This window comes from Phoenix dactylifera, chromosome 1 (genome assembly GCF_051530095.1).
Source record: "Phoenix dactylifera cultivar Ajwa chromosome 1, Ajwa_hap1_PhDact_Kaust_v1.1, whole genome shotgun sequence".
NCBI classification, from domain to species: Eukaryota; Viridiplantae; Streptophyta; class Magnoliopsida; order Arecales; family Arecaceae; genus Phoenix; species Phoenix dactylifera.
The window spans coordinates 13,038,724-13,153,959 of record NC_143190.1 but is presented as its reverse complement, the minus strand read 5'-3'; the positions used below and the strand labels follow the sequence as shown (position 1 = coordinate 13,153,959).

Below are 115,236 nucleotides of genomic sequence, written 5' to 3'. Positions count from 1 at the left end.
TCGCATGGTCGCCTGCGGACATGCCAGGGATAGATCTAGAGGTCATGGTCCACCGGCTCCAAGTGAAGCCAACCAGCAAGCCCATGCGACAAAAGAAGCGAGGCGTCGCCCCTGAACGACAGCGAGCAGCAGCCGAGGAGGTCAGCAAGCTCCTTGAGGCTGGCTTCATCCGGAAAATATCCTACCCGGAATGGCTCGCCAACGTGGTCCTCGTCAAGAAAGCCAGCGGAAAGTGGCGTATGTGCATGGACTACACCGACCTGAATAAAGCCTGCCCAAAGGACAGCTTCCCACTCCCCAGCATCGACCAGCTCGTGGACTCCACCTCAGGTCACGAGCTGCTGGCATTTATGGACACCTTTTCCGGATATAACCAGATCCGCATGGCGCCAAAAGATGAGGAAAAGACAGCCTTCATCACCGACGGGAGAACCTACTGCTACAAAGTGATGCCGTTCGGTTTAAAAAATGCCGGGGCAACTTATCAAAGGCTGGTCAGCCGGATCTTCAAAGACCAGATAGGCCGGAACATGGAGGTCTATGCTGATGATATGCTGGTGAAAAGCAAGGTGGCACAAGACCATATAGCCGACCTCAATGAAGCCTTCTCCACACTCCGAAAGTACCAGATGAAGCTCAATCCAGCCAAATGTGCATTCGAAGTCACCTCCGGCAAATTCCTCGGCTTCATTATTACACAACGGGGAATCAAGGCCAACCCCGAAAAAATCCGAGCCCTCCAAGAGATGACGCCTCCCAGGACGGCCAAGGAGGTACAACGGCTCACGGGCCGAGTGGCAGCCCTCGGGAGATTCATCTCCCGCTCGGCCGAGCGCTGCCTTCCATTCTTTGCAGCCCTCAAGAAGCCGAAGAGCTTTTTGTGGTCGGACGAGTGCCAGCAATCTTTTGAGGAGCTCAATCATCTACTAGCTTCCCCTCCCCTGCTCACAAAGCCTCAACAGGGAGAGCTTCTTTATCTATATCTAGCTGTCTCCCCTGTAGCAGTAAGCTCGGTCCTGGTTCGAGAGGAGGGTAAACTCCAAAAGCCAGTATATTACACCAGCCGGGTCTTGAGGGACGCCGAGACCTGATACTCCAAGCTGGAGAAGACTGTCTATGCTCTGGTCATCTCAGCTCGAAGGCTCCGACCCTACTTTCAAGCCCACACAGTGGCCGTACTGACCGACCAGCCGGTCAAGCAGATCTTGCAGAAATCAGACCGTGCGGGCCGGATCACTAAATGGGCCATCGAGCTCGGGGAATTCGACCTCGAGTACCGACCCAGACCGGCGATCAAAGCACAAGCGCTCGCAGACTTCATAGTCGAGTGCACCGTACCGGACGAGGCCGAGCCCGAGCCTGAGCCACCAACGGAGCCGACCCCGAGTTTGACATGGACTCTGCATGTCGATGGCTCTTCAAACTCGGGGGGTAGCGGAGCAGGGCTCATCCTCACCAGCCCGGAGGGGGTGGTCGCCGAGCAAGCCTTGCGCCTCGAGTTTCCTGCTTTCAATAACATGGCGGAGTACGAAGCGCTCGTCGCCGGGCTCAAGCTAGCCAAAGAGTTAGGAGTGAAGGACTTGAAGGCCTTCAGTGACTCTCAGCTCGTCGTCAACCAAATCGTGGGCGACTTCGAAGCCAGAGACCCGACCATGCAAAAGTATCTTCAGAAGGTACGGGATCTCGCTTTGACCCTGGACTCTTTTCACATCCAACATGTTGCCAGGTCGGAGAATCTCAGGGCCGACCAGCTGTCAAAGCTGGCGTCCTCTCGCATAAGCGAGCTTCCCAAGGAGGCAGTACTGGAGTACCTCCAAAAGCTCAGTACAGACGAGCCCGAGCAGACCCTCTGCACTGAGCTCGAGCCGAGCTGGATGGACGAACTCATCAGCTATCTGCAAGATGAAGTCCTCCCCACTGATGAACGAGAGGCTCGCCGAATCAAGCGCTCCGCCACCCGGTACATATTATATGAGGGAAGGCTCTATCGGAGATCTTTCACATCTCCCCTCCTCAGATGCCTCCGCCCAACGGAGGCTGATTACGCCATGCGCGAAGTCCATGAAGAAATTTGTGGAAATCATCTGGGAGGACGAGCATTGGCCCACAAAATTTTGCGCCAAGGATACTATTGGCCGACACTCCAGAAGGATGCTGTGGACTTCGTCCAAAGATGTGACCGGTGCCAGAGGAACGCCAATGTTCAGCGCCGGCCCTCGGCTCCCTTGACTTCAATCAGTTCCTCTTGGCCTTTTGCCCAGTGGGGAATTGACATCCTAGGGCCATTTCCACTGGCCACCGGGCAAAGGAAGTTCCTGGTTGTCTCCATCGACTATTTCACAAAGTGGGTGGAAGCCGAGCCCCTTGCCCGGATCACCGAGCAAAAGATGCGGGATTTCGTCTGGAAGTCCATAATATGCAGATTCGGGCTTCCCCGCATCCTTATCTCTGACAACGGTCGCCAGTTTGACAACATTCACTTCAGAGAATTCTGCTCCGAGCTTGGAATCGACCACCGCTTCACCTCGGTCGCGCACCCGCAGACAAACGGAGAAACCGAGGTAACAAACCGTACTATTTTGCAGGGTCTCAAAGCCAGGCTCGACAAATCCAAAGGACAGTGGGTCGAAGACCTATACAATGTCCTGTGGGCTTACCGGACGACGTTCCGCGTCTCCACCGGCGAGACTCCCTTCAACCTGACATATGGGACGGAGGCTGTTATCCCACTGGAGATTGGGCTTCCTTCTCCAAGAGTCGAGCATCACGACGCCAGCTCCAACTCTTTGCAGCTCAGAAGCAACCTTGACCTAGTCGAGGAAACAAGGGAGGCCGCCCGAGTTCGTATGGCGAGGTACCAGCAAAAGACAGCTCAGTACTACAACGTCAGGGTCAAAATCAGATCTTTCAGACCAGGGGACCTCGTCCTCAGAAGAGCTGAAGCCTCCCGACCAACTGAGCAAGGGAAGCTGGCCCCGAATTGGGAAGGACCATACCGAGTCACGCGCGTCCGCCGACCCGGAGCTTATAAATTGGAGTCTCTAGATGGGACTCCCATTCCGTGGAGCTGGAGCTCTGAAAATCTCCGCGCGTACCACCAGTAGAACCCCAATGGGTCCCTCATTATTCAACTATTGAATTTCATTCTACGAATTTCATTTCATAATAAACTTATGGTCTGCATACTCATTTCAAGCTCACCGATTCTCCTGGTTATCTCATGGTACCAGGTTTATTCTCCTCCCCAGACCACGGTTGGGATGCCCCGATGTCTCGGGATGATGGAGGACTTACGAGGACTCCCTGAAGATGTTCGTGAGTTCGTGACGCGTTCTCTATCGACCAACGAGCTCGGCTCGTTCTCCTACCCCGACCACGGTCGGGATGCCCCGACACAACGGGATGTCCTGATCCGTCGGGATGGCTCGAGACGTCGAGATGCAGTCTTAAGTGACCAGACGAGCTCGGCTCGTTCTCCATCGACTTCCACCGACGAGCTCGGCTCGTGCTCCATCGGCCAACGAGCTCGGCTCGTTCTCCTACCCTGACCACGGTCAGGATGTCCCGAGACGTCGGGATGCCCCGATCCGTCGGGATGCCCTGAGACGTCAGGATGCCCCAATATATTGGGATGCCCTGCCACAACGGGATGCCCCGATCCGTCGGGATGGCTCGAGACGTCGAGATGCGGTCTTAAGTGACCAGACGAGCTCGGCTCGTTCTCCATCGACTTCCACCGGCGAGCTCGGCTCGTTCTCCATCGGCCAACGAGCTCGGCTCGTTCTCCTACCCTGACCACGGTCGGGATGCCCCGAGACGTCGGGATGCCCCGATCCGTCGGGATGCCCCGAGACGTCGGGATGCCCCGGCTATAGGGATGCTCGAGACGTCGAGATATGAGTTGCGGTCCTCACTGACCAGACGAGCTCGGCTCGTTCTCCATCGACTTCCACCGACGAGCTCGGCTCGTGCTCCATCGGCCAACGAGCTCGGCTCGTTCTCCTACCCTGACCACGGTCAGGATGCCCCGATCCGTCGGGATGCCCCGATCCGTCGGGATGCCCCGGCTATAGGGATGCTCGAGACGTCGAGATATGAGTTGCGGTCCTCACTGACCAGACGAGCTCGGCTCGTTCTCCATCGACTTCCACCGACGAGCTCGGCTCGTGCTCCATCGGCCAATGAGCTCGGCTCGTTCTCCTACCCCGACCTCGGCCGGGATGCCTCGAGACATCGAGATGCCCCGATTCTTCGGGATGCCCCGATACGTTGGGATGCGGTCTTCACTGACCAAGACGAGCTCGGCTCGTTCTCCACCGGCTTCAACCAACGAGCTCGGCTCGTTCTCCATCGCCGGATTTCTCTGCCGACGTCCTCAAAGAACGGACCCCGAGCAGAGGAGCGTCTTCAGTCGCCTCGGCGCAAGGACGCACACGGTACAAGGTACCCATTTATTTAGTGTTTTTACATTATCTCATCTGTTCTTGGATCTCTGCCGACGTCCTCAAAGAACGGACCCCGAGTAGAGGAGCGTCTTCAGTCGCCTCGGCGCAAGGACGCACACGGTACAAGGTACCCATTTATTTAGTGTTTTTACATTATCTCATCTGTTCTTGGATCTCTGTCGACGTCCTCAAAGAACGGACCCCGAGCAGAAGAGTGTCTTCAGTCGCCTCGGCGCAAGGACGCACACGGTATAAGGTACCCATTTATTTAGTATTTTTACATTATCTCATCTGTTCTTGGATCTCTGCCGACGTCCTCAAAAAACAGACCCCGAGCAGAGGAGCGTCTTCAGTCGCCTCGGCGCAAGGACGCACACGGTACAAGGTACCCATTTATTTAATGTTTCTACATTATCTTATCTGTTTTGGATCTCTGCCGACATCCCCAAAGAGTGGACTCCGAGCAGAATGTTTTTAGTCGCCTCGGCGTGAAAACACTCACGATACCAACAAACTTGGTATAAACCTAGTCTGTTGAATCCCCGTCACAGGCTGACGAGCATTCGACCCACTCGTTGGAAAAGAATCCGATCCGCCCCGGCAACCCGAGGCTCGGATTCGAAGTTCACTACGTTAAAAAAATCCAAGTCCTAGCGACCGCCCCAGGGCTTGGTCGAATTCTGGACTAGGCTCGGAAAAATTCTTCGAGCCCAAATCCCCTTAGTATAAGCATAAGCGTCGCTATACCACTGGTCGAAGGACCGAGCAATGGAGCTCGGCAAGCCGAACCTAAACCCAAACCCTGTGGCGGACTAAGTTGAGGCCCTAGAGCCCATATCCTCGGAACCTAAAATGGATTCGAGCAGAGAAACTTGGACTACAACAGACGAGTTTCCAAAAAAATATATTCATTTCAAAAAGCCCGTAGGCTAAGTACAAAGATTCGGGTTTGGCCCTTACAAGTATGGGGGGCCATCCCGACTAAACAAAACAACAAAAATTACACTAAGACTCGAGCTCGGCCACTTCGGCCTCGGCAGTGTCGGGAGCGGTGGGCTCAGCAGTCGGGACCTCCTCAATGGCCTCGGCAGTAACAGGAGCAGCCTCGGAGGCGACCTCGGTCACTTCGGGGATGGCTACGGCCGCCTCGGCCAGACCTCCCTGGTCGGCCCCCGGAGTTTCTGCCTCCGCCTCCGGCCTCTCGACCCCCGCTCCCGGTTGGAGCAGGTTTACGTCAAAATCCGGGAGGAGCCGCCGCAGTTGGTTGCGGAAATCCCGGAAGCCCTGGATCAGCCCATTCACGCCCTCCTCTGCTAGGAGGTCGTGGAACTCCTCCGACTCGCAAAAGAGCGCTACCGCGCTCTGAGCTTGTTCCCGAGCCTCGAGCTCCCGAGCCTCGTGGTATGCGGCCTTCCGCTCGAGGGTTCTTATTTCCCGCTCGAGCTCTAAGTGTCGGAGGCGGGCATTCCCCACCTCCTGCTCGCGGGAGGCCAACGCCAGCTCGACTTCAGCCAAACGAGCCTCGGCGGCGCGCACTTCGGACCTTGTTAGTGTGTGCGCGCCCTTCTCTTCATCGAGCTCGGCGGTCAGAGCTCGAATTCCTTCCTCGAATGCTCTAATTCTTTCTTGGAGCACCTGACGTTCGGCCTCGGAGGCCTAGTACCTCGCCTCGGCGGCCAGGTACCTCGCCTGGGCCTCCTCATAACCATGCTGGCACCTCCGGGCCCGCTCCCGGTAGTCTTGGACTATGTGCATCGGCATTTCCGTCTCGTGCAAATGCTGTAAAAGAGACGAAAAGAAAAACATAAGGCGCTGCGAGTAAAAATCTTTTACAAATTATGCAGATGAAAAATTTTACTTACCCGGATGGCGTTGCAGCGGGTAGCGTCCATGAAAGCATTATAGCTCATGGACTGTATCCTGGCCCGGTCGGCCGGGAGCAGCGCGACCCGAAAAACTTCGCGCGCCACTCGAGGACTGTCGAGGGCTGAATCGCCCTCGTATACCGACCAAACGGGTGCAAGGGGCACCCGTTCCCCCGAGCCTGATGGGCCCGGAAGGCCAGCATCGGCTGGCCTAGGCGGAGCCAACCCCGAGGCTCCCTGACTGCTCCCCAGCTCGGAGCTAGGGGGCTGGGGTCGGACAAGCGGCCGATCTGACTGCCGCACGACTGAGGCGGGGCGCGCAAGCACGGGACCCGCGGAACTCCTCCCCTGGTCGGCAACTGAAGCATCCTGCCGACCAGGGATTTGTGCCAAGGGCACCGGGCATGGGAGCACCACCGAAGCTCCCTGGGACACGCCAGAGTGCGCGGGGCGAGAAGGGCCCGCCTCGGAGTGCGCGGGGCGAGAAGGACCCGCCTCGGCCACTGCTGTCGCCGAGGTCGCTGGGGTTGCCGAGACTTTTTGCTTCTTTCTCGGCTCGGTGGGCTCGCCCGAGAGCTCGGCCGCCCTCTTTTGAAAACGGGCGTAGAGGACCTCGCTCTTGGTCACCATCTTTGCGATATCTGCAAGGGCGAGCAGGATTAGAACATTAGAACAGTAATAAAACGAAAAAGACACTGAAACTATCCTTACCGTGGGGACGTGCCGAGCTCAGGCCCACGTTCACTAAAGCGTCCTCACATATGAGGCCGTTCAGCAAAATGCCGTCCCCGAGGCCGCGGATGGTGTCGATGATCCCCTGCTCACGTGGAGAAAGCTGGGGGGGTTTATTGATGGACCTGAGCTGGGCCGGCCCCCACCTGGGGTCAAACCCCCAGGACCGTTCAGAACCCAGGAAGAAGAATTTCTTCTTCCAGTCATGAATGGACGAGGGGGCACCATGAAAAAGTGGCCGACCCGTCCGAAGGACGATATAGAGCCACTCTCCGTCTTCCGGGTTCGACTTAAAGATAAAAAGTCACCGGAAAACGTTGACAGAAGTCGGAATCCCGTGCAGTAAGCACAGTGACAAGAAACCGATCACTGTCCTCCAGGCATTCGGAGCGAGTTGCGCCGGAACCAGCCGGCATACCATCAGCAACTCATTCACGAAGCCGTGAAGAGGAAATCGGAGACCAGCCCAGAGTGACTCTAGGTACACTCCGATCCGGCCTGCCGGAGGATCGGTTACCCGATCCCCACGCCTGGCGGGTTCCAAACGGAACCCGTGAAGAGGGAAAAACCACTCTTCGGTCATTTCGACCTCCAGGACGCTCATGGTAGACACGACTTCACTGGGAAGAGAACCCATTGCGAGAGAGAGATTAAAAAGAAAAAGGGGAACCTGAGAAAGACGCCGGAGAAAAGAACTTCGGACTGTGAAAAGCTGGGAGAAAAAAAGCTGGAGGAAGAAGGCAATAGGAAGGGGATGGAAGGCCAGGGGGGAGTTTATATAAACCTCCCCAACGGCCCCGATCGGCAAAAAGAAAAGCCGTATCCCGTTGAGATGACCACACGTGTCGGTCCAAAAGACAGAACGACACATTTAATTAGGGCTAGCGCTTCGGACGCCGAAGTGCCCCATCGGATCGTGCGGCCCCATCATGAGCCCACGACGCGAAGACGCTTCGCAAAAGGTGTCCCAATAATGAGGCTTTTCGGGAAAGAAGAGACGCCGCCTATTAAAGGCACCTCGAGGCGTCCGATAATTCAAAATGCGCAATAAATTAAAATTTTCGAAATCCGTAATGACCCAACTAAAGCTACTTCCCGCGCTCCAGCTGGTAGCCAACTGGAACTCGGAAGTCGGGGGTAGTGTTGGGGGAAAAACCCTAAGTCATACCGCCACGGAGGCGCTCGGCCAAAGAGCACCGACCGGAAAGGCGCTCGGCCAAAAGAGCGTCGACCAGGATGGCGCCCGACCAGAGAACACCGACCAGGAAAGCGCTCGACTAAAGAGCGCCGACCAGAAAAACCGTCCAATAGAGGCGCTCGGCTAGAAAGCGCTTGCCCAAAGGGCGCCGACCAGAAGTACTAGAAGTAACCCCGCCACAGGGCGCCCCATTGGGCGACCAGCTCGGCTCGGCACCCCTGCCGAGCCGATTGCCTTGACCAAATGTTCAACTCCCGCCTAACCCTCTAAGGGACCTGACAACTCCACTACAACCTGCCGCTATCTCCAAGTTATCAAGGCATAAGATCTCCGCAGGTATTCGGCACGACCCGCCATTAATGCATGATACCCCCTCAAGTCTCCGATACACTCAATCATTTAATGAACACGGCTCAAGACGATCTCCGGATCACTGAACCATCAAAGCGTATGGCTCTCCCTGACCGCTGGTTCACACGGTAATAAATGCACTTACCATCCACGGACCCCAGGCCCACCACGGCCGGCGGTTCAACCACTCCAACAGGTCCGATCGACCGTGACAACTCCCTGGTTCCGGTCTGATTCGGCCTTATTCTCCACTACGCCATTAATGGGCCAAATGGTGCCCAATTATTACAAAAGAGGACAAATTTCCCTCTCACCTCCCAGGTAACACAATATCCCTCTATAAAAGGGAACCTGGGGGAAAGAAGGGGGGACCCGGATCCGGACTCGGACCGGGACAAAAAATAAACAGCACAAACACAATTGAGCACAATATTCTCTTGATCTTCTCCACATATCTCTCTTCTTCGCTCTCTCTTGCTTGCTCTCTCCACATATTTGCCCCCTCTGACTTAAGCATCGGAGGGCCGGCGCCGGAAAGCCCGGCCACCGGCTTTTTTGCAGGACAGGACGCACTCTCCTTCGCCCATTCGTATCCCCCTGGAGGACGCCACCAGCCGGCGCACCGCCGACCACCGTCCCTGCGGCGGAGCTCCTCCTCCCCTGGCTCCGTGGCGGCCCCCGGGTCCAATTTTCAGCAACACTTTTATACCTTCCCGTGCCTTTGTCAACAACATTAAGGAACAAAGTATCCAAAGTACGACTACTATTTACTGGCATAAACCAAGCTCTTCGAGGTGTAGTTATTAACAAAAACCAACCTATCTTTGTCAATTTTTTTAATGGAATAATGTAGTCCAATTAATATTTTATTGAGAAAACCATCAAAGCATAACCGATGATTTTGTTGCTCATACAGGATTTATGATGTAAAATGTAGCTAATCAGACATTTCTTACCATTTGGATTTATCTTGACATTGAATTTATTGAACCTCGCCAACACAGATTGGATACAGACTATGTGAAAAATTCATATTTTTTGAATAAAAAAGATCGATATTTAGATAGAAAATAGAAATAATGGATATTACTCGACAGTTGGGATGATTCCAAACTCTGTTTGTATGAAATTATAATATGAAGTCTTGTAATTTTCCAACAAATACGGCACAAATGTTAAGCTGCTGCAAAATGTTCATATGTGAAGCTTCGTGCTTCGACTTTATTAAACAAAAAAAAAAAAATCCGAGCACAATTTTCTCCACCCTCCTCCCGCTCCTTGTCCTCTGTATCTATTATTCTCTATCAATAAAATTTAAGTAGTAACTTCCATCGCAATACCTTTAACCCTCCAAACCAAAACAAAAGGAGATTCCATCAGCTAGTTTGCGCGTGCTTTGTTCTTTATGGGAAAAACAAGAGAAGCAAACTGACTATGAGCCAAATGCATTCCTGTCAATGCACTCGTAATCAAAAGCCTAATAGATAAAATCATGTAGAATGAATGGTTTGTTGAATAATATAATTATTATTATGAAGTTATCTCCTGCTTCGGGACATTTGGACGATGGTGAGAGATGGAGTGGCATTTCAGACTAAGCATGTATTCAGAACGACCAACAGAGTTGCAGATTGCGTGGCTGCTTATATGGCCCTGGAAAGAGGAAGTTGCTTAAGGTACTCCGTAACTTGTTGCTTTTTAATTTTATTGGATGTATCCATGTTGCTGGAAATTGGACCCGGGGGCGACCGTCAGCTGAGGGGGAAGGAGCTCCGCTGCTGGAACGATAGGTGGCGGTACGTCGGCTGGTGGCGTCCTCTGGAGGACCTGCAAGAAGCCGGTGGCCGGGCTTTCCGGCGCCGGCCTAGAGGTGATCACGGGCCTTCTGGCCCGCCCGGCCCGCCCAGCCCGGCCCGAAATTTTTCGGGCTTGGGCATTGAAAAAGAGCCCATTGGTCGGGCCTGGGCAGGAAAAACGGCCCGATCAAAAAAATCGGGCCGGGCCTGAAAACTTTTAAAAATGGCCCGATTCAGCCCGGCCCGACTATAAAACAGTAAAATATAATATATTAAAAAAATAAGAAACCCTAGTAAAACTAAAGCCCTAATTCCTAAACCCCCCCTCCCCCTTCCCTCGTTGAGCCGCCGCCCACATTTAAAAAAAAAAATTTCTCCCCCAAAACCGTCTCACCGCCTGTTCCTCTCCCCTCCTGTTCCTCTCCCAACCCACCTCCCAACCCACCCGCAACCCCACCCCCCCCCCCCCCCCTCGCCGCCCGCCTGTTCCTCTCCCAACCCACCTCCCAAGTCCCAACCCACCCGCACCCCCCCTCCCCCCCGCACCGCCGCCGCCGCCGCCGCCGTGCCTCCCTCTCCCCCGCCGCCGCACCCCCTCCCTCTCCCCCGCCGCCGCCGCACCCCCTCCCTCTCCCACGCCGCCGCACCCCCTCCCTCTCCCATGCCGCCGCTGCAGTGCCTCCCTCTCCCCCGCCGCCGCATTCCCTCCCTCTCCCCCGCCGCCGTAGTGCCGCACCCGCTCCGACGCCGTCGGCCACCGAGATTGCCGCCGGCCACGGCCCGGCCCCCTCCCGCGGCCGCCGCGGCCTGGCCCCCTTCCGGTGCTGCCGGCCGCGCGGGAGGAGAAGAACGGGGAAGGGGGCAGAGGAAGGAAGGAGAAGAAGAGAAGAAAAAAAAAAAGGAAAAAAAAGAAGAAAAGAAAAGAAAATAAAAGAAAAGAAAAGAAAAGAAAAGAATAAATAAAAAAATCGGGCCTGTCGGGTCGGGCCTGTCGGGTCGGGACTGTCGGGTCGGGCCTGTCGGATCGGGCCTGGGACCAGATTTATAAGGTTGGGTCGGGCCTGGACAAAAATTTAAGCCCGACAGTCGGGCCGAGCCGGGTCTGGGCATAGCCATCGGGCCTAATTTCTGCTGTAGAGCCCGGCTCGAGCCCGACCCGGCCCGGGTTTTGATCAGCTCTACGCTGGCCCTCCGATGCTTAAGTCAGAGGGGGCCAATATAAGAGTGGAGATAGCAGTAAGAAGTTAGAGTTTTCCTTTTTCTCTCTTTCCTCAAATGGAGGGATTCTTTTTTTATAGAGGGAGTTGGGTTACCTGTGATGTGACGGGGCAGATTGTCCTCTTTGTGATAATTGAGCACGATCATGTTCATTAATGGCGTCGTGGGGGATGAGACCGGAGTCAGCGAATTGTCGTGGTTGATCGGGCCTGGTGGAGTGGTTTAACCACCCGCTGTGGAGGGCCTGGGGTCCGTAGATAACAAGCGCATTAATTGTTAAGTGAACCGGTGATCAGGGAAAGTCATACGTTTTGATGGTCAAGTGATCCGGAGATCATCTTGAGCCGCGTTCATTAATGGTTGAGTGCACTGGAGGCCTGTAGAGGCCACGCGCATTAATAATCGGGTGTGCCGGAGGCCTGCGAAGGCCATGTGCATTAATGGCTTGACGACGGTAGCAGAGTACGGTGGAGTTGGATATCTAGGGTCAGGTTCCCTCAAGGAATCAGGCCGGGGTCGAATATTTGGACAAGGCATTTCGAGGCTCGGCACCTGGCCGGGTGCCGAGCCGAGCTAGTTGCCCAGTTGGACGCCTTCAGCTCGAGCGTCGCGAGGTCGGCGCTACCTGATCGGGCGCCTTCGTTCTGGGATGACTTGGGTTTTCCCCCAACAATCCGTACTTGTAACATATGAGAAGCCCATTTAAAAAATAATAATAATTATAATTATTTACCAAATATCTCTAAATATTAACCAATCACTTGTATCATACTGCTACACTTTGTTATGCGAACGTATTATATATAGGCCTATTAACGAGCCGGGGAGGCTCGGGCTCGACTCATTTCACAGAATTCCGGGGTTGGGCTCGACTCGTTTCACAAAATCTCGGGGTTGGGCTCGGTACCGAGCTCTATATTGGGCTCGAGCTCAGGCTTGCTTGGCACAGCAAAGGCTCGGGCTTGAGCTCGTAAAACTCGTTCCTCGGTCCAGTAGGAGAAGTGAGAGAGGTCAAGAGAGACAAGGGAGGCAGGGGGAGACGGGTGGAAGAAGGGACGGTGCCTAGATCTAGTGAGATCTCTCTTGATTCTTTTCTGGGACCAGAGGGCGGATGTGAGGTGGGCCTTGTTGCGGCGACGGATCGCGGTGTGGAGCTCAGATTGGGTTTGTCTGAGTGACATGAGGGCGGATCGGATGGAGTTGTAGGAGTCGGCGAAGCAAAGGAAGGCGTCAAGGAGGCGGTCAGTCTAGGGGGCGGAGGGGGGGGGCGGAGAGGGTCTTGGGCCTGGGGGATCTGGAGGAGGTCGTCGAGGGAGGCGTGGAGGAGGTTGATCTGGGCGAGGCCGGCTGAGATCTAGCTCGAGGAGCCGAACTCCGAAGCCGGCAGGAATAGCCGAGCACGGAGGGCACGGATCTCGTCCTCGAGCCCGACGATGGCAGGGTGGGATCAGCATGGGAGGCTTGTGGACCGGACATGGCAGGCCTTCTCTAGCAGCGCTCGGCCTTTGGAGCCGGGCTGCTAGGGTTTTGCCTTGGGATGAACATAGAACGGCGGAAGGTGGCGACCATTTCTTCTGCTTGTGCCTTGGCCCTTGTGTTGGACGTAGGGTTTGGGCTCGTGAGCTACTCGGGCTCGAGCTTGGATTTAAACGGGCTTCATTTTGGACTCGGACTTGTTCCTTATTTTGGACTCGGGCTCGTTTGACTAATGAACCGAGCCCGAGCCGAGCTTTTACCAGGCCGAGCCTGAGCCCAAGTTAAGTCCGGGCAGCTGGGCTCATTAACCGTCCTAATTATATACATGCACATTTTTTCCCCCTTCCTCCCGTGCGTGTGCACATCGTGCCATACGGAACTTCACCTCGAATTCCACCCACCGAAAGCGGCCGCACCGCACCGCATCCAGTATAAAAGGAACCCGCCTTTCGTCGTTCCTCCCCACCTTCCGTAAATAAAAGAAAAGAAAAAAAAACAAGCCAAGAACAAAGATGAAAATGACAAGGTCGTCCCCTGATCACCTGTGGCGGCACTTTTGCCTGAGCATTTATTTTCATAAAAAAAAATATAAAGACATCGCCACAACTTTGGATCAACTCCAGTAATATATTATTTATTTTTTAAAAATTTCAAACGAGTCCTTCAAGACATTAGCCTACTATTTTAAATAACAAAAATTTTTTCTCCTTTTTTTAATATGATCATTTATTGATTGTTTTGAGATCTATTGTCACGACCCCCGCCCCGTTCCCGGCGGGCCGCCGCGATGGTCCTAGGGTGCGGGTAGGCATAAGGCCACCAGCCACCGCGTAGAACCCTACTACCTATCAATCATCAATAAATCTTGAAAAATTTGGCATGATGCATGCACAAAATTATCACCTTTCCTATGGTGACCTATCAGGATTATCTCAATACATACAACAACACTACCTGTCAGAGCAGCAATCACATAATCTGTCACATAATCAACCTGGACAATATATATCAATACATCATCTCAGGCATATAACTCATCTGTATAAAAATCTGGTTCCCATTCCATCCATGGTCAAACCCATATCCACAACATGATCTATGACTGTAACTATACACTATATATAATAGAAGGTTTATAATACACCAAAATGTATAAACCTTTATCTATATTATACTATACTATGGAGCGGCACAGCTAGCAGGCAACCACTAATCCTACTCCTCTCTATACAATACCTGCCCTGCAATCAAAAATACCAAACTGGGGAGTGAGTATATAAATACTCAGTGAGTGGAGTAGAGAGGCCCCCCGTAGGCCGGATCGGAGTGTACTCGGAGGCACTCTGGGCCGGCCTACGATTTCCTCTTCATGGGTTTGTGAACGAGTTGCTCGGAGAGTACGAAATCATTCCTGCGCAGCTCGCTCCGAATGCATGGAGGACAATCATCGGGTTCCTGTCCCTGTGTATGGCGTACGGGATCCCGTCTTCCGTGAACGTCTTCCGGCGACTTTTTTCACTTAAGTCTAACCCGGGAGACGGAGAGCGGCTCTACATCACCTTTCGGGCGGGTCGACCACTCTTTCATGGCGCCCCGTCATCCATTCATGGTTGGAAGGAGAAATTCTTTTTCTTGGGTTCCGAGCAATCATGGGGGTTCGACCCTAGGTGGAGGCGGAGCCGGCTCAAGATCGCTAACCAACTCCCCAGGCTTTCCTCGCGCGGGCAGGGAATCCTTGACACCATCCGCAGTCTCGGGGATGGCATTCTTCTGAGTGGCCTCGTGAACGAGGATGCTTTGATCAATGTTGGTCTGAGCTCGGCGCGCCCTCCGGGTAAGGGTGGTAACTAAGGAATTCTCCTTTGCCCCTCCCCTTTTTTTGCAATATTTGGCTAACTTCTTTTGTTCGTCTTTGCAGATATTGCAAAAATGGTGACCAAGAGTGACGTCCTGTACGCTCGTTTCCGAAAAAGGGCGGCTGAGCTCGCGGGAGAACCGCTTGAGCCGAAAAAGAAGAAGGCGAAGATCTCGGCTGTTGTGGCCGCCGAGAAGGGCGCTCCTCGTGCCGAGCACTCCGAAGCTGGTCGGGGGGAGGGCCCAAGTTCTAGGGGCGCGAGCTCTGCTGGAGCTACGGTGGCGCTCCCGTGCCCGGCGCCGATTTCGCAAGTTTCTGGTCGGCAGGAAGTCCCGAGCATCGATTAAGGAGGGATGAGCTCTACGGCGGTTTTCGCGCTTGCGTTCCCCGCCCCAATCTCACGGAAATCGGATCGGCCGCCTGTCCGACCTCAATTCCCCAGTCCCGAGCCGGGGAGCAGCCAGGAGGCCGTGGAACCGCATCTGCTGAGCCCAGCAGGGCCTAGCCTACGGGGCCCGTCGGGTCATCAGGGTCACCAGGAGAGGGTGCCCTACGCTCCTGGCTGGGCGGTCTTCGAGGGCGATTTGGCTCTCGATAATCCTCAGACAGCGCGAGAAGTTCTTCGAGTCGCACTGCTCCCGGCCGACCAGGCCAAGATCCGGTCCATGAACTATGGCGCTTTCATGGACGCGACCCTTTGCTCTGCCATCCGAGTAAGTTAACCTTCACATTTGTGCAAGTTTGTTTTGAATTAGATTTGTTTCTCATGTCCCTCTTTTACAGCATCTTCACGAGACCGAAATGCTGATGCATATAATCCAAGATTATCGGGACCGAGCCCGAAGGCATCAGTGAGGGCATGAGGAGGCCGAGGCGAGGCATCTAGTATCCGAGGCCGAGCGACAAGTGCTCCAAACGAGAGTGGAGGCAGCCGAGGACGAGATTCGGGCTCTGACCGCCGAGCTCGAAGAGGAGAAGGGCGCACATGCCCTGGCCAGATCCGAAGTGCGCGCCGCAGAGGCGCGTCTGGCCAAGACTACATCGACGCTCGCCATCCGCGAGCAGGGGGTGAAAGAGGTTCACCTCAAGGCCCAAGAGTTCGAGGCCCGTTTGTCCGACGCGCAGTCCTTGCTCGTCGCCCGCGAATGGAAAATGAAGAATCTGGAGCGGAAGGCCGGGTATCACGAAGCTCAGGAGAGGGAGGCCCGGGAGCAGGCCCAAAACGCCGTCAAGCTCTTCCGTGAATCGGAAGAGTTTCGCGACCTGCTCGAAGAGGAGGGCGTGAACGGGCTCACCCTCGGCTTCAATGACTTCCGTAACCAATTACGGCGACTTCTCCCCGACTTCAACCTTGATCTGCTTCAACCGAGAGCGGGGGTTGAAGAGTCGGAGGCGGGTACCCTGGCGATCGACGAGGCCACCGAAGAGGCTGAGCTGGCCACCGAGGAGGGTCGAGTGGAAGCGCCCAAGGCTACCACCGAAGTTACTGAAGACGGCCGCGCGGAGACTTTGGCCGCGGAGGAACCAGCCGTCCCCGAAGTCGCCGAAGACAATAGGGCCGAGCCTTAGGACCATTTTTCACATCTTTTATCATTTTTGTAAATAGGGATGGCCTTCACATTGTTATAAGGCCAAGCCTCGACTTTGTACTTGGCCTTCGGGCTCTCTCTTAAATGAATATCCTTTTCTAACTTGTGTGATTGGTTTAAGTTCCGATCCTCAGTAAATCTGGATTTCTTCAATCGAATCTGCTTTAGGTTCTATGGACTTGGGCTCTACGGCTTCAACTACGTCCGTTACGTAGTTAGACCTAAGTTTAGGTTCGGCATGTTTGCCAAGTCCCTGAGCTCGGATCCTAAGTTTCCGTTGCTCGGACCCTCAACCAACGATGTTGCGGTATCTAGGTCCAAAAGATAATACACTCAGGCTTATCAAGCCTTCTCGAGCTCGGCACGGAATTCTGCCGAGCCCTAGGACCAAAGGTCACTAACCCGACTCGAGTTTTATTCGTACTCCGCGAGCTCGGACTTCTAGTTGCTGGGGCGGATTGTCGGAATTCCCTGACTTAAGCGGGTCTGATACGGGTCCCAAGCTCGGGACAGAGTTTCGCCGAGCTGCCATATAAACCGAGTTAGGGCTTGCCGCCGAGCAGTGCATGCAGGGCGGATGGGACCAGGCGACGATCGGCCTGGCTGAGCGTCCTGGCGCTAGCCGGGATTTTATTGATGCACTTAGTCATTGCAGGAGCGAATAAAATAATATAATCATAATCTAAAATGTACCTTTTGTACCGTTAGAGTCGAGCATCCCCTGCTAGGTTGGCAGTTTTGCTTGGCCATTTTTTGAGGGTGCTCCCCTGCTCAGGGTCCACTTCTTGGGGATGCCGGCGCAATAGGAGAATTCGTCGCCATCAGGAATGTTTATTACAATCACGAATGTATAGTCGACCACAAATATTGTCGATCACGAACGTTTTGCTGATCACGAACATTTATTGTCGACCACGAACATGTATTGTCGACCATGAACATTTTTGGCGACCTCGATCATTTTGTTGACCACGAATATTTTTGGCGACCATGAACATTTTCGGCGATCACGATCATTTTGTTGACCACGAACATTTTTGGCGACCACGAACATTTTCGGCGATCATGAACGTTTGTCCGGGGGCCACAAAGGTACTACCCCGTCATCCCGAGGTCGAGGGAGCTCAGGCTCACTGTCGACTCGTCGGGGCATCCTGACCGTAGTCGAGGCGGCGCCGCGGGGGGACCGCGAAGGTATTACCCCGTCGTTGAGCGCCACAGAGGGCCACGAGGGCACTGCTCCGCCTTCCCGAAGTGCCACGATGGCTTGATGGAGATCGGGCCGAGCTCGATGGTCGGTGGAGATCGAGCCGAGCTCGATGGTCGGTGGAGATCGAGCCGAGCTCGATGGTCGGTGGAGATCGAGCCGAGCTCGATGGTCGGTGGAGATCGAGCCAGGCTCGATCACTGGTGGAGATCGAGCCGAGCTCGATGGTCGATGGAGATCGAGCCGAGCTCGATGGTCGATGGAGATCGAACCGAGCTCGATGGTCGATGGAGATCGAACCGAGCTCGATAGCTGATGAAGATCGAGCCGAGCTCGATGGTCGATGGAGATCGAGCCGAGCTCGATGGTCGATGGAGATCGAGCCGAGCCCGATAGCTGGTGGAGATCGAGCCGAGCTCGATGGTCGATGGAGATCGAGCCGAGCTCGATGGTCGATGGAGATCGAGCCGAGCCCGATAGCTGGTGGAGATCGAGCCGAGCTCGATGGTTAACGGAGATCGAGCCGAGCTTGATAGCTGGTGGAGATCGAGCCGAGCTCGATGGTTCGCGGAGATCGAGCCGAGCTCGATGATTGGTGGAGACCACGAGGGTACTCCCGTCATCCCAAGGGATCGGGGCATCCCAACCGTAGTCGAGGTATTTGATGGAGATCGAGCCGAGCTCGACAGATGGAGATCGAGCCGAGCTCGATGGTCGATGGAGATCGAGCCGAGCTCGATAGCTAGTGAAGATCGAGCCGAGCTCGATATCGGCGCTCTGAATTTTCGCCGAGGCGTCCGGCTTCTCGGTTCAGGCTGTATCCGAGCAGGACCGTATATACGAGCTGGGCCGGGTCGTCTGAGAGTCAGCATTTAAACATCAGGAGAAGTTTAGCACAATTAAACAATTGTGAGCAAGTCATTGTAGAAAGGTGAGATTTATGATTGAAACGGAGAACCCCTTGGGGTTCTATTGGTAGTACACCCGGAGATTTTCGGAACTCCAAGTTCGTGGAATGGGGGTCCCATCAAGGAATTTCAGCTTGTATGCCCCGGGCCGCTGGGCGCGTGCGATCTGGTAGGGTCCCTCCCAGTTCGGAGCTCTTCCTCTGTAGCTCCGCCTCGAATGGTGTTGATAATGCCGGCAATGGGCCTGTTGGCATTTGGATCTTCGGGCTGTGTGGCATTCTCCGCTGGCCTTTTCTCTTCACGCCGGTTTCGCGCGAACCGGTCGAGTACTCCTCGGCGGATGAGTGCTTCAATCTCGTCCCGAAGCTGAAAGCAGTCCTCCGTATCGTGGCCATGGTCCCGGTGGAAGCGGCAGTACTTCCGGGGATTACGCCAGGCTCCGGGGTCTCGCCTTTGGGGCGGAGGCCGGAAATAATCCCATCCCTCGATCTCCATGAGAATCTCGATCCGGAGAGCGGTAAGGGGAGTGTAATTTTCGTACCTCCCATTGGGCGTGCGGAGCCGCGGTGATGATCTCGGGCGAGGTGAAGACCTTGGTCGGGGCGGTCCCCGCAATCGGGGCAGACTCTTCAGACGAGGCGGATTCTTGGCTCGGCGCGGTGACGGGCTTCTGGGATGGCCTTGCTCCTGGCGCCTCTTTTGCTTTTTGGAGGCCTGCTCGGCCCCGCCCCGCCTGGAAGCGATGGCTTCCTCGGCCTTTGCGTATTTCCACGCCCGGACCAGCATCTCAGTGAGGTCAGCAGGAAAATTCTTCTCGATGGAGAAGAGGAATCTATAAGACCGGGCCCCCGTCTTCAGCGCTGACATGGCAATTGACTGGTCAAGCTCCCGGACTTCCCATGTTGTGGCGGTGAACCGGTCCAAATATTCCCTGAGCGACTCCCCCTCCTTTTGCTTTATGTCGAGGAGGGAGTCTGAAGTTCGTCGCTGGGGTTGGCTGGCAGCAAAGTTGGTGGCGAACTGTCTGCCGAGCTGTTCAAAGGAGGAGACGGTGCTAGGCTTCAGCCCGGTAAACCAAAGCCGGGCTGCTCCTCGGAGTGTTGCTGGGAAGGCTCTGCAGAGCATGGCCTTCGAGGCTCCCTGCAGGGCCATTAAGGCCCGATAGCTTTCCAAGTGGTCAAGGGGGTCGGTTAAGGCTCCACCTGAGGCATCTTGAACCTTGGCGGGACCGGCTCATCTTCAATTTGCTGGGAAAAGGGGGACCTCGTGGTGAACTCAAAGTCACCATCACGTCTCGACTTCCTGCCGCGGAGCGCCTCAATCTGGCGCTCCAGCTTCTCGACTTTTTGTCGAGCTCATCACTCGGGGGGACCGCCGCAGCGGTCCGCCCTGACGCAGGTTGCCCTGGGACTGACTCGGCTTCTGACGGTTGTGGCCAGTCACCAGGACCCCTCACCGGGTGTTCCCCCCAGGGGGAGGCCTGAGCACGGGGATCTTGGCCTGGGAGGGGCAGTGCGCTTACAGGAGGCACCGGCTGAACTGAGGCTGGAGGGAGTGGTGCCGCCGGGATGCCCCTAGGTTGCAGGCCTTGGACAGCGGCGGCCAAGGCCTGAATATGCTGCACCAGGGCATCAAACTGCTCCGGCCGAACTTGGGGAGTCGAATCGGCCGGAGGTGGCGAGTTCTGGACAGAGTGTCCGGGGCTAGGTGGAGGACGTCAGGAGGCATTGGAAGCTCCCTTGCTTCTCAGCTTCATGGTCGTGACTCGGGCCCTTCCTCTAGCGCCAACTGTTGCTGGAAATTGGACCCGGGGGCGACCGTCAGCTGAGGGGGAAGGAGCTCCGCTGCTGGAACGGTGGGTGGCGGTACGTCGGCTGGTGGCGTCTTTCGGAGGACCTGCAAGAAGCCGGTGGCCGGGCTTTCCGGCGCCGGCCCTTCGATGCTTAAGTTAGAGGGGGCCAATATAAGAGTGGGGATAGTAGTAAGAAGTTAGAGTTTTCCTTTTTCTCTCTTTCCTCAAATGGAGGGATTCCCCTTTTATAGAGGGAGTTGGGTGACCTGTGATGTGACAGGGCAGATTGTCCTCTTTGTGATAATTGAGCACGATCATGTTCATTAATGGCGTCGTGGGGGATGAGACCGGAGTCAGCGAATTGTCGTGGTTGATTGGGCATGGTGGAGTGGTTCAACCACCCGCTGTGGAGGGCCTGGGGTCCGTAGATAACAAGCGCATTAATTGTTGAGTGAACCGGTGATCAGGAAAAGTCATACGTTTTGATGGTCAAGTGATCCGGAGATCATCTTGAGCCGCGTTCATTAATAGTTGAGCGCACTGGAGGCCTGTAAAGGCCACGCGCATTAATAATCGGGTGTGCCGGAGGCCTGCGAAGGCCATGTGCATTAATGGCTTGACGACGGTAGCAGAGTACGATGGAGTTGGATATCTAGGGTCAGGTTTCCTCAAGGAATCAGGCCGGGGTCGAATATTTGGACAAGGCATTTCGGGGCTCGGCACCTGGCCGGGTGCCGAGCCGAGCCAGTTGCCCAGTTGGGCGCCTTCAGCTCGAGCGTCGCGAGGTCGGCGCATTGTGGTCGACGCTCCCTGGTCGGGCGCCTTCTGGTCGGCGCTCCCTGGTCGGGCGCCTTCGTTCTGGGACGACTTGGGTTTTCCCCCAACAATCCGTACTTGTAACATATGAGAAGCCCATTTAAAAAAATAATAATAATTATAATTATTTACCAAATATCTCTAAATATTAACCAATCACTTGTATCATACCGCTACACTTTGTTATGCGAACGTATTATATATAGGCCTATTAACGAGCCGGGGAGGCTCGGGCTCGACTCGTTTCATAGAATCCCGGGGTTGGGCTCGACTCGTTTCACAAAATCTCGGGGTTGGGCTCGGTACCGAGCTCTGTATTGGGCTCGAGCTCAGGCTTGCTTGGCACAGCAAAGGCTCGGGCTTGAGCTCGTAAAACTCGTTTCTCGGTCCAGTAGGAGAAGTGAGAGAGGTCAAGAGAGATAAGGGAGGCAGGGGGAGACGGGTGGAAGAAGGGACGGTGCCTAGATCTAGTGAGATCTCTCTTGATTCTTTTCTGGGACCAGAGGGCGGATGTGAGGTGGGCCTTGTTGCGGCGACGGATCGCGGTGTGGAGCTTAGATTGGGTTTGTCTGAGTGACATGAGGGCGGATCGGAAGGAGTTGTAGGAGTCGGCGAAGCAGAGGAAGGTGTCAAGGAGGCGGTCAGTCCAGGGGGCGGAGGGGGGGCAGAGAGGGTCTTGGGCCTGGGGGATCTGGAGGAGGTCGTCGAGGGAGGCGTGGAGGAGGTTGATCTGGGCGAGGCCGGCTGAGATCTAGCTCGAGGAGCCGAACTCCGAAGCCGGCAGGAATAGCCGGGCACGGAGGGCACGGATCTCGTCCTCGAGCCCGACGATGGCAGGGTGGGATCGGCATGGGAGGCTTGTGGACCGGACATGGCAGGCCTTCTCTAGCAGCGCTCGGCCTTTGGAGCCGGGCTGCTAGGGTTTTGCCTTGGGATGAACATAGAACGGCAGAAGCTGGCGACCATTTCTTCTGCTTGTGCCTTGGCCCTTGTGTTGGGCGTAGGGTTTGGGCTCGTGAGCTACTCGGGCTCGAGCTTGGATTTAAACGGGCTTCATTTTGGACTCGGACTTGTTCCTCATTTTGGACTCGGGCTCGTTTGACTAATGAACCGAGCCCGAGCCGAGCTTTTATCAGGCCAAGCCTGAGCCCAAGTTAAGTCCGGGCAGCTGGGCTCATTAACCGTCCTAATTATATACATGCACATTTTTTCCCCCTTCCTCCCGTGCGTGTGCACATCGTGCCTTACGGAACTTCACCTCGAATTCCACCCACCGAAAGCGGCCGCACCGCACCGCATCCAGTATAAAAGGAACCCGCCTTTCCTCGTTCCTCCCCACCTTCCGTAAATAAAAGAAAAGAAAAAAAAACAAGCCAAGAACAAAGATGAAAATGACAAGGTCGTCCCCTGATCACCTGTGGCGGCACTTTTGCCTGCGCATTTATTTTCATAAAAAAAATATAAGGACATCGCCACAACTTTGGATCTGCTCCAGTAATATATTATTTATTTTTTAAAAATTTCAAACGAGTCCTTCAAGACATTAGCCTACTATTTTAAATAACAAAAATTTTTTCTCCTTTTTTTAATATGATCATTTATTGATTGTTTTGAGATCTATTGTCACGACCCCCGTCCCGTTCCCGGCGGGCCGCCACGACGGTCCTAGGGTGCGGGTAGGCATAAGGCCACCAGCCATCGCGTAGAACCCTACTACCTATCAATCATCAATAAATCTTGAAAAATTTGGCATGATGCATGCACAAAATGATCACCTTTCCTATGGTGACCTGTCAGGATTATCTCAATACATACAACAACACTACCTGTCAGAGTAGCAATCACATAATCTGTCACATAATGAACCTGGACAATATATATCAATACATCATCTCAGGCATATAACTCATCTATATAAAAATCTGGTTTCCATTCCATCCATGGTCAAACCCATATCCACAACAGGATCTATGACTATAACTATATACTATATACAATAGAAGGTTTATAATACACCAAAATGTATAAACCTTTATCTATATTATACTATACTATGGAGCGGCACAGCTAGCAAGCAACCACTAATCCTGCTCCTCTCTATACAATACCTGCCCTGCAATCAAAAACACTAAACTGGGGAGTGAGTATATAAATACTCAGTGAGTGGAGTAGAGAGTACTATGCACATGAGACAAGATATAATCATGGCTCGAGGTGAAATCTCAAGAGCATATGAGCAGTTGTCAAGAACAGGATACACATAACTTAACATAAGAAATAAGGAGTAAATCATCACAATCCCAATCAACTCATCTGGAGCATATATAGAATAATCAAATAAGTATGTATGATAACATGAATATGCTCAACAGGTCATAGTACTGAATCATATAAATCAGGTGTCAATAGGCTGAATCATCAACAAGACAGCTATCGGAAGGTGGGTTTTACGCCCTAGACGAACCAGCAACAACTCCCTACTGCCATATGCATACATCGAATATGACACTACACCAATATGCAAATCATCACTAGACAGCTGTCGGGAGGTGGGTTTTACGCCCCAGGCGAACCAGCAACAACTCCCCACTGTCACATGTATATGCAGGATAAGACACCATATCGATAATGTAAATGCTAGACAGCTGTCGGGAGGTGGGTTTTACGCCCCAGGCGAACCAGCAACAACTCCCTACTGTCACATGCATATGCAGGATAAGACACCATACCGATAATATAAATGCTGGACAGCTATCGGGAGGTGGGTTTTACGCCCCAGGCGAACCAGCAACAACTTCCCACTATCACATGCATATGCAGGATAAGACACCACACTGATCATGTAAATGCTGGCCAGTATCCAGAACAGAAATTCATCTCACATCTACATACTAAACGGCACCTCGCAGGAATTCTACATCCGCGGAAAGCCATACTGTACCTCGCGGGGTCTTACTATGCCCGGCGGCAAGCAGAATATAAATCGTAGGACCGGCCGATCCTACGCCTAGGGCCGTGTCCCCCCAGGAAGGGACTGGGCTCCGCCCACCCAGAAGGCTACTATGTGCACAAAGGCCGATGTTCAACCCCATTGACTATAGGTGTCCTGCAGATACTGCCAAGCCATGCATAAATGCCATAATGCACCCTCCCAATACTCTACTAAAAAGGAGTATGATCAAGACTACCACTCACTCGACTCCGACCCAATCATAAACTAACATCAGGGTTAGGAGTGAGGGTCAAGGAAGTGCAATACAACTCAGTATACCACTAAAAAGGCTCTACAAATCTTTTGAAATAGAGGAAATGAAATCAATTTATAAAAGAAATCATTTCACAATTCGGAATCAATTTGATTACTCATCAACCCCTCGTAATTCCTCTCAATGTTTCCTCAAATGCATGTACAGACTAATCAAGCATAGAGAATCAAGATTATAGAGCAATCTACTACAATATCAATCAATATGCTCAAGTGGAATCAATTCACACTTGGCGACATTCATGAAAATGAATTAAGGATGCTCATGGTGCAAAGTACATGACTCCCACTCACCTGTCAATCTGGCACGGCCTCGATACACCTCCAAAAATCTACAGTAGGTAGTGGAAAACTTCTTCTTCTTGTTCCCTAGCTTCTTGCCCAACTGTGACATGCATTTATAATACATTTAGTCATGTATGAAGAATCATAATCTACGTGCCAATTATAACATAGGGAACTTTAATTGATTCAACTCCCCCATTTCCTATTTTTTTTTTCTTTCTTTTTTTTTCTTTTTAATTAATTAACTCATCATTTATGTGTATTAGGGACTCCCTTGCATGAGTACAAGGTCCCTTTTAGCTTGATCTAGACTTAATACTCTATTATAACATGAAATCCCTTATTTTCCACCCGAATGAACAGTAACTCGGACTGATAGTGGGTTACTTCATCCCGATTTTGATCCACTTTCAAGACTCCAAATTTGATGAAATTTTTACCTAACATTCTACACTCATAGAGGATTCCAAAGAGATAACATGCATCATTATCGGAGGCCGTTTGACCCCTTAAATAATTTATCGAAGTTAAAATTTCGACACAGTTTTTTCGTAATGCCGGAAAAATTTGTCGAAATCCGATTCTTCCTCTTTTAACCACCTCTATAACCCTTATCTGACCCCTCTAGACTACATCCACCCTTTGTATAGCCTAATATCATCAAAAGACTAGATAGGGATGGATATTTACCTTTTTTTTTTTTGGAAATAGAGGTTCTTGCATAGAGAAGAAGGAGATCTACGTTTTTTCCTTCAGCTGGCAACGCAACCGGGATTTCTTTCCTTTTCCTTTTCTTCTTTTTCTTTCTCTTTCTTTCTTCCTTTCCTTTTCTCTTCTTCTTTTTTTCCCTCTCTGTCCGTCTGAGACTCCCCCTCTCTGTCTCTCGGTTTCATTCCAAAAGCCACTGCAAACTCCTCTTTAAATCACATCAAAGCACTATTTACCTTTTGTTTAATATTATTATATTCCCATTTTGCCCTTACCACTTCGATATATCTGCAACTATGCCATTATCTTTTGGTTCCTTCCCATTTTGCCCCTAATACTTCAACGCATCTACTATTATGCCATTAACTTGTGATTCCTTCCAATTTTACCCTTTATATCAATTTTGAAGGACTATTCTATCCTTATATATATATATATATATATATATAAATTAGGGTTATTACATCTATGTAGTTGAATGAATTTTTGGATCATTCATATGATTACTTTGAAATTTGTTCAAGCATTATCTCTGACTACAACAGGAACTAGGGTTCGGATTGATCTCTCTTCCTGCTTCCTCTATATTGCCAACGGCCGAAGCACGACACATGCGACAACACAGATGGATAGCTCATGCGGCAGTCCCTCTCTTCAAACCCTGATCTCTCAGGATTAAATCATCCACAACCCCTCTACTCTCTCACCTCTGCAACCTCTTCGACAATCATCAGAGCTCCGCAGCAATCGAAGCCCTTGGTCAAAATTTCCACCCCCCCTAGCTCGATCGCTACCCCTATTCGGCTAGAAATCCATCGGCAATTCCCTACTTGGAATTATGGTATTAGGATTTCTAATAGCCGAAAGTCTCCAACTTAGGACAATATTTTCGATGATGGGGTTCCAAATCATTCACCCAAGCTTTAAGATATATATAGGCTGATGGATACTCTTTATTATCCATGCAACCACTTTGAGATTTGTTCAAGTGGATGAGTAATACTGATTATCCATTGATTGCTTTGATATTTGTGCAAATGGATGAATAATTCAAATCATCCATTAGTCGCTTTAAGATCTACGCAAGTGGAAGAATGATTGTTGCTTTGAGATCTATGCAAATGGATAAATAAAAAAGTTAGGAGCACTTTGAAATCTATGCAGTAGGTGATCCAACGGTGGATTCGCACAAAAAATGGTGAGTCATTCTTTCATGTGAAAGATACATTGTACTTCCTATCCATTATTTAAATCCGGACACTATCATTTATGATACCAAGGGTACCTCAGCGATAATATAATTTTATGTTATCATGCGATTGCCATGTGATAGTACTCATTTAACAAACATAAATAGAACCAATCTAAAATAGTTTGGAAACCTAGAAGAATTTGTTTGAAAATTTTAAAATCGAGAAGGCGTCTCTAAGATTGACCTAAGTTGAGGAGGTATCCTATATTTTTTTATTTCTATTTATAAAAAATAGTTTGGTCCCCAATAAACTTCCTGCCAACCCTCTATAAAATATCTCTCTCTCTATATGGTAAATTAGGAACGTCCTTCATATATTCACTCAATTTAACGCACCAACAAAGGGAACCAAACGAAAACCCATCCAGCTCGTACCAATAATAAACAGAAACTAAATAGGGCCCCCAATCTTTCCTTCATTTCCCCCTTTCTCGAGTTTGCGAGCACCGTCAGCTTCTTGGAGGCACGGATCTGGGTTTTACTTCACCATCGGATGATCTGATAGAGGGGGATTTCGGGCTATGTGAAGCGGGATCGAGAGGGTTCAGAGCATTGTAGCGATGGATCCGCCTTTGCTCGTGTCGCAGGTGCCGCTGCCGGAGATGTGGCAGTTCCCGACGGTCGGAGCGCCACAGTCAGGGCCGAGAGTTGGGCGGATGGTTCCCGAACCGGAGGTCGCCGCCGTCGGGAACCGGGATGTGTCGCTGGATGAGTCCACGGTTACCGAGCAGAGCGGCGGGAGCCGGGGGAGGAGGAAGCGGAGGGATTCGGCTTCCGAGGATGAGTCGTCCAAGCTCGCCTCGACCAGCAGTGGCAATGAGTTGGTAATTATATAATTCTGTTTAGTTCTTGGAGTAATTGAAGTGTTCTTGGATGTTAGGAATTCTATAGAGTCAAATAACTTGAATTGATTCTGTGATCCGTGTGTGGTTTTTAAGAAATCGATGTCCGGAGTGGTTATTTAGGGGATTTTTTGAGTGTAATTTCGGGGCAGAGTATCAAAAGATTGGATTTTTAGAAGGTTATGAGTCGTTTTTTCTTTTCCTTTTTCAAAATTGAACATATTTATGGTATGCTGTGGTTATGGTTGATTGATCTGTGTTGGATAGTGATAGATTGCTTGTTTATTTAATTATTTCCTAGCTGCTGATTAGGACATGTTACCTTTCTTGGTTTTCTTGTTGGATAATGACATCCAGTGATGTGGTACCTTAACTTTAATTTGAATCAGGCTGCACTAGTCTTCTCCCTGTACAAACCAGCAATTTTTTTTTGGTTGACAGCTATGACACTTTTATTCTGTACGTAAATGATTCCTAGGCTTTGGAGGTGCCTTTATTTGAAGACATAATCGTTCATGCTCTTTATTTGGTATTCACTGTTCTTGTGAAGAATCCACTGATATATCATCCTATGGCTAATTTAACCAATCTAATTGGGTTTTCTGTAAAATGGAAAAAAAATGAACATCTCTAATCAATTTGAGATCTGTTTTTTTTTTTTTTTCCTTCATATTTTGTGCTACTCCTTTTTTTTCCGTAAATAGGAAGCAGTAAATGCACTCTATAACTGTCTTATGAATTATACAGCATAAATGTCTTAGCGCTAGCTAGATTATCCGATATGTGTTATCTGTGAATACCTAAAGATATGAAGGTTCGTGTTATGCTATTAAGGTCCTATATAGCATTTATAAGCCAAACTATAGACTGATATTTAAACCCCTAATTGCAGACGGGGGCTACTCATGGAAGTTCTAAATCTCGTGCAAGTAATATGCTTTTAACAAAGTAACTCATCTTGGTAAGCCAACTCAGGGTGAGAGCCTAGACACGACACTTAGTAGAGATGATCCTCTAATTAGAGAAAACCTTTTTTTATATTACTTCTGATGGTCGTATTTCTCAGGCAGCTGCTAAACCACAAAAGGGTTGGGTTTTTTTTAAGTTGGAACTGAGCATTCTTTTAAGGCATCCTCCTCAGACCTTTAAATTATGATTTCATTTGATCAATCATGTCAACTAAGAGAATGAAAAGAAATAATAGCATGCGTCAACAAGGGGCCAAAACCACTCACACTATTAATGAATGATGCCCCAGCGAATGGTTCGCTGCTTGTGTTACAATCTGTTTTGATGTGAAATTGAGCCAATAACTATTCCTACCTTTTGCAGGAGAGGAAATTGTTTGGTGTCACTAGGTCTTAATAATGGAAGCTGCAACATGCACTACAGAGAAGTCATACAACTTCGCTGAAGCTTGTCTTAGTAGACAAGTATTAATATAGCACCGGCATTTCTAGCAAAATCTGACATAAGCTGCGAACCATTTGATAGGTCGTGGTTTTTAAAGCTTTGTTCTGATAATGGGCTCCTTGACAACTCAAATCACTTTCAACCTTGATGTTTTCTCTTTTTCCTCCCCCCTTTTTCCTATTAGGTTTGAAATATGATGGGATCCAGAATGCATAAGGAGAGTGGTTCTTGGGATGTTAAAGTGAAGGAGAGGTTGTAAAAGAGGAGAGTGCATTCTTAAATCGAGAAAAAAGTTAACATACTGGGAATTTGAAACTTCTAAAGCAGTCTAGAAATGTTTAAATGATTTATAATAAAAAGGTTTCTTGTATTTGGAATAGAAAGAGAAATGGAAGTAAGGATGCATGTTGTCTGGCTTGGGCTGGACCAGGCTTTTACCAAGCTTCACCTACTTTTATAGTGATGATCTTATCAGGAATTGCTTCTTCTCGAGCCTGAACATCACTTAGGAAAGTAAGACTGTTAATTAAGTGAACCTTTAGTAACTCGTTTTTGGTTAAATAAGGCTAACTTTTTTAGTAAGTGATCCAAGCTTGAGAATATCTTGGCCTGGTCGGGTTTAACTTGATTAAGCTTGACTTACCAACATATCTAATCAATTCATTGCTGGTGAACCTTTTTTATATCATTCATTTAAAATCAATGTTCATAGCAACTATTGAAGTGTCTATTGATCAATAAGCATTTCAGCATGCATAGATGTTCTAGGAGTGCTAAGGCTCCTACAAACTTTTCTAATTATATGCCTCTGAGCAACCCAAGTTTCAAAGTAATACAAATCTCTGAAACAACAATCTTGCAGTGTACTTGCATGGAAAGGTTTATAAAGATTCTATCAAAGATCTATATATGACGGCTTCCAACTCCCTCAAAGATAGGTGGCCACCTGAATGTCAATTCAAATGCCAAGCTCAATCTTTTAGAAGTATGCCAGGAGTCATAATGTTTTGTCTTTCTTAATTACTGTTTTTGTCGTTCTATAGGTACTACCAAGGTACAAAGGGCTTGTGATGACAATCCCATGCCCGACCTGCAAGTCCAAGCTTTAAAGCAACTAAGATTAGGGATTTGTTCTACCTTCCTAGCTTGTGTACACCCATAGCAAGAGGTAGGGCTCTTTAATCTGATTAATAATGAGGGAAAATGAGACAGAGTTGAGCTGCCTTAGCTTGTTTGTCTACTTATTGGCATTTCACCCACTCTATATATTTGCAAATGCTGGTGTCACATTGCTAAAAGGGAAAATTTAGGCATTCATATATGCCATTCTTCATTTTGTTCTCTTGTAGAAGTAGATGCCATCTCATTCTTTCTTTTCTTCCAATATTCCTCTTCCCATTTAGAATCCAAGTCAAAATACCTGAGTTGGATAAAAGCTCCAACTTGTGCATGAATCATTTAAAATCCGAGTTAAAAAAAAAAAAAATTGTGACCTATCTGATTCAAACTGAAAAGAACCTTGGCCAAACTCAGCGCACATAGGGTTAGGTTGGGTTTCTTTATCAGGTTTGTTGTCTTTTGCCACCGTTAGGTCAAACGAGGATATGGTTCAGTCTATTGAAAGATCAGCCGTTTTATGCACCTGAAACCCATTCTAGACCTTCTATTTAATTGTCTAGTGCTGTTGTTGATCCCTGGATTTAGGAATTTAGTTCCTTTTATTGTTCCTTTCTTTTTCCTTTCTTTTCAGTCCACAGTTCTGAACCTGAGATTTTTCTTGCTTCTCCCATTAGTCATACGCAAATGGAAAACATGCAACTTGCTATGGTGGATTGGCTTATGGTGGGTATATTAAACATTCAACCACCTTGCAGAAAATTCCCACAACATGAAATCCTCTACATTGATGTTCTGGTATATTAAACTAAAACTTTCTCCTTAACCTTCTTTAGAATTTTGATGGGCTCATGGTGTATTGGCTTCAGCTTCTTGTTTCTCCTTGATTGCATTTCATCTTGATGAATCAAAACCATCTTACAGTCTTGAATTTGGACTTCAGTTGTGCTGAACTTTATACTTTTACCATGACATTGTTGTTGCATCTCAAGCTCCAGATGCACTTGCTGATTTTCTGTGGAAACTTTTGAGCTTATACTAGCTCTCCTCTGTGTCATTTGACCTTCACCTATAAGACACTTGTTCTAGTTGACCAAACATTACTTCAAAAGACACCTTTTGAGCTAACATATAAATGACCTTATTATTTTCATGTTGTTGATGATGCCAATATTGTCATAGGTTTTTATTAGCTAGGATAACTACCTCAAAGATGAAGCAGTTTCCTTTCTAAAACCTCTCTTTGCTCATATCTCTGCTAGTGGAAGGTGCTGCTCTGCTTTAACCTGGTATAACTCATCCCCCAGAAGACTAAATTTTTTCCAAACATTTTAAGATAATAGCTTGGATTCTTCCTCTTAGTGATAGTCTTCTTACATGGTATTGAACATGCTAGCTTATTGAATTAGTTAGCCACCATAAATATCTTATCTTGATCATTATTGAACAATGGAAATCTTTGTGAAATATCTTGGAAAGTAATAGTATAGTATCTCATAATGTCTTCTACTATTGATAATGGTATATGTTGCCCAAGATGACAACCCAAGAGGGGGGGTGAATTGAGTTTTCTAAAAATTGTGTTTCCTAATTTTTTACTTTAAATTGAATGTAGCGGAATGATAAGATGTTACTTACTTAAGCTCTAGGTAATTATAAGTAATGCAGTGACAAACTAAGCTAGAGCAATTATACTATGGCTTTAGAACGCAATTGATCCTAAATTAACTTATAGTTGTATGATCAATTTAATCTATGTAAATTGTAAGAATAGAGTGAAAGCTAAGAAAGTTCTAAACAATCTCTTATACTCAATTAGGAAATAAAGCTAGAGATATTACACAGTCAAGTATGTATGTAAGGCATGAAATGCAAGAAATAAGGCATCACAAACACAAAGATATATAGTGGTTCGGTGCACCCCAGCACCTACATCCACTCCCCAAGACCTCTTGGGAATTTCACTATAATCCCTCAGATTACAGTCGGTTGTTTTACAAGCTCACAACCCAACTTGTTGTTTTGCGAGATCACAACGAACTCGGTCGGTTTTCACAGGCTCACCGACTAGAACCAACCGATTGTTTTCACGGGCTCACAATCCAACCCAGTTGGTTTTTCCAAAGGCTCACCAACCACAACCTTACAACGATTGTTTTCCGGGTTCACAGTCAACCCAGTTGGTTTTCCCAAAGGCTCACCAACCACAACCTTACAACGTTGGTTTTTTCCTTTGGCTCACCAACAAACCTTAACCCCTTGATTCAATCCCTTGATTGAATCAAGTTACAAGATATTTAGAGCAAGAGTTTAAATCAAGTACAAGCTTCTCAAATAAGCGAATATAGCAAATATAAACAAGTAAAGTAAAGGGAAGAAGCCCTCAAACAAATTTGTAGATGGAGGAACTCGGCTTCTTCTTTACTGGACCCTCTTCTGATTTTGCACGAAGTAGAGGATCACCGAGGCAGCACACGGATGGAGAGGAAGCTTTGGGATTCACTTGGATGCTCTTCTTCTCTCTATTTTACTTTGAATGGCCCTTTTGTGCTTATGGGAGATTTTCCGTGTAATCTCTTTGAAATCTTTTCCCTAAATGTTCTCTCCCACTTCCATACCCTCTTCCCTAGCTCTCCTCTTGATTTTATAGCTTTAGAGGGAGTGGAAACAAAAATCTAGCCGTTAGAGACAAAAATAGAGCCGTTGGAATCAAGAAAAAACTAGCCGTTATGCCTTCCAGCGTGCTGGAGTCGACTCGGCTGAAGTAGGAGTCGACTCGGCTGAAACAGGAGTCACTTGTGAATAGTAGTCTGTCGGCACTGTAGCTGGGAGTCGGCTCCGCACTGTAGCACTGAAGTTGGAGTCGACTCGAGATCACTGTAGCGCTGAAAATCAACTTTCTGTTTTTTTGTTTGTTCTCAGTCGGAGTCGACTCGTAGAATATCGGAGTCGACTCGAGCACTGTTTCTTGAAACTCTAGAGTGCCAGAGTCGACTCTAAACTTCCTGGAGTCGACTCGAGGACTATTCTTTTGAATCTTTCTTTGAATTTGCTCCTTCAACTTGAATCCTTTGAACTTGAAACTTGGGCCAATGAAGTGAAGCTTTCTTCCAACTTTTTTTGAGAGCTTTTGAGGTCTTCTTGTATTTTTCCAACTTGCTATGTTCCTTGCAAAATAAATTATCTTTCTTCTTGCAATACAAACATTAGTAATTATACTTCAAGGTTTTGTGATCATCAAAATCAATCTTTAACTCAATCTTTGGGTCATCAGTCTCCCCCTTTTTGATGATGACAAAACTTGGAGTATGTGCAATATAAAATATATTGTGTTCTAGAACTAATGCATAGCTAAGTTGCATGAAGTAGAAAACATATATATTTAAAACATACTTCATGATAATGCTTTAGATTTAATCAGCTTAACACAATCAACATATTTCAATTTAAGCTGATTTGTATTGAATTCAAAACATAAAGCATTATGAGCATATAATCAGATATTTCTCCCCCTTTTTGACAACATCAAAAAGGTTGTAATATAATGAAACATTAAGCACAAAGATAAGAATACTCAAATATGTCTTTTTCTTTTTATACTCTGATTTGCATGTCAAATTATTGCAAGAATATGAATCATATAACTCAAGGCAATAATGTTAGAAAAAGATTAATGAGCATAGATCAGAGCCAATTATAATGAGAACACATCGAATGTGGTTCCAAAGATAGTTTTCAAATCAAGTGTAGGTGGAAACTTTCTTAAGTTAATTCAAGAAGTACCACAAATAATATTCAAGGAAAGCACGAATGGAAATCTGACCTCTCTTCAATAATAAGTATGAAAGCTTGTTCATTTAAGATCTTTTGCCCAATATATTAAGTATGATTGCAAAGTTCTTTTATGGTGTAAAAATATTGTGGCATAAATACCAAAATATGAATTCATGCAATTTATGATATATCTTAGAGTATACATAAAGTTCAAAGCTTTGAAGGTTCTTTTAAAGCTCTTTTAAAGACTTTATTCTTTTATTCCTTAAAAAATAAGCACAATTTGATACATAAAAATATGAATTGGCACAAAATTGAAGTTCTAAAGAGCAAGCCAATTAGGACTCATTAGTGAATTCCAAAATAGATTTTCTGAGAGATACTCAAGAAAATTCAACACATTATTCTCTCCCTTTTTCATTAAGTTAGAGGCTCTTAAGATCTGTTTGACTTGCAATTTGGTTCATGATTTATGCATAAGATATATTAACCAAATAACAAGCCTCAAGGTGTATCATAAAGATTTTCAGATTTAAATTTCAGATGATACATATTGGAGAGTAGGATCACTTTTCATTTAGTATTCTGTCTCTCTCCTTTAGTTATAGATTTATGCGATTAAGTTCCATAAGATCTCTCCTTCTGAAATTTTCTTTCTCCTCCTTAATTGATCGTTCCATTTAAGAGTTTAGAATTTGAAGATAATGTTCAATAAAATTGTCAATCTCAAAAATATATTTTCTATAAGTTTCAGCTTATTTTCATAAGACTCAAGATTTGAGATAAGACAGCCTTTATAGAACTCATCTCAAGGTATAAACTTATTATATAATTAAAGCAAGTCTTGCTATATAAGGAGGTTCATCAAAATCAATCCATAAAAATCAAGGTATGCATCAAATTAAAGTAACTTTAGGATAAGATACTGAATATCTAAAGCCCCCCCTCAAAAGATGCATTCCTCTTTAATCATTCTTTTCTTTTGTTGAATTTCAGATTTTAATGACAAGCGTGAATAAAACTGAAATTCTATGATATCGAGAATGTAGAGTAATCTAGAACTATTCAAAATTTATAGCAATCACTCTTTTTAATCTTTCAAGAACCAGTTATGCTTCCTCTTAATCTTTGAGAAAATGTACTGAAATATTAATCAGAAAATGATTCATTTGAAGCTCAAATTCTTTCAAAAGCACTTACATTTTCTTTCTTTTAAGAGTCATTTAAGTGAGCTGAAATATTTCTAGACTTAAGATCATTCACTCTTTTAATAATATATATATATATATATAGTTATAGATCTCAATTTCTTAATCATAGTTTTTCAGCAATGTACATATGAAGCCCAATAAATTTTTAATATCAAAATGAAATCATATATTTAAAAAAAATATTTGTTTGCAATCAAGATCATCGAAAGACACATCATTTGGACCAATATTAGTACACTTTAAAGATTAGAAATGATATGTTTCAGATGCGTATCGGGGCAAGCAATCAAGGCATTATATTGGGTACACTTTATAATGATATATTTCAGATCTTTAGTACACTTTAAAGATCATCGAATTATTCTATTTTTCTTAAGTTAAGATTTTATTTAGAAATCATATTGAGTTTAAGCTTTTATACAAAATCAAATTCTGAATTTCATAAAGATTTTCAATAGAGGCTTTCAAAGTCATAATTTGAGATATGTATCTTTCACATTGTAGCTCATCTTAAATTATTACGATTGAAAACACATATTTCAAACATATAAGAGCATATTCAGAATATTTGTATTTATGTTGAGTTTTGGTATGAATTAGAACATTATATACCAAAGTTAAGCAAGTTGAAGGATAAAACAAACTCAATTCATTTTGCCTAAATAGAGATATCCTTCTCTTCTTCTTTTTACAAATTTATTCACCTTTCAGATTTTAACAATGATTGTGAACGACAAATCTGAAATTTCTTTTCAATAATATCAAAAAAAAAATTTATGTAGTATTCCGAACATTCAATCAAATTATCCAAGCATGAAGCATTACAAAATATTGAGAACCCATAATTCAAGACATCATGCCACATGCAAAATATATTATGTGTTAAGTCATGCATTAAAATAATAAGAACAAGCATGTCAAGGATCAAAATCAATTCTTTTCAAATAAACTCTCCCTATTTAAATATAATCTTGCATTGATTTCATCCTTAAATTGTGTTTTCAAGTGATTTAAAAAAAATGACTTGATTCTTCTTATATACTTTCATTAACTTTGTCTTTCATTTTTACTTTCTTATGCTCTATACTCTATTTGCTCCCTATCCGGTGGAGTTGGGAAGGGGCACGAGGTACTACCACTAGCCTCCCTCTTGTGCCGTCCCTAATATGCCCTACACCGAATAGTTGGGTCAAATAGTGCCGGGTACTACCACTAGCCTCCCCATTGGCACCATCCCTATGATGAGCAATATAGAAAGGTTAAAATGTTCACTTCAAACTCTCCCTGTTTAAGTGTAATTAATTATGGATTTTATTCCTTCCAAATGTGCCGAATATATTATGCTTGTTTTGCTTTTCCTTAAGATTGGAGTACTTGCCTTTGCTTAGATTTTTCATCTCTTGAATAATATCCATTTTCTTTTCTTTATCTCTCTCTCTTTTTGTTATTCTCAAGTAATTTACATGAAAGAGCAGAATAAAGAAATAATCTTATGTATCATATAGATGTATATCATGCAAACAACATTTTCATTGTGCTCAAGGATTCATAACTTCTCACAAGTTATTTTAAATAAAAATTTTATGCATATACTTGTGTATTTCATGGTTATGATATAGGCAAAGAAATATTTTAGTTTGAGCAAACCATGAAACAATTTCTAAAAGCATAAGTCAATTAATGCATATATAGACATGATATCTAGACATAAATATTTAAAGATTTTAATCATGCCACAATAAGATTTAAGTTATTGACTTTGCTTAGCTAATTTATGAGAGAGGTCTCTAAAATTACCGATTCATTCTGCATTCTTCAAGTCAGATACCTACTAGATTTCTTATGTATGAACTTTTGGCTGAAGAAGGTCCTCTCTCTTGTTTGCAGGTGAATGTTTATTGTATCTTACATGGAGATATCCTTCAAGTTGAAATCTCTCATTTTCTTGCTCAAGGATCCTGCATTATTAACAAAATTCTTTTCTTTCTTGAAGGAAAGTCATTAGTTTCTTCAAGATACAAAACATTCATATAGCATATTTCTTAACTAGGTGACTCAATCGTAAGATATGACAACAATTGTATGTTGAGTCATTTTACTCAAGAGATTGTCAAATATAAGCAAACACATGTCACTTGAACTTAAGAGATAGTTTCATTAACCAAGAAGGTTCAAAGACAAGCATGTGAAGCAATAGGAAGATTTATCAAGGTCAAATCAATTTTTTATTTTCAGAATCAATTGAGCTTAGATTCTATTTGCTTAAGATAATTATTAATAAGACATGTTAGCTAAGTTTTAATCAACTTTATCTTAAACAGTTGTTTCTATCAAAATTCTGATTATGATTTATTTGTTATCAATAAAATATGATTCATTAAAGTTAGATTGAAGTCTTGCACAAGGTCACATAATGAGCATACAATCTGGTCTACTAGCTGCATGATAAAATAATTATTCTATTATGCTTCAATACAGCTTTAAAACAATAGATCTACTTTGTTCATCCTTTTCAAATTCTACAAGATGGGGTCATAGACATACCTTCTTCATGCCAATCTTCTATAAGAGTTTTCTTGTGGACTAACTTTGGTCAATGAAGATCCCCTTTCTTGTTTGTCTTAATTTGGAGTTTGAGAGAAGATGTTAATTCATTTATCATACATATTTCAAACTCACCTTACATGAGCTAAGTAAAATCTTCATATAACTCTTCATTAGTAGAACCAAAAATGATGTCATCAATGCATACTTTGAGCAAATAAGATATCACAAATTCTTCTTTTTGATGTATAGATTTATCACTATTACTTTCTATCAAAAAGGTTACTTAAGCTTTTATATCATGCTTTTGATGCTTGTTCCAAATTATATATTGCTTTAACATATTTGTAATGAGTGTTTTCAAATATGGTGGTTATTTAACATAGATCTCCTTTTTAATGAAATAACCACATAGGAGTGCATTCTACACATTCATTTGACAGAATATAAAGCTCATGAAGCAAGCAAATGATAATGGTGATCTTTACTTCTAATCATGCAAGGATTTCATCAAGATCTAATTCATCTTTTCTTGATTGAATCTTTTAGTAGTCACCAATTTTTCTTCATTAAGTGCATTTCTGAAAACTCAATTTGGTTCTAATTATTAACAAGTTTTCCGATTTTATCGGCAAGATTTCAAATTCTCTCTCTTTTAAAAAATGATTTAGTTTAACTTGACCAATTATAATCTTGCTCATTCTTCTTAAGGTGTTTTAGTTTTAGATTGTTATATGCAAGCAAAAAGATTAACATATACACATATAATCTGATTTTAGTGACTTGATGAAAGATCATTAGTCTCATAAAGAATAAAATGAATTGATATTTCTACAACTAGGATCTTTTCATTGAATATTCTATATGCATTGCTTGATGAATGATATCCAAAGATAGAAGTATCTTTATCAGATTTGGCATTATTTTCAAAAGAACATATCAAGCATAACGTGTATGACTGAAAAATATGAAAGATATGCAATGGTTCATTTTCCATTTTTCAGAAGATCAAAAGGAGTTTTCATCAAAAAATAGATCTAATAGAAATCATATGTATGACAAGCAGTGATGATAGCTTTTAAAAATTATTTAAGTAGATGACTATCATACACAATTGTCTTTTTCATTTCTTCAAGAATTCTATTAACCCTATTTTACTTAAGGTGTCCTTGGTGCTGAAATAATTAATTTCTGTATAAACTTTATCAGGATTTTGGTTTTCAACACTGTGCCATGATACCTTCACAGTTTGGAAACCTTTATCATTTGAAACACTTTTACAAGATTTAGCAAATACAGAAAATATTTCAATTTTATTTGCCAAGAACAAATCCAATGTAAGCTTTTGAAAACTTAGTGATGGAAACAACATCTTTAGATTTAGAAATTGATTCTTGTTTGTTTCCTTAGTTAACATGCATAGCAAACTTTGACCTTTCAGAAGATAATCTAAGTAAGGCAATGGCAAGGTCTTTTGAGATTAAGTACATACTAGCATGAGTTGATTTTATATGCCAAAGATGGTTTCTTTAATCTTGGTATTCATAGTGCATATATTCAAAAGCATACCAAGTACACATTATCATATCTATGATCAATAAACAATAATGCCATAGATAAAAACTCTCAATCAAGCATATAGAGAATTCATAGAGTTATTCTTAATAAATTGATTAATCATTTAGCAACTTATCCAATAGTGAGTAAAGCATACTATAAAATGAAGTGATTTGATTATATTTCTAAAAGTATTTTTTATATCACAAAATTGATCAATACTTGCAATTCAAATTTTAATTAAATACTAAAGCAAAAATAATGATGAGATGCAAGGATTACTGATTGCATTATTATTATTTTTTTATTTAAAATTACTTTTCATAAGTATATTTTAAGTTTCATTTTTGACGTGTGTCTAGAGCACCCATTTGTATGAAAGTTCTATTTGTTCCATGGGTATCTTGGCACACCTATGTCTACATCCTCATATTTTCATTTTGGGTACCCAAGATTGCTTGGGTCCTTGAGAGTTAGGACATATGGTTCCTTTTGGAACCCAAATCTGTTTAATAGTAATAACTTTACCATTTGATTTAATTATGTTAGAGCGATGGAAAAAGTTGTTATGCCCATTCTTTTCATGTTTGAAATAAGTTATCTTATTTAATGGTTTGCTTGATGCATTGATAACCTTTTTCTCTAGAGATTTATTGTTAAGTAAAGGAGTCAAGCCAAGTTTTGATTTATCATAAGCAACATATTGGCTTTCAAACATCAATTTTAATCGTTCTGAACTTACAGTGAATTTGTTAATAAGAGATTTTGATTGGTTAATTTCTTCACTTAAGTTTTGATTTTCTTTAATTAAATTCTGATTTTTCTGAATCAATTGTTCTAAATTTAACCTTAAGCTTTCATTTTCAGAATTTAGTTTGTCATATATTTCAGCAATAGAATTTCTTTCTTTTAAAATTTTCAGATTTAGTTTCTTAAGATTTTTATTCTTTATAGCTAATTTTCTACATTCACCATACAAATCATGAAAAGCATTTAATAATTCATCATAAGGGAATTCTTCTTGAGAATCATTTGATGTAAAAGTAGATTCAGATTTTACCTTATCTTCTTGTGCCATAAAGCACAAGTTAGTTTCCTTTTGTAGTTTTTTGGAGCTGAACTGCCTCGGAGTCGACTCGGATCGTTTTGGAGTCGACTCGGCTGACTTGGGAGTCGACTCTAGAGCGCTTGGAGTCGACTCGGCTCTCAGAGTCCCCGAAGTTGGTTCTTTGCCTTTTAGTCTTGCTTTCTTCTGAGAGTCGACTCGGACGTAACTAGGAGTCGACTCGCCAAACTTCGGAGTCGACTCGTAACCTTCTGGAGTCGACTCGGTTGTAGGGTCTGAAATACATCGTTCTGTCTTTCTTCTGTTACCCTTAGGAGTCGACTCGGAAACGTCGGGAGTCGACTCGGCAACCATCGGAGTCGACTCGAATCTTTCTGGAGTCGACTCGCTGACAGGGTCTGAAAATATGAGTCTCTGCCTTTCAGACTGTTTTCCTCTAGGAGTCGACTCGGACAAACTGGGAGTCGACTCGGCTGATAAGGGAGATTCTGCAGTCTCACTGTTAGTATGTAATTGATGCACATGTGAGCTAATCTGAGATTTATCATAAATATTTTTTAAAGTATCCCAGATTTTTTTAGCAGATAAGCATGCAGAAATCTTATTAAATATAGTTTCATGGATAGCACAATATAGTATGTTCATAGCATTATCATTCAATTGTGCTAAGTCTTTTTCATTAACAGTTTGAGAGAGTGTGTGAAGGTCATTTATTATGATATTCCATAAATAATAGTTTTGTGATTGAATAAAAATGCGCATGCGTGCTTTCCAATATGTGTAGTCTATGCCATTAAATAGTGGAGGTCTATCAATTAATTGTCCCTCTTCTAGAAAACTATCTATTTGAGTTGTCATGATCTTTGGCTCTGGATCGTGAGATCAACAATTAACTTTAGAGCACCTGCTCTGATACCACTTGTTGCCCAAGATGACAACCCAAGAGGGGGGGTGAATTGGGTTTTCTAAAAATTGTGTTTCCTAATTTTTTACTTTAAATTGAATGTAGCGGAATGATAAGATGTTACTTACTTAAGCTCTAGGTAATTATAAGTAATGCAGTGACAAACTAAGCTAGAGCAATTATACTATGGCTTTAGAACGCAATTGATCCTAAATTAACTTATAGTTGTATGATCAATTTAATCTATGTAAATTGTAATAATAGAGTGAAAGCTAAGAAAGTTCTAAACAATCTCTTATACTCAATTAGGAAATAAAGCTAGAGATATTACACAGTCAAGTATGTATGTAAGGCATGAAATGCAAGAAATAAGGCATCACAAACACAAAGATATATAGTGGTTCGGTGCACCCCAGCACCTACATCCACTCCCCAAGACCTCTTGGGAATTTCACTATAATCCCTCAGATTACAGTCGGTTGTTTTACAAGCTCACAACCCAACTTGTTGTTTTGCGAGATCACAACGAACTCGGTCGGTTTTCACAGGCTCACCGACTAGAACCAACCGATTGTTTTCACGGGCTCACAATCCAACCCAGTTGGTTTTCCCAAAGGCTCACCAACCACAACCTTACAACGATTGTTTTCCGGGTTCACAGTCAACCCAGTTGGTTTTTCCAAAGGCTCACCAACCACAACCTTACAACGTTGGTTTTTCCCTTTGGCTCACCAACAAACCTTAACCCCTTGATTCAATCCCTTGATTGAATCAAGTTACAAGATATTTAGAGCAAGAGTTTAAATCAAGTACAAGCTTCTCAAATAAGCGAATATAGCAAATATAAACAAGTAAAGTAAAGGGAAGAAGCCCTCAAACAAATTTGTAGATGGAGGAACTCGGCTTCTTCTTTACTGGACCCTCTTCTGATTTTGCACGAAGTAGAGGATCACCGAGGCAGCACACGGATGGAGAGGAAGCTTTGGGATTCACTTGGATGCTCTTCTTCTCTCTATTTTACTTTGAATGGCCCTTTTGTGCTTATGGGAGATTTTCCGTGTAATCTCTTTGAAATCTTTTCCCTAAATGTTCTCTCCCACTTCCATACCCTCTTTCCTAGCTCTCCTCTTGATTTTATAGCTTTAGAGGGAATGGAAACAAAAATCTAGCCGTTAGAGACAAAAATAGAGCCGTTGGAATCAAGAAAAAACTAGCCGTTATGCCTCCCAGCGTGCTGGAGTCGACTCGGCTGAAGTAGGAGTCGACTCGGCTGAAACAGGAGTCACTTGTGAATAGTAGTCTGTCGGCACTGTAGCTGGGAGTCGGCTCCGCACTGTAGCACTGAAGTTGGAGTCGACTCGAGATCACTGTAGCGCTGAAAATCAACTTTCTGTTTTTTTGTTTGTTCTCAGTCGGAGTCGACTCGTAGAGTATCGGAGTCGACTCGAGCACTGTTTCTTGAAACTCTAGAGTGCCAGAGTCGACTCTAAACTTCCCGGAGTCGACTTGAGGACTATTCTTTTGAATCTTTCTTTGAATTTGCTCCTTCAACTTGAATCCTTTGAACTTGAAACTTGGGCCAATGAAGTGAAGCTTTCTTCCAACTTTTTTTGAGAGCTTTTGAGGCCTTCTTGTATTTTTCCAACTTGCTATGTTCCTTGCAAAATAAATTATCTTTCTTCGTGCAACACAAACATTAGTAATTATACTTCAAGGTTTTGTGATCATCAAAATCAATCTTTAACTCAATCTTTGGGTCATCAGTATATATAGACCTATCTTCTTGTTGGAAGGGCTTTGATATGCTACACAACGACAAACAAAAGTTGCTCTACATATTCACCTTGTGCTATGCTTGCTTAGATTAAGGAGTGCCTTTTTGATTTCTGCCACAATTTCTCAACATCTCTACATTAATTTCTCTGGTGCGAACATTCTCCTGAACTTATTATTATGTTCATGAATGCTTTTGATAGGAATAATGGTAGAGAAGGACTTATTTATGGATGCAAATGCTCATTCTTATTTTGTTTCTGGGCTTCTGATAGGCACAGTTAATTACATATTATGCTAGTTACAAGTTCTACATTACTGATCAGTAATCCAGATGTTAGTGTCTTTTGATATACAAGCAATACATATGAGCTAGTTAAGCTTAAGCCATACTCCTCGTCAGTATCAATGGGCCAAGATTTTGATATAAATGTCCTCAATTATGAGAATTAAGTAACATGCAATAAATGATTGTGATTCATTTCTTGCATCATGACTGGTAGAGTTGGTCATGGTCAGGTCTGTATCAGGTCCAAAAAACCTTCAACTGAATGCAACCTGATTATAATCAGGTAAGAACAAATGAACTTGAACACTACCTGATTATGGAAATCATCTACCCTTGAGTCTGATTATTTGGGCAGGTTTGAGCAGCTTGGTGGGTATGTATGGGCTAGAAAATTCAGATTTTAGTCACGTGGAGAAACCCTCAACCTAAGCCTGACCTAAATATGGTCAAGTCCAAAAAATAGACCTGAAGTCAAGCTGATGAATAAATATCTCTACCTGAGACCCATTATTGCGAGCAGTTTTATGGCATGGGTCAGATTGATAATCTATGTTTGGTCTAGTTTTCAATGACAAGCCAAATAACTTATCCTCATATGTGCCTTTGGAAACCTTGTTACTAAGTGAAACAATTATTGTATGATGTTTTCATGATTGGTTGCATTAACGAACTTAATATGTACTGTATCTAAACAATAGTAGACCACGAATCTAGCCAGGTTTATCCATCTAATATATAGACTTTTCTCATCCCAATGCCTCCTAAATTTGTCATTTAAATTCTCACTTGTTGTTTGGGCTCCTTCAATTATTTATTCTTAGCGATTTGAGGACTATGCTATACATTTGGAATACTTGGAGACTACAGCTATTAGGAAAATGAGCATTAAAAGATGTGTTACCTAGGGCTGAGTATATTTTTGGGATAATGGGTGATTTGGGTTGAGTTGTAAGTTTGGTCATCTCAGTCTTTTTGATGTTAATTTGATTGTTTTTCTGGTTCAGACTGATTCTGAAGTTAAATGTCTCAAGGTCATCAAATCTACTAATGAAAGTAGCAATTTAAAAATGGAGGCTGAGGCAAGTTCAGGTACATGCAACAAGACCATGGATCAAAATCCTCCACCCACTGAGTCCGCCAAACAAGATTACATCCATGTGAGAGCAAGAAGGGGTCAAGCAACTGACAGCCACAGCCTCGCTGAGAGAGTAAGCATGTGTCTAATAGTTATAAGCTTATAAACTTTTGTTTCTTTTCTTTTTGCTCAAGTTCTACGTTTTGACTAGCATACCTATTCAAAGACATTTTAATCTCCTCTTAAAAGGGATTATGGAAATAGCATTGAGATGATACAACTCACACACCATTCATTTTTATTTGTTCATGCATATTTTGTCAAACATTGGACTCATGATGAAAAACATAGGATCTTGGGTGTTAGGTGCCATGAAATCACAACAGGCTGTTTTACTGATTGAGATCTGTTGATTGTCACAGGCAAGGAGAGAAAAAATAAGCGAAAGAATGAAGATTCTCCAAGATCTAGTCCCTGGATGTAATAAGGTGCTTATTAATGCCACAATTCCATATTATGCTGCTCAAGTATATATGTTGCTGGGTATTATATGTGATTATTTTGCCGAAGTTCTTCCTGATTACAACATATATATGACTTAGTTTTCTCTCTGTGTTAGAGTTAGCTTTTGCTAATATAAACTTGTGCTTATGAATTGCTCCTGCTAGCAGGTAATTGGTAAAGCATCAGTCCTTGATGAGATAATTAATTACATCCAGGCATTACAGCGTCAGGTTGAGGTACGCATTTCTCGGGCATTTGACATTCTTGAGTCCTGTACACTTTCCACTATTTTTAAAGTAGTTACAATAATACTGGATTTCGCAGTTCCTATCAATGAAGCTAGAAGCCATTAATTCCCGCATCAATGCTGGCATTGAAGGGTTCCCCCTTAAAGATGTAAGTTGATGTAAATGCATATCAAGCAAATTCATTTACTGTCTATATATGTGACAAGAATATATCTTTCTGGCTGTTTAATTATCATATTACGAAAATTGTTGGGCTGTAGAAATTGCCTCAACAATTACCTATGCTTTCATCAGGCAAATATCTAACAGCACTTTTCACTTTTTCTTGGTTATGTTATTAAGGCCTTAGTATTGGTACTTTGATTTATCACTAACAATATCAAGTCTCAAGTATTTTCTTTAAGAAATGGATCTGAATAAATATGCTTGTTTTGATTCCATACCTTGCTGGTCATAAACGATGGAGCCTTTCTCTTTGAATAATCTGGGTACAGTCTTGTAGGACTGTGACTCTTTAGCTAAGGGTGTACACGAGATTTGAGTCAGATGGATCTCTGTAACAGGCCTGCATCATGGCTGGTTATCCAATTCATACACTTGGCTGCATTAACTTTAGTCTGGGTTATGCACTTAGTCCACATCCTGCAATATTTTTGCATGGGACATGGACAGGGCATGGTGGTGTGCATGCAAGTTTCTAGTGTACGAAGATTGTGTTTCAGAGCCCATGTCTACCATACCAGTGCCCAGAATTTTTATATTTCAAATTTAGGGGCAAAATTACTGACATATCACCGAACCATTACATATAACAAAATTCATGTCATGTTGTCCATTTAGCTTAAACGCATATGAAATCCATTTTGATATACAATATTTTTTTGGGGTTGAATCATGAGATTAGGCTGACACGTTGCTTTTATTTACCAGTTTGGTGCTCAAACATATGATACAACTTCTAGCTTGGCATTCAACACGCAGCCAGCAAGGGAGTATGGGCAGGGTTCAGTGACAGAATGGCTTCATATGCAGGTTGGTGGTGCGTTTGAAAGAGTGACATAATTGTAGCAAATCCTCTTTTATGGGAAATAAGAGCAGATTACCAGGATGAATCCTGTCTGTTATTGTAGGATATTTATTTTCAGATCAACTAAGTTACCAAGTATGTTCCAAATGTGATTTTATTTCCAGTTTGGAGCTGGTCTGTTGATAGGGTCATGAACAGAAAAAAGTTGGGGTAGTCTCCATTTTCTAGCATCGAAGGAAGATTAAGTTACTTCCTTTCATGTGCTCTATGGACATAGAATTTCTGTGTTTCAGTGTATCGGGAACATATCTGACTAGAACTGTGCTACTATACTTTGTGACATGGCTAAGGAATTATTGTTGTCCTCAAATTTCTTTAGATAAATCTGCATTAGTGTGATATGCTAGCAAGATTCAATACCAATACCTTAAGGTAAATTGCTGCCTTAATCTTCATGCTTTTGCCCCTGTGATTTTGCATGACATTTTCAATGTCTGAGATGATAACTAATTGTTTGCATTTTAAGCAGCTCTGAGAACAAGGCATATTGCATGGCCACACATTTTATTGGAACAGCTAGTCTCACTGATTTATTTGTTTAGGCAATATCTTCCATTAGTTTGATAACAGGATCTTTCAGTATTCTCTATTTGTTGATCAGCAGTTTTAGGTTATTAAATGTTATTCATTTTGGCTTTCATATGTTTAGGAAATGTTATTTACTGTGCTTGAAAATATCTACCATAACTATCAAGACTTCTTCCATTTAGATGTGTAGGCATTTCACATCTATCCGTCTATTCCTATCAAGAGATATTTCCATTGAGATCCTCTCCTCACCTCTATGCACAAATCTGAGCTTCCTTACCTTCCCCAGGCCTCAGCACATGATAAAACACCAACTGAAGTAACTAGCCATTTCAATGTTATGCTGGCTCATCCGTTACTACTAAAGAAAAAAAAAGTTTCTTATTGTAGAACTACTGCTTGTCTCTTCTCAGAAAACCACTGTTCTTAGTTACTGCAAGGTGGTTAAATTTGTTGGGTAAACTGAATAAATCATTTCTTGCCACTGGTTCCACTCAATGCTGAGGGTGAAGTGCTATTCAGAACTATAACATTTTTTTGCCTATTGAAGAAGCTGCAAATGATTGTTTGGTCTACCTTTCCTGCTATACCTTCCCCAGTCGAAACTCATCTTGGAGGTCATCTCTACAAAACGGAATTCTGCTTCTTGCATGGGATTGTTTGTTCTCAACATTCTTTAGTGTTCGTGGAAAGAAAAGAAACAAGTGAATTCATCTTGAAGCGTTTGCCCCAACTTGGTAATTCAGCAAGCACTATTTCTGCTCAAGGACTAGACTCAGTTGCTAAATCCACCTACTTGAAATCCATTTCAACTCTCATGTCCTCTCTTCCCTCTCTTATTCCTTGACTCTCATGCAATACTGTTGGAAACCTGTGCTGTTATGTCCCCCTTCTTTCCTCTTTGAGTTTCTACCCTGTTATTTGGCTCCAAAGGCCTAAGAGTCACAAGCTCAAGATTTGCATGTACTCCTTCCTTCTTATTATAATAATAAAGTGGGTTAGGACTTAAGACCCAAATCCTTATCCCAAGAAGAAGAAGAAGAAGAAGATGCAAATGATATCTTTTCTCGATATGATACCGATTTATTCCTCCATGGTAGCCCATGTCAGCTTTGGAAACCAGAATGTGGATACAGAACCACTGCTTCCACTAGAGGTATTGGATTCCATTGTGGTTACCAAAGCATGCTGAGATCTAAAAGACTCCATGCTGGTGCCAAGCCTGAATGGGAAGATTGTAGGGCTAGCATTAGGATGACAGCCAACTATAGGAGTGGAGAATCTATGAATGAGTCATGATTTGATCAGCGACGACGATCTCATGATGCTGATCGAAATTAGATAAAATGAAAAAGCCAATCCAACTCACACAATTCAGATGCATAGAATTTTGTTGCACACAATTGGTTCCAACTAATTCAACCTGCAAAGTGAATTGATCCACTGGGTTGAAGCATGAATTTGTTTGGTTGCTAATCCTTGTTTCCCAGATCTGTTATCCTAATCAAGAACAAGGTACAGTGTAACTACTAGTCTGCGTATAATATTATCATGCTTGAGAATCTGATTTATAGAATTGTCCAACATCCATGGACTAATTAATTTATAGCTTACCTGGGTACCATATTTTCTTAGCCACATTATTTTTCTGCACCACTATCTTTCCCATGTTCTGTTCCTCGGATTTCCTATTAGCTAATAAAAGTTTTCCAGCTGCATGCGAGTTAAATGAAATGCCGCTACTGCATCTGCCGTATCTCTTGAGAATTGTGATATATCATACTTCCTCTAGTCTCTTCGTTCAAAAGCTAAGAAGTCACACTCCGTGCTTGGAATATAAAGCAGTTGGTAACGAGTCGATGTAGGAAAATCTAGTTACTTTTATCTCATCCTGGATGGTTTCTTAATGGACTTGCTGCTGTATGTTAAAGGTTCAGCTAGCACAAGCTCTGTAAAGAGGTGTGCGGAAAAAGATGTACAACAAACTTACTCTTTAAGGTGCTTGGAAAAAAAAATGTCAGCTGAGGAGAAGATCATCAATTTATTCGTACATGCTTTTTTTTTCTTTCTTTCCTCTTCGAAAAATGTCGTTTTGTATTTCTCAAACAAAGATACTCCTCTCTCACCACATTTTTAATGAGTTATATTCTTATTATACCTTGCATATCGAGGCCTAGCCTAAATTATTAGTACTCTCATGTCTTCATTTGGAGATCCTAGTAAAGAATATCATCAAGTCCAAGTTATTGTTGGATTTGGTTTGTTTCAAGTGGGTTAGGAGGCATTTGTTTCTATCCTTAGGTGTTGGCCCTAAAGGGTTGATTTTGATGATGCAAAATAATTGAGTCAAATGTTGACTAGTCTATTGCTCTGAGTTTAATTAATTAATTTTAGAAAGCAAAGAAGGAAGCCTTCAGATCTATCACATCAAGAAGTTGAACCTCAGAAAGGCCACAAAAACATTTACTGAAAGCTCACATATAAGACAGAGAATTTTATCCCAAGCTACCTTAGGAGTCGACTCTAGGCTTGCAACGAGTCGACCCCGGCATATTGTTGCTGTCTGATATACTTTCACAATTCTACTCCAGTAGATCGCGAGTCGACCCCAGATCAGACAAACAAAAAGCCGTAAAATTTAACATAATGACAAGTCAACTCATGAAGTATACGAGCTGACTCCAGCTTAGCAAGAGTCGACCTTAGACAAAAGCGTGTTAATCCTTGAATGGCCACTGAGAAAAAACAAAGAGATGAAAAAATTATCGTATTGACGAGTCGATCAATGGAATTCACGAGTAGACTCAAGTCAAGCTAGAGTCGATCCTAGAAACAGATGAGTCGACCCCAGAACGGCCACAGTAAAAAAACAAAAAGTAGTGAAACTTAGTCCATTGAAGAGTCGATGCCTGAAAGCAATGAGTCGACCCTGAACTGAAAGAGCCAACTTCACAAGTGTCATAGACGAAAGATAGAGTGCAACAAAGATAGAAATAAGTTTGAGACAACTCATGAAGATCATGAGTCGACCTTAGAAAATGGTGAGTCAACCCCTCTATGCCTAACAACAGTAATGACTAGTTTTTTGTGAATTAGAACGGCTATTTTCATCTCACAACAATTCTATTACCTGTCTAACGACTAGAAAAGTGCTACAACCATTTCCAAAGAATATAAATACATGAGAACACCAAAAGAAAAGAAGACCTCAAGCACTATAAAGAAAAATCCATCAGAGCAAAAAAGAGAAAGCAAAAGAAAGAGTTTCAAAGAGAATATCATTCAAGAGCTTTTATTGCTAACTAAAAGATCATATCTTCAACATCATATGGTTGATCAAGTGTCTTCAAGAGCAATCAAAGCCAATCAATATAGTCAAGCTCCATTTATTGTTTGTGTATTCATCGTTTAAGAGCTGCACTATATTATGCTTAAATTCTTTCTATTCTTTGTTGTAACAAGTTTCAGAAATTGAAACTTGAGAAAAAAATTTATCCAAACCTGAAATTGGATTGTGAATGTTTTAGTTGATTTCCTGAAAATTTAATTGGGTTGATTGTGAATTTAAAAAATAATCGCGGTAGGTTTTGGTTGATTTTGTGGGAAAAGCAACTAGGTTGATTATGAACTCAGAAAACAATCGATTGAAGATTTTGGTTGATTGCATGAAAAAATCAACTGGATTTGGTTGTAAACTCGAAAAACAATTATGTTGTAATATAGATGATAGATTATAGTAAAATTTTCAAGAAGAAAGTCTTGGAGAGTGGACATAGGTGCAAAGCTGGCACCGAACTACTATAAAATTTTTGTCTTTGTGTTGATTATCTTACTTGCATTTAATCTCTTGTATGTTTACTTATTAGTCATTTGTTAAAATTTATATTCTTCTATCAAGCATTTAATTCCTCTGCATTTATTTAAATTTTTTGAAAAATTCAATTCACCCCCTTTCTTGGGCTATATAACTAGGCAATAAATGGTATTAAATTCTGGTACTTAAGCCACTCATTGACCTAATCATCAAGAGTTGAAGTTCTATGACAGCTCTTGTTGGTACCTCTCTGGCTAAGGTTCAATCCACAAATAGACTTCTACTTTTCAATGGCTTAAATTATACTTATTGAAAAGTATACATACACATTTTTATTTAAGTACTTGACTATGACATGTGAAGTGTCATAGTTAATAAATTGCACACACCTACAAAGATTATTGATGGTGTGTCTTTTTTCAAACCCAAAGGAAAATAGGGCGAGCTAGATAAGAAGATGGCACAATTGAATGCTAAGGCCATGAATATTTTGTATTATTTTTTAGGTGCTAATAAATTTAATCGAATATCTACTTGTCTTTCTGCTAAAGAAATTTAGAATAGGCTGGAAGTAACACATAAATGCACTAACCAGGTTAAAGAATCTAAAATCAATTTGCTTGCATAATTATGAGCTATTTAAAATGGACTTTAGTGAGTCTATTTCTGATATATTTACTCGATTTACAAATATCATTAATAGTCTTAAAAGTCTTGGTAAGTCATATTCTAAGAGTGACTAGGTGAGAAAGATTCTCAGGTCTTTACTAAGGACGTGGAAGGCCAAAATCATAGCTATCTAAGAAGCAAAGGACCTTAATGCCTTTCTTCTAGAAGAACTGATGGGTTCGCCGATCACTCACGAGCTATTTATCAAACAAAACCTTGAAGAAGAAGAATCAAAGAAAAGAAGAACCATCGCTCTCAAATCAAATGCTCAAGAAGAAGATGAGAGCGTGGAATCTCATAGTACAGAATGGGACGAGGAAATGGCTTTGATAATGAGAATTCAGAAGATTTATAAGAAGAACATAACAAGAAAGAAGGCCTTTGGATAAAGGGGAGCAAAGCAAAGAAAAGAAAAAAGAGCAGCCGCTTGTATGCTATAAATGCAAGAACTAAGGCACTTTAAAGCAGGCTAAAAAGCAATGGTCACTAAATGGAGTAACAACGACAAATCTAGTTTAGGGGAAGAAGATCAAGAAACAACAAACCTATGCCTCATGGCCCATGAGGATGAGGTGTGCCTAGCAGCTCATGGAGCAAATAGAAAATGGTACTTGGATAGTGGGTGCTTTAGACACATAATAGGGGATGAATCACAATTTATTTATTTTTTTAAAAAAAAGAGGGATGGCCACTTTTGGCGACAACAACCAAGAAAAGATTATTGTAATTGATAAAATTAGTATCACTCATTCTACATTTATTGAAAATGTTTTGCTAATAGATGGTCTTAAGCATAATCTTTTAAGTATTAGCCAATTATGTGAAAAAGTTTTAAAGTTACATTTGAATCCTCTATATGTATTGTTTCTAGTCCTAATGATAATGACATTAAGTTCACATGGCATAAGCATGATAATGTATACTTGATCAATCTTGACCATTTATCCATGAAAAATATGCAATGCTTGGTAGCCATTAGTGCCAAAATTAGCAAGACTAGTTAGTTATGGCATCGTAGATTAGCTAATGTTAGCATGGACCTAATTTCAAAACTAGCTAGAAAAGATTTAGTTATAGGACTATCTAAATTAAGTTTTGAAAAAGATAAAATCTGTGATGCATGCTAAATAGAAATATAGACTAAAGTTTTATTTAAATCTAAAAATATGGTTTCAAATTTATACCTTTAGAACTGTTGCATATAGATTTACTTGGACCACTAAGAACTTCAAGTTTTGGTGGCAAGCAATTTGGTTTTGTTATTATTGATGATTTTTCAAGGTTTACATGGGTATTATTCCTTTCACATAAAAATGATGCTTTTTCTAGATTCTCAAAATTTTTTAAAATAATTTCAAATGAAAAGGGTTTACTAAGTTTGTAAAATAAGAAGTGATCATGTTACTGAATTTGAAAATTATGAGTTTGAAAAATTATGTAACAAAAATGAAATTGAACATTATTTTTCTGCACTTAGGACACCTCAATAAAATAGGATGGTAAAAAAAAAAAATAGAACACTTGAAGAAATGGCTAGGACTATGCTGTGTGAAAGCCATCTACCAAAATACTTTTGGGCTGAGCCAATCAACACAGCTTATCACATTTTAAACAGAATTTTTATAAGATCTTTGTTGGAGAAAATATCCTATAATTTTTGGAAAAACAGAAAACATAAAATTAGATATTTTTATATTTTTGAGTGTAAATATGTTGTACTTAATAATGGAAAAGACAATCTAAAAATAGTTGATGCCAAATCAGATGAAGCTATCTTTGTTGGATACTTTTTATCTAGCAAAGCATATAGAGTATTCAAGAAAAGAATCTTAATAGTTGAAAAGTTCATTCATGTTATAGTTGATGAAACTAATGACCTTTCTTTAATAAAAAAAAGAATTTTGATGATGATACAGATTTATTGAGCAAAAAAATGAAGGACCTCATCTTGAAGAACATATTTACACAATATGCAATGGACCAAGAAGAAAAAGATGATGGTAATAATCAAAAAGAAGAGGATCGACAACAACAATAATCTCAAAGTAGACATGACTTACCTAGAGAATGGAGGTATGTTCATAGTTACCTTAAAGAATTTATTATTGGTGATCCTACATATGGGGTAAGAACTAGATCATCTATTAAAAATACTAGTAATTATTTAGGTTTTGTTACTCAAATAGAATCCAAATCAATTGAAGAAGCTAAACAAGATCATAATTGGTTAAATGTTATGCAAGAAGAACTAAACCAATTTAAAAGAAATAATGTTTGAACAAAATGGATTTATAGAAATAAACCAAATTAAGATGGAATTGTAATAAGAAACTGAGCCACATTGGTTGTTAAAGGATATAACCAAAAAGAAGATATTGATTTTGATGAGATTTTTGTACATATAGCAAGACTATAAGTTATCAGATTACTACTTGTATTTGCTTGCTATATGAACTTTAAATTATTTCAAATGGATGTTAAAAGTGCATTTCTAAATAATTTTATTGCTGAGAAAGTTTATGTGGAACAACTACCTGGTCTTGAAAGTCATAAATTTTCAAATCATGTATTTAAATTAAACAAGACTTTTTATGGTTTAAAGCAAGCTCCTAGAGTATGGTATGAAAGATTAAACAAATTTCTTTTAGAAAATAATTTTTCAAGAGAAAATATGAATAAAACTTTGTTTATAAAAGGAAGAGATAATGACACCTTAATTGTGCAAATTTATGTGGATAATATTATTTTTGGTGGTACTAATGAAGTTTTATGTCAAGATTTTACTACGTTCATGCAGAAAGAATTCGAGATAAGCATGATGGATAAACTTATATTGTTTCTTGGTTTCCAAATCATGCTAACAAGAGATGTGATCTTCATTAGCCAAAGCAAGTGTACAAGAGAAATCTTGAAGAAATTTGGCACGAAAAATGTAGAACATATCGGTATCCCTATGAACCCCTCTCGTAAATTAGATAAAGATGAACAGAATAAAAGCATTGATTTAAAACTTTATAGTGGCATGATAGGATCTTTATTATATTTAACTGTAAGTAGACCTGATATTATGTTTAGTATTTGCTTATGTGCTAGATATCGGTCTAATCCTAAAAAATTGCACTTAACTACAGTTAAAAGAATATTAAGATATTTAAATGGAACACAGAACATAGGTTTATGGTACACAAAATAATATTCAATAAATCTAACTGGATATTCAGATGTTGATTTTGTTGGACAGAGAATTTTATCCTTGGAAGTTCACATACAAGATAGAGAATTTTATTCCGAGCTACCTCAAAAGTCAATCCCAAGCTTGCAATGAGTCAACCTTGGCACACTATTACTATCTGATATACGTTCGCGAGCCGACTCCAGTAGATCGCGAGTCGACCTTAGATCAGTCTCTGAAAATAGGCAAAAAGTCATTAAATTCAACGTAATGATGAGTAAATCCGTGAAATATGCGAGCTGACTCCAGCTTAGTAAGAGTCGACCCCAAATGACAACAATGAAAAGACAGAGAGCTGAAAAATTATCGTATTAGCGAATCGACCCATGAAATATACGAGCCGACTCTAGTTTGACTAGAGTCGACCCTAGAATGGCCACAATGGAAAGACAAAGCAGTGAAACTTAGTCCGTTGAAGAGTCGACCCCTGAAAGCAATGGTCGACCCTAGTTATGTGACGAGTTGAACCCTTGAACTTAGAGAGCCGACTCTACAAGTATCGCAGACAAAAGATAGAGCGCAACAAAAACAGAAGTAAGTTCGAAAGGACTTATGAAGGTCACGAGTCGATTCTTACAATCTCGAGTCGATTTCAAAAAATGGTGAGTCTACCTCTTTGTTTATGACAATAGTAACAACTAATTTTTCTATGAATCAGAACGGCTATTTTCATCTCACAATATTTTTATTACCTGTCTAACAGCTAGAAAAGTGTTTTAATCATCTCCAAAGAGTATAAATGCATGGGAACACTAAAGCAAGCACTATAAGAAAAAAAACCATCAAAGCAAGAAAGAGAAAGCAAAAGAGAGAGCTTCAAAGAGAATATCATTCAAGAGCTTTCATTGCTAGCTGAAAGATCACATTTTCAACAATAGAGATTTGGTGAAGCGTCTTCAAAAGCAATCAAAGCCAACCAATGTAGTCAAGCTCTATTTATTGTTTGTGTATTCATAGTTTAGGAGCTGCATTATATTGTGCTTAAATTCTTTCTATTCTTTGTTGTAACAAGTTTAAAAGATTAAAGCTTGGAAAAAAGATTTATCCAAACCTGAAATTAGATCATGAATATTTTGGTTGATTGCCTGAAAAATCGATTGAGTTGATTGTGAACCCGAAAACCAGTCAGTGTAGATTTTGGTTGATTTTTTGAAAAAAAATTAACTTGGTTGATTGTGAACCTGAAAACAATTGGTTGATAGTTTTGGTTGATTGTCTAAAAAAAATCAAGTGGGTTTGGTTGTAAACCTAGAAAACAATTATGCTGTAATCTTGGTGATAGATTATAGTGAAATTTTTAAGAATGAAGTCTTGTAGAGTTGACATAGGTGCAGGGTTGGCACCGAATTACTATAAATTACTTGTATTTAATCTTTTGCATATTTACTTATTAGTCATTTGCTGAAATTTATTTTCTTCTATCAAGTATTTAATTTTGTTGTATTTACTTAAAGTTTTCGAAAAATCCAATTCACGGTCTTTTGGGCTGCATAGCCGGGCAACATTAGGTTTAATTATATAAAATAATTATAGAAATCTCACAAGATCCTATAGTAATCTTATGAGCTAACATGTGTAAAGAGATTAGGTCCCACCATCTACAGAACTTTTGAAGAGAAAGATCAATCATTTTATAGCATCAAATCTTTTTTTTTCCATAACAAACATAAGAATGCATGTGACATAATACTTATCCCTTTTCCAATGATAACCACGGGCTCAACAAATAGAAACATTTTCCTTGGGACGAGGGCTTTAAATTTAGAAAGAAATAGAGAACATGTCATAGTTCAAAAGGATTATTATAATTAAATACTAGAATTAAAGAATTATTAGTAAAAACAAAAAACTATTAATATACACATGGAAAAACAAGTATAAGAGAGATAAAAATAATAATAACAAAAAAAACAGCAGCAAAAAGGTGTCACCACCTACAACAACTACTGATAGCATCCCCAATCTATCTCCTATAATATCTTCATGAATTTATATGGTACATAGATTGTAGATTGGATGTCCAAATCCTTAACCATTGCATGTTTTATTGATAATTTTATACACCAAGATTAATTCGCCTAATCTCTGGTAAAAGAAAAATAATACAAATATAATTAATTTGAAGAAGGTTGATAATATGCTTCCATTGTCCACCTCTGCAACATGTCCCAAAGTTCCATCCCAAATTACCCAATCCACTCCAATAAAGCAAGATTAGAGGCCTTGGACTCTAGACTGCTGTAATCTGCCACGACGTTGCCGGCTTTAGTCCTGACATCTCTACGATCAACAGTCTAATGCTTAACGAATAATTACGACACCCCAACTCCCCAGCATTAAATAAATAGCGGCAAAGAAAGCCCTTCATGAAATTCCCAAATTACCCCTCCACCCCCGACCCCAACCCGCTCTCCCCCACCCCCCAACCCCTCGCCCCTTTCCCCTCTAATATTGGCTCTGCTTCTCCGCCATGCCGTCGCCCTCCCCTTTTCGCCCCCCTCCCCTACCCCCCTCTATCCCCTCGATTCCTTCTCTTCAACCCCACCAAAAGCCTCGTCGCCGCCCGATCTCCGCCCTAACCCCCCTTCCCGCCCGCCCCTCCCGCCGGATTCCCTGATGCCCGACGAAACCCCCGAGGCGCCGCCCCCCGGGAACGGATCCTCCTCCGAGGAGCGGTGGCGGCCCGAGCAACCATCCCGCAAGACTCGCTTGCCCAGGGCTTGCACCACACGTCCTGCCTCCGGCCCCAAACCGGCGGTCCCCGCCGCCGAGCGCCGGCCGGTCACCCGCCGCGAGAAGGAGGACCGGCAGCAATGCAATCGGATCATCACCCCACTCGTCAACCCCCCATCCCCCTCCCAGGGCCCGCGCTGGGTGCTCCGCTCCATGTGGGAGCTCGCCTCCGTCCTCAACTTCCTTCACGTGAGCGCCCCCGGAGCCCCAAAGTTTCCTTGCTGCGCCCTGATCTTTCTTTTTGTGGTATTGGTTTTCTTAGTGCCGCCCTGCGGTTCTTGTTCTTTGGGTGTTAGGTTTTCAGGCCGCTTCTGAACATCGCCATCGAGTTTTCGGCAGAAGAGCTCGAGACGGCGTTGATCACGCCTAACAGCACCCTGGATGACGTACATATGCCCCTGCTAAAGGTTGGTTGTTTTCAGTTTAGTTGGAAAGTTTGTAGCTTTTAGTTTCTTTACATCTTGTTGTTTCAAGAACTGTTTTTTCTCAAGGGAAAAATGTGGAAAGTTCTGATTTTGCTTCTTTGCAAGTCTGTATCTTTCTGGACTAGAGTTACGTTTTTCAAGCGACCTTACCAGTTGTTTTTAATTGATATCTGTGTGACATTGTAGAAAGAGAAGCTTTTGATGTGATTTATCTTCCTCTTTTATATAAATTTTTTTCTGCAACCAATGGTCATTGGATTGAACCCAGACATATCTATGGCGGTATGAGTTCTTAATATAGAAGATAGTTAAGAAAATTTTATGTGCAGATTCGTAGCCTGTTTCTGTATTTTAATAAGTTAATGCAACACATCTTTATATTGTGTTCTTACTTGATGAGATGTGAATCTGCAAACCAAAAGAAAAGAGTTTTTTCAAAGAAGCTAAAGGTCAAGGTTGCCTTGCCATGTTTCAAACTGCATTATAAAACTTATGTGTCACCGTTTACATGTGTCCTAGTATCTATATACGTGATGGATGCCTTCAAGTGGTGATTGATGCATATATGCATATATATATATATATATATATATATATATATATATATATATATATATATATATATATATATATATATATATATATATATATATATATATATGTTCCTGCTTTGCTCATTTGTTATTAAGATCTTTAGAAGCCTTGAAGTTCTTCTAATCATGAATTATTTCTTACCTCTAGTTGTTCTTTTGTCAATTGTACAAGTTTTCATCTGGTAAGTCTTAACTCTAGTTGTTCTTTTGTCAACTGTACAAGTTTTCATCTATTTGTTAACAATTACTAGGTGTTCTTGTGAAATTCATCCTACCCTTGTCTTTTAGTTTTAGTAAACTCTAGATTTTGTCTTTTAAGTTACATAATACTAACTTGTATAGTAAATGAGTGGACGACATGCTAACCATAGAATGTGGTTAGTAGTATCATATATCCTATTATATGGCAATGTTTATGTGCATGGGGTGGTTAGGAATGTCTTGTGCACTAGCTTGGACAGTGCATTTGGACTGTGCCATTACTAAATCATGTGTCCAGAGTTTATCATTGTCGTTCTTGTTTTGTTCAGAAGCTCTAAGATATTAAAAGGTAACACCACTTTCAAGCTAAAATTTATTTAGGCTGTATACTCAATTTGGCTAACTTTATTGATTATGGCCTAAGGATATCAATCATAAAATGAAAATCATGTCTGTGTTTGGTGAAATAGAAATTAGACACGGTCTTCTTCTTCTTCTATCTTGGATCAATTGCATAAAAGATAGACATAGATGAAGACACGTTTTATATAGGTTATATAGGTGAAGCATCATGGATAATCAAATAGTGTCTTTGACATGTTCTCTTGCCAAAGCAACATTTGACACTTTGAGTGAAGATATCATAGGACAACATGGTTATAATGCTGTAGGCATCAAAATGTTGGACACTGAGAAAGGGAAATGAACCCTATGGGGAATCCAGTAGAGTAAGAATTTTTAGGTGGATGAATTATTATTCATTCTCCATAAGTTGAAAGATGGTCAAAGCTGACAGTGCGGTGTTATAAAAAAAAAAAACTTTAGTTTTACGTATTTGTAACTATCATTATGCATTTCCCTGACTCCAAAAATAAAACCTTTAATAGGTCTTACAAAGTTTCTTTCTGTTCTCCATTATTGCCTAGTATCAACTACACAATTATGGATCTTCTGTTAATTGGACATTTTTACAATCCAAATTATGATTATGTGGTTGTTTTTCTTTTCTTTCCTTCTTTTTTTGGGGAAAGTGCATGTTTTACTGATTCCATAGTTTTCCTTGTACTTTTGGTTGTAAGATTTTGAAAATTCTATGAAAGCAAAACCTATACTTATGATGTTGTTTGATTTCTTGTTTATGGGATTAAAAAAAAGAGGAATAACTCATTGAAAATGTGGGCTACTATATAGTGCAAATCATGTTGGCATATTCAATTGCTTGTATGCTATATATTGTGTGTACTCCATCTATTTTTCTCTACAGTTGATGCAAGATTAATCTATTTTCTGACTCCTACATTATGATTTTAATATGTACCAATGACACAGTCAGTGATCTGTGATTTAGTGCAGTTTCTAGATTTGGTTCTGGTTAACTTTCTGATGCATTAAAAAATTTGCTCTGCCACTTCTATAGCTTGCTGTCAAATATATGAGCACAACCTGATAAATATGGGGTTAGAGTATATGTTATGTGCAAGCTTTAACATGAAATCTTGTGGCTATCTTTCCTTTTTTTGAACATTTATAGGCTATCCCTCCTGTTACCCGTATGGCTTTGGGGCGTGCAACCTGGGTTACAGTATTGTGCAGGAAGTTAAGAGATTGGTGGCACTGGGTATGTAGCATACATGATTTGGTCTCATGAAATTATTATAAAAAGTGATTATTCTTTAATATATAAAAACTAATGGAAACCTAGAATTGCAGGTTGCTGATGGCGAGATACCAATTATTGCATCACATGGGTGAGTGATTCAAACGTCTGGAGCCAAGTATATCGAAATGTATATATCAAACTCATATTTTTCTGAAATCTTCACTTTTCAGGGTCGAGGTTGAAACATACAAGAATCTTGATCCTAGGACCCGTGTAGTGATTCTGAAGGCACTCTGTGACATCCGTGTTGAGGTGTCTCTTACTTATAGTTCTCCAATATCCTCTTAGTTCTTAATCTTGTATTTCAACAAAAATATAAATCAGCCTATATACATAGTTTTCTAATTCTTTTATGTCTGTATTGGTTCTTGAAGTCTCTGAGTCATGCCTTTTCCTTGCATTAACTAGCTTGGTTTTATATTTACATTATTGTAATATGCAACTAAAGTTTGTTATGTGAACCAAATCACATACATATAGTAAGTTGTGAATATGAATATAAAACTCTTCATCTGTTTGGAAACAAGATAATTTAATGTGACTATCTTAGCTTTCCATATAGCTGTTCGTTGTAGTTGTAAAATTATCTAGACATTTCTAGATTTTCTAAAATTTCTATCTAAAAATAACTTCTTATTTCATTAGACCATTTTTTTTTCGTTGGAGAAATATCACTGCTCCGGCAACTTCTTTGGTTAATTCACATACTCATGTGCTATTTCATTAATTTGATTTTCAAAGTCTTTTGATTTTTTCCTTGCCTCTTGCATTCCTTTTATATTTTCTTTCTAATGGCTTTTAATATCACCCTGACATGTTTAGATCTTTACTAGATTTTAAACTTTTTGCTTTTAAATAATTAATTTGAACCCTAGTAATGAAAATTTTGCATCTAACTTTTGGTTTTCTGAGTTTAATATATAAAGAGGAAGATTCAACAGCAGTTGATTAAGCTTTTATTTGGCCATACAAATAAAAGAGGATCAGTTGCACAGTCTTGTATTTCTAGTTGTGGAAAGAAATTTGGCAGAGGCTTGGGATCTAAACTAGTTGATGTGGAATACTATTCATATGAGATATCAGCTGTAACTGAAGGATTGATGGAGATGGCAATGCCTTGATCCTCGAGGTTAAGGGGACCACGGAAGAACTAATCACTAATATGAAAAAAAAAAAATTTTCTGTCCTTAGGACATACACATACAATTTTCCTAAAGAATTCTATTTAAAGTTGTCAAAAGTCAGAGATGCTGGAAATTTGATGGCAAATGTTAATATCTGCATTCCAGATTTATCTTTTATCAGCGAGGATTACTAGCGTTTGGTATGTGCAATATGCGTGACTTATTTGTGCCTGACTATGATGTCTTCTCATTGCATCAAAAAAAAACCTATGATGCCATCTCATATGATATGTTTAGCAGCAAGAAGTTTCTCCTAGTCTGTTTTGATCATGGGTTAGCATCATCTTTTTCTATTTATGTGAATAATGTGGAATATTATTAGCATGATCCCTTCAAATGTGATGTATAGTTATGATACTTCAATTAAAGGGCAAATGGTCAATATTTGTTATGCCACTTGGTTGGCCTGTCTATAGTTGAACTAGATGTTCCTAACGGAGATGGGCTGCAGACTAAGAGAATGAGTGTGTTTATTAGACTTCACCATTTAAAAAGAATAAAATGGAAAAGAACAATAAGAACTATGGGTAAAGTTGGAATATAAAAAAAAGGAGTTGACTCTCTGACAAAAGTGGAGTCAAGAGAGTCATGGATTCATGTAAGATTTCCTTTTGTGTTGTAGGATCGATATGAAAAAAGAAGAGCCATCATGAATTTGATTGAAGAACCGCTCGAACAGATGAATGTGTCCTTTTAATGATCAATTTGTAGTTAACCATCTGTTGAGAGATGGATGTAGACTTGATTCTCTTGCCATACCATTGTTGAGAGATCTATGGCTTACCATCCATTCAAAAAAGACACCAGCTGTGGCCCAGGAAGTTAGCACAGGTTTTTTAGGATTTTTCCCCTTTCTAATTTTTCCAAAGGGAAACTATCATAGGAATGAAGATTATTGGTTCAAAGAATAGTGTTTCAGATAAAGATATGGATGACTTATCCTGGAGGCAAAAAGGGCTCTGAAACACCATTTTCTTTTAGGAAAGGTACTCCTGGCCAACAGATCAGTTGAGTGATGGGATCTGAAAGGTACTGCTGGCCTGCTGATCACTTGAGTGATGGGATCTACTATTTCTTATGAACTATTCTTTCTGTTTTTTTAGTAAATGACGGTTCATATTATGGTGATATTCCTGCAGGCTAGCATTCTGTAATCTGTAGCTAAGTTTGTTTTGAAGGGATTTCCAATATCAAGAGAGTCTAGTCGACTGTTTGGTCTGCCTTAAGTAGTCCAAAATTTGATTTCATTGATATGCTTAATCATTTAATCTTGCATGAATGTACCATTAATACATAACCATCCAAACCTTATTAAACTATGTTGTGTTTTTCATATATTTTGTTTAATACCTTAATTTTCACAAACTGACCAATGGTGATTTCCTATTACAGTCTGAGTCTATATGCATTCATATCCACATTACTCCCACTCTAATCTATTTTATCCTGATAATTTCTATGTGGTAGCTATCATAAGAGATATAAGGGTTTAAAGTAAATCAAATCTTAATGCGCGGGATCTCATTTTGATGCAATTAGAAATACATGTAATGCTAATTGTTAAGAAACATATGCAACTGATGGTGTTTAAAGCTCCAAAAGAAAAAAGAAGGAAAAAGCCATCTTTCATTGGTATCAACCAGAATAATTGAAGTTTAAGTGATAGGGAAATTTCTATCTATTCTTGTGATTAGTAATATGGACCATGTTATCTCAGTAATATGATACTTTTGCACGGATATCCACATCATCATTATTCAAACCTTGTTCATTAAAAATGATAGCTCAACCCAAAATTTAATAGGCTTCCACATAAGTAGAGCAAATTCTTACAGTGGGCCATCAACACGAAGTTGACCTCCTAAGAATTGGTGCAGGAGATGTTTCGAGTAAAGACTTTGCCCATGCATATAATTTTTACACATAACATGATAGAAATAATGTCATTCGGTAACCAGGAAATTTATCTTGTCTTCTCCATTTTGAGATGCGTCAAACAAAATTTTTTGAACATCAATACAACAGAGAATACCTAAATTTATCTCTTGAGCCAGCTAAAAGCATTGTATATCAAGGATAAATGATGGTCACCACCTTTTTTACAGGGAGTAGCATTTTACTCTTCTAAATTGATAGAAGCAACAAAATCATGTGCATATACACACTCTAGTGGCCAAGGTTATATATAATTGATGAACCACCAAAAAAGATGTCATCATTGTTAGAATAAGTTGGTGCGGTAAGCCTACATCACCCTCTTCAATACAATGTGCTTGAAGGGCTGTGATAAAACCACATGGAACAATAATTATTTAGCAAATGCAAAAAATGGATGAGACCACAAGACACCTAGAAAATGGTGATGAAATTTAAAGGGCAAAAAGGACAGCTTCCTTGCATGACAAGTTCCTGATAAAGGAACGATGAATTTGAAACTGCACCAATCGTATGTTGTATTAGTATGATTCTTAAAGTTTTTTTTAGGAAAATTTGGAGGCCAGTGCCATAAATAAAAGGCACTGAAGGAAAGGGAGGTTCATGGATGTGGAAGACCTCAGAACATACTCTGTAACTGCTAAGGAGGGAAAGAAAACCTTAGCATGTAGCTTATGATGATATATTGACTGGATTGGCCCAAGAGAAGATTAAGAAAGAGATCTATTTGTAGCTAAAATGGATGAGTAAAAGAAGTAGATAGGTAGACCAAAACCGGTGAATTAAGAGTATTGAGATCTCAAGTTTGGTAGAAGATACTGAAACTATGGAAAGATGGGGGGTATCTTGAGAAGTTGGTAAATTCTGATAGAGAAATAAACTTAGAAGTACCATAATGCGATATGCAAAAGGCAAGGCATGAGGAGTAGCTAAGATGCTTCTGAGCTATAGAAAATAATTTGAAGATAGATCTGATGATGCTATCTTACTTACATAATGATTTCTTCTATAAGATTAAATTTGAAAGATTTGGATAAAGTAATCCAGTCCTAAATATAAATTGAAGTTGCATCCCAAAATCGTAGTTGCCATGGAACTGAACGTATTAGGCACAATGGAACTCAGTAGGCGCATTATGACATTCTTGTAAAGGGTGATGGAACAGTTTGTAAGACAAAACAGCTAGACTCTTGTTTAACTCCAATCTAGAAAGATCAAGCATGGAGGTTATATCATTCTCAGGCTATTGATCAAGATAGAGGGAACAGAAAGAATCCACTCATAGTTTTTGCTGAACGTAAAATTTAATAGAGTAATCTGATGGATTATTTTTCTGATGAAGGGATGGATAAAAACTCGAAGTAGCATGAATGTATTGCGTAAGATTTCACAATTGTTTCTCTATCTTTTTTTCCAGTCCTGCATTTATTTCCAAACACTTCCAAATGTCTCTTCAATGAATCATCTATTCACCTTTCCCATTACCTATATTGTTATATTTTTCATCATTTGCTGGATCCTTATTTCTGTTTCTAGATTCTTATATTCAAGTTTTTAGGACAACTATCTTTCTTGCTCTTGTGTCCATCCACTTCTACTCTTAGGACTCATTTGGTTCATGGGAAGAGGAGGGAGGAAAGTGTGGTCAATGGAAAAAATGGAGAAGGGCCTTATGTTTAGTTAGAGTTTTTAAAAGAGCGAGATGGGAAAGTAGCTTTCCTATGGGAATACAATTCCCACATTTCATGGGAGAGAAAAATCCATGTGGGACATGAAAAAGTCCAATTTTCACCGATTGGGAATTGGGATATTTTTTTTCCAAATATGCCCTTAAGCTTTTAGATAGAGCGGGGTAAGATCTTTCTCTTTATTAAGGGCATAACAGGTATTTCACACAACTTTTTCAGAAAATTAGATGCGCAAGCAAACATAAGCCACTGTGGAATATACCATTTTTTTTATGGTCAACCAAACATGCAAAAACTATTTTTTCAGACATCATATATCTAGGCATCAGCTTTCTAGAAAAAAAATATTCTTGTGAATTTTTTTTTCCGCGAACCAAACGAATCCTTAGTTTTTGGCTACCAAGGATGTACGAAATGGGCATTTTATAATCATTAAGGAAGTGTATGAAGGAGGTAGTTTCAAGTGGTTGGATTAACTATGACAGGACAAGTAGCTTAGAGTTGTGATATAGTTATACAAAGCCCTTTCACTTTATATGTTATCGATAAATTATTTGATAATTTGTATGAGGAGGTGCCATGGTTTTTGCTATGGTTGATGATTTATGAATTAGTTGAATGCTGACCTAGAAGTATGGAGGAGAATTTTGGTGAATAGTAGTCAAAAAATAAAAAACTGGCCAAGATATCCCAGGCTGATTGTTTTTACTACATTAGTCTTTTGTGGAATTTAAAGATATACTCTTAGTAATTTGGAGCTGGATCAATGATGTGGACAAAGGTAGTATCAAGGATGTCAAGGTAGTTAGGCAGTTTGCTGGTGCCTTAGTTTGTAGATGTGTTAATTTAGTTTAAACAGCCAAGAGACCTCTCATGTTGTTCTTCACTGTTATCAATTTTGTTTGTGCTATAATTTCTAGAGACTCCCTACATCTCATTGTTCAAATTACTAATATCTTCATTTTATTCTTTTTACCCTACCATTGGATTATTTGTATTCTGGTATCTGTTATGCTTGTTTTATTGATGAGAAAGTTTGTTTGATGGGAAATTTTGTTTAATCAGGTCAATACTTTGTTTCTATTGCCTATTTAAGTTGGGCACTAACATAATTTGAATTTTAATGTATTGGTAAGATTAAAATATGCTCTAGAACACCACGAACATGATCAATTGACTCGGCAAATGAAAACGGAAAACCACATCTTAAGATATGTCATCATGATTGTTTGACATTTAATATCAGGGAATTTTTTGGTGGAAGCACAAATATGTAGAAAGACATTGCTGTTAATGTTGAGCATAGTTTTGGCCAACCTCATGTTTCATCTCACTCTTGAAACAAAAGATCATGTTGTCATTATCTCTTAATATGGGAAAACTGTAAGTGATCCCAATTTTATGAATACAATGTCAATTTTGGACCTCATTATGAGTTCATGAAAGATTATAAACTGTTGCCCCATGTCGTTTTGCATGGATAAATTCATTAAATTTTTAGGAGCAATTGAAACATTTATATGCTGATCTCTGGCATGAAATCTTTAAGATTCAGTGCTCTTTGTTTCTGATTATTTTTAGCGAAGCCTGTTAGCTTTTATCGGAGCAAAAATATTCACCTTAATGCCTTAATGTACAAAATCAAATATTAGCAATTTGAAATCATATTATTGATTCCTTAGGCAAACCAACTTGCAGTTAGAAAGTAAAGCAACAAAATTCTTGTCTAAAGCAACTTGTTTTGCGGATGTCATACTGTACCAGGGAAGCAACTTGGGAGGGTTAAAAGGGTTAAGTACTAAACTATATCCAATCCGATTTCTTTCCAACTCCGGACCTACCGAATCAAACGTGAACCCAGACCAATTTCACAATTTCTAATCTGACATAACGCAGGTTTAAGTCTGGTTAGGTCAGGTGTAGTTGGGTCTGTTCGGGTTAACTTGTCTTGTGTCAGCTTGTTTTTGGTTAGGGTTGGTTTTGGAAGAAATACTGGCTAAATTCAGGTTAAGTCAGGTTAAGAGGAAAATGGTTTATAATAGGGCTAGGTTGCTTGAGCCTTCAACATAAACCCGCCTTGACATCAAATCAAGTTGATATTTGCCAACCCAGACCCCACCTGGCTGAGCAATATACAGGCCAACCTAACCTGAATTACAGATTGACTCGGTCTCCCTTTGGTTAACCCAGGCTAAGTTGCACCTCTGTATTGTATCAGCGAATATGTCTCCTAGTGAATGATGCAATTCTACTGACATGAGACATAAGAATAGGATCAAACAATACACATCATGTATCAAGTGAGTTTCAGATCCTTTTTAAGGCACCTATTTCTTATCCCATTTGTTGGTTGATAAAGATTTGTTTAATTGTTTATTAAAACATAACTTTGGATATGTAACTCTTGTATTGAATTGCAGGCTCTTGATGTCATTCAGCTCTTTGTTTGCCTCTATTGTTGTTTTTCCACCTCTTTCTTCCATTTGAAAATCTGCTTTCAATTCATTTGGCTCTAATTGATGGCAATGAAAGCATACTGAAGTAAGACATTGTAGTCTGATTTAGTCAATAAACCCAAGGAAATCAGTTTCTTCTTTCCAGTCTAAAGTTCAACTCATAATCTTTCTGGTCTGATGATAAGCCTTCTAATAATTACAAAACACTCCATGTGCTGTAATTTTGTTTAAGTATCTCAGGGACTAGACTTATAATAAGAACCATTTGGTGGTTGAAATTATGCTTATAAAAAATCAAGAATTTATGTTAATCGGCATCACTTTTTATTCTTAAAATTAAATTATGTTCATAATAAATACCAAGAACATATGTTAGTTAATCAGCATCACTTTTTATTCTTAAAATTACTCACCGAGTTTGCTTTAACTATCTTGTAGACATGCTTATTAATGTTGATTATTGTTGCCACTCAGTTTTGTTCACACAATGCTGGAATAGTTGATTTCCACTTATGCATTTTGCAGCAAGAAGACATTCGAAATTATATAGACGATTCTCTAAAACATGGCATTCAGCTTTCAGCATTTCGCAAAGAACGGACCGGAGGCAATTCACATGGGGTTTCATACTGGTAAGCTGACTAAACCTTCATGGTTATGTTTTAAATAGTGTATATCATTATCTACATCTTCTGAGAATATTCTCATGTTGCATATAATATGATCAAGAACATTTTGATTTCTTCAACCGTCTTAAATGTAGGTATGAAGATGATCCTATTATTGGTCATCGATTGTATCGTGAAATTAGACAAGTTGAAATAAAGAAGGCGAAGGGGAAGGGAGTTGCACCCCTTCCACCTGCATCTTTCCACTGGGAAACAGTTGCAACCAACTTAGATGAATTCCAAGAAGTTTCTGTAAGTTCTTTATTTGTATTACTGCTGAATTTTTATCTGATGTCTCTGCTTTGGTGCTTAGTTGTGCATGCACTATTTTGTAGCGATACAATTCTATATAGTGATGTTATAGAATGATGTATCCAAATTTGATGAAAACACGTACTTTTTGGAGCTGATTAAAGAAAATTCTCATTATCTTTTGAATAGGTAAAGTTTAATTTGCTTTGTGGCTTTGTAATTGATGTCAGTGTCACACTCCACATTTCATTTATGCAGTCAAGCTACCTGTTTGATAATGATGTTTCTGTTTAATGGACCATGTAAAGCTATGTCAAACCTGAGCACTTCATGATGCAGATGAAATGTGAAGGGCCATTAGTTTCATATTAGATGCTTGAGTGCTTGCCAATTTGTCCAACTTTCACGGTGCCTCGTCAGAATTGGATGGATTTTTGTTGAAGGTTTCCACATGTTCTCTTGTATCTAGTGTAATTGTGGGAGCATATGAAAGCTTTTTGACGTAGTCGGGGTGGGAAGGTTGCTGGATTTTTGGTGGATGATGGCTGAAATTGGTTGGACCCAAAGCTAATTTGGGTTAGGACGTGGGAGGAAGGGATTAGGCCTGCGATTTAGATATGAAACCTAAAGAACTTTGTGGTGATTAGGGCGTCAAAGAATTAGGGCTAGTGCGTGAAGGTGGGCGGATGTAAGAAGGATCAATGGAAGGTGCTGCGGTTTGGGTAGTATATGATAACTATGGGCTGAATAGAAGAGTCTCATTTCTATCCTAAACCCAATGATTTTCTGGCGTCTCAACAAGGAAGAAAGAAACTTTTGGAGTCTCACTAAAGGAGGAAAAAGAAGCCTCATGCCTCTCAATCTCAAGAGCAATTGAAAACCAAAATTAATTCTGCCTTTATTCTTCAACGTCTACCCTTTAAATAGGTGGGACGTTAGAACAAAATAGGAAATTAATCTTATGACAAAACTCAGATTAACTCATGATTAAACTCAAATACTAAGGGCTAAAGGACTCTGAACCAAAGTAGGATTTGACCAAGTCAAGGGACCAAGTAAGACTCCTAATCGAAGTAGGAGTGGACCAAGTCCTCTTTTCACACTATATGATGTGGACCTCTTGATGCCACTTGGCAATTAATTACATGGACTCAATTAAAAGACTCAATTTAGCAAACTACAACTCAATTAAGGACTCGATTGACAAAATGAACCAAAAATCAAACTCAAACTTCATGCGCACGCCCTAAGGATTGGGCACCTTGCTCCTGCATCACTTTTGTGAAAAGATATATTTGGATTGTCTGACTAAAGGCCCAAGTTCTCTATTTTTCAAATAAATTCCAATATTTACAAATAATTCTTTGGCCGAAAAATCTTGGGAGCTGTTCTAAAACCTCAAAACTATTATTGGCCCAATCATAAATTCTTCATCACTTGGATGTGATTTGTTATTCATATTGCTGATTTCTGTTATTGTTGTCATTGTGTTTCCCTTGTAATTAGTATGTGCGTGAACTTATAGAGCTTTTTTTGCCTTTCCCTAAGTTTCAGTTTTTCCCTTGCTGAATCATTCACTAGTGCCAAACCTTTTCCCTTTAGTTTTTATAAAGTTCTCTGTTGATGGCTAATACAGGCTTACAGAAACAAGGCAATTGAAGATTTATTCAAACTGTCATGGCTATTTTAAATTTCTTTTACCCTTTGATTATGATTATATTTTTCTAACATTATTTCTAATAATACAACCCATGTTTAAGTGAGAATTGTCAACTTCATTCATGTGTTGGCCATTCAAATGAGATGATTCTGCATCTAGAATATGTAATTTGCTGTTGTGCTCTCAGTCATGGCAGCTTACAACTCGTGATCTTCAATCGTCCATTTATGTTGATAGTCCATCCTTTATTTTTCACCATGGTTCTTCAAAAAATAAAAATAACTTTGCCTCCTTTTTCCTCCACATGTGGTTATTATTTCTGATTACCTGCATTTGTTCCCTGCTGCTTTCTTCTCCATGTCCAGTGCCATAACAGAGTTCTGGATTATTTTGTGTTCTGTTTCTTTACCTTTAACCTTTTCTCCTTGTTTATTTTTTCTTCTTTTTTCCAGGAGAAACTTTTTTCAAGTAAAAATAGGACAGAAGCCTCACTCGGGAAGAAGTTAAAGATTGACTTTCTACCGGAGATTGAGAAATTACACAAAGTATACAACTTATCTGCTGCTGTATTTGTGCATTTACTTTTGTTACAAAAGATGGCATGTATAGACTAAGTACTATTGCAATTTGCAGGCAATGTACAAGTCTAAATTATACTGAGAATTTCATTGTTCATGCAGAGGAAAGAGAGGCTGTTGAAAAAGCAACAGAGAGAAGCCCTCCTTCTTGATAGCTTTTTGACTGCAGATGGGCTTTCCTCAGGTCGATCGCTTCGTGATAGAAAACCTGTCACCTATACATTTGGTAAGGTTAAGAAGTTAGAAAATTGTAACAAAATGTTCTCTTAGTATGTAATTTTACATGTGACCTTGAATGTTAGTTTATAAAAAAAATAGAATACATGATGTAGAAATATATTCTCTTTCATTCAGTGATTTTGTAGTTTTTTCCTTTTGGCTTATTTCTTTTCCATATTTCATTTTTCCATGTCGCTACATTCTTACTCTTATAACCGAGGTCTGCAGAACTATCCTGAACTGCCTGGTTCGGGACGTCCTGAGTCGTATTGGCAGTGGACCGGGACCGTGTGGCATTAAAATTGAGATGCCCTCACCGGAGGGAGAGAAGAAGGAAAAAGAGGAAGAGAGAGAGAGAGCGAGGAAGGGATGGAGAGGGAGAGGAATGAAGAGAGGCCGGCCTCTCTCTTCCTTCCTCTCCCTCTCCCTCTCCCTCTCCCTCCCTCTTCTGCTCTTTCTCTTTTCCTCTCTCTCGTTCTCCCTCTCCCTTGCCTCTACTGTGTCGGTACTGGGCCGGCATGGTACGATGCAGGGCCGTACTGATCCATGCTGCCGGGCAATCGGTACGGGGCCTAGTACCAGCACAACAGACCTTGCTTCCAACAATCTTTTGCTCTAAAAAAATATCCTCCATGTTGTATAAGACAAGGAATCAAGATTTGCATAAGCTTTGATTTGTACCTCATAGCATGAGCTTCACACAGAAACGTCTTGCGACACTAGACCATTTGTATTATACAAAACAGAGATATTCCATGCACTGTCACAAAATATTGCATAACTAGATGATTGTTCTTTTGCTGATTCTGCTAAATATGTTTTCAATAGTCTAGAAGACTTTTTGACCAGTCATTGTAGATTCTGTCCAAAAGAGAGAATTTTTTAAGTAGATTAAGAATTCTTACAAAAGAGTTTGTTGTTTCAGAATATGGACAACTTGGTTTAGTTTCAATAGAAATTTTAAAACCAAGAACCAAGATGTTTCGTTTGCACTCGGAAGTTATTTAGAACATAGGTTGATTTCAGACTTATGACTGCTGTCCTTAGGGCCATAATTGATCTGCATAGATATAAATGTGCTAGATTTTAGTGGGCTATTTAAATCTTAAAATTATTTTATTTAGTTTAGAGTGGTAATTTCTAGTTTTGAGAAAATTGCAATCATATGAGTATTTGGTTGCAAGAAAATCAAGAAAGAGCTTTTTTTTTCATGATTTGAGTGATACTTTGTGGGTTTTGAGAGATTGACAGGATAAAGAAGGGGTTTGTGGGGTAACTTTTGTCTCTTGAATAGTAATTGGGAAATTTGAGCTTGGATCTAAGGAATTTTGAGCTCAAATACACAGACATCTTCTTTTAATAGTTCAAACCCCGTTGTATGGAAATCTCATGAATCTATAACTGAACTTTTGAATTTTTTTTCCTATATTTTTTTATGAAAAATGTTGACATTATTGTTTTTTCTTTGTTTATTTATAAACATCGCTTGTTCTTCATACCTCATACGCTTATGCGTTAATTGGCATTTAAGTGTCTATTAGATAGTCATTGCACAGCTAAATGATACTCTAGATAATGCAAAATATGCATTATAGCAACTTCTATTTTAATTTTTTTATTGTTGTTTGGAAGTTTTGTGCTGAAGCAATTGAAATGATACACTAAATGGTCCTAAAGATACAAAACTCTCTGAAATGATGTTTAATATATTCTCTTGATTTGTTTAATTATATTTTACACTATTTTAATCTTTTTAGCCTTTTTTTTATGTTTTACATTTTTGGCTGAATCTCTGAGACTCAAACCAGACCTTACAAAATTAATGAAACTGAAACTTGTTCAGCTGGTCTGAAACTGAAACCAAGTTTTTTTAGCCCTGAATATAAAGTGTGCTTTTTTCCTGCTTGTAATATTTGTGAATTGGATTCTTTTACATGAAAAACATTTATTGTTATGCTGTTTTTGTTATAACACGGTATATGATGAGAAATTGATTTAAGGGGATTAAACATGATTGCCTCATTTTGAATTTGAGGTATCAATTCTTCTCTTTGAAGGTCTGTTATCTGGCCAGCGATCCGAACTATTTCTGCATTAATTATATAATGGATGTTGGGCTACTTGTGTTTATATGAAATAGATGATGTTTGTGATTGTATGAATTAGAAATATAATTTGGGCACTAAGGAAACAGTCATCATGTTATGCAATTTTTGGTATTAGATTCTATTGCATCATAGAATATGTTCTAGTATTAAGAATTCACTTTTGTTGCTGTTTATCTGTAACTTAAATTAACTTTAGTTTCATGTGAAACAATTTGGCAGATGACTATGACCGGTCAATTAACGAGGCTATAAAAATAACCAAGTATGTATCTACCACATTTCATATTGCATATTGTTCCTTGTTTGATGGGAATCACGAACTTATATTTTTCTGTATTAGGAAAAGACAGCCCTCGCCAGAGTATGCTGTTAGAAAATCAGTCAATGCGAAGCCTGAGGTATCTACTAATGGTAGACTGAATGGTCCTTCACAAATTGATCAAGCCCCTTATGATGCAGAGTCTCCAAAGTTGAATGATTATGAAGAAACTGATGCAGAGCACCAAGCCGAGCTTCTTGACCGCAGGTATCTTTACTATCCATATCTGCCATGAAATTTCTTGAGTGCACCTAAATTGAATGTCTGAAGGCTTACTGTTGCGCTACTGAATTCTAGCAATAGGCGGAGGAAAAGGCCTCAGAGGTATTCAGATGACTTTGTGGAAGCTGTTTCAGATATTGATGCAAACATTGACAGCGATGATGACATAGTTGGAGAAGCAGTTTATGATGAGGAATATCTTAGAAGCCGGAAGCAGAAGAAGATCTCAAGCGGTTCAGAGGAAGATGAAGAGTACCGTTGGGAGGAAGAAAATGCAGAAGAAGATGAGGAAGAAGAGGAATATTCTTTGAGTACTAGTGAAGATTTGGAGGAGCAGAACCAATATAAAAAATTTCCAAGTCGAAGTAGGCGGGGAACAAAATTGAGATCTGTTGATGAACTCCAGTCAGGCCTGAGACGTAGCAAGAGGGCCACCCGCCCGCGTATTAACTACCGACAATATGAGCTATCAGATACGGACACGGACTCAGGAAAGCCAGCCAAGTCCAATGCATCAGAAACACATTCAGATGCCACTAATGATCTGGAAGTTTCGACAGCAAGTCAAGATTCTCAGGATGAGGAAGATCATGAAGAAACGACAGATCAGAAAATTAATCAGGAGTACATAGAGGCTGTAGACAAAGAGCAGCACCAGGCAGCTAAAAAGACAGATAGCCCTGGGCAAGATGGGGATGGTGTACAAAGAAGACGATTCCTAGACCTGAATGAGCTTGCCCCAGGAACTGGTTTTGAGGATGGGCCTAGCACTTTGATGAAAGATGAGGACATGGATAACTTTTAGGTACTCAAACAACAGTTGCATCCTCTGACAGCCATTTCTATGGAAGAATTGATTTATATTGTAATGCAGTATCCCAAACAGAAGGCTGCGGGGCTTGTTGTAAGGCATATGATAATCCTAATTTTTGGTGGCTCATGAATGGGTTTCTTGAGGCTGCAACCATGTCATGAGATGAGCAGGCAGATTCAATGATAAGCTGTCCAAGGCTGTTCTTGAGAGGAAGTCTTAATGATGAGATGGGAAGTCAGCTTCTTCATACTGTCATCCTGGGTTTTTTAGTACTTGGTGATGATTTGGAGGAAGTTCTGTTTTGATTGTATCCTAGCCTGCACATCTGGTGTACAATACACCTCAATGCTGATCTATAACAAAATTTGTGGGATTTCAATTTGCTGCCTTTCCCTTTCATGCGGAGGCATAACAATTCAAATTTAGTTGAGGATATATATTTACTTATGAAAAGAAAGTAGGGCATCTTGTAACTATTTAAGTACTTCATGTTTAAGAGTCTTAGGTTTTTCTGACTACTTTACTTTCTGTTTGTCCTTTCTTGAATGGTCTGAGGCAGTTGATTTGAATGGGTCATCTCACATTCTTGAACTGCGGGAACATGAGAAGCAGCGGTAATTTGGACAATGTTGTTTTGGTGAAAAAATATTTTGTTGGTCATTTCTAGTCTTATTGAGAGTTATGGATCATCAGCTATTTGATCTTTATGTGACTTGAGTTAGTAGTAACTGATTGCATGATGCATGTTAGATATGTGCTTTACTTCAGATGTGCTAATTCTCTGTACGGTCTTTTCTGAAATAGCTATGCATTGTGGGTGTAGCTAGTCTGCAGCATTCTTATCATAACTGAGAGCGGAAGATGTTGCTGTGTTGGGCAATTTTGAGATGAAAAGTACTCGAGAACAGTTTTTCTGTACAACACCCAACGCAATGTGCTCTCTCATCAGAAATGGGTGGCCTCGGTTGCCAGATGGTTGTGTAAAGTATGGCTCTGTCAAAGTGTTAGAACAGTAGAACTTCTTGCATGCGTGCTAAATCCATGCACTCAAAAGAGGAAAGTAAGTTTGCTTGTTTTTGTAGATGAAAATTTTCTTATTTTTTAAATTTTGAGGCCAATTTCATCGTTGCCCTTTGCTTGATGTTGGAGCTGTTTATACTGTAACAGATTCTTAAGTAATATCAACTAACACCTGTGATGGACAATGGTTTACTTTGGCCACTTTGTTTATGCATAGTTTCGGGTGCCGTGATCTAAGAAGTGATTTGGGGCAAATAACCTGCCCAACATCCTTTCATCATACAATCTACAAACTTTGTTGCTTTGTTTTTTTTTTTTTTGCGTGTGTTTTAGTGGAGATACTTTTGTAGTAATATGTGGGACGTCATGGACGTTCACTCAGTGCAAAACTACACCACACCAACTGGACAGAACGCTAAACAGAGCTGCTGATTATTGGTTGGCAGAGACCGTTTTTTTTTCAAGTAGAAGTGAGATGAATTGCTATTCACTAATTTTTTTTTTTTTGCAGTTGCTCAGAGTCTCCTATCACACTCTCTGTTTCTGTAACCTGTTGGCTTCTGATCTGAAATTTCTGAAAAATGATTGCAGATATTAACTATGAAATTTGGTCTACATGAGAAAATGGAGCAATTGTTGATTATCTTGTAGCTAAACAATGTGACATCTGAAACACTAAACAGCATTGCAGCCTCAGAAAATAAATATCCGACAGCTAATCCTAACCAGTTAAACTAAATATGACAATGAATCCAATTTAAAGACCTTAAACTAATAAATCCAATCAGACTGGCTAAATTCTCACCATCCTGAATCTGAATCAGTCGGCATGCAGTCAAAATCAGGAGAGTAACATCAGATGAAAGTCCAGGAAAACCTGGATTTTCTGATGACTCTGTTACCAGCACCTGGTGAATTTCTTTTCAATTGTGACTACAGAATTAGCTGTTCACCTGAAAATAGCTGACCACTTAGCTATCAGGCTAGACAAAGTGAGTTCCACCATTCACCTTGAGCCCCCATGTATTGTGAGGAAGAATTATAACCAGGTGGATAGCGTGCTATAGCTGTATTAATTCATTAAACATACTCCACTGCATATAATCAAGGGAAGAAATGCAACAAATGCAAATTCTTTATCTGCCAAAAAAAAACATAAAGATCAAAGTTTTGGCGATTTTAAAAATTAAAGGGTACATTTTAGTCCAAAATTAGGAAACTTGAATAATTTCCATTGTGCCACATGTAAATTCAGAGAAAAATCATACAAGTTGAGCTCCAAGAATAGATACTAATTATTACAGCACAAAACTTCCAGCTCATATTCCTTTATGTCCATGATAGGCCAGAAGTCAGCACTTCCCACCTATCTTCTCTTTTTTACATGGGGCAGCACTATGTTATGAAACTGCTCAAATGTACCAATATACTACTTCTGTAATGGTGTGAGCTACAAATTTATGGACCGTCCCTTGGCTGAGCTTATATGCTACTTGCACTGTCTGGAGCGGAATTTCTCCTCTGATAAGAGTGACACCATAAGATGCTCTAGCCTGACAGCACCAGGACCGGGTCGAAGAATCGTGGTGTTACCCACAACTAGGCATGGATCGCTCCCATTCTCTCTGCTCCCCACACACCAACCTCCTGGCACAAGCATCCCAGGGCCACGAGACAACAGATCGGCATCTATCTTGTCGAGTACAGGATCACCCTTAGGGAACTTGCGAGCAAATGGAGCATTACTGTCAATCATGCCTTTCATGTGCTTCATGGTGAGATAGTGAGGGTGTTGCTTCGGCGGGTTGTCCCATGATATGAAATGAAGGTCGTGGTTGACAGTGGTGTTGCGGAATTCCTGTGCATTGCAGATGACTGTGTGGAAGTAACCTTCTGGGGAGGAGAGGAAGTTGGCATAGTACATGAGAACAGTTCGTGGAAGGTTATCCCAGCCCCATATGCAGTAGTCGATGAAGGAACGGGAAAGTGCCATCCACGCAGAACCTGCAATGGGACCAAACAGAAGATTTACTTCATGAATTGACAATTTTTTGGTACAGATGGTGGTTTTGCAAGTGAACATATTATTTATCAGTAATAATGAACAATATTTTTAGGTAAGTGCCAGACCAGACCCTTATTTCTCTACCCACTCTTCATAGCAGAACAACTAAATCCATTGCGGACCTAAAACAGTGTATGCATCTCTTTTTTCTCCTGCTCGTTTCTTAAACACGTTCAGATAGCCTCCACTAGTACCAGCAGTTTTTTGGCACCAATTTTCTAATATAATGGCATTCAGAATGACATAAAATCTCTTTACATGTCCAACTTAACTGGCACCTCAAAATATGGACAAACTTGGTCACACATAATGTTTCATGAAGATCTAAGACTTCCCAACATACTAATTCCAAGCAACCAATTACTCATAATTCATTGATCCTACCACTAGTTATCGGTAATTTAATTAAGCAATAAATTAAGGGGCTGTATAGATGCCCGGCTACCGTATCTGCATATATATCCCACATAGGCTGGAATTAGTTGACAAGAGGTAAAATCAAGAGAAAGATGAGAGATCAAGAAGCCCACTTATCTTGTAATCCCAGAAGTTTTCAGAAACAGCAATTCAACTAAAAGGAATCCTCCAGTAAACAAAATTTCTAAGTTAATAATATGATGCTTAATGGAGATAGAACCATCATAAAATGGAATATTGATCTTTGCTCTATTAGGAAACAGGAGCTTAAAGACTGACTACATTGATCAAAGAGTTTGGAAGAAGATTAAAACGCTGAGGCCTCATTCTCAATCAAGGATTGGGAGCAATTTCATGATACTTACGCTTGAAATATAGGAAGTCAAAAGGTGAACAAGCTCTTCTTAAGGCCTCCTATAATGGGCAGCTGAAAAGGTATAACATCATAAAGTCAAGGATTTGGCTTCAACCCTGGTGTTCTCAAGAATTTGTTGGGACAAAGATGATAACACTTTGTATCATCACTATAGTAAAGATAGCCGCACAGAGAGGGTAGAGCACTCTTAAGATTTGCCAGGCTGCCTTGAGACAAATGAAAAGCTATTTGAGCAACTACTAATGTCTCATTGAAACTAGGAATCATCAGATTTGCTGCAGAAATAGAATTTAGCGCGCACACACACAAACACACAGAGAGAGAGAGAGAGAGAGATTCAAATTCAAAAATTAAACAGTCTATTTAGGGAAATTTTGAATTCTGTGCTGGAAACTTAAGTTATTGCATCTAATAAGGGTTAACGTCATACTCGAAATTTTCTTTCAAGCATCATTATGCCAAATACCCATAAGACATCTCTCTTTTTCTTTTTTTATGGTTGCATGTGTGTGGTTTTTTCTTCTTTTTTTTTTGTTGTTGGGGGGGGGGGGGGGGGGGGGGTGGGTTGGACATCTCCACTTGAGATATCATTGAAATAATCTATGACAGTACAACTTGACAGGACACAGGAAAACTGAGCTTCTTGGAGCAATAAATGGGATGTTAAACCAAACTATTGATCTGATGCGATGGATATGCATCATGAATATTGAAAGGAAAAACGCGCTGCTAGTGAAAAGGTAGTAGAAAACATCAAAGAAAATATCAGCCCACAGTTAGAAATTAGTTTCTCATAAGTTAATAAATTTCTAGAGCTAGTTTTAGAAATCTCGGCATGATGAGGAGTTATGGGTCTAATATTTTTCTAGATAAGGCAAGTAATTCAGAATTCATGCAAAATGGTCAAGAAATGCTAAACCAAATTTAGAGAAAAGAAAAACTGCTTTATAATCACTTCCTTGTAATAAAGGGTTCTGATGAAGAAAGCCCAAGGATGCTAAACACAATATAACACTCTTAGGTGAGTCAATTAGTAATTAATAAGCAAGAGTTAAGAAGAGATTGATCATGAGATGCTCCTAACACAATATATAATACTTGCAAGCAACAAACTGATACAAATATTAAAAACACAACTTGTAGCAAGACTTAGGTATAGCATTTTTGAGTTTGACCAAACTTTGCTACATTTAACAATTGCAAGCTGACGTATGATGGAAGAAGAAAGAGATAGAGAGAGGAGGAGAAGAAGAAGAAGAGGAGGATAAGACAAAGGGAGAAGGTAACTCCATATTCCATGATTTCTCAATAATGCAAATTGAATTCTTCATTAACATAGCCATGGATTTATATAGACATCCCAAAACCCTAATAAGATAAATCCTAGAGTCCACATAAAAATAAAATTATAGAGTCCAAATACAATTCTAGAATCCACATAAATTTTTTTCCTAATTTCTATATTTGCACCTAACATAACTGCACCTATATTCCTTATTAATGGACAGTCCTCCGTCACAAGCACAATCATTAGCTTCAGAGATTATCAGAATTATCCTGACAATGATAAGGAAAACAATCTCCTATGTACAAAGAAGTTATATAAGCAGGCAGCAAAATGACTAATTTGACAAACCTAAAAATAGGAATAACAAAAACAAGGAGTACTTACAGTACAATTCATCTTTGAAATAACTAGTTAACTTCAACCTGGCATAGCTATAACTCCAAACAGAAGAGTGATATTCAAAGAGCATGAGCTCTTCAAAGGTGTTTTAAGCATGTGATATGGCTCCTTATTGTGGAGCCCCTCTAGATTCTCATTTTAACTAATTTCTCGAAGTGTGTTGATAAACTTGATAAATCAGTAGTTTCAAAATGCAAATTTTGCTTGGACCATGCCCCAATACATACCAAGCCTAAGGAAGTTGGTTGTGAGAAAAAAGTTTACGGTTTCTCAAACTTTGCCCTGTAGAACAGTATCTCACATTTATCTGAATTAACAAGCCATGGATGACTTCAAATTTTGGGGGATTAATGCAAGGTGAAGGTACCTTGCCATTTGTGATTCCATAATTTGGATATTTTACATTAAGTGAGCAATAAAAATTTCCAAATAGATCATTTTTGATATATCATATAAGTTTTAAGTTGTCGAGTTATTTCCTTGGGTAAATCTCATATTGTTGATCAATGGGAGCTTCCTAGTTGATATAAAAAAAAGGCAAGATTACTATAAAAAAAGACCTATCTTGGTGCCAATTTTGTCCTGAGCATTTTGTTGCACTTAGCCCTCTAACATCATAATTGGTTCAACATCACGTTGCTATAAACAATCTTATTCTTTTACATGAAATTCCACAGGAGTTATATATGTATAGGAAATTATTTTGTTTTGTGCTTGACATTATATGTATTGTAAGCACAAAAAATACTTGCTTTATCTTGCCCTCTAAACTCTATGATGTTTATCTTATAATCCAACTAACCATGGTGGTGAAAAATTGCAAGCAATGCCTTGACTTTAATTTCATCAACACCTAAGTGTACAATTGATTGGATGCAGCATCATGGGACTTAGTGTGTATGTGCTATCTTTCAAAATCGACCACCACTTCGATTACATAAAACGTGAGTATTTATTCAACATTTTGGTGAAAGTGCGAAACCATGACATAACGCAAAATATGTGTCATATGACAGTTTTATTAACATAGGAACATGATACACATGATGGATATGCTGTGCAGGAACATTTCAATTAGCAATTTAGTATTAACCCATATCATCTAACAACTACTGTGTGACATATAATATGATGCCAAATATGTCCATGAACCAAGCTGGAAATTTAACCTTATAGGTCCAATTGATAAATTAATGGCATTTCAAGCTTGCCACAGAATGAAGAATATTCCTGTGAAGCCTTCCAAGGTTTTATGCCTTTCTAATAACTTCCTACAGTTAATGGTTGCATAAATTCCCATGCTAGATTTTTTTTTTTTTCCGATGGAAAATGCTAGAAACTTAAACTAAGATTTTTACATAGTCAAATAGTTGGTTACATTTAAGAACTCAATGTTACTCTTTTTCCCTTTAAAATTTGTGCACATATAGACATAGATGTCTCTCGTGGATATGCCTATAGATAGACATGTCATAGAAGGAAGGGGGAAAATTTTTTGCCAATAAAATTATCTTCCTTGACCAAGGAAAAAAAAGCTTTGCGAGTGTTACCTTGTAAGGATCCCTACTAGGCTCATTCCAAGAGATCATGACCCATAATCCTTGGGGTCTTTTAACATGTATCCCCCATTTTCCTCCAATTCTAGCATCATGTTAAGTATCAAAGCTTAGGTGATGGCCAATCACTGTTGGCATGGACTATGTATTGGAGAAGCTGATTTATGAATGCGACTTCTGTGAGGTCAAATTGGAAAGAAATATAATATGTATAACAAAATCTAGCATGCTATGAAGCTACTATACGTGATAAACCTCATTTGTCTCACATATGAAATATTAAGCAATGTTAAGGAAGAGATCAACCTCTTCATCATGTTTACACTTAGGCAAAACAAGAAAGGGCTTTGATGTAGATTAATATGATATCATCATTAGTGAAAGTCGAGATTTGTTTTCCCTCCTCTATAAGTTGGGTTTAATTATAACTGCAAAAAGTTGCAAATAGCTGCTGGATAAGAAGAGCTAAATTCCATAATATATTTAACGAGAAGGGAGAAAAAAAACCATCAAGAAATGATGGATTGATCCAATTACCAACTAAGAAAAGGAGAACCTAGAAGTTAGACATACATTGCTATCAGAACTAGCTTCTTAAATATCACAAAACCAATATTAAAATGCATGCGCCACTTGAATTCGGGAAAATGTCATGATTACGGTTGCATATACCCCACAGATACCAAATTCTAGGCTGCACAGCATCATATATTGGAGATCTATAAAAGCATTCTGAAAAGGCTAAAAACTTGCTCTAATATAGCTTAGAATTCTCTTAGTTGAATCAAGAATATCTAGGTGGTCAGGGATTTCGAAACTCTCTTTCTGTGCCAGACTTCTAAATACACATAGCAATAGAAACTATATATATATTTCACATTTCCATAGCAATCTGTTCAGCGAAAGTTTTAAGCTTGGCAGAGGATGCCAGCCAGATCAAAACTGTTCATCTGAGATAACTGATATAAGTTAACCTCATTAATTGACCAATAAAACAAACATTCCGGATTTACTAAAAGAGCAACAGAAAAATCCCTTACCTGTGAACAGCTTGAATGCAGTCGGCACGCTCCTCCTCTGTGGAATCCAAAAGACATCAGCTTTCTTCAACATGTACAACCCCGGATCAATAATAATCGGCTTCGCTCTATGAAACCTGCAGTTAAGACACTATCAAAAGAATCCTAAAAATCCAAACCTTTCCCCGATTCTAAGAGCACCGAGTTCAAAAACTAGATAAAAGAGCGTAGTTCGCGTACTCCTTCCACCCAATGTTGCTGGTATGATCGATAAAGTTGAGATCCCGCGGCAGGTAGGAGAAGGTGTGCAGCAGATCTAAGAATCCCAAACAAATAAAGGGGAGATTTTTCCACCAAAAGATGAGATTTTTCCTTCAAATTCATCAAATTGGAGTCGAAAGAAAAGCAAAAGCAATAATTGATTACCGTCTTGCGTGACGAGGGGGTAATCGGTGGCGCTGAGATTAATGAACCAGTCCCAATCGCCGCCCTCCCTGAGGAGGACGGCGGCGGCGTGGAGGGTGTTGGCGACCATGGTGGGACCGCGGTAGGTGACAAGATTGGCTTTTGTGATCATCTTAACATTACCGACGGCGGAGAAGACGGGGTGGCGCGCGATGAAGTCGTGGAGGTCCTGGCGCTCGTCGAGGGGGGCCTCGAGGTCGAGGTGGACGACGTAGCGGTTGGTGGGATGGTAGAGGGCAAGGAGGGTGCGCTTGAGGGAGTTGCCGTCGCCGACGGAGCCGGAGACGAGGTAGGCGAGGCGGGGCGGCGGGGGTAGGGCGGAGGGTGGGGCGGGGTGGAGCTTGGACTCGACGAAGACGGGGGCGTAGAAGGCGGCAAAGGGGTTGGAAGCGGAGGGGGAGGAGAGGAAGGAGGAAGGGAGGAGGGAGAGTGGGAGGAGGGCGAGCGGGGCGTCGGGGGAGGAGAGAGTCGTCAGGAAGAGGAGGAGGAGGGAGACGGTGGAGCCGATCGCCAGAGGCACGATCCACTTCCTCTCCATGCTCGCTACCCGCACTCGCACCGAGTTTAATCTCTTTATCATCTTTCTCTCTCTCTCTCTCCCCCTCCCTCTATCTTCTCAAAAGAAACTCTCGACTTATTTTAACTTCTCTCAATTCTTCTTCCTCTCAGGGAGGGGGAGGGGGAGGGGAAGAACGAGGGGTTTCTTGGCAAGTCAGTAATGAGACGTTTTCTTTTGTTTGTTTCGTTGTTTTTTTTCGAAAAAAAAAACGGTCTTTGTACCCAAAAATAACACTCCTACTTTTCTTTCTTTTGTCGCTGATGTTTTAATATTTTCATATGGAGTGGGGATGGGTTGGATTGGCTTGGGAGACAATAATTTTACTTGGTCAGTCCATATCAGGGATGGGTTGGTTCGTAGAAACTTTTTTTTTTAATAAAATATTTTTTATAAAAAATTAATTTTTAAAAATATGATGTCTAAAAAATAATTTTAGTAAAAAAATAGTACATATAAAAGCAGGCATTTATTTTTCTAAAAAAATTATATGAAATAACTGTTATATGTTTAATAAATAGAATGTCTTATTTTGATAGCTTAAAGATAGTTTTTTTTAAAAAAATAATTTTTAAACCGTAAAAAAAAACTTTTCTATATTTTTATAATTTTTTTATAAAATATAAAAATTTTATTTATATAATTTTTTTTTCTTTGAAAATCTTGCGCAGAAGTTTTTCTTTATTTTATTTTATTTTTTTTTTTCTTTCTCTTCTCACATACCAAACGAGTCACGGTTTGTGATTAAAATTACTTGGTAATGTTTCCATACTAAAATAAAAACTTGGTGCCATTGAAAGCATAAATAATATGCCGTGGAGGGATGGAGGAAATCTTGGGAGGAGCCACGGTTTAATAGAGATGGGAGGACTGAAGATGGAAGGGGGGCAGGGACATTTAGTGAGCTTTTATGGCAGACTTACTGTGAATTGAAGGCGCCGATTTGGGTTAGGTTTGTAAGTTAGCTAGATTTCTCTGGCATTCCTCCAGGATTTAATGATTCGAGAACTGAGATGGACTGGTTCAACATGGAAAGTAGTAACTTGACGATTCAGTGGTTTGGAAGCGTGGGGGACCAGAAGTTGGGGAACCTACCGTACGGCCTGAACGGTATTTTAAAATTTTTGACAAGTGACTGTTGTACAACTTCAATCAATTTAATCCTGGCATTAATATTATAAGTTGTAATTAGCTTGGAGAATTGCAAGATTTTAAAAACAATAGTTTTGAGTTTAGGATTACCAGGTCAGGTAGTAGGTTGTATGGATGCAAATTAGGTGGGTGTGAGCAATGGGGCGTAAGCATGAAAGGCCGGCAATGGAGGGATCAGAGTCTAGATAAAAGCTTTTTTTTTTTTTGCTGGAATCAATAAAATTGTGCTTCATTGCTTGATTTTGTTAGCATGAGCCATGCATGTGTATAATAATACTTGACTCATAACCATCTTTGGCACAAGTTAAAACTTTCCCAGTTCCACTGGAGCCTGTGTGTGTGTCTATCTTTCTCCCTCTGCTTTTTTGGTCAAGTCTATTGGAGCCTCTTGAGTGTAATTCTTTTGATTTTTTTTTTTATATAATAAAAGGATGGGCTTCCCTCTCTTTTACTCAGAATTTTTTTTTTAAAAAAAAAATCCTGGTGGAGACTGGAGCTGTGCCAAAATGAAGCAAGGCGGCCAAGTTGGTTGGGATCTGGATACAGCTGAAGAGAACAAGAGACATCCCCATGCCATGATGCCAAAGACTGATGGGCATGGATTGGTGCTACAGCCTAGGCAACTGGATTCTTTTCATGGCCTTCCTCTCTGTGTGTGTGTGTGTGTGTGTGTGTGTGAGCAGTGTCATGAGTATATGCAGATAGCAAGACCAGCGAAGTTTAATATTGGAAGACAATAAATTCGGATCCACAAAAGATTCACAATATGGAAAAGCTTCTAACAGTTGTGCTCCGATGCAAAGGATGATGGAAGTACCATTTAGGCCTCAGTGTCAGGCACTTCTGTGCTTATTACTCACTAGCAACCTGTGCATGCTTGCTTCTACTGGAAAGAGAGAGAGAGGCAAAAAAAACTGTGCAGATTAGCAAGATTAGGAAAAAAAAAATTCATACTTCCCTATCGGTGCCCAAAAGCTCATCATATCATGCTGGAATTTAGATTAAATGAAGCTAACGTTCCATATAGATTATCATGAACAAATGCATTGAGTTACAATGGCAAAACCATCCACAAGAAGTCATCTGAAACTATGTGATATTTGTTCATATATAAAACATAATTTCGCCTGTACGCCCTACCTATCTCATAGCTATTTAAAAGCCACATACATAGCATCTACATGAGATGGTTCGCAGAAAGCCTGCCTTCGCTGGTCGCTTAAAAGCTAAAACTGAGAAGCAGCAAGAAGAGTGAAAGCACAAACATCACAGTTTTTCCTGGCAGATTCTCCAACCGTGATGCAGATGAGGAAGGACCAGGGGATGGAGTCCCAGTATCAGTTGTAGTCTCCTTCGAGCAGACATAATTACATCGGCTTGGCCGAACAACCCTATAGACTCCCTTTGTGGTCAAAAAGAAAATATCTTTGTTGTTATCCACACCAAATGAATATATATAGCCCAGTGATGGAAGGGGACTTCCAGCAACAGAGTCACAGGGAATAGGAGAATCCTTGGCACAGCTGAAAGGAAGCTTGGCGCTGCTGTAATTCCCACTACTTTCAGGGACCTCTGTACCTGCCCACATGATTATTGCATACAAGTCTGCATACAAGTACCTGAAATTCCATAGGCAGAACAGTGGGTCAACTAACCCAAATAAGGCTAGTATTATGTGTTCAAAATCACCTCTCACCTTCCATACATACACGGGTCTGTCATGGATCTGGAGACATAACCTCCGATGATCGATGCAGATCCCACACTTGTAATTATATCTGAGTGAGTATATCCCATAATAGGGAAGATGGGATTTATAGAGCTAAGTGATGTATTTCCTCCAGGAGTCGATGTCGGATGGAAAAGATCGGGTCCCTCATAAACACGCCATCCATAGTTTCCACCCTTTGTGATAAGATCTACTTCTTCGTATGTGTCCTATGATTATATAAATTGCATTCATTAGACTGATTAAAGAATTTAATGTACATTACTTATTGAAGAAGGTTCTAATAATTTAGCAAAACAACTTTGGACATGGAGATGCATATATATATATTTTACATCTAAGAAATATATTGACAAGGAAGCACCATCATATTTCATATCAAATGATGAAGTATAATAATGTAGACGAACGATGCAGTAAGCTATAATGCTTGAATACCAAAGGATGTCCTTTAAGATAACACAGAATGTGTATGAAAGATATATAAAATAGGACGAGAAACATAAATTTTAGGCAATTTTTTTAAGACTGCTTGTAATCTCATAACAGAGCAAACTGTGCATTCCTTTATTCCTTGTATTAAAAACATGCCCCTCCACGGAAATGATAATGTTATGAATGACCAATTGGTCCTAAGCAATGGTTGTTTCTGCAGAGAAAACAGTCTAAGGTCCACACCTAAGATATGATGAGTGGAAAAGTTGAACCTAGAAAGAGGTCTATGCCAAATTGCATCATTACCTTATGAATGTGGAATATGGACCACAAATTGTATCATTATTTATGAAAGTGGAATGTGGACATCAAAGTACATTTGGATGTACCACAGAATCATGAAAATTTGGTGATATTGCATGTTTATTTGAAATGGAGCTAATGATTATTTGGTCTATGGTTGTGTTTTAGAAATGTAAATAAAATTTTAACATTTTCAAATTGTATATGTCTACTTTTAGTAAAATTTTCCACGTTAAATGATCTACCACTCTACTTATCTTTTCCCTCTTCTAAAATCTCCTCAAAAAATTGAAAAACCTCTCCTAAAAAATTTTTAGTCATTACTTTCAAGATTTTTGTGATACTAGACTTACATAAATTAGTGGGAATGTATGTTAATCTGTTGAAGGACATTCTCACGAAGCAGTACAGAGTAGTAGCCATGTAAAAAGAGCATACTCTAGCATGCCAGTTGTATGTTTTTTTGCATGGCGTAGAATATATATTGTACCCATGCATGCATGCTGTGTTAGCACAATATCTAACGGTACAGGTGTTGTGCAGGTCCATGGTTCACATGAGCACAGCATACAATACTTTTTGCTCATATCTGATTGCTATTTACTCTGCTTTATTTTGAAGGTTGAGATACTGGAATTTACATGGATGAGCATGAAAATTATCGTATATCTAACATCAACCACATTATATTTTTATTTCTATCCTCACCACCTTGATGACCCTATTGCATGTGTACATGTATAAATATACCAGGCTGGTGCCTTGGTTGTGGATGATATATTTGCAATATTACCCCTAGTACTTTGTTATACTTTCCTCAACACATATAAGGACCTAACTTCAATAAGACAGCGAAATCTTGCAGTTGCTCATCAATGTTTTACAGCTTGAATTTAAGTATGCTAGAATCTACATGTTCTATAAGATGCGATGAAACATTATTTTATTTTATTTTTTCTTTACTCATTGGGAATACCATTTTCTTTTACCTCTTTTGTTATTACCACAGACAATTTTGTGTCAGAGAATCATTCATTTTTCTGCCTATTGTGAAATACTGCCTACACATGATCTTCTCTATTAATGTCCACATAAGAACCTAGTATGTCAAAAAAAAATCATAAGAACACATACACCACTATTTTAAATGGCTAAAATAATGATAACATTGCATACGACAAAAAAAAATATTAAACCATGCAGAAAGGTAGTATAAAAGATACCTCCCCGACATCAGCACAAAAAAAATAAGAAGGCCTTTCTGAATCAAAACTACAGCGCCATGGATTTCTTAGACCCAAGGCCCAAATCTCAGGCTGCAATTCACTATCATCGACGGATGGATTGTCCTTTGGAGTAGAGTAGTTTCCCCATAATCCACGGTCACTTATTTCCTTCTGACCTAAAATTATAAATTTAAGGTTAAAAAGGATAGTTTGGACAGTAGTAATTCAATACGTCTCCGTCAGTTTCCCACCTTAGAGAGTAGATGAAATGCTAATATACCAAATAGAAGAATGTGCATATGAGGACAATAATTATTAGGTAAATCAAATATTTACCATATATCAAACTGTTAAGGAGAAGGAATCAAATCGATTCTGATAGTAATTATTCAGCTGTAAGCAGTTTACAGTATTTCTTCAATAATAGGGGCATCTAACCAACAATTATACAATTAAAGGTTCTACATTCAAAAACATTTTATAAATTGTACCTCAATATTATAAAGCAAAAATAGTTGTCCGAAAAACTTTAGAAACAACAACAACGGGGTATTGCAAGACCTTTAACATGACCTGTCAGTCTCAATAAAGTGAAAAGATATTTTGGTGAGTGAGAAGGCCAACTATCATGTTTAGTCCTTAAAAAAGAAAAAAAAAATCAAAAGAGAATAATACTTTGTTACATTAAGTAATTTCAAAAATATGATCTTCTTAAGAGATAAGAAACATTCTAAAGATATCACTATTCATAGCAATCCTGAGAAAGGCATCCTTCATTCATAATGCAATGATTACAGTGGTCAAGTATATTTAACAACTACAGTATAGCCTTAACTTCTGTATTTCTATGATACATAGAGGTTTTCTTAGTTAGTCAATAGTTGTTCAAAAGATGCATAGTTCATATCACATTTTCATCAAGGCATTAGACTTGATTAGAGCTGATCATGGGCCTTCTGGCCCGCCCAGCCGTGCCTGAGAACTTTTAAAAATGGCTCGGCCTGGCCTGGCCCGTGTTTTATATATAAAGGTAGAAAAATACATCTAGTTTTAGAGAGCCCATTAAGCTATTGGGTCATTCTGGCCCATTTTCAGATTTCAAACAAAGAAAAAATCGGGCTTGTCGGATCGGGCCCGTCGGGTCGGGCCTGGGACCAGATTTATAAAGTTAGGTCGGGCCTGGACAAAAATTTAGGTCCGACAGTCGGGCCGGGCCGGGCCTGAGCATAGCCATCAGGCCTAATTTCTGCTGTAGAGCCCGGCCCGGCCTGGGTTTTGATCAGCTCTAGACTTGATGCATACCCTTCTAGTTTAAATCTTCTATCTATGATAATGCACCACTTGAAAATCTTCCCAGAATCCTGAACCCACACCTACTTCTTAAGCCCTTCCTTACTATAAGTATTTCTAAAGTATCCACTTCCCTGCACCCGCACCAACATTTGCTCCAGCAACCTCCCAAATCGGGCAACAAAGTGCATACCTCGAAGTAAAGCTCAAAATATGTTGAGGTTTATAAAAAACACAGTAAGAGGGATACATGCATCTCGTGGAGAAGCTTTTAAGTTGGCGCATGCCTTGTGCCTTGCTCTGCCAGAAGCAGACATGTCATGCATTGTACCAATGAAAGAACAAACTGAATCACTTCGTTCTTTTGTGTACATGATGCTTCCATGCAAAATTAAATGCCAAAGGTATAGGAGCATAGGTAACTGTTAACCATAAGCTTCAGAACTACATTAGGTCATAAAGATTCTAGAAGATAGTGTGTTTTCGGAAGTGTACAATATTTCTTTTTATTAAAAAATATAATTTTCCTAATACTCGCACAGAAGCACACCACTAGCACAACAACATGATGTCGATCTACTAGGACAATTGCACCTGACCTATATCAAGGTGTCAATGACTCATTGACCACTTGAGGGGCAAAATTTGTGTTTCTAAAGTCCAAGAGAAGTGATTAAGATACTAAATGAAAGCTAAAACATTTATAGAGATAAACTACGTTTGTAGGAGAAAAGAACCTAAAGACCTACACTCATGAATAGTCGCAAAAATTAGAAACCTTACAGTAGAAAATGTTCCCAAAACAGAAAAACAGTTTTCTGACATTTTCATCAGAGTAATTTTCATAATCATGCCTCATGGCCATATTGCTGAATTTCTGAAAAACCAGCAGTTAGCTCAAACATGCTGAATAATCTAATTTCTTCCTACTACATGCAATTTTTACCTGTGTAGAATCGTAACTTGACCTATCTTACCTCTACGAAGCTAATAAATTTCTTACCACATGTAAAGCATTGAAAAAGGCATCATCATTAGGCACAGCTTAAATAGATGATTCAATATTACATCAGATCCTAGGTTTCCGACTTCATTTACAGGGTTGTCTCCAAGGATTTAGGTCCTGCCGGAATGGGACAGTAACTCAGTATTGTACCGCTCTGACAGAAAAATGGGATTGGGATACGTGGGACACCAGTTCTCTCTTGAACTGGGATATCCCAACCGTTCAGGTCTGTCCCAGTTGTCGCAGTTGCATCCTAACACTTGGGACAAACAGGGATGCATTTTTTTTTTAATTCTTTCCTTTTCATTCTTATTGTTATTGACTATTTCAAATCCATCCCAACGATACCATCCCATCCCGGTACGGTACCACTGAAGGAGCAAACAGAGATGGGACCTAGTACCAGGCTTAAACCCCTGGCTGTATTTGTGTCAGTAAAGTATCTGTCATAAAAGCTACATTTGGCAACATTAGCATAGGCACATGCACAAACCTACAAGTGAAAATATTGCTGGCATGCAGAAAACTCAGCATGGGAAAACATGAGTGTTTGAATAACTATTTTACATAAACTTATTTATTCATTATTTATTTATTTTGCTAGACATGGTGGAGAGTGCCGCCACCCAGAGGTGAACTTTGGCACCTCTCAGGTGAGGAGAAGAGTGCCAAATGGCTAAGTTCAATTGACAAAATCAACCATAGCTTTATAGTTTATAGTTTATACAGATGTCATATTTTGAGTCTGTAAGATACATGTTTAATTCTTATAATTATAACATAAGAGATGAACCCTCTCTTGCATGTGTTTTATGTTTTTTAATTAATACAATTGCAAACATGAGTTCCTTTCAACTAGAAATCAGAAATTAACTTTTAAAAAATATTATGGAAAGACAATATCAGAAAAACTCAAATTTGATAGTTTGGTATGTTAACTAACATTTGCACATCATAACGTACTGGTAGAAATGTTGCGACAAGAAGTGAGTTGATATGTATTAGGTGCACTCATATCAACAACTCTAGAGACTGAAAATGTCGTACTTGTGAGACCATGCCAAGGTTAGTAACAAACTATAAACCTTGGAAGAGTAAAAACATATCTCTTAGGCACCTCAAATGTACAATTGTGAACATAGCAGGAAAAAAATCTAAAGACATTCTGAAGAATCAAGAATGCTGATTAGAGAAAATTTTAAAAATTAGAGAGGTGTGCCAGATACTTTTGAGTTCTTGTTCCGTCAAGACCAATACATCCTAGATACTGTTATGTCTAACAGTATGCAAAGAATTATAATCAACATGGTCATACACCATTTCATTCATTAACTATGCAGAGAGCCTTGGTATTCTTTCTTTTACTTTAGTGTTTGGATGAAGATACCCGTCTGCCACCATAAGGATTTTAACTATCCCATGCTTAACAAGCATCCCTATATGCTGAAAAAGATGAATAGTCTCATGTAAAAGCTTTGGCTGTAATTTTGTAGAAACTTCTCACTTTTCTCATATTCCACCTTTGGCTGTCAGTCTATAAGGGTGTCATGTTCTTATCTCCTTTTATCATTATCTGGAATTGTTTTCATTTACTTCAAGTAGTCATTCAACTCCTTGTTTTTTTTTTTTTCAAAAAAAAACAATGCCATTTCTAGCAGTAGAACTGTTATTTAGGCACTGAGTTGCTTGAGACTTGAAGACTGACATAAATTTCATCATGCCATTCCATTTACTAAAAATAACTAATAGATTAAGTATTAAAGCCATGAAAAAGGAAAATGAATTGATGTATGCACAAAGATCAAACTAATACCAACGATGGAGATTCCCCATGATATGTGACTGATTTAGCAGTTTATAATAAATACACAAAACAGTAAAACCATAAGAATGCATAGCCTTACTCGGTTTTTACTCCTAGGGACTAAGGCATTAACTGCATGGTAATAACCATCCAGTTAGAAATGCTATAAAAAGAGTGAGAAAGGAAAGCTTCACATATTACTTTTGTCCAGAGACTTACTTGGTATGTTATTTACGTCAAGCCGCATGATTTTTCCAAGCAAAGATTTTTTGTTCTGAGCAAAATTGAAAGGATCACCTTTATTCCCACCATCTCCCATCATAAAGTACAAATATCCATCTACAGGTCCAAAAAGGATCTGCCCTCCATGATGCGATGTAAATGGAAGCCCCATGGTAAAAATCCTTCTGACTTCAGATGGGTTGGCAGATGTTGCCTACAACGTGAAAAAAAGAGAAAACTCTAAACTAATTTTTTTTCTACAAGAATGATAAATAACAGTGAAAGATTAATAGTCCTTGGTCCCTCAGGGAATAATTGTTTACCGTGGAAGGTGTTGATGAGGAACCATTTGCAGTATATTCTGCAACAACACTTTGATATTGACATGGTTGGGCACCACTGTCAGAACCAAGCTTTGAGGGGTCACAGCCCACATCAGAATTACATGAACATCTTCCAGAACAGCTTGCTGATTGAACTTTATCACAATTGTATGAAACAAAAAAACGCCCATTGGTTGTAAAGTTTGGATGAAATGCCAGACTCATTAGTCCAACCTGAGTATCAAAATGAACTTCATCGGTCAAATCAAGAAAAGGGTTTGGTTCATCGATTTCCAATGTTCCTCCAGATCCTTGTTCTGGAACAGTTGCCAACCATATCTTCCCAGCTTGGGTAGCGAAGAAGATACGATTAGACCCATCAGGGTGAGCTACCATGTCAATGTAAGATCCATTTCCAATTCTCTCAAGACATAATCCTTTAGGAGTGGTTGAATTTGTTGTACTGTTAAATGAAACTGATTTACCATCAAAACATACTGACTCATCACCAGATGATCCTCCAAATGCCGTACAAAAGTCATTTTTGGATTGCCAGATATCAGTAAGTTTGGATGAAGAAACTGGTAGTCCAGCAAATGGAGAATTCCATATAGGTACATCTTTGCAAGTATCCCAGACCTGTGTACAGAAATCTGTTGTAGCTTCCTTGGACTGGGAAGAGTTTGTTGAAGCAGTAGAGTTGCACAAAACAGGAACCCCTTGAAGATTTTGTTTGATATTGAATAGCTCAGCTGAAAATGGATCGCATTTCTGCAAAAGAAAAGGGATCACAATATAAACATCTTCCAATTGATTAGATGCACGGAACTAAATACCGTTGGTTTGGTATACAATTGCTGACGTATTAGAGTACGTCAGATTGACAAAATTAACTTAACAACTTAAAAAACTAATTGATATACAACTACATCTTCCATGGATCTAGATGAATTCAGTTTTACTGGGAATATCATGTCCAGCTCAAAGAATCTGTGTTGAACATCTATCAGCAAGCAGATAAATGCAAATATGTAGAAACTTATTAAACATCTTTACTTCAGATTTAAAATAATGGTGGAAACTTAGACTCTTTAAACAATGAGTCAGCCCCATCCTAGTTACATCAGAAGTAGGCTTCTGTAGTTTTTGGACTCTTCAAAAAAACTTGGAGCGTCTGCAGTCAGACCCACACATGTGCACGCACACACACAAAAAGTGAAATACCACCTATCTTGCATCCTCAAGCTATTATCCCTTTGATTGTACTTAAGGCAGCAGACAATCTTATATATCATAGTTGGAGCCACCTTTCAGGGTCTATTTAAGCATTAACATCATAGTAGCATTATACTTTTCAACATAAACATCAAACAAGATCAAGAATGACATCAAGAATTGGTAAATCACTTATGAGTTACCTTTTCATCTTTTAGTATGTTTTAGTTTACAATATTAAAAAATTATAATTCATATATATAAACCTAGTTAAGATTTTCCTTCTCCATCATTCTCCATATCACCTTTTGTCCCTCCTGCAAAAATTAGAGACATGAATTTGTAGCTGGCTCCATCTTTTGCATTTCTTTTCATGCAATACAGAATGAATCTCAAAATTATCAACTTGGCAAGAGGACTCTAGCTTTCTTATGTATAAGCCTCGAAAGCATTTAAAATAGATTTCTAAGTTTCAGATGTTATTGTTGAAGAAATGTTGAACCGTACTAGATTTACCGTTTGGCAAATCTGCTAACTATGCTCACCCTTCTTACATCATCTGTCAGCAAATGCTATATATAAGTAATAACAGCATCAAAGATCTAAATGTTTTGCGGATCTGAGTTCTTTCTCATGAGTCTCACAAAACTGACTAAAGACTGTCTTGATAAAGAAAAATCTCAAATTTCAGCATTGAAAAAGAAAGTAACACATGAGCACAGTAGGATGGAAAATACAATAATAATGTAACCACAGTCCGACATGGGTAGGCAAGGTGAAGACCTTGTAGATTCAAATAGATCAGTAAAATTTGTTAGTGATGGTATTGCTTACTCTCGTTACCAAAAGGAAATTTAAGACAAATGAACTTTAAACAGGATTCATAAGTAACAATAATAAGAATATTGCATAATCTAAAATTTCCTCCAGCACCTCAATTCCAACCAATCAAAGCAAAGACATATGCTCCGTTGGTACAAAAACTTAGTCCAACAATGCTCGACCTTTGTCTTAATGACAAAGAATAAATTAATGCAGCTGATGAATGAATCCCAATCTTTAGACATCTATTTCATCTGAGGTCCATGTTAATCAACCCAGCCATTAATACAACTCCAAGCCATCTTAAAATAGCAATTCAAAAAACGAAAGCAGCTACAAGTCATTCAAATTAGCTACAAGTTCATTTCAATCAAAAAGTCAAGAAATCGCCTTCATCCAATTAGAACTCCGAGTTTACCGTGCAGAGGATGGACTTGACGACCGCGGCGCAAGCCGAGTCCGAGATGTTCAGGGACTTGAACTGCTTCTCGAGCGCCGAGTCATCCGTGGCGTTGCAGCAGCTGCTCCCATTGTAAGAGCAGAAGCTCAGCGGCTTCTTCAGCGTCACCGGCGCCCCTTTCCCCCCACACAAAACAAAAACGGAACCAAACCGTTAATCATCCACTCCAAACCCAGTGGAGAATAACGAAAAGATAGCAGGATAGAAGAGCAAGAAGAATAAGGAAGAAACCCACTGGAATCGGTGCACAAGGGGAGAGCGGAATAGCCCGGAATAAGGAGGAAGAATAGGAGGAGGAGAAGGGAACTCATCGTCGCCGCTTTTCTCAGCTCGGCCCAAACGAGAGGCTACTCCGACCCTCTGTCGGGCCTAAAAAGATAAGAGAGAGCAGGTTTTCTGAAAGGGTAGAAGAGGAGAAGAAGATATCCATGGCCCAATAGGTTTGACCAAAGCACCGGCAGCAAAGATGTAAATAAAAATAAAAAGAGAAGACAACGTGCTTCTTGTGGGCGCGCATTGGTAGAGAGACATGGGAAGGAGGGAAGGGGAGAGAGAGAGAGAGAGAGAGAGAGAGATGGCATTAAAAATTTAAAATTTGGTAGTGATGGGTGGGTGACAGGCAATGGGGATCATTTCATTAAATTCGGAAACATATCAAGATGAAGCCGAAGTGGGTCATCGGGAGCTGGGGACAAGTTTGACTCTGATGGGTTCATCGCATCGAACGAACGGTGGAGATGGGGACCGCGGTGGCACGGCGCCAGTCCACTTGGTTAGCAATAGATATGAAAAGGACACCAGTGGGACGGTGAGGGTGACAGAAAAAAGCAGAGGATCTGAATGGAAAACAAAGCGTTAGTTGGGAGGTAAACGAGATTGGCGTTTGTTATGGTCATTCACAAGAAGTCGGCGTTTGTTTCTGATTGACTCTATGGGGGTGCAGCAAGATGGATGGAGCAGGACTGAGGTTGTATCTTTCACTCCAAAGAAGGATTCATTTTCTTTTGCACAAATCCATCGTTAGATTGGGCAACAGCTGGTTTGAGAGCTGTTTAGATGGATGAACGAGAAAATTCAGAATGCTTTAATATGTCTGCAAGAAGCTATCCAATATTGATGCCGTGAAAAAAAATCAATTATTCTTTTGTATGAAAGATGCAATTTGAACTTGATGGAGCAAGCCAGTCTAGCCAAAACTTTAACTATTTTGCAACTACAGCAAGCTTCAATCACTATAATACAAATTTAAGCTGTTAAGGAAGACATCTTAAATGAGGGCGAGTCTAGATTGGGTTCTACTAGCAAGCAGATATTAGGCTCGAGCCGCCCTGGAGCGTGGGGACATTTTGCATTATTATAATTGCAATTTCAGCCTCTGAAAATAATAAGGCAATGTTGGATACCAAAGAAATGTAGAGAATTTACTAAAGTTGAAGAATAGATTAAAATAATTAAAATTTTGAAATAAATTAATGAAATAGAAAATTAATATCCACTATTCCTGTAAAAATAAGTTTTGAAAAAATCAAGAACGATAAATAATAGTGACAAGCACAACCAACAACTAGACACGATTTGACTTTTTAATGCACAAGTTTTATGTGCCAAAAAAAAAGCACAAGTTTTAAAAATTTATGATTAATTTATGAACATAATTAGAAAATCTTGGATCATTAAACAATTTTCTTAGAATAATCGATATTGTTGTTTAGTAAAAGAAATAGCTGAGAATAATTTAAGGGCATGTTTGGTGAGGGGAGTTGGACTATGGAATGGGGATGAGAATAAGAATAGGAAGAGTCCCGTTCCTATTTCGATTCCAAGGAGAAAATAAGAATTATCCCAATTTTTCAAAATCTAATTCTTTCTCTTCTCTAGTATTCAAATTTTATTCGATTTCGATTCCGATTCCAATTTTAATCACGAACCAAATGCATTAAGGGATATGGATATTCCACTTTCATTCCAATCCATTCTGATTTCGATCGCAAACCAAAAACACCAACTAAGAAGATTTCATTAATTGGTGTAATTACTATTCTCATAATAAAATTTTAATTGGGATTTGATTTACCGTAGTGGTCACACCTCTCTATCTACTCTCTCTCACACACATCAAAGAGAAGTTAAACCAAGGATGGCCAATGGCGTATCAATAAGCCAACCTCCTATTAATTAGTCACGGGTATATTGATAGGATTATAGCTAACCGTAATGCACCGTTCCCGACTAATAAATCACTTGCAAAGCATCAAATGCTAGCATTAGGACAAAAATAAAAGACAGCTCGCCTAGCTCTAATCAAATCCCACAAAAGCACAAGCAAGTCTTTATTTAATTGACAATTTAGTCTGAAGTCGCGCCCGTGATCGCTGACTTTGGAGAGCTTTAAAATATCTTGATTTCGAGCATTATAATGTTCGCCTGCTCAAGTGGGGAAGAACCTCCAATCTGGAGGACATCATGCTGACTTTTGTTCCCACCTTCCAGATACAGTATCACTCAATGGATTGAGTCAGAATGATTGACCTCCGTATGCTCGTAATGGCTGACGTCTTTGTGGCCTAATTTGCCGTCAAGACGGTGCTAGGAAAACCCATAACTTACCTACCATTTAGCAAATCTTTTGTTTTTTTTTTAAAAAAAATCTTAGAAATTCATGCACATGATATGATTTTTTTTTACAAACAATGCAGAATGCTGAAGGCCACTGTTTTTTTCGCCGCTCCTGATCAGGTGGTGATGTAGAGCTGACAGAATGGCCTACGTGAAACCACCTACCATGCTGACAGATTTGGTCGTACCCCACTCTTTAATCGACCGCAAACGACCGGCGGGGATTAGAAACTTAGACCTGACATGCATGGTTATCAGACCCTATCAAGTAGAGAATCGCCAGATCATTGGGTCCCATGAGGCATCAAACAGGCGCTCCCTACCTTTTATGGCGGCTTGAATGATGCCATCTCCAGCTTACTCCCATTTACCAGCAGAATAGATTGCAATCAAAGAAGGAGAGCCCTGAACCTTGGAAAGGTGGGTTTCCTTCCATGAGAGTTATGGCAGATTCTAAAATCTGATTTAGGGACTTTACAAAGATTCAACTAGATTTAGCTTGTTCCGCTGATGCCCTTCAAGAAGAAAATAAAATAGCCCCTGAATCCAATGTTCCTAGTAATAAATGGTTAATTTTGCCACAAGAATTAGCACATGCAGAACAATCTCACTACAGCATGTGAGCGATCCAAATGTTGAATCTTTACCATTTATGTGCATGAAACAAGCAGATTCTGTCTCATGGTTCTCATAGTTCCTCCCCCATTAAGCCCAGAGTCGGGAAAGAACATCAGTTCTAAATATGCCAGGGGCCGGCTGTCGTGAAGGCAATTCCAGTGAAGTAGCCACAAAAGGGCTTGAAAAACAATCATGTGGAATTTTCATGAGGCACAGAGTGCCAATCATTAACAAGGATCTGTATGTTTCGCCCTCAGACATCAGTTTGTTAGCCTCTTTACCATCATCTTATTTCTAAGCCTAACCGTCCAGGGCACCCAGAGCTTTCATATCCTCCAAGAAAGCCATATAAGAGTCATCAATGCTCTGCCCCTTCGGCGCCAATGAGGAAGCCACTGTCTCTGACTTTCCAAATGCTGGGGGGGCTGAAGGCCTCGCAGATGGCGACGCGGTCGAGAGGTGTGGCTTTGGTTTTGGTTTTGGAAGAGCAGTTTCTCTTCTCACACGCACTGATGCAGGAACCTGCTCCAAAGCCCCCAAAGAAACATTAGTTATGCAGCACAAGCAAGGATGGAAGTGGCAATCACCAGAGGAAGACAGAATTAAAAATTACAAAGCAGAAATAAATTAAAGAACAAAAAACAAGATATGCTAATATTGCTTAGACTCTAGCTCTAGCATGCCAGGGTATTCAAGCTCTTCCTTGATAGAAAGTTAAAAACATACTTCCCTCAGTAACTACATTAAATGGTAAGCAATTTGAATAATCAGGAAAATTTGAATCTGGAATCGACAGATTTACTTCTTAAAGAATGCTAAATGTTTCAATAAATCCATATAGTGAAAGTAAAATCATAAGACATTTTTGACTACTGTCTATACCACAATTAAGCAAAAGCCCTTCAAAGGATAATGATTTTACACTGATTTGGAAATCCTAAAATCATTGGATTTGCAATACCTCTCCAAAAAAAAACATGATGCAGTATTTCAACTGCAAGACAGACAAGTGGTTGTTTCAATTGCAGAAGTCATCTGAGGGAAATAGGACCTATATCATCATGGGATATTTACAAGGAAACAGGACTTATATCACCATGGATATTTTCAAGTCATCTTGATGCCAGGATTGAAACAAACCAACTCATGGAATCCAGATTCGAAAAACAAGGTTTCAGTTTACCCCAAGCAAGGGCAGTTTTGATAGTCTGACTGAGAAAACAAAAGCGTACGATTCAATAGATTATTTGAAAAAAAATAGCAAGAATGTTAATACAGAGGTAATGTTACATGTAAAGCAAGACAAACCACTAACATGATGGTTAAAACATACCATAGCTGTCAGTTCCGGGGTATGCTGTGCTAGAGGTCTCTTAACAACAGTTGATGCAGCTGTTTTGACATAGGATGGCTTCAGAGGTGGTGCAGGCTTCAAGGCAGCAAGGTCATCATCTTGAGTGGGAGGAAGACCTGGAGGAACTGGAGGCCTCAGAACTCCTGGTGGTCCAGGAGGTGCAGAAAAAGGAGGCCTGGGAATTTGTGGTGGAACCATGCCCGGAGGAGGGGGAGGGGGAGGTCTGTTAGGAACTCCAGGAACCATGCCCGGAGGCAGGGGATAGCGTCCAACACCTGGAGGCATCATGTCAGGTTGCAAAGGGTGCATCAAGGGAAGTCTGTGGGGCATTGGTGGTGGCTGCCTTGGAGGTGGTGGCAGCAGAGGTGCCATCTTAGAGTTGTCATTTGAGCCTGAAGCACTATTTGCACTAGATTCAGATGACATAGCATCAGACTGGTGATTTGCTGATTTTGGTGGTAGTCCAGGGGGTGGTGGAGGTGGGGGGAGCACAGCTGTAGCCTGCAAAAGAGATACATGTCAGACATCCATAGTTTAATGAGCATCGCATTCACAATTCAGGTAAACTTGAGGAAATAGAACTCCCTATATTTTGAAAATCCTGTTTAACTTGATGAGATAGAACAACTCCAGAATTCTCAAAGAGTTTTGCTAATAATTGATACTAAATGTTCATGAGAGCAAATTATAGCCAACCAAAAGAAAATATCCCTAAAACATAATATCTTGCAAAATTTTGAAAAATTAGTAAACCAACTTTTCTGAAAAGAAAGGAAAGCGAGACACCAGAAGAAAGAGAGACAACAGAGTAATAGCTCATTTAAACGATCAATGACATGATGAAAAATAGTATAAAGAAAATATTTTTGTAAACATTTATGGTCAGAGCAAGCGATACACTTGGGATGAGAGGCATATTGCATAAAGGCAGAGAAACCTGAAGCACTTCTAGGAAAAATGTTTTATAGTATAAAATACAAAAAAGCTATATAGTATAAACTACAAGAAAGAATAAGTGAAAAACTAAGAAATAATGAAGAGTGATAAAGTACAACTTTGAACAACCACAGTAACAAATTGAAACTAAAAAAATACCTGATCAGACTCTTTCAGATTTAGGCCCTCTGAAGCTGCATTTTTGCTATTATCAAATTCACTTTCGTTTATACCTGGTGGAGGAGGCTGGGAAGGCCGCTGTAGTGGTGGGGGTGGAGGAGGAGGAAGCAAAGTATGAGCTGCAACTGGATCTTTGGGTGGAGGTCCCGGAGGTGGTGGGGGAGGTAATGATGTTTTTGAATCTAGCACTGGCTTGGGTGGGGCTGGTGGTGGGGGTGGTAAAGGTATAGATGCAGGTATTGCAGAATCATCAACAGAAGTCAATTCACCAGACGCTGGCAAAGGTGGTGGTGGTGGAGGAGGAGGAGGTACAGATAAAGTTGCTTCCTCCGTCTCTGACTTTGATGTTGATGCTGCAGCACTTGAAGAAGTAGGCAATGGAATCCTGGGTTCTACAGTATATTAGTCAAAAAAAAAAGAAATTAGAAGGGAAAAATATGGTGATCGATAAATATAAACAGAGAAAGAGGATGAGAACAACCTATAGATGACTTGTACATGGGAGGTTTTCCAGGAGGTGGTGCCCCTGTTGGGTTTAATGTAGGATGATAGTAAACTGAGTCCTGCATCCATACGCTGAGTTAGCTGCATCCAAGTAGAAATTTTAGCTGCAGTGCAATTCATATGAAGGCGCATACCTCAGGTTTTGGATGTTTAGATCTTTCCTCTTCTTCTGCAGTTGTTCGTCTTCGAGGGGGACCCAAATGGCTAGTATCGGAGTAAAATATGCAAAAGAAACATCAGTAGAGTACCATATTATGTTAAAAAGAAGACCAAATTCAAGAAATAAACCTCACCTGAACATTACTGGCGCCTCCCCTTTTTCACGCATTTTCTCTTCATACTCCTGTTTAAAAGATAAGAAAAGAATGGAGATAAATTCAGCAATGTAGAGAATCATTGACAGATGTTACACAAACTCGAGTCGTGATGAAATGTAGTACTAAAAGTAGCAAGTTTGATTTCAACTTCTCAAGTCCTATCTATTATAATATTTAGTCATGTTATCCAACTTACTGAGATCAAGTCCAGTTTAACATTGTCATCTACCTTTTACTTAATCTCGCTTCCAGTTTTCAATACCTTAAATCAGACATATTTCCATCTGACAAAAATATTAATGTTAATGAAGGCTCTCTCTCATGCCTCCAACGCATAATCATCTTTTGGTATATAACTTCTTTGATTAAATCAATTAAAGCCACGTGATCCTTACAGCAGGTATCCACCTTATGTATCACAAATACACCCATCATAGCCTAGTTTGAATTACTGTCATATAACCAGCCACATATGCACATGGCTGCTGTATGTATGTAGTCACCATCCTGGAAACCTAATATGGCAGATGCACATATGTAAAGAGTTAATCATGCTTGTGCATGCAGAAAAAACATCCAACCTACTCAGTAACAAAGTTTACCCTTTTTTTTTGGTACAATGACAAAGTTTACCCTTTGAAGTAAGATAGGATGTATGAATTGTTAAACATTCATTTGTATCAAAGGTTACTCCATTTGCCAGCATGATATTTCAAAACCTTTCGCCATTTCTGTATGACAGAAAGAACCAGGTCCACTCAAAACTGACTATAAAACTTAAAAAAAATGATAAAACATAAGTTATTAATCTTCTGCTCTGTGCAACAAATTTAAATAAATACCCCTAAGAAAGGATTAAAATACTGCATGTCGCACTATCATAGTTCCAGGTGTCAGTCAAATATAAGGATGAATGCTCTGAAAAAAAAGGGACTGGCCTTCTGTATAACTACGGAAAAGACAATGAACAAAATGAGATAGAGTAGAGCTAAGTCAAGGCCAGGATACAATAAAGGTTAGTCGAGGCCACGATTGATTAAGTGTTATGTATATAAAATTTGATTTGTTGCCGCCCATCTAACAGCTACAAACAACAATAAAAAGGATTTAAATTGTTCAACTAAAGCTAGTATAAGCAAGTGCAGCAATATAAAATTCAGATACGAAGAATAGTGGTTAACAGATTATCACACTTGGAAGGGTTGTGTAATGTGGAAGTATTCTGCATGTGCATGAAGCATAACATCAAAATGGAGACAAATTTCAAGAGTGACATGTAGTAAGGAGACATGGACATATGTCGCCCAAAGTTGCCTAGGGTGCAACTGATTTACATAGCAACAATCTGGAAAGGTAATATTTTGACCCATATTGGGACACTGAGAAAAACTGAGATAAAATATGTGGTAGAGGTGCTTTTCTATATGCTGTTCAATGTTAAAAAATAATAAAGTGATTAGTAAAATAAAGATAGATCAGAGAAAGTACCATATGAAAAGTAAACTTATGAGCTTTCAAGATTATTGCTGGTTTAAATTCACCTAACATATGTAGATTATAATGTCTTAATCCTGCCTAATACTAAAGACTCTGGATGGATTAATTATATTATCCACAGGTCTATTGCAGCTAAGCAAGGTGATAGTTTTGAAATGTATGACAGTAACATCAATTTCATCTTCCACTGTAGCTACACAATCCACCTCGCAATATGCTTCATCTCTATCTCAGAAGTTACTTGAAGCTCCTCTGCCCATGATCTTTATAGCTTCTTGAATTGCAAATTTTCATCTGAACAAACCAACATATGAGATCCTCATGTTCCTAATAGCCCACAAAACTAACAAACCCCTCCCGTATTTTACTTCAACCCAATCTTTATAAGTTTCTCAATGCTCCTCTTCATTGTACTCTTAATTCTTTGTCGCAACTGCATATTGCCAACAGGACCAACTACTAGAAAATATCTTCACCTTATATAATACATCGAATGATGATATTATATCTTTATGAAGAATGAGAAACGGTTGTCAAAACCAAAACTTCTGCAATTGTTGTCATTGTTGATACTAGGAAGAAGGCTTGAAACCCCAGAGATGAACCTGTATCCTTTAAATTTGAAAGCAAAATGAGTATGCTTAAATAAGATTTGAGATGCAAAATCCATCCACCTCGTGCTGCATCCCCATGCAGTCTTGCTTCACACCTCAGTGGCTTGAAAGGATCACTTTTTTATGCATGTCAATGGTGAATTAGTAGAATTCTTCAGTATCATCTTCCATAACTTTAGAAATTGTTTGACAAGAAATAATTTATCATACCTGTAATCATTTAAAAGAAAACAGTCAGCATCATAGGCCTCATATTTTACAATGTTTCAATATGTCAACAGTCAGTCCTACTACAGTTAGTATTCAGCACGGCATACCATAACTGCATCAATATTTTCAATTTTGCTTTTCACAAATTTTACTTTCTCCCTCAAGCATATTGTATCATACTAATCGTAATCAGGGGCGGCCCAATACATCTGGGGGCCTAAGGCGAATTCAGTAAATGAGGCCTCTTTTTTTTTAAATAATAATTTTTTTTAATAAATATAAAATACTTAAAAAAATGTTATGGAAATAGATTGCTGTCAAGTACACTATTTCAACAAAGATGCATGAATCTAATAAAGGTAGACAAAAAGCCTCTTCAATTTAATATAATTCTTGAATGAAAATATAAAAAAAAAACTTAAAAAAAAAGCCCATGAAACTGTTCTTGGCAATACTGTTTACCATGTGAAGCAAGAGCAGAATAGGAAAAGGTCATCCCATGGCGCTTCACGGTCAAAGAATTTGTCCAGAAAGGGACCTCTCTATAAGAGAAAGTAGGGTCATTATGGGAAATTCACTCCATCTAATTAATAAAAGTCCCATCCCACCATCTCCCCTTCAAGTGAGTACCCAAGCAGCCACTGCAACATCACGGCACAGCAGCCATTCAACCCCCCCTCCCTCCTTCTCTTTCTCTACCCTCCTTTTCTTTTGCTAAAGACCATCTCCCCCTTCAAGTGAGCACCGAAGCTGCAACTGCAACATCACGGCACAGCAGCCATTCAACCCCCTCCCTCCTTTTCTCTCTCTACCACCCAAGAGGGGAGAAGAAACCGAGAGGAGAAAATTAAAAGAATCTCCACCCTCCAATAAGTCCATCTCCAATCCCCCTATCTTTCTTCCTGATGGCCCAGCTGGATCAGGAGTAATGACTTGTGAGGGAAGGAAAACCAAGACCAAAACCAAAAAAGAGAAGTGATGAAAGATAAGAGTGGCTTCAGGCATGTATCAAGCCAACCAAATCCCTCCTCTCTCTCTCTCTCTCTCTCCACCCAAAACAAAACTACTGTCCCCAACTTCCTCTCTGCAGGCCAGGAAACCCTCCACCTCCCTTCCATCAAGGGGGAAGACTCGTAGCCAGCTTCCTCGGTCGCCTAAGGCCTTGGGCCGGTTCTGATCGTAATATACTTTTCACTTATCAAGAAATGTATTAAGATTCGTCTTTCAACAAAAATCCAACAAATTCAGGTTGCATGATCACAGAGAGGTCATCATTGATTCATATATTCTAACTCTTCCCTAATGCATAGTAGTTAATTAATCATCAAGATTGTTCTTAAATTTTTCTAATTAATATCATGAAATGGAGACTTTTGCACATCATGAAAGTGATTTGATCGAATTTTGCAATCATATTCTGAAAGCACATGTCATCCAATATTTATCTCATCAAAGATAGCCATCATATCCACGAGACCAGTACCAGGAACCATACCAGTTTGTCATTGGTTCAATATGGTAGATTTGGTGCTATATGGTACAGTACGTATCCCATACCAAGATGGGCTTGCACCACTTTTTTCTCACTCCCAACCATGTTACCACATGAAACTAGGCGATACTTAACTGGATGGTACAGAATGGTTCCACTTAATTCGAACTGGTACGGTTTGATTCAGTTCATGTACCAAACCGAATCTTGGTACTATATTGATGCCTTACTAGTATAATTGGTATAGTAGACCTTGATCATAGCTGAATTCAGAACTAGTGATGGTCCACTTCAATCCACTCATGCAAACAAATAATAAGATAAATTCCAATTCAAAGAAATTAACTCTCATAAGAAGGTTAAGTACCAAATTTGATGCAAAAACATTCGCCAGCATCTCAAACAAATATGATTTCAGAAATTTATGGAAAAGAGGAAATATAATTTAATCCACAAGATTTTCCTATTCATCTGATTGAATTTTAGCATTTTTGATCAATATGATCAATGCCAGAATCAAATTTAAAGTAATCTTCTCTTAAAAACTTATTTAGCATCAAAAGAACAAGTTATTTACCAATTAATATGATCCTACAGTAGTTGAGTCCTGTCAATAAGAATCTTCAATAAAAGAAGAACCAAAACTCTGGTCCCTTCCATCACGATGGAATAAACCCTCTTACAGCCTTTACAAACAATGCAAAATAATTTCTTCAAAATGGCTCCTTTCCCCAAATAGAAATCCTAGATTTCTCAAAATATGCATCCATGTATTTCTAAATACCCTGTTTAAGCAAGATAAAACAGAAATAAAAAAGAAAAAAGAATCCTTGTACCGAACTTATGGGAAGTACTTCAATTATAATCCCGCTCCCTCCCTTTGTTTCTCACTTCTCCTTTCTAAATGTCATAGATACGAAAAAAGACATCCAAATTGGTTCAGTTTCCAATTTTCCATGCATAAGGTCCCCATTAATGCCCCTTTCCTTCCCCCACAAAAGTCATGCACCAAATAGAAGACTCAGGTGAGTTCAATAATACTATAGGTAAAGCTGGAAAGAACTGGAGCGCATCAATCAGATTTTACAAAACAAATTCTCTCTAGAACTTATCCACCACAGATCTGGAAGGTCATTATTCTGCAAACTTTGATTGTTGTCGCCAGTTTTGTTCTTAGACAACCTAGCTTTTCATCTGAACAGGACCCCATGGCAATTATTTTTATCGAGAAGATGAGAGAACTTTGATAGAAATGGCAGTTGTTCATTCAATACATAATGAGACACTAATTAGGATATGTCTACATGTGCATTAAGCCATTAACAAACCCTATGGTGAGCATGCATAATTTCAATAAAGCACCAGAGAAGTAGCATCTGAATATCTCTGCAATTAAATATTAATTAACTATAAAAACTTAGTAACTGTTTAAAATCATACAGTCATCTAGATTTTATGTAATGCTTATCCATCATAACATAGGGTTCAAGTGCATGCACTATGCATGTCAAAGTGTCATGAGTTGTAACCCCAAGTAAATTCATTTCAAATTAGGCCTTCTATGTCAAAGTTCTTAAAGATGGAGGGCATACTGATATATTCAAACCAAGACAGTCTAAACCTTTTCAGACATGGATTGTTATTCATATATTTAATAAGTTTCACCCCTTGAATCAGAAAGCATCAATAATACGGAAACATAAGATTGGCATCGGTCGCTTGTATGAAAAATATTTCCAATAAAACCACAATCCTTAGGGACGTTCAAAGATTCCTACTTCAAAATACCTCAATAAACACTCAAAGATATACAATGTAAGAAGTCGGGCATGATTGAAATGACAAGAATAAAAAGAAAACTACCTTCCTTTTCTTCAAAACTAGGTTTAGTGTGTCCTCAAGCTGTCTCTTCTTATGTTTTCTTGCCTTGTCTAGAGCACCATCCGCCTCTGCATCAATCAATGGTAAGTATAGATGTTTCCATACACCTGGATGCCTAAGCTACATATCAAGTGAAGCAACACGTGTAGAAATACGGAAGAAGTACATGATGATAATGATGACAAGGATGACGGCAATTATGATATGATAATGCTACCATCAGTAATTATACAAGAAATCTTAGATCATATAAGCCTAATAGGTGAGGAAGAAATGAAGTATCATATTTAGATTTATCACATTTTGTACATTAGACATAGGACAAAAATTCACCATCAAAAAAGCATATTGATATAGGTAAAGGATATGACTAGTTCCATGAATTTACATGAAACCGCTTGCTATGAAAAGCAAAACATCTAAACCAAAAAAAAGAACTAAAAGTTTAAATGCAACATGAAATTGATAGAAAAGGTTCCGTTAAACTTTTATCGACCCTTTGTTCATTATTTTAGGGGTATAGAGTGCCTAAACATGCTAACCGTATTATCAAAATGGGAGCAATTCCCTTCTCTCCTTCCTTCCTCCTTTCCTTGCCCCTTCTTCACCTCCATCCACCTCCTATTTCACCTCTACCTCCTCCTTCCCTCCATATGCTCTTTGGAACTCTCTACTTAGATTATACTTCCCTCTCGAAATTCTTTATATTATTCATACATCATGGTACAGAACTGTCACATTTCTTTCTTCATATCTTGCCTATAGTGCATAAATAGTAATAAAGCTGCTTATCTACTCTCCAACATTTTGTTATCTTCTCCCCATGCCAGAATCAATCAACCTTATATTCTGCTCTTTTTCATTCGATTCTCTTGTAACTTTCTTTGTGACTCGTCTGCAACATTTGTTAACAGAATCATCATTCTTTCATGTCGCCAATACAACATTTCAAGTGGCCGTACTTTCTATGCTTTTACAAATGCCAACGTAAAGTTGTGAAGACACAAGAAAGCAAATAAACCTCCTCCAAAACTTGGAGCAGAAATAAGAATATGAGCACTATTTACAGCATACTTAAAGAGCTTAATATAATAATAAAAATGAATAAATATACCAGAGGTAGTGATAGGTGCTGGTTTATAGATCATTTTTATTTTAAATTTAATAATATAATATATGTCAACGACTTGAATAAGAACACACTACAGGAAAAGTGATTTTTTTTGGCATTTTTTATACCCTTTACCGACGCTTATAAGCGTCGGCAAATATTCGGCCGACGCTACCAAAGCGTCGCAGAAGCATTTCTATTAGAAATGCTTAAACAAGAGAAGGACAGAAGAATCCTTACTAATTAATTTCAGAAATGGCACTTCAAAGTAATTCACTTCTGACTAATTAAACCTATGACATATGATAAAATGAATTTCTGCAAATGTAATTATATAAGTCATAAGGTACTCAAAGCTACAAACATAAGATTACTACTAGCCATTTGAAAGAATTTGCTATGAAAAATATAATGCCTAAATCACTTACTCATCATTTCTAACTTCTGAATCTGCTCCCTGATGGAGTCAGGGTCTTTCTTCAAGAGTCCAACCTCTCGCACCTTCTTCCTTTCCTTTTTGTTCTGAAACAGGGATTACATATTTTTTAAAAAATCAGAAATATAGCTGGTTTAACTAACCAACTATTATTCAGTCATAAAGACATGGTTTTAGCCATTAAAAAGAAAACAAAAAAAAAAGCTGAATTAGGGGTTACAGTATTCAAAGGTTTCAACCAAATTTAGATATCATACGATACTTCAAATTTCAAGGTTTGAAATATTGCACAACACATCAGTACATTAGATAAAAAGGAAGCCATGTTTTGCAACTTATCCGATACTTCTGACTAATTAATGAACCGTGATTATTATCATATATTCCACATCAATAAAAAATAGCCATAATAAAGAAAAAAATACCCAAGGTTTCACAGCATCATGCAAAAGGTTTTCAATTTAACTAAATCTTCTTAAAATATTTATAAAAAAGTGAGTATGGCAATTGTTAATCTGAAACATTTGAAAGAGATAAATGAAGTTTGTCATGTACTTCTTTGGCCCATATGCATTTATTCGTATATTACTGAAAAAGAAAGACATCAAGGTTTCAAAAATCGATCTTTAACACAAGCTATGAAATTTTATAATTATACTCCAAACGTCAGTGCATCAGAACCTTCAGAGAAAGATGCCATCAGTGACACATATCAAAGCATCACACTTAGAAAAGGAAACAATATCCCTATATAGATTGTTGCCAAAGCTTCAAATAAAAGTCAAGTAAAATCCTATTCGATTAGATGGAAAAAGTTAGCAACTCATAAAAAATAAGATATCTTCTCAAGAGCAGAAGGAGCTATCTAGTGGGTATATGTGTTTGAAATATCTGAGGCCCCTCAAAAAGGTCTAGAAAGAGCATCAAGAATAAGGTAAAACCAGTTAAGAAACGCATATACTGCAAATATACTTGAATAAGTTCAATAAAAAGAAGGAAATGTCCTTAACAATCAGCACAGTAGATGAAGATCATGTATAACACATACAAAGAAAGGGGTATCTAAGGATCATACCTGGACACACACAAACTAAAATAACTAAAATATTTGATTAAATCTGGTAATGCAGTTTTGCAAGATTGCGCTAAAGCTGATGATGTGTCTTTTAGGGCCCAAGCCCTAGGCTAATGATAACCAACATATGAACAGTTCCTCTAGGAAATTCAGGCTGCTGCATCATGCCCAAAATCTGATACTATCGAGTTGCAGGGCTATCAAACAAGGGAAGGCTTTTAGCCTTATCTTGCTGCCAAAAAAAAAAAAAGAGAAGAAGAAGACGACGACGAAGAAGAAGAAGATATGCCCTGATAAGCAACCAAATTCAACCAAAAGCTATTCTTGATGAAAACTGGGTCCAATAAAGAAACATGGCTAGGAAAAGGAGGAAATCAAACAGAGCAGCAACCCATCAAACCCACGTGACGTGAGGCGATCAAGAAATAGGGGAATTCATCGAATAATAACATCAGAAAATAAACCCTAGAGAACCGGAGGTAATCGGGGGAAGGGTAATTCTTGTCCGCACCCTTTTGAGCTCCTTCTTGCGGAGCTCCTTCCGGTAGGCGTCCGTAGGGTTCATGACCTTCCCTCCCTTTGTCGTCTTCATCTCGGCCTCTGCCGGCGCCGCCGCTGAGATCGAACCAAGACTAGAGCCCGCCCACTCCTCTCCTCTAGGCTTCGCTCTTTCCTCTTGCCCTCCCTCTGGATTCCGTGATCTTCGATAGGCGCGGCGAAGAAAGAGCGATTTCTCGCCGGAATTTGATTGGATTATATCTGGAAGGCCTGGGTCGGTTTGGCTTGGAGTCCTATCAGCCTTCTATGGAGAGGGCCGCGAGAGGGTTGGGTCCGGATGGATGCATCGGTTCAACCGCTACTGCTTTGGCTCGGACTGGATATTTGAATCACAAATTTAGGTACAGCCGTGGTGGACTCGAATGATCGAGTTAAATGAACCGAGACCAAGAATTGGGTATTGAATCTAACCTGGGCCTATTACATGAACAGGCCTGCTGAAGAGCTCAGAATTCGGCTCCTAATCGAGCTAGCTTTTTTTTTTTTTTTTTTGTTGAAAAACGGTATTTATATTACTCTAACATGAGTACTAATCGAGCTAGTTTGGCCAAAACCAATGAACTCTTGCCAAGTTAAAGTCTAATTGGAATGGAAGGCAACATGCCTGCAAGTAGTCAGTTGTTGGTAAGGCTGCAAATGGGTCGGGTTGACCCGTGACCCGACCCGTGTAGATCCGATCCGACCCAAATTTTAGGACTCGCGGTTCCGGATCGAATCCTAAAATTGGATCCAAATTATTTTCTGGATCGGTTCTGGGTTTACCGAATGGACCTGGAGAGAGAGAGAGGAGGAAAAACCCTAAGGGGAGCAAGATTCAAGCGTGGAAGGATAGCAACAAGCATAGGTTCACAGAATCCAAAGGAACCTCGGCCGGTCAGTATTCTGTCTTGATCTATTACACTATTGATACCTCTAGTGTCTCGGTAGCGGGCTTTTTTTTTTTTTCCTTCTGTTTTTTGGTTTTTGTTTTTTTTTTTAACTTTTGAAGGGAGAAAGTGAGGGAACACTGAACTGAATATGGGTCATGTGCCAGTTTTCTGCAATGGAATTGGATTTTGGAAGAAGGTCTGGAATTTTTTTTGTCCTCGTGAAAGGGGAGCTGGGAGACACCAAGTTCCGTCCAATCAGTCATATAGATAAAAAATAGTGTGATATGAAATTTGGCTTGTAGACCGACTTAGTTAGTAAGTCATGGGCCATCTGTTCTGACTGGAGGTCAATTAGAAGTCTTTCAAGTCATGGGTCACCCAGCACCTCATAATTATGATATGACCAAATTAGATTTGCCCAAATTCTTTTCCAATGACACAAAGAAAATAGGCCCAATTTAGACTCGAACTCGATCCGACTCGAACTCGGATCCGATCCGGACCCGACCCGATCGGGTTGATCCGACTCGGACCCGACCCGACCTGATCCGATCTTCAACCGGGTCAGGTCTAGGTCCAAAATTAGGATCTGAACAAAAAATCGAGTCGAGTCAGAGTTACTCAGGATCCGATCCGACCCGACCCGACCCATTTGCACTTCTAGTTGTTGGAAGCCTTGTGATTTGTAAGCATTGGAACCATGATAGTTTCACCAAATGTGATTCAGCAAGGACCAAATTTTTCTAATAGCTTTTGGTACTTTTTTTTCCAGCGGTTTCAGCTATTGCTAAATCCCCTCTTTTGTACCATGGATTGAAAAACGTAAACCCAATGTTAAGTTGGACTAGTTTTAAGTTGAGATTTGGGTAACCCAAAACCATCAAAATCTCTATCATGAGCCATCTAGTACGAATTACCATGCTTAGTTAATCCAAGTTGCATCCTGATTTTTATGACTTTAGTTAGCAAATAATAAAAAAAAAGGCCGATTCTGAGATTCTCTCACTGGCCGCGTCAGTTACGGGGCTAGAGTTGGCAAGAGGTTTATCTTAGCACGATTTCAACGAACTTCTAAAATAGTAAAAGCAATAATATTAAAGGAAGGCCATGGAGGTTCGCAAGTGGAGACGAGAGATCAAGTCTTTCTCTTTCTTCCCTCTGACTACCTGAGAGCAGCTCGGCTCCAACCACAGCCAGTAGGATAAAGCACAAGTCTTCTTGAACTCTTCTTCGCCGAGAATCTTGATAGAGAGGAAGGCCATGGAGGTTCGCAAGTGGGGGCGAGAGATCAACTCTTTCTCTTTCTTCACTCAAACTCCCTGGGAGCAGTTCGGCTTTGACCTCCAACGAACCGTCAAAGGAGGAGAGCATGAGAAAGAAGAGAAAAGAGGAGTGCTAGGAGGGAGGAAAGAAGTAGGGAAGAAAGAGGAAGAAGATGGTGATGATGGCTTTTTCTTCACCCAAACGGCTGAGGAATTTCTTGGACAGGATCTCCTTCGTATTATCAATGGAGAAACCCAAGGAAGAGAAGCCAAGAAGAAAGAAGCGGAAGAAGGAGAGGATGAAGGCAATCTGGAGGAGCTTTGCAACTAGATGTTGGGATGGGAGCCTATGAAACAGGACAGGCTGCGTTCCTCTTGAATGATGGAGTTCCTAGTTTGCTTCCGTTTTATGTTCTCGTGATCCTTAAGTTGGTTCTCTCTCTCTTGAGGGTTTATGAGAGTTGGGTCTTGTAGGCTGTATATGATATGCCAATCTTGACACAGTCATCCGAAATAGGCAGTTCAATCAATGGACGGTGTATTCAGTTGCTTGGATCTTTTTGTTCAAAGATTTAGAGCTCTTCCATGCATGTATGTTAGATAAACACCGTATGAGGGGTCAATGGATTTGGGTTTTTTTGATTTATTCTTGCTATTCAAGTATGTGTTTCTTTTCATCGATGAGTTAAAGCGGATGCTGATGGGTGGATCCGTAATAATATTGGTGCAGGGTGTAGAATAATAAAAATCACATTAAGATATTGTTGCATGCACGTATATAGATAGATAATAGGGGATCGAACACACTGGTGATACCATATATGACTTTGTATTAGAAACATGAACGATCGACATTCTTCCAACTAGTGTTCAACTAATTATATAACAATGCATACTAAAATCTTTACAATCTATATCTAAATCTGCAGATAAATTGCAAGCATATATCTACCAATGAGATACATGCATGCACTTGAAATCATGAGTCGCACTGATCAAGGTCAAAATACAGCCAATAGTCGGACCAAGAAGATCATATCCAATATTTCTATTCATCTGAAAGTAGGTCCCAATCATGTTAACGCCATCGGTCGGTGCCATGAGAAGGCAGGTCCTCCCATGATCCACCTCAGCATATAGTTGGGATTTTACCAAGGCTAGCGCCAATTCACCATCAAAAGAGACTGCCACCGTCGGCACCAGCCTGACCACATCGTCAAAGGTCCCGTTGAAGTACAAGTCCCAAGGGTCATTCATTTAGACGGTGCGGAGCCTCCGCGACGCGTGCATGTTTCCCCACCTTGGGCACCACCAGATCGAATAGCTAGCGGCTTCCTAAAGAAGGTTAGGGGCGTCAACGAGGTGAAGGCAGTCGAACAATTGCCACCCAACAACTCCCCGGTGAGCTTCAGATTCTTCGGGCCAACGCCCATCCCTCAACAATCAATACTTATTGATGGGAAAAAGGCTCCTTTAAAATTAGGCTCCTTAATAATCAATACTTATTGTAGGCGGCACCGTTGATCGTCAATACATTGGAGGTGAGGACACCACTGTTCGGGACGTCGTTTGCGTAGGACTGAATGTACTCGCAAGCATCGTTGCCCCTGCATTTATGCTTTTCGAGACTAATGCATTCCATTGACGAGCAAGAAAAGGTGCTGTGTGTCGAGGACTTGGAGGGGTCATAGAGCGGGCCCGGAGACGGGCTGCAGCAAAAGGATATTGCTCGTTGAAGGTGGAAGCGGAACAGAGCAAGAAATTCAATGGTTGCTCTGTTTAGTTTAGATTCGAGGGGAGGATGAGGGGCGCCAAAGGGTATTGCTCTTTTTTTATACCATCCCATGTTACTATAATCGGATCGCCATTTGGATAAGGATTATGCATCATCCTAGGGATTATCCGGGTGAGTTGGCCTTTGCTCTTAATCCGTAAAACTGAGTCATCATTGCTAGCCCATTAAATTGGATTTTAATTTCAATACATGGCATCATAACTATTTCTAGTAGATTAGATTTTAATTTTAATTTTAATCTATTAATTTTAAGGCCCCGACTTCTTTTGAGCCCTAAGGTTCGATTAAGCAACACTATACTAAGCACGAGCTTCGTGGCCAAGAGATTTTAAAGACGACAACCATCGGCTTTATGCACTATTATATAAGTAATATATAAAACACGGCATTTTGCTCGGGTTTGGATCGTTAAGAAAGAAAGAGTGATCCTTTTCTACAATGCTAGCCATTAGATCGTACTCCACATAGATCTTAAAGCATTCTAAACTCCATTCATCCACCTGCACAGATCCCCAATGGTAATGAATGGGGTGGCTATGAAGAGAGTGGCCCCTCAAAAAGGTCTAGAAAGAGCATCAAGAATAAGGTAAAACCAGTTAAGAAAAGCATATACTGCAAATATACTCGAATAAGTTCAATAAAAA

General features: G+C 40.3%; 5 protein-coding genes across 8 annotated transcripts; 2 read left to right on the top strand and 3 right to left on the bottom strand.

The window, feature by feature from the left end:
* Nucleotides 1–26,882: 26,882 nt before the first annotated feature.
* LOC103720673 (transcription factor BHLH089-like) lies at nt 26,883–46,471 on the top strand. 2 transcript variants are annotated; one of them, XM_008810498.5, is made up of 6 exons: nt 26,883–27,582; nt 44,252–44,455; nt 44,745–44,810; nt 44,994–45,062; nt 45,151–45,222; nt 46,005–46,471. In XM_008810498.5, the coding sequence occupies exons 1-6, from the start codon at nt 27,319–27,321 to the stop codon at nt 46,134–46,136; spliced, it is 807 nt and encodes a 268-aa protein (XP_008808720.3). In that variant the 5' UTR covers nt 26,883–27,318; the 3' UTR covers nt 46,137–46,471. The 2 variants fall into 2 exon arrangements, with proteins under 2 accessions (XP_008808720.3, XP_008808721.3); XM_008810499.5 differs by having other exon boundaries at nt 27,166–27,582; nt 44,279–44,455.
* A 10,385-nt stretch (nt 46,472–56,856) lies between these two features.
* Nucleotides 56,857–74,779, top strand: LOC103720682 (DDT domain-containing protein DDR4-like). The gene is made up of 12 exons (XM_039120077.2): nt 56,857–57,326; nt 57,434–57,544; nt 59,888–59,974; nt 60,067–60,104; nt 60,187–60,268; nt 67,805–67,911; nt 68,043–68,199; nt 70,312–70,404; nt 70,540–70,663; nt 72,984–73,026; nt 73,105–73,290; nt 73,381–74,779. The coding sequence occupies exons 1-12, from the start codon at nt 57,021–57,023 to the stop codon at nt 74,108–74,110; spliced, it is 2,064 nt and encodes a 687-aa protein (XP_038976005.1). The 5' UTR covers nt 56,857–57,020; the 3' UTR covers nt 74,111–74,779.
* Nucleotides 74,780–76,295: 1,516 nt separating this feature from the next.
* LOC103720674 (beta-glucuronosyltransferase GlcAT14B-like) lies at nt 76,296–83,523 on the bottom strand. The gene is made up of 4 exons (XM_008810500.5): nt 82,686–83,523; nt 82,500–82,575; nt 82,281–82,396; nt 76,296–77,143 (listed from the first exon to the last, which is right to left on the bottom strand). The coding sequence occupies exons 1-4, from the start codon at nt 83,302–83,304 to the stop codon at nt 76,629–76,631; spliced, it is 1,326 nt and encodes a 441-aa protein (XP_008808722.1). The 5' UTR covers nt 83,305–83,523; the 3' UTR covers nt 76,296–76,628.
* A 1,910-nt stretch (nt 83,524–85,433) lies between these two features.
* LOC103720676 (HIPL1 protein) lies at nt 85,434–95,864 on the bottom strand. Its single transcript, XM_008810503.6, has 7 exons — nt 95,503–95,864; nt 95,226–95,383; nt 92,771–93,541; nt 92,445–92,661; nt 88,123–88,301; nt 86,129–86,370; nt 85,434–86,051 (listed from the first exon to the last, which is right to left on the bottom strand). Exons 1-7 carry the CDS (start codon nt 95,576–95,578, stop codon nt 85,652–85,654), a joined length of 2,043 nt encoding a protein of 680 aa, XP_008808725.3. The 5' UTR covers nt 95,579–95,864; the 3' UTR covers nt 85,434–85,651.
* Nucleotides 95,865–98,503: 2,639 nt separating this feature from the next.
* LOC103720675 (protein EARLY FLOWERING 5-like) lies at nt 98,504–110,974 on the bottom strand. 3 transcript variants are annotated; one of them, XM_026809830.4, is made up of 10 exons: nt 110,620–110,883; nt 109,026–109,119; nt 107,469–107,554; nt 103,964–104,113; nt 101,769–101,818; nt 101,610–101,679; nt 101,453–101,534; nt 100,951–101,363; nt 99,835–100,356; nt 98,504–99,023 (listed from the first exon to the last, which is right to left on the bottom strand). In XM_026809830.4, exons 4-10 carry the CDS (start codon nt 103,979–103,981, stop codon nt 98,802–98,804), a joined length of 1,377 nt encoding a protein of 458 aa, XP_026665631.3. In that variant the 5' UTR covers nt 103,982–104,113; nt 107,469–107,554; nt 109,026–109,119; nt 110,620–110,883; the 3' UTR covers nt 98,504–98,801. The 3 variants fall into 3 exon arrangements, with proteins under 3 accessions (XP_026665631.3, XP_088577073.2, XP_008808723.3); XM_088720947.2 differs by having other exon boundaries at nt 103,964–104,019; nt 110,620–110,878; XM_008810501.6 differs by lacking the exon at nt 103,964–104,113 and having other exon boundaries at nt 110,620–110,974.
* Between the last annotated feature and the right edge of the window lie 4,262 nt (nt 110,975–115,236).

Bases quoted from the DNA above. Each gene is read 5' to 3' on its own strand.
- LOC103720676 (XM_008810503.6), bottom strand. From the start codon at position 95,578: ATGAGTTCCCTTCTCCTCCTCCTATTCTTCCTCCTTATTCCGGGCTAT. The intron at 86,371-88,122 runs GTATCTTTTATA...ATATAATCATAG, and splicing joins TTTGTGCTGATGTCGGGGAG to GACACATACGAAGAAGTAGA. The intron at 86,052-86,128 runs GTGAGAGGTGAT...ATGGAATTTCAG, and splicing joins GACCCGTGTATGTATGGAAG to GTACTTGTATGCAGACTTGT.
- LOC103720675 (XM_008810501.6), bottom strand. From the start codon at position 110,700: ATGAAGACGACAAAGGGAGGGAAGGTCATGAACCCTACGGACGCCTAC. The intron at 101,535-101,609 runs GTATGCGCCTTC...GTATGGATGCAG, and splicing joins CTAAACATCCAAAACCTGAG to GACTCAGTTTACTATCATCC. The intron at 99,024-99,834 runs GTATGTTTTAAC...GCTTTGGAGCAG, and splicing joins CCCCGGAACTGACAGCTATG to GTTCCTGCATCAGTGCGTGT.
- LOC103720682 (XM_039120077.2), top strand. From the start codon at position 57,021: ATGCCCGACGAAACCCCCGAGGCGCCGCCCCCCGGGAACGGATCCTCC. The intron at 57,327-57,433 runs GTGAGCGCCCCC...TTTGGGTGTTAG, and splicing joins CCGTCCTCAACTTCCTTCAC to GTTTTCAGGCCGCTTCTGAA. The intron at 70,405-70,539 runs GTATACAACTTA...TTGTTCATGCAG, and splicing joins AGATTGAGAAATTACACAAA to AGGAAAGAGAGGCTGTTGAA.
- LOC103720674 (XM_008810500.5), bottom strand. From the start codon at position 83,304: ATGATAAAGAGATTAAACTCGGTGCGAGTGCGGGTAGCGAGCATGGAG. The intron at 82,397-82,499 runs GTACGCGAACTA...TCTTAACTGCAG, and splicing joins AGCAACATTGGGTGGAAGGA to GTTTCATAGAGCGAAGCCGA. The intron at 77,144-82,280 runs GTAAGGGATTTT...GTCCCATTGCAG, and splicing joins TGCATTCAAGCTGTTCACAG to GTTCTGCGTGGATGGCACTT.
- LOC103720673 (XM_008810498.5), top strand. From the start codon at position 27,319: ATGGATCCGCCTTTGCTCGTGTCGCAGGTGCCGCTGCCGGAGATGTGG. The intron at 44,456-44,744 runs GTAAGCATGTGT...TGATTGTCACAG, and splicing joins GCCACAGCCTCGCTGAGAGA to GCAAGGAGAGAAAAAATAAG. The intron at 44,811-44,993 runs GTGCTTATTAAT...TCCTGCTAGCAG, and splicing joins TAGTCCCTGGATGTAATAAG to GTAATTGGTAAAGCATCAGT.